Source organism: Erpetoichthys calabaricus, chromosome 2 (assembly GCF_900747795.2).
Source record: "Erpetoichthys calabaricus chromosome 2, fErpCal1.3, whole genome shotgun sequence".
NCBI classification, from domain to species: Eukaryota; Metazoa; Chordata; class Cladistia; order Polypteriformes; family Polypteridae; genus Erpetoichthys; species Erpetoichthys calabaricus.
The window spans coordinates 43880460-43999634 of NC_041395.2; the positions used below are offsets into that span (position 1 = coordinate 43880460).

The following is a 119175-nucleotide window of genomic DNA, read 5'->3' on the forward strand; positions in this document are numbered from 1 at the left end:
GCGAATATGTACGCAATTTTCATCTTGTGTCATATTCTGAAATGTATTTGTAATCTAGCCTCACCTGCCTGCTTCAGAATACTATAATATCTTGCATGAATGTTGCCATTGGGTTTCCTCCGGGCGCTCCGGTTTCCTCCCACAGTCCAAAGACATGCAGGTTAGGTGGATTGGCGATTCTAAATTGGCCCTAGTGTGTGCTTGGTGTGTGGGTGTGTTTGTGTGTGTCCTGCGGTGGGTTGGCACCCTGCCCGGGATTGGTACCTGCCTTGTGCCCTGTGTTGGCTGGGATTGGCTCCAGCAGACCCCCGTGACCCTGTGTTCAGATTCAGCGGGTTGGAAAATGGATGGATGGATGTTGCCATAGGTCCATTTTAAATATATGCTGTATGGCGTATCAGTATGTAGGGGGTTGCAATGAAGGGAGCAACTCGAAAAACAGTACAGATGCAGGAGCTACAATTCCCATCAGGCAGCAGGAGTGCACTGGGACTAACGGGAGAGTGCCTTTATCAGCCTACAGAGTTTTGTACCGGACAAAGCGGGATCTCATCTAAGATCGCCAACATTTTCTTTTCACCTAGTTTGGATATCAATTCCGCCTTTGTCTAAAAGTACCGTATATACTCATGTATAGGTCGGGTCTTGAAACCCGAAAAATCGATCATAAAATCAGAACCCAACTTATATGCCCCTTCAAAAATTAGACACTTTTTTTACATGTTCTTCTTGCCTTCTCCACTCTCACACCAGTTTCTCAGGCACATCAAATTTTGTTGCAGCAGTGCAGTTACCAATTTCTTTCACCACTTCAATGACGTTTAATGTGTTGTGCTGAGCAATTGTGAAAAAGAAAATAACCAAGTAATAATTTATATGAGCTACTTACATGCAAGAACAGTAGTGAATAAGAAAAAACATAAAAAAATGAAAAATAATGCAATTTTTCTTCCAATTGTCCATACCTATAAAGAAAAACAAAAAAGATAACACCACATCTCATTCAAAACTCAACTATGTATATTTTCCATCTAAAAGTTTCTGATTGTTACCAATTCAAACAAATAGATCTTTGACAGACCTTTGCATTTCAATGCATACCGTCATGGATTTCTGTTGCATAAATGTTCTGAAGTGACCCTGCAAAAGATTCCATTTATATATACTGTATCTATCTACGTATATATACTAGTAAAAAAAATTAAAGGAACACTTTTTAATCAGAGTACAGCATCAAGTCAATGAAACTTGTGGGCTATTGATCTGGTCAGTTAACTAGCAGAGGGGGTTGTTAATCAGTTTCAACTGCTTTGGTGTTAATGAAATAAACAGGGGCACTAGAGGGGTAACAATGAGACAACCCCCAAAATAGGAATGGTGTAACAGGTGGAGGCCACTGACATTTTTCCCTCTTCATCAGTTTTTTCACTCATTTTGCATTTGGCTACGGTCAGTGTCACTACTGGTAGCATGAGGCGATACGTGGACCCTACAGAGCTGGCACAGGTTGTCTTCTTCTTGCCTCCTCCAATCTCACACCAGTTTCTCAGACACATCAAATGTTGTTGCAGCAGCGCAGTTACCAATTTCTTTCGCCACTTCATTTAAAACCAGCTTCATATTTTCTTCTGATTGAATGCTCCATCGTAGATAAGGGATACTTTTACGATAAAGGCATATGAGGGTGTGTGATACTGTAACAGCTGACTTACTCTCCAAAACCTGCAACTAACCACTAAGACTCGTGGCCCTGCAAGTTGAGGACATTAGACCTTTTAAATAGCAAATAATCAGATGCAGATGAATGAATTGACAGGACCAATTATCGTGAGGGGCCACGGTTCCACCGAGTTATCCTTCCCCCATTGTTTCCAGGACAGCACATTTGCATAGACACACACACCATGTAAATAGGACAACGCTACAAAAGACAGGACTCAGCACAAAATACATTTACGACGACATTAATCATGTAGCACCACAAAAAACACTAAACAGTGGAAACTTTGCTTCGGAATAGTTCGGGTATTACTGTGTGTCACATAGGCACAATACATAGAAAAAAAAGGCCATGTGCTCCGTGGTTACTCCCTCAGGTGGGCGTTAGCATATCATAATCTCTTGGACCAATAGCGTGAGTTTTCTGTATTCAACTTATACGACCGACATATAAAATACTGGAAATTATACAGTAAAATCAAACCCCGACTTGTCCACAGGAGAACTTGTTCCGCTAATATATACGGTGCATTGTTTTGTCTCACAATGGTTTTTGTTTAGCCTTGATGAATTTCCGAAAGACACTTTATCCACATTTTGTATCTGGGGTCTTTTCTGAGAAATACACAGGTCCAAAGTAGAAGTATAATGCTCTGAAACAATTAAGAAGCAATTTTTCTTTGTTTTCACTCTCCAAAAATGTTTTACAACTCCTAAACACCCTTTTTAATGTGTTTTGCAATTGTAAAATCTCATGCAAGATGATGGTTAGTAATAAATTCGTGAAGCTATATAAAAGGAAACAACCATTTTGCTCACCATTACCTATTATTTTATGACTTAATATGTAAATAACCTATGAAAGACGTTTTGTGCTGCCAGGGAAGGACAGTGTGCAGTGTAATGAATGGCATGCAGGGACTGATGTCCCTGTCAGGGTGGGCTCCCTTCCCTTTCTTGGCTTGAAGGCACAGGTAGCAAATGGCCAGACAGACATGTACCCTGCTTTAGCCAGGTGAGTGGCAGAAGATGCCAGTGCAGAATTGGGCATGCTGACTGAGAGGCCATTGTGATGGAATGACAGTGGGAGAAAACCTGTCAGGACTACCGGTTACCCTGATATACTAGATGGCAAAATTCCAGGATCCGAATTCACACATGGACAACAGCAGGGCATGCTGGGACTTGTAGTCCTGAGGGGCAGCCCTATTGGGTTCTGTTGGGGCCGCCAGGCAGAGCTGCAGGGATTAATGATCCTTAATTTGTGGGGCTTCTGTTTGCCCTGACATTACTTCCAACGTGATATGCCCTAGTGCTGGAAGTGCTCCCAGGTCCAACATAAAAGAAGCTGCCCAGCCTTAACAAGGTGAGCTGGAGCTGGGAGGAAGAAGACAAAGCTTGCCTAGAAGAGTGGAAGGAGAAAGAAAAGAATAGAAAAGAGAGAAGAGAACTATGCCTGTGTTTATTATAAGAAGCCTTTTTTGTAAGGTATTTAAAAAAATGAACATTTTATTGTATGAGGACTTGTGTCTCTAAGGTTGTGTCTGGGGTTTGAGGTGCTGCAACGCCCTCTAGTGGTCACAGCAGATAAGTATTTTGTTGCTCCGTGTGCACATGACAATAACTCTGAAATAGACTGATGATACTACGTTTAATATAAAAGCGATAATATACATCTTTGGAAAAAGCAAACACTATGACACACCTTTGTGAATTTCCCCTTGGGATTAATAAAGTATCTATCTATCTATCTATCTATCTATCTATCTATCTATCTATCTATCTATCTATCTATCTATCTATCTATCTATCTATCTATCTATCTATCTATCTATCTATCTATCTATCACCTGCATATCGATACTGTAATGTGTCTGCCAGATTGTGTTTCCTGATCCCTGTTTTTGTTTCTTTTTTATGCCTCTTTTACTCAGTTTTCAGTACTTTTTTATGCATTAAGTGTAATTTTTTATTTTATGTGCAAAATGTTTCATTTATGTAATAGCATGTTTCAGGTGTAAATCTACCATCCAAGAGGTAGAACTACCCTGATATCACGACGCCTGAACCCTCCTTCTCACTCTTCAGATTAAAATAGAAGAAGGGCTCAGGCACGGCACACTGCAGGTGTGAAGGACTTATATTATAGTAGGTATTCTGTTTCTTGCTTTCCCACTTCCTGTTGGTCACTTCCTGTGTTGAATAAGTTTTATCTGGATGTTCTGTTTATTTTCACTCTTTTTTTGTTATCTACTAGATTGTGAGCTCCTAAACATCAATAAAGAACTGAAGGTTTTGGAGGAACAGATACAAAAGCTTTGCACTTGCTACAGGCACCTGAAAGCCCTGAAACTACAACGCAATGTAGCATGGCATCCTCGGCCAGCTTCTTCTACTAGCAATTCCCTGCTGGCTTAATCCACATCTGGGAGTGCTTGAAGCCAGCAAATATCTCTTTTACCCCTGTGCCCAACCAAGATGGAGTGTGGGAGCACCAACGAAGAAGGGGGCCTCCACATCAACTGCGCAGAGAAGTGACAATGTTGTATTTCAGAAACCACATTCAGATATCCATGATATTTTATATGACGTACCACCAGGATTTATTCTGGACCCGCTGTTATTTTCAATCTACATTCTCCAGAATTAATCCTTATTACCTCAAAACATAAAGTTCTGCGCCAGCTGCCTACCAAAGTGCTGTTGACATTTTGAAGGACTCATTGCATAAAAACATAAACTCTGCATATTCTGCCTGGAAGACTTTTATGTCCTGCTTTTCTGAGGCACATGTTCAGGACATAGTAAACAAAAACTTCCATCTGTCCTTATGAAGCATAATGATGTCGGTGCTCTGGTTTTCCACGTGGAAATAAACTAAATTTGCAGTTGTGGGTCAGATGTGCTGAAAGAGGACATGGGATCACTGCTGCACATTGTTCATGAGGGGACCCAGGAGTCAGCTGTATGGATCATCCTCTCTAGATCACTTCCAATGCTTTAGTCACTGAATTTTCTAAGCATGTTTTTTATATTTAGTCACATGTAACCAGTAACAAACACATTTAAAAGGGTAAATAATGAGGAAATAATGTTCACAACCTTCTTATTATTCCTGTTATTAATTGTTGGTAAAATCATGCCAGCCTGCGACTTGAAAATTACCTTACATAGCATCAGTGGTCTAACTAGTCAATCGTTTTTTGTAAAGGATAATAAAAATAGTATAAATAATCTTTGTATCTCTAGTCTTGTTAACTGTAAAACTATGTTAGGATATGATTGTTCTGCAGTGGTTTCACCTATAGATATACACTTTACCAGCACTATAGTTATGAACCATAGACTAGTAAAATGTCTGGACAAAGCAGGATAAGTAAAAATAATTTAATTGTTATTTCAAAATGCCCCGACACTTTTATACAGCTGTGCTCTTATGAGATCTTAAATGTTGCTTTACTAAATTTTAGTGCCTTAACCAGTAAGATATTTTAAATTAATTAGCTTATTGATAATTGAGAAATTGTTTCTTAAACTGAGTGAAACGTGACTCAGTAGTGATGGTGTGGCAGTATTCATTGAAGCACCACATTAGAATTACAATTTGGTCATTCAGTTCTCCAAGATAAAAGAGACAACAGTTTAGGAAGTATTTTCTCAAGCCGATTAATCTGTAAAGATATTAGTTTTGGCTCTTTCATATCCTTTGAGTATCTTGACATAGTTATTCAAGTAGTGACGCAGTGTCTCATTTTGACCATTTATATACCAACAAAATATAATTTTATAATATTCTTTATTGAGGAATTAGTATCTACAGCATTATAGTAACTAATTACAACAGGTTCCTAATTGTAAGGGAATTCAATTATCAAGTGGATATTCAGTGTGACCGTAAAGGAGGAGCAGCATATCTTAGCCAGCCTACACGTAAGAGAAGTTGTACACTGGAATCATTCATTTAAAAAATCTTAGAAGTTGACATGAGGCAGTTCACGGATATCAGTATATCTGACCATTTCTGCATTCTAAATAAATTTTGGTAACTAGAACTAAAGAGCAGCATATTGTTTAAAAACATTACTTTGATGTATCCACAGTGTGTAAGTTTGCTAATTTTTTAATAATTAGTCCAAATTTAGTGCCTGTCCTAACATGGCCAAGAGTGTTACCAGATAGGTGGACATTTTCTTTTCAAAGGTGAGAGCTACAATCGACATTGGCAGCTGTGTTAAGAAATCCTCCAGCACTAAAACACCTTGGAAAACTCATAACAGTGTTGAATCTTAACAGAGTTGCCATAGGGGTGAACATAAATCAAAGAAAACTAAATCCTCTGTGAAATATTAACGGCACATATGGCTGAATATAACAAAGTAGCCCATCTGGAGAGGCTGTCCTATTTTTCAAAAAATATAAATGATAAAGTTGGAAATCCAAGAGTTTTATTGTCAACGAGTCATCTTCTAAACCCAGTTCATTCAGTGAAATGCCTCCTGAAAACATCTAGCGAAACTTGTGAGGATTTGCCACGTTTCTTAAACACAAACTAAATGATATTAGAAGAGAACACATTCTTCCAAAATGAATCCTGTTGAACCTCAGCATGCTCTTTTCAGAGAATTGAAGTCCTTCATTGAAATAGGTTTTTCTGAACTCCGTTGAATTATTTCTCAACTAAAACCTTCCATTTGTGTCCTTGACCCAGTCCAAACAGGAATTAATTAAAGAAATCTCAGATGTGCTCAGGGATAGTGTACACGACATACTGAACTCATCATTAGATATGAGGGCCTTCCCAGATTGTCTAAAGATTGCAGTAGTTAAATCTCTGTTTAACAAAAATAATCTCAACTCCTCTGTACTTGACATCTTTAGATCTATTTCTGCCCTGCCTTTGTAAGTAATTTTTTTATTTTTTTCAGCAATTAAATGAGTATTTAATCAAGCATTCTGTTCTTAATAAGTTTAAGTCAGGTATTAAAAAATAAACATAGTATAGAAACTGCACTGCTTAAAATTTTTAAATGACTTATGGGTTAGTGTGGACAGAGGTCTTGTTCTACTAGACCTAAGTGCAGCATTTGACATCATACACCACAGTATTCTAATAAATTGTCTCTGTCCATGGGTGGGCATCTAGCGCAGTGTCTTAAACTTGGCTTAAGTGTTATTTACAAGTAGAAAATTCTTTGTTAGTTGTGGTGATTGTAGTTCAGATATCCATGATATTTTATATGATGTACCACCCGGATTTATTCTGGGCCGGCTGTTATTTTCAATCTACATTCTCCAGAATTAATCCACATTACCTCAAAACATAAGGTGAACTACCATAGCTATGTAGATGACACAGAGCTTTACCTATCGATAGCACTTGATAATCGTGACGCTCTGGGCTCCCTGACCCAATGTCTGTCTTGTATTTCTGAATAAAGCTAAATAAAGAATAAAATTTAAATCTTTGTCATTATCTAAAACAGAAATAATGAGGGTATTACAAATACATTTGATACCTAATCTTAAAAATCAAGGCGAAAGTAAAGAATTTAGGTTTAATCATGGACCTAAATTTTAAATGGCACGTTAACCATATTACTAAGATTGCATTTTTCAATTTTAGGAACACTGCAAAAGTTAGATCTCTTATAACACTGCAAGACACTGAGAAATTAATTCATGCTTTTGTTTTTAATCAACTAGATTACTGCAATGCACTCCTCGCTGATCTAACTAAGAAAGACTTCAACCGATTGCAGTGAGTTCAGAATGCAACTGCAAGAATCTTAGCCAGAAAAAGAAAATCTGAGCAAATCTTACCAGTTTTAGCGTCATTACACTGGCCATCTGTGTCCTTTAGAATCAACTTTAAAGTACTAGTAATGGTTTATAAGGATTTAAATAATCTTGCTTCTTCATATACAGTATCTATGAGTGTGTATCACCTTACATTTCAAATCATAACCTTAAATCTTTTAATAGCTGTCTTCTTGTTATTCCAAGTCTTACTGTAACTGTAGCTGAGCTAACCACCACACCACAAATCTCTCCACAGCTGGTGTACCTTTTATGGCTACCGTAATTTGGAAATTGATTTAAGTGTGGACCTTAAAGGAAACCATAAACCGAGAAATACAATTTAGAAACCCAATAAGGGGAATAAAAGTTGAACAAAAAATACTATAAGAGCAACAAAGGTTAAAGAAGTTTTGAGTCTTTTGACAAACATTGCCTAAAATGGAGTTCAGCACTCTGCAGTTTATCATAGAGAATTTATGAAGAATCATGGAACTGGCTAATGTGAGAGTTGATTTTTACTGTTAAATGTGATTTTCACTATTTGATTATATACTGATCATATTAAATGACTAATATTCTTGTTGGCTATAGCTGTAACTGTTAACTGTTAGCTTTTGCCTTAAGCCAGTGGTTCTCAATCTGTGGGGCAGGCCCCCCTAGGGGGGGCATGAAGTAACAAAAAGGGGGGCGTGAAGATGTGAAAAAAAGAAAACAAGAATCAAAAATATGAAAAATACATCTATTGAAACCAAAACAAATTAACTTAAGCTACATTCTGATACTAGAAAAATAAATATTGAGTTAGATAAATGTTGATAAAAATTAAGTAGGTATAACAAACTACGCATCTATGATATATTATTAATTAAAAAAGAACAAATTGGTATTAGTGGGCTCCTTATAAAAAAATGTTTGGGGGAGGGGCGCGATTAAAACTGTTATGAAAACTCGGGTCGCAAATACTTAAAGGTTGAGAAACGCTGCCTTAAGTATTCTTTGAAGGCATCCTAAATTACGCCTCTTGATCTGTGACCCTGTCCCCCTGCTACTTCTCTGCAAGGTTGAGTATTGCTAAGAGAACCAGTATAATCTAATGTTGCAGAATTGTGACTCCGATGGGTCTATTTATCAGTAACTTGCAACAACATGAGAAATTAAACTAATTGTGTACTTTTTGTAATTAACAGTATATTTATGATGTGCAGTCAACAGATGTAAGCAGCTGTGCATGCAGCAAATGAGCACTTACTCTTTATTTACCTTACACTAAACTAACCTCATAGTTCCAGTACCTGCAGATTATAATGATTCAAAATTTCACTGACACTATAATTTTCTAGGGTGACCTGATGTCTCAGTGACAGTCCCGATTTCAGACCCATAACCCCCTCATGTAATATTCAAATAATAATATGGTCAAAACTCCTCCACTGAAAGAACTTGTGTTAAATTTGAACAGCATCATGAAAACAACCAAGACGCAGTCGAAAAGACACAGTACTGCCTTTTATTTACTTCCACTTGAAACACTGTGTGGCATCCTGTGTGTTCATTTGTGAAAGGGTTTCATTTTTGTGTCCTGATCTCTCTCTGATGACGATGAGATAAAGCAGCCATTAAACAAATGAGGATGGGCTTTAGGCGTGGGCACACATGCTCCAGAGGTATGGGACTTTCAATATCTGTTCACGCTTCAGAGTGCAACATTCACCTGATACAGTATGCGTAATAGTGACATTTCTCAGAACTGAATATTGTAGTATGTTTCATTACATGAAAATTACAATGGCCAGCCTTGCTTAAACCAAGAAGGAATTAATTACGGAAGCTTTTTGTGTTAATACCTAAAAGCAAATTGTCACTGTTTGTGAATATGGTGTGCACAAATGTGTGTTTATGTGTGTGTGCGTGTGTGTGTGAGTGAGTGAGAGAGAGTGAGTGGTCGACTAACCTGTCCAGGTCCGTTTTTGTCCTTTTCCCAATTCTGGTGAGATTGCCTTTGGCACCCGCAACCTTGAAACGGATTGAGAAAGTTTAAGAATCGACCTACCAGACTCAGTCCATTGAGGGCTACAGTGCCTACACAGTCCTCAAACAGAACTGAATGTTACGTCATGCATGCATTTTGTAGAATATTTGTTTCTGTGCTACCTCCATGAAGAGAAAAAAGGAAAAAATAAGCTCCTCTAGATTGATTTGATTCTGCATATTGTTATATTTTGCTAATTTCTTTGATCTCTCTTTCTTTTCTTATTGAATGCACTTCATTTTTATTTCCACGTAAATGAAAGAGGTCAAAAATCTGCTATTGAGTTAAGCATAGATTCTGATTCTGTGATGTTCAAAAAGGCGAGAAAAGTTTATGCCTTGTGTCTATTTAATTTTCCCACCTTTAAAATTACAATTTATGTCAGAAAGCAATTCCCTTGTTTTGGATTGTGGAGCACACTGATGACTACATCCCAAAAATATAGAACACTTTAGAACAAGTGGTTTCAAAACTATCTGCCCTGAACTTTAAGACCTTTGTAATATGATAAATTTTGGAAAAACTGTCACAGGCTCCAGGCCTTTTATTTTTGGTCCAGTTTGTGGCAGAAGCTGTTTAGTTTAACCAGGATTTTTGCAGTCTGTTCAGTTTTGGCTTGGGACCAGTCCTATTGATTTGCAAAATTTTGCATGGGTAGTTTTTGAGAAATATAATTTATTTTAAAATATAAATGGAGCACACAGAGTTGTAAGTAAGCACACACGTGCACTCAGTCATACATAAATGCACACATGCACTCACAAGCTCAAAGAAATGTTTACCGTAAATGAAAAGAGCTGACTGCTTGTTTGCCCTACCAGAGCACAACCCTGAATGATGACGAGAAAGAAATTGACATACAAACACACACACACCCGAGATCTGCAAAGTCTTTAAGCCAGCCCTGTACCAATCTGAGCGTCTATGCAACTTGTTTACTTCATTTGACCCAATGTTTTAAGTTTCAGATTAAATAATATGGAAGATGCTCACTTGATTCAATATCCGGTTCATTTTACTCTCCATTATTTGTGTACATAATAAATATATAGGTTAATTTACTGGAGTGTATTATTGAATGGCACAATTCGTTGAATTGTCATACAAGATCTCCTTAAGTTCAGTGATTCCCTGAAGTGAAATTTACATGAAAGTGCTGAGCCATTCCAGCTCCAATTTTTTATGTCTAGTACAAATACTAATGTTAAAAAAATATGTAGGATTGGCTGCATTCTAAAAAAGATAATTTGATGTTAAACAAAGACAATGTCATTTGGATGGAAGACATCTGAAAACATGTTCATCATATGTGATGATCCATGCACACAAAGACAAACCAATTGCCACCACAGACAAGGGCAGAAAAAAAATGCAAGTGAAATAAAAATGGCAGTCCACAAGGTCATAATTCATAATTAAAACATATAAACTAGAACATTAAAATGCCTGATTTCAAAACACATTTGGTCAATATTTAGGAAAACTCTAGATCTGCAGGTGTATTGTTGTTAGTATAAAGGAGCCCCAGTAGTGTTTCTTGACACACTTCTTCTGAATAATTTCATGGCTGAAAGTCCTCAGTGTTAGTGTGTCAGAGAGAGGATGTGCAGCATTGTTCATAATGGCACTCAGTTTTGTTTATTTCTCTCTTTCGCTACGACATCCAGGGGGTCCAGAATTCATCCTATAACTGAACCTGCCCTTTTCAATTAGCTTATTGATATGGCGGGCCTCCTTTGAAGTGGTGTTACCAGCCCAGCACACCACAATGTAGAAAGAGTTTCCCTGGCCATCACAGAGTTGTAGAAGATGTGATGGATGTCACTTCCCATATTAATAGAACATAGTCTCCTAAGGAAGATGAGCCTGCTCTGCCATTTGTTATATAGTGAGAAGAGACCAACCTGTCATTAATGTGGACCCCCAAGTATGTGTAAGAGTGCACTCTCTAAATAGTATCCGGACATAGAGGCTTTTTGGTGCAGCAAACTTCAATACCCAGTTCCTTGGTTTTGATGATGTTAAGATGTCTACAATGCTCTTTACACCAAAAACAATGTTCTCCTCCTGAGTCTTCTCCTCCGTCTCAACCCCCCTTATCAATACACCATATAAGTGCCGAATCATCTGAGAATTTCTGCAAGTGACATGACTTGGTGTTATATTTATATACAGACTGAAGAGAAAAGGAGACGGGACTGTTCCATGTGGTGCTCCAGTTACTCACACAGTCCTTGACTCTCACAAACTGTGGTCTGTCTGACAGAGTCCATTACCCAGGACACCATGGGCTCATCCCCCTGAATATCTCTTAGCTTACTGCTTAACAGAGATGGATGGATGGTATTGAAGGCACTGGAACAATCAAAAAACATAATCCTCACAGTGCTGCCAGCTTTGCCTGTGTGAGAATAAGCATTATGGAACACAGAGATAATTGCATCATTTATTTATATAAAACATTTTCTACAAATTGTGTACCTCAAAGTGCTTTACAAGATAAAGAAAGAAAAGTTTGTATGAAACAAAAATAAGATTAGGCACTACAAAGTAACAAAGAATAAAGTAAGGTCAGGTAGCCAAGAGACCGCCCAACCCCCTCTGGGCATTCTACCTAACACCACTCCAATCTTTGTCCGATAGGCAAACTTTAGTGGCTCCAGGTGGTCTACCACAAGAGGACTCATATAGTCCAGCAGCAGTCTGTCAAAGGTCTTCACGATGTGAGACGTAAGTGCTACTGGTCTGTAGTCATTAGGTGAAGAACTGACTGCTTTCTTTGAAGCAAAAACAATGCAGGGTCTTTTCTACAGCAGTGGCACTTTCTGAAGCCTTCACTGACAGACTGAACAGGTGACAGAGGACACCACAAAGCTGGCCAGCACAGGCCTTAAGAATTCAAGGACTGACTCCATCTGGTCCCACAGCTTTTCTTATGTGTAGCTTCCTCAGTTGCCTCCTTACTTGGTCTTCAGTTATGGACAGTCCACACTGGTCAGAGGTGGACTTATCACTCACTGGCCATTCCAGTTAATGTGGTAGGAGTTGTTGTTGATGGTAGTATAGATGGTGTGGGGTGACTGGTCATTGGAAGGTGGAAGTAGATTGGGAAAATCTATTAAAAAATTGGTTTGTCATTAACTTTGTCCACATACCCTTCTAGCACGTGAACCATGGATTACTTGAGTCCAGTAATTATATATACCAAGTCCATTCCAGGCATCCTTCATGTTATTATAAGTGAGGGCAGTCCAACATCCAGGACAGGAACAAATCATGCTGGTTAGATGTATTATATGACAAGAATAGGCCATTCATCCCAGGATTACCAGTCAATCCTTATTCACCTAACTTTTGCAAACGATCATCATGTTGAGATTTGATGGCCTCCAATCTATCACCACCACACATTACTTGGCAAGTTATTCCACATATCTGTGCTTCTCTGGGTGGAAAAAAAAAACTTTTGTTGGAAATTTATCCTTAACCAGCAACTACTTGTGCCCTAATGTTTTAGTTTAAGGGTCCGTAACCTTTTTTAATTTCCATGAAGATTTTAAGCAGTTTCCCCAACCAAAGCACTTATGCATGCCTAACAAATTAAACTTCAAAATTCAGAGGAACATTTTTAGAAATATAAATCTGTATAAAGCACAATAGTTACCACATTTTGATTTACTTACTACACGTATTTGGTGAGATTCCTGTCCCTGCTTTCCTTTGCAGAATTTTACTATCTGTGGCCCATACGGCGTGATCTTTACCTGTGCACAGGCCTACAAGTGGTCTGCAGTGAGCCTGCTTCTTACAAGGCTGAGAATGGACCTTACACATGAGAACATCTGCTCACACAGATATGTAGATCAAAGGCTGAAAGCATTGCAAATGCAGTTTTTTTCTTGAGGCAGGTAATTTTTTTCTGGAACCACAAACTAATATGTGAAAATGGAGCCCAATGTTTCCTTTGTAAGACAGCTTGCAAAACTTGGGTTTCCACAATGATAAGCTCTGCATTTCAAAATCAAATCCATGTCTGATCTCATGAGAAAACAAATCAGTCCAAATTGCTGAGAATCTAGGAATCTTTGTGAAACTTCTGATTGAAGCTCTTGAACAGGGGTCCTCAATCACGGTCCCGGAGGGCCACAGTGGCTATGGGTTTTCATTCCAGACAGTGTCCTAATTAGAACTCAGTCCTTGCTGATAATGAATCTTGGTGTTTAACTCAACAAGGAGTGATGCCGATTAAAAATAAAAAGTGAAAAAACATGAGACGCTTTGAAATAATAATGATAACAACAAAAGATTACTGTAGGTGGTTTTGGCAATTTCTAGACGATTATTACCTTGTTTTCCTGAGGTCCTTGGCTGCAAGTACAAATTGCATTAACTCAGTCAACCATAAATCAGCATATGACTATATTTTGAACTTTTAAAGCCAGTTCCTCTCCCCTACCAGTAGTAGCTGGAGACTGACTGACTTAGGGAAAGCTTCATCTGAGTCGGCTAGTTAAGGTCCTCACACCTAATGGTCAATCCTGGAACTCCTCATAACAGTCAGTATGGTTAGCATAAAGTTTACTTTCTGAACTGAAAAAATGATATGGAATGGTGACCAATGGAAATTTCATGTTGAGAGAGTGAACATTAGGATAGAACCTGTCTGGTTACAACCTACTGGCTGTCAAATGTAAAAGATGGTTTACCAGCCGTTATCTTCTCTAAGTGCAGTATGATTGACGAGATAGGAGTCTGGTGGGTACTAGCTTATGGGTTTAACAGGCCAGTGATTGTGGCGCTACAGAAATACCAAATACCAGGATATGGTAACACTTCTTATAACTTTTAAGATATTATTTTGGTACAATGAATATCAGTGTTTAACTTTGAGATCTGCCCTCTTTTCCTTTTTCTCTCTGACAACAAAGAACTTTCTCAGTGTTTCTTCTGGCAGAACCTAATAAATACTTTTCTCACAGACTAATACAGCATAATAGTTAAAACAAAAAAGCAAGTCCATATAACAAATGACTTAATAAATGGAAATGCAAGCAATACAAAGTAAATATAGTAATAGTAATAAAAGGCAGCAAAAAACGCCAACAGTATGAAGTACAGTATATGAAAGAATAATTTCTTAAGTAGGTTATGATTATGAATGCAAAGATTATTGAATACATACAGCAGACCAGAGTGATATTGTGTATTAATTGAGTATTCTGAATAGAGATAAGAACAGTTTTGTGGATAACTTTTAACTTTGATGCAGCATATTGATTAAAATATGAAGAAACTATATAGCTACAATATCAAACATTACATCATGACAAGTGTTATAGTAGTTTATTCAAACAATCACTTTAAATTCTTATTCTGTATGCTTTCCCATTTCACTTAACTAGAAAATTAAAAAAATATTTATTAATATATTTAAAACATAAAATATAATAAGTAAGGCAGCAATCTTCATTATAAGGCAATATAATCTTCCCATTATACAGTGAATTCAGAAAGTATTTAGATCTGTTCACTTTTTTGCATTTTATTGTGTTGTAGATTTAGTTTTAAATGGATACATTTTAAATTTTTGCCCATAAATATATAATTATTAATCTATAAAAGTCAAAACATGTTTTCAGAAAGGCTTGGGAATTTATTAAAAATCAAAACCTAAAATCTCTCATTTCTGTAAGTATATAGAGACTTAAATCAGCAATTCTAACTTTGAGTCTTCTTAGGTAAGTCTCTACGAGCTTTGCACATCTGGATTCGGACAGTTTATCCCATTCATTCTGGCAGATCTTCTCAAGCAAAATTAGATTGGATGGGATGCAACTGTAAACTGCTATCTTCAGGTCTCTCCCCAGATGGGGGTATGAGGTTTGTGTCTGAGCTTTGGCCGAGCCATTCAAGAACAGAGTTCCAAAGTGCTTTCATTTCACAAATATTGAGGCCACTGTACTCCTGGGAACATTCAAAACTTTAGATTTGATTTCATACCCTTGCCCTGATCTTTGCTTGACCACAATTTTCCTTGGACTTCATGACTTGACTTTTGTCCTGACACGCAGTGTGAGTTATGGAACCTTATATACTATACACGTGTGTGCTTTTGTAAATGATGTCCAGTCAATTCACTTTGCCACATGTGCACTCCAATCAAATTCTAGACACATGTCAAGAAGAATTAAAGCAAACAGGATACACCTGACCACAATTTATGAGTGCCAGAGCAATTGATCTGAATACTTGAGAGAGAATACTTTGGAGATTTCAGTTTTTGACTTTTAAAATAAATTTCCAAAACCCTTCTGGAAATATGTTTTCAATTTGTCATTATGGGTTACTTAGTGTAGAGTGACAGGCAAAAATAGCAAATGTATCCATTTATAATGAAATTTACAACACAAAGTGTGCAGAAAGTGAAGGGGTCTGAATACTTTCTAAATCCACTGTAAATTAGCCAAGAACTAAGCCCGGCAAAGAATAATGGTAGTAACGTAACAGTCTAATATGTGCATAAATCAACTCAGCACTGTGCTAACATTGTTAAGTCTTAATAGTTGACCAGTAGAGGCTCTAGTCCACAGACCTTAAAATTATTTGGTTTTATAATACCTACACATCTTGCTGTTTGTCAAATGCATAATCCAACATTTAGCATTCATTTAATTTAAAAAGATGGGCCTGTGTGACACAAAACATTAATACTATTTCATTACCATCATAGCAACCTAAAAAATACTAAATGCAATAAACTTGTTGGAAAATAGTTTACATTTTATAATAAGGCCTGTATGATAAAACAGTTTTAATCATTTGGAATGATTATCAGGGGGCCTTTGTCAGATGACCCAGGACTGAAAACAGGATACAGTGGTTTAGTTGTGTCAACATTACATTTGTGTAAATGTGACCTGGTTTCTATGTCAGTGAAGTACAGCATTGACTTCTTAAAGTCCAGGTAAACTCTTATCTTTCTGGGTCTTTGCGACGCATCCATTATTTCACCAGAACTAGCTTCAAGTGTCTTCCCCTTTGATAGACTGAGGACCCAGTCTAACCCCTTGCTATTTGGGGTATACTTCTTTTCCTTTACAGTTTCCTCATTCCGAGTCACTCCCAGAGCCCAGCTGCCTTTTTCTCCTACTTCTACATTCCACGTATAATTTCTGGCCAACTGTTTGCTACCTAGGGCACAGGGCCATTTGGTTGCTTCTGGACCCGGATTGATCTTTATTAACTTCACTTGTTTTCCATCATCGGTCACTGTGAGCTCTTCATGATGTTCTTCATGCGATATGGTCACAGTATAATCTAAAAAAGACAACAAAATTATTGACTCTTTCTCACAAACCAGAAATTTCACTTAAATAAGAACCACTGCTTCATGACTTTATTTAGCAAGTCTTCTAAAACACACTGCTTTTTTATTTTAAAACAGATTGAATTCCTACTGGAATTAATCTTAGATTTGTATATATTACATTGGTCGATGCATCCTAAACAGTTACAAAGCTATTATAGAATGTATACCTAATCAGTAAATAACCATTTTACTTTTTTATGATGCTCCCCAGGACTCCTCTTACATTAACCATTGCACTACTGAGGTCAATGTAGCTATTATTGATGAGACTGGCTCCAAAAAATATCTCAAGAATAGTGAAGGCTTGGAACATCATGGTGTGATTTCTCTGTGCAGACTGTTGGAAAAACAATGCAACAATGTGCAGCATAACCAGGATCAGGAAACAGATCCCCATGGGCCATATCCGGCACAAAAGCTTTGTTAGGCCCCAAGCCATCTCTAACCCATGGTTATTTGTTACCATATCCCCTTTTTAGTTTTCATAATTCTTTGGCATTTCAAAGAATATGAATGATCACAAATAACTATATGTTTTAATAGGTTTTTGGTTAAATTTGATCTAGGGGCATACATTTTTTTTTACTAATTAAGGAAATAAATTAGTTTTGACATGGATGAATACATAGCAAAAGTCAACACCTCAAAATCAATAAACCAAGCAAACCAAAGCACAATATACAAAACAGTTATGATCTGCTGAACTCAGAGGGGGTTTGACTGTACATTCATAAGCACTGTCATACATCATCTAAGAGATGGCTCGTTTAATAACTGTTACACTCCGTGCCAGAGGGTGCTGGTGGTGTTGTTTAATGCTTTTTTGTTATTCCCCTCTGCAGAAAGAATAATTAGCAGTATGTCATAACCAGCTCTAATACCACCTTGGGGCAGTCATGAAGAAGGCTGACATATGAACAAGATAACGTTTGATTGATGCAATCTTTTTTCCATTTCCTTTTGGCCATTACAATATATGTAAGTCACTATAGTGCCCTAAATCTTTCTGACGTTTCTTGTGTCTTCTTACAGCACCTTTAATATTCCCAGAGCACTGATCACACACTCTGTGTTGTTTAGTGAAGACTGATTAAAATCTTAGCATTTCAAGTTGCTGGTATCAACCTGAAGATACTGTTAGCTGCTTTATAAAGATTTCCTTGTTGCCAACCTCAGGTGAATATACACAATCGTAAATGATGATTTGTGGAAACCCTTAGCAAAACAATGAGACAGACAAAAGTTCCACATCTGTTGTGCACACTCTTTCTCTAACCATCACCAATTTGCACTATTATTTATTTACATAAAGGCAGAAACCCTAGGCATGTAATCTACAAGGGATGGCTATGTCTCTTTACAGACAAATAGCTGGAATCACATCCATTTTTCATCATACTGTCATCAGAATCAATTTCAGACAAAGACGATTCTGTATGACATGTAACACATACATCTCTATGATAGTAGATGAAAGCACACATGCTTGACATTTATCCAGTTTTCTCCATACAGACTGAAACCATACAGACTGAAACCTTACCATGATGACAGAAGGTAAGTGAGGTTGCATTTCCTCATTTTTCTCAAATACCTCTTAATTTTACCGTTTTGGTGTTCCTTTCAGGTTACATGACTTTTAGAACAAGTTTCTGGATTAAAGACAGAAGTCAGGTTTACTAAGGAATCAACTGGTAGATTTGTGTATTCAGACAGGTTCAACTGAAACAGTTTCTCTCTGCCATACATAATCTGTGGTCGATTTGGAGCTGACATCAGATGTAAATCAGAGCAAATAACAAAGATACATTCATTGACTTCTCTGTAACACTGTTATAGCCACACACTGAGAAAAGATTAGGACAGGGAAAAAAGATGTAGCAAATCAGTCCTGCTATCGGTCACTACAAGTACAGTGGTCACAGTCCACACTGTTGTTCTGATTCTTGCAATTTGAGTTCTTCCTTCAGCTCACTACATATCCACTGACATTTGTAGCCCACTGTTCTCTGGTGATTTTTAGAAAAACAACTGCATTGTTACATGCTGCGATTTTTTTTCAAAGCTCCGATATGAAAGAGTACTATTAAATAAAGAAAACATTACTGCTCCCTTTTAAGTGAAAAACCCATTCACATATGAAACTGGGAAATTATCTGGTCAGCCATCCCAAGAATTTAATGGGATTCATTCATTTAAACAAATCAGGATGACCCATCAATATTCAAAGTTATTTTACATGAACTTTTGTTTTCTTGAAATTAGGTCAGGGACTTAAGTGCAGAGGGTGTGTGATCATCCACTGCACTTGTTTCTAAAAGAAAATATAGGGGTGTGCAGCAGAGTAGGTTCAATGACTGAATGCTGTGTCCATTATATTTAATTTTACTTATGTGTTATTTTACACAATACAGAAAGATTCCTTGGAGACATAAATAACACTGTGGACCATAAACTAAAATCAAGAAAAGCTACATGCAAAGACACAAGTATATATATTTTTCCAAAAAGCTGTACTAAGCCCAGTTTCCACAACAGGTGCACCACACATTCCAGTCCATACAGTTTGATCTTCTCTCACTAAGTTCATAGTTGTCACAGAATACTGCACATTTTGCTGGTGGAAACCTACTGGCAAATTCCTGGGCTAGTCTAGTTTGGCTGCTAAGGGTGTGTGCCCTGATAAATGATACATGTTCCAGCACATTTGCCTATCATTTTGAAGATATAATACGTGACACTGCATAGTAGTAAAAGTAGAACACTTTCATTATTCATTTAGTCTGATAAAACTTTAAAATGAATGTCTGTGAGACTCAGGGACTGTAGATCAGTGATAGTGATGTGTAATACAGGGTGAGGCAGAAAGGACGGATGTTTTTTACAAAATCACAAAATTGTTAATTTTTTCTTACAAAGAAATTTATTGAAAGATTTGAGTTCATATTGAAATAGCATTTGACAAAATCAAGTGTGGAAAACAACATCTCCCATATGGTGTTCGTTATCACTGATGCATTTCTGAAGGCGTTCATGGAAGTTGGCCTCCACTCTAATCAACATCTCTCTGTCGATTTGGGCGACTTCCACGCAAATGGCTTCCTTCAGTTCCTCCAATGTATGGGGCTTATGCTCATTTACATGTGCCTTGAGGTGACCCCACAAGAAATAATCACACATGGATAAGTCAGGGGAGCGAGGAGGCCAATGAATGTCACCAAACCTGGAAATGAGGTGACCAGGGAAGAGAGGGCGAATAACATCCATTGATGCTCTAACTGTGTGGGCTGTAGTCCCATCCTGTTACGTTTTCGTCGTAATTCAGGTAAAAAGAAATTGTTTATCACCTCGACATAGTGCTCCAAACTATTACTGAGGCCAAGTTCAGAAGAATGCTTCCGAGCAGATCGACTTGGACTGCGCAGCAGGGCTAGTCATACGCTTTCCACATTTTCAGGGGTACGTGCCGTTCGTGTAGTCCCCAGCGGTCTTTTGTTCATTAGTGTACCTCATGTACGAAGTGCTTTAACCCAACGTAGGATAGTGTTATGAGTGGGAACAGCTTTATTTCTGTGTCTATAGAAATGGCAACGAAACTCACGCTGAACTGCGGTAATAGGTTGGTTGTTCTTGACAAAACAGTCGTACGCAAAAACGCGGTGTTCTATCATCCACGGCTCCATGGCTTCAACTAAAAAGAAGATAAAAAAATGCTACGACTTTGCGAACCTAACTCCACCTACCGCACATCTGTCACTTAACCTAGTGGTGAGTTCTAGCTATTTCAAAGACGTCCGTCCTTTCTGCCTCACCCTGTATTAGGGCACCTCAGGGAACTGTTCCATCTTCCTAACTTTTTACCCCCTACATAATGAACTTTCAGTATAATATAAGCTCTCGACATCTACAGAAGTTCTCAGACAACCCCTACATCATAGGTTTGTACTGATAATGGAGAAAAGTCAGAGAATGACGGAGGACTTTGTCTTATGATGAAGGAAGAACCATTTGCAGATCAACATCAACAAGACAAAAGTGTTGGTGGTGGACTTCCAGTGCGTTAAAGAGCCTCTATAACCAGTCACCATCCAGAGGGAGGAAGTGGAGGTGGTCCAGAGCTGCAAGTATTTGGAGTACATATGAACAGCAAACTGGACTGATCTAACAACACAGTGGCAGTGTATGAGAAGGGCCAGATCAGATTGCACTTCCTGAGGAGACTCAGGTGTTTTGCTACTGGAAATTTTTAGTAGTTTATCATAGCCAGAATATTGTTCTACATGGTGGTCTACTGGGGAAGCAACTTAAAGTCAGGCAAAGCAAAATGAATGAACACACTTATTATTAATGCCAGGTCCATTACAGGACTGACCCTGGACACTCTGGAGACTGTTGTTGAAAAGGGATGTTGGCAAAACTGGGTGTCATCATGCACAATTCTGCTTATCCACTCATTGTGGGGTTATTGGTGCTTTCTTAGAGTACTTTCAGCCACAGGGATCCATAGGAAAATAGTGCAGACTTCAATATACTAGTTATTTTTAGCATGAAATTTATTGTATTACATGTTTTAATCTATTGTCTTATTTTGTATTTTATGTTTTTGCTGTGGTATGCATTAGAATTTCTCCTTGGGCATTAATAAAGTACATTTGAGAACATTAGAACACTGTAGATGAGAACAGGCCATTTTGCCCAACAAAGCTCGCCAGTCCTATCAACTTATTTCTTCCAAAAAAAACATCAAGTCGAGTTTTGAAAGTCCCTAACGTCTTACTGTCTACTATACTACTTGGTAGCTTATTCCAAGTGTCTGTCGTTCTTTATGTAAAGAAAAACTTCCTAATGTTTCCAACTATGACCCTGTGTTCTTGATGAACTCATTTTAAAATAACAGTCTCGATCCACTGTATTAATTCCCTTCATAATTTTAAACACTTCAATCATCCATCCATCCATTATCCAACCTGGTATATCCTAACTACAGGGTCACAGGGGTCTGCTGAAGCCAATCCCAGCCAACACAGGGCGCAAGGCAGGAACAAATCCCGGGCAGGGCATCAGACACACAAACACACACACACACACACCAAGCACACACTAGGGGCAATTTAGGATCGCCAGTGCACCCAACCTGCATGTCTTTGGACTGTGGGAGGAAACTGGAGTACCCGGAGGAAACCGATGGAGACACGGGGAGAACATGCAAACTCCATGCAGGGAGGACCTGGGAGGAGAACCCGGGTCTCCTAACTGCGAGGCAGCAGCGCTACCACTGCGCCACCGTGCCACCCCACTTCAATCATGTCTCCTCTTAATCTTCTTTTGCTTTAACTGTATAGGGTCAGCTCTTTTAATCTTTCCTCATAATTCAACCCCTGTAGCCCTGGAATCAGCCTAGTCGCTCTTCTCTATTCTCTAATCTAGTCTTATATAAACTACTATAAATACTCATGTATAAATCAGGTCTTGAGTTTTCCGCATTTGACTTATACGACCAACATTATAAAATACCAGAAATTATACAGTAAAATCAAGTCCCGACTTATCCGCGAGTATATACGGTAATAAAAAAAACTAGTTTGATTTATACTGCGAATGATCTCTAAACACATAAACACAGCCATCATAACAGGCAACATACCTAGGCGTTTAGTTCGTGATGATTGAATTTCATCCTACTAGTCTATAACCTAGTGCTATATTGAAGTTTTTATCATACTTGTAGATAACATGACTGGATTTCTGTCCAGTATTATTGCAAATGGCAGTTGGCATGCTTTAGAAGCTGAAGTAACTTATGTGGGGCAAACACCATTTAAAAATGAAATTACTAGTGTTACAAATGCACAGAAAAATACCCTTTTAGGAGAGCAAGTGCCATGGAATAACAGAAGAACTCATTACAGTGGTGTCAGAATCTCTTGGCTACTTACTGTATATGTTTGCCTTTTTATTATAATGCATAAGATTATTATACTCCAGTTATATTTTCATTTTTTTCTACGTTGTTTTTGTGGTGCCTTTGCAGTGCTATTTTGTATTTAGCTTTGGATAGCAGTTGCTGCTAATTTGTGTGTTTCTGCACGACCACAGCCATATTGTTTCAGTGACATGCAATATCATAGCTCCAACTTATAGAAGATGCCATCACACTGCTTTTTGCATCCAAACCTTGGAATAAAATACAAACTATAGAGGTGAAGAATTGTAATTACAATTTGAGAGAGGCATAAGGACTGACAGGACCATTTGTTCTTTTTACTTGACTATACTTTCTAGCTCATGTTTTGGTTTGTTCCTGATGTTTCAACCTATAAGATGTGACCTACCCCTGCACCACTGACAATGCTTATGTTTGAGCCCTTATTTGTACCGTCATCCCCTGGTCTTATACCAAGAATTTTCCTCAGAGTGTTAACCAAACATCACCTTGATTAAAACAAGTGGTCTTTAATGTTCCATTTAGAATCAAAATCACTTTTATTTGCCACTACTTAATGTACAGGAATTTAACTTGGTAGGTTTTGGGCTGCTTATAACAGAACACAATATCATATACAAATAATATAAGTTAAACAACATTCATTATAAACAGTTGCAGAATAGTGCAATTATAAAGATGTGTGAATGATGTGCAAAAGAAGGTGTGTGTGTGTGTATAGTGTGAATGCACAAACATATACATGTACATATAATGTACATACACACATTCACACCTTCAAATATGAAAGAAAGGCTAAATTGCTGGTTTGTGAGGGCTGTGGCTCTGGGGAAGAAACTGTTTAGTTGTCAATTAGTGTTAGTTTTAATTGACCTAAAGCATTTGCCATAGGGTATTTTATGGAGCAAGTGATGACCTGGGTGAGAGGAGTCCATTGTGATCCTTTTGACATGGTTTATGACTCTAGATGTATACAGGTCTGCAACAGGCAGAAGAGCACAGCCAGTTATTTTCTCGGCTGACCTCACACCACACTGCCATTTATTTTTGGAGTGGAATGTTAAAGAACCAAACCATACAACAATCCATCCATCCATCCATTTTCCAACCCGCTGAATCCAAACACAGGGTCACGGGGGTATGCTGGAGCCAATCCCAGACAACATAGGGCACAAGGCAGGAACCAATCCTGGGCAGGGTGCCAACCCACCGCAGCCATACAACAATGGATAATGTAATCACACTTTCAGTTATGGCTTTGTAAGAATTGTACTAGGATGGTCTGGGAATATTTAATTTGTTTAGTTGGCATAAAAAGTACAGAGCTTTTTTAGTGATGAAAGTGATGTTCATGTCTCAACAGAGTATAAGTGACAGTTGTGCTCAAATATGAGGAGGATTATTAATAATAATGTTACTTTGACAGAGGCGAACAATGGTAAAAATTAACACTTACCTGAATATTTATTCATTTTAATCAATTCTGAAAAAAAAACTTACATTAATGTGCATACTTTCTATCACATGAATTTGCTTAGGTTACAAACTTTACTGATAATTGTCTACATCAACAGTTATGATCTAGAATAGCTACTTGGTACTAAGCAGCTCATTTGTACTGTATATTCTGAAAAGAAGGTGCTCATCATTGGTACAACCGTATCTTAAAGTTTTAAAGTATCAATTTTGGTAATAGTAAAGTACACATGGTAAATTGCATTACTGGAGCCATACAATCCAATACTGAGACTAAAATGTATTTTCTTTTTAGCAATTGGGTCTGTGTTTTGGTGCTGCATGTCGGCAATAATGACACTCATTTATTGTAATCAGATTTATAAAAGAAGAGCTTCCTAACAAAGTGTATAAAGGCAAAAAGAAAAGGCCAGAATTCAATAATGTAAGGTAATGACTTGGTGTTTATCTAAAAGTATAGCCTTTTTAAAGTATATACTTTTGGGACAGTCTGAGGAATTGCTCAGGGTCCCGTCCTACTTCCTTCATGTCTTTACAAGGAGTGGCCAACCACAAATCCAGCTAATTCAAGTCAGAAGTGGCTATTATAAAGCTTTAAAAGTGTTATAATGTTATGGCCCAAAAAATCTACTGTATACAAAATGAGGCCTATACCTCTGAAACGGAGCCTCAGACTTTTCCATCTACAGGCTCCAAACTCAGAATATGTCCAAATGAGACCTTGTCTCCCATATCTGGCCCCAGGCTTCTTTAGCCCAGTATCCCAGATAGGCCTGTCCTCAACCTGTAAGCATATGTAGCTGCATAGAACTTTGATATAATTTGAACAACAGAAACCTGGCCTAATAACAGAGATGGACATGAGTATAACATACATTATTTAGGAAAGACAAACAAAACTAAAAAGGTGCATGAATTTCCAGTATTTCTCCAAATAGATGGTGAACCACAGTTTAATGAGCGTGTTTGGATTTCACTGGACAGCATCTGTGATCGACTGCCTCAAGGGTCTGTCCTTGAAACTCTACCTTCTCCAACTGATATTAATTGCATAGGTTCTTATATATTTACTAAACTTGTGAAGTCCACATACTACAATCAAAGGGATAACAGATACAGAAGAAGCAGCAAAAAACAACCCATAAAGACCTGGACAATCATTAAAACTAGGTGAACACTTGAAAAATGTAGTTTAATGTAGAAAGTGCAAAATGCTACATGTGACAAAAAAGTATTATATATGTAAAATATGGGACACTGTAGTACAGCAAGCATCCACTGAAATGGATTTAAGAGTTTTTGTTGAAATTGCATTGTCACTGTCTAAGCAAAGTGCAGAATCTGTTGAATACAAATCAAAGGACTTGATGCTCAGACTGTATAATGACTAGGAAGACCACATCCATAGTAGTTTGTGAAAACAAAAACAAAAGACACAGCAGCGCTAGAAGTTGTACAGAGAAGAACAACCAAAGTGCATCTCTAAAAGGCATGCCCTACACTGAAAGACTCGGAGAATCAGACCATTTTAGCCTTGAGCATGAGGACCTGTTCTAGGTCTACAAAATTGTCATTGATAATGTAGAATTATTTGACTTAAATAGTTATTCAAGTACTGTAGTTCATAAAGGGGTGTATACTTAAGACTGAACTCCGGAAGCACTTTCACACAAAAATTTGGGGGATTATTGAACCAACTGCTAAATCATATAGCTGAGACATAAACTTTGACAATTTAAAAAAAGTATCTGGATGAGATATTGAGACAAGTTTGCTGTTAACTAACCAAACAAATGTTACAGACTTAATGGTCTCCTCTTGTTTGTTAAATTTATTTTCTTCATTACAACTGGCTTTTAAAACTCCTTTCTCATTCTCTTTTCTAAAGTTATTGGGGCTGATGTAGATGATTTGACTAGTGTGTGTCAGAGGGCAATGTTAAAGAAAAAGGAAATCATGTCAACTGATGACAGTCATCCATTACATGTAGAACTAAAGTTCAGTAAATCAGAAAGGATAGTCGCTTTGAAAACCCACACAGATCGCTACAGAAACTCCATTCTTACTAGTGCCCTACGACTTTTCAATAAGAAATATTGAAGATAATGATTAAGGTTTTGATATATATACCCTGTAACCTTTTTTTCTGGTGTAAATAATGTATTGTTTAACTGCCTTACCTTAACCTTTCTTGTGTCTATTTGTCTGTTTTATTTCATTCTGTCTGTTATTAGATGCAACTGAGAAGGCAAATTTCATGTTTTCTTGTGTAAACATGACTAAATAAAGCAAACCTTAAACCTTCCTGGAATCATGTTGTGGCATTTTATGTCACTGTTATCTTGACCAAGCTGTGCTACATTATGATGGAATAAGACATGCAACGCATTAACATTTGAGGCTCACCCACCGAGTTCCTCCCAGGTATGTGATACCATCCCCCAAACTGAGAGTGGGCACTGCTGCTAACTGCCTTGTCTTATTTTTCCATGACAGAGAAACTCCCCAGTGAGGGCAACTGACTCCGCCTGTGGTAAAGTGAGGTCCCCGGCTGATCGGCATCTTTTTAAATAAATAATCGCCTGACTTGCAGCTTTAAGCAGAGGGCGTGGTACCATGGCGAGAGTGGTTCCTGTGCACAATGTGGGCGTGGGCAGTCATGCACTTAAGTGCATAAATACAGAATTGCCTGTGTCCCATTATTGATGCCAGGAGCAGCTCGATGCCACACCTGTGCCACGTCCTCATTTAAAAAGAGGAAGAGCAACAACAAAATAAAAAGAAAAGACAGAATGGAGGTTAGAGAGAGAAGAAGAAAGAGGCAGGAGGCGGAAAAGGGAGTGAGTGAGCAGAAACAGAGCAGGCTCGTGGGAGAGAAGGCAGGCAGCTGGGAGGTGAGCCCCTGGGAAGGAGTGTGTGCCCAACACTCTGGGGCAATTGGAAGCGGTCACTCCAGCTGAGCTGTTTTGGGGAGCAGGTGTGACCAGTGTGGTTGAAATTTAACATCTTATTAATGAAAGAAATGTCCTCTAATAAGACAAATCAGTAATCAGGCAGGAAAAAAGCTGTTCATTGTATCTTTTAATTACTCCTCGCCAAAATGCCTTGGAGGGAGCATTCTTCAAAAGCAGCCCATTGCAGCATGGTCAGAATGATCATAATGGTCCGAGAAACAGAATAGAGGTTCATTTTATAAACTTGAATTTACGTACAGCGTCAATCAATGCATACATTATACTCTGGTTGGTTCATTGGTTTACACCCAAATGATTTATATAAAATAAAGTCTGTTATATTATATTCTGGTTCTTCTTATACCTTTGAGTTGAGCCACCACCCTTGAAATTTCTGTGCATATAACAACAACTGTCCATTCTAGTTTATAGGACATCTGCTGATTTCTTAGTTATCCTTCAGTACATCAGCCTTTCTCCTGGTACATTCTTTACTTGACCATCTCAGTATTTTTCCTGAACCAAACCTTATATTTCAGTGTACATTTTGTTGTTCACTTGACCTTTATTTGGTTTCCCACACTTATTAACCTTTTATGCTATTTCTTTAAGATGAATGCTATGTTACCCTAACATTATTCTTCCACACCAGGGATGTGCATGGCCTGCCACGGAAGACTGGAAAGGCAGCGGGGGTCAAGGAGGCTTGGGAAGATAGCCCAATGTGAGCGCCATGGCCATTGGGGATCCAAGTCTCAGGCCAGTGAGTTAGCCTTTCCCGCAGCCATGGGACGGAAGACACCCGGACTTGGAAAAGGTCAGCTGCGACTGCCAGTACAGCGACTCCTCTGCTGCAAGCCTTGTTTGGGATAAACATTAAAAGGCGGCACCGGGCTTTTAGTAAGGACTGTTTCTAGTCACCTGGCTTTTACCTTGTTTTTCCTGGAGTTATTTATAGTGATTTTAACCTCCACTTAACACCTTGTTTTATGGATTATTTGTTTGACGTATTGAGCACTGCACTGTTTTGTTTCGACACTTTGGTTGATGAACTGTTTTAATTAAAGCACCTGAGGACTTTGCACCGTGCCCTTGCTTCATGTGGTGTCCTCATTTGTTCAACTCATCACGGTCATGACTATCAACAGTGCTGGGTTCAAGAGGCTCCCAAATGAGAAGAGGGAGCATAGAGCTGTACCCGCACCGTCACACCACCCCTTCTGGTCCCTGGGCCAAAAAAGCATGACCACCTGAAAGGAGGAATCACTTTTTATCTAAGTGACTCATGCAAAGGAGCTCCACATTCAAGTAGTCACTGACAAAGCCATTGAAAGACTTATAACCACATTGTTTCGGTGGCTGTATGTCTGGTTTCTTTTGAGACATCATTGTGCATTATTTTTATTTAAAAACCTTAAGTAAACAGGGATGGCTGGGTTTGCACCCCAAAATTAACCTGTGTATCAGTCTGGCATTCCTTTGGACAACTACAGACATCAGAATAGTTAAGAACTCTTGGCATTAACAATAAGGGACAGATGATCAGAATGTCAAATATTTATACTGTATCATATTATACAGAGACTTTGACCGTACCATTCCAAAAGACTATGGACCCCAAGGCATTCCACAAATGCTGTTGTTAGCTTTTTCCCTATGCTAAATTCTACTTTTATATATTATGTTTGGAAAATTCCACTTCTGGCAGCAGCCAACAGAAAAATGAGCAAAAAATGTTATTAATTTATTACTGCAAATAAAAAAAAATAGTGCTTACATATTTGTTGTATTTTTTTCTGTTACTGTTAAAAATTGCTCAATCACTGTGCAAATTGTTGCAGAAGAGTATAACACATTAAAATAGGTACTTACCTTTATTACTGACATAGTTTTCTGCACCTAGAAAAAAAAATCTAAGTTAGAAATGTCCATAAATTGTATACTACCATAAATGAAACATTTACAGTATTTAGCATAACCGTGAATTAAAAGAGAAATTTAGCATTTTCCAAGACAAACTAATTTCTTTACAAACACTGTTTACAAGTATTTGCTACTTGAAATTGTGTAAAAAAGTTATAAAGTATCTTGCACTCACTGGCACTTTATAATAGAGACTTGTGTGCTTTAGTTATGTTCAGCAGGGACATCTGCTGGGCATAATGTGCATTGCTGAGACTACTCATAGAAGAGGATTAGCATCAGCACCATCTGCTGAGCATCGGTACAGAATACACAAGCAATAAAGACAGACAAATGCCTGCTCAAACTGACCTGTGGTCCTGTCCTCACACCAAAGTGATTGTAATGGTCACAAAATGCAGTACTACACACCCTGATGGTGCCAAAAAAAAAAACTCCAGTGATAATATATCCCGAGCATCAAGTCAAGCACAGGAGGCACTCCATTAATGAAGAATGATGAGAGGTAAACCCGAATAGCCATTGAGCAACTGGTTAATACTATGGCTCATTGACAGGCCACACATACTCCGTAATACAGAACACAAGAACAAAAATGACAGACACATTTATGTGGACAGAAAAGGTGTTCATCAAATACTCTCAACTTGTATCAATATGAAAACAACATTTTTGCATCTTTACATCAATGTTTGGTTGAGGGGCACTGCTTTCGGCAACATGTTCAATTGTGAGGCGGTATTTTTTTTCATACTGAAAACAAAAGAATGTATGGCCAAAACAGAAATATTCAACTTGCTCTGCATGGATCCACCTTTATTTGAGGACCAGAGGTCAACATGTTTTCTAGTAATGTTAAAATTTATGTCAGGATACACAACACTAAGTAGGTTTTACTAGGGGTAAGAGGAATCATAAAACCCATACCCTCAAAAACAAGATTGAGTTTATTTAAAAACAATATTCAAAAATATTTACAAATCTAAACAAGATGTGAACTCAAAAATGAAAAAAGTGAATGCTAAATGTTCCCTTCAAGAGACAAGACACAAATGAACAAAATCTATATCTGTAAGCCAACAATCAAATCCATAACTAAAGACAAAAGTCCATAAATCAAATAACCAAATCAAAATTTCACAGGTAACACGAAAAAGTCAAGTCCAAGAAAGATAAGCCAAACAACACAAATGAGAGCTAATTCCTCTGCACAAGGCTGGGGCAATTCAGGACACATATAGGCAGTCTGCAGCCATAGCTGCAGAATCAGAGAAAACACAAGAACCTAACCAAAAATATGTATTGAATATACAGTATAACAAGATATTCAGCAAAAAGTTAACAAAATATATAAGAAAAAGAAAACAGAAACAAAAGACGGAACACTGGTTGAACCATAGCAGTTTATATGTAGTAGGATGAAACAACATTTAAGTTACAATTTTGCACTGTTTAATTAGGTTGCTACATTACATTTATTATCCTACTTCAAGGATCCAATGTGAAAATTATTGTGGTTTAGTTTTAAAGACGATATATATTTGACATATGTGAATATTTCAAAGGCTTATGGCAGTAAAAATCAGTATCAATTCTACAGCATTTACTGTAAATGACATACTGCATGTATATTAAATTACCCAAAGAAACTGTAGGCAGTCATTCTCAAATGTGTTAAGGTGGCTGATTAATTTATTCTGAACCTATTTAACCAATTATTAATTAGAGCAAAATACAAAGCCCTTATGATAGGATGCATATTATCCATCCATCCATCCATTATCCAATCTGCTATATCCTAACTCAGGGGTGGGCAAAGTCATTGCTGGAGGGCTGCAGTGGCCGCGGGTTTTTGTTCCAACCCAGTTGCTTACTTAGAAAACAATCCTTGTTAGTGCTTTAACTCTGCCATGTCAAGTCATTCTCATATCCTAGATTTTTTTTTTCCATTCTAAGGATATCATTCAAATACTTTGAAGTGTAAAACGGATGGGTAATTCTCAATCCTTCACTTTTTTCTCTTCTCTTTCCTTCCAAGTATTTAATTAAACCAAATAGTGCACGATAAATACACACAGGTGTAAAGGGTAGCAAGCAAATTGGATAGCTGCTGGTTTCTTTTGTCATTTGCATCTTATCTATACTAATTAATAAAAGGCAAAGCCCTCACTGACTGACTGACTGACTGACTGACTCATCACTAATTGTCCAACTTCCCGTGTAGGTGGAAGGCTAAAATTTGGCAGGCTGATTCCTTACAGCTTACTTACAAAAGTTAGGCAGGTTTCATTTCGAAATTCAACGCGTAATGGTCATAACTGGAACCTCTTTTTTGACAATATACTGTAATGGATGGCAGCTCGATGGCCGTGGGAGGCGGAGTTGAGCGTCACGTCATCACGCCTCCCATGTAATCACGTGAAAAGACTGTGAACGCAGTAGGGAGAAATGAAGGAAGAGCCGCAAACAGCGAAGAACAAAAAATTCATTAAACAATTGAGAAGGGAGCGAAACAATAAGAAGCGAGCGAGTGAAGCATACAAGCATGTTCATAAGGGAAACAAAGCACGGTGTAAAACGTAAGTTTAAATTAAGTTTATAGAAACGCTCCCGCTGCGGATTGCAATAACATATTCGCGAGATAAAAGTTTAATGAGAAGACACGAGGTATAAACGAACCACACGCCGTAGCGCAACGTTAGGGGCAACAGTTTCAACCATTCTATGATCTGCTTCTCGCAACTGAAAGACAGCACATGGCGGATGTTAGCCGACTTGCTGACCACAATGTTAGGGGCTTCAACTTTGGCGCTGACGATAGAGATTCGATTCCCGAGAGGGGATCCAGTGAGTGTGTATGCCTGATGAGCATAGGGGAGAAACACGTGTCGCATACTCTTGGCATTATTTAAAAGTAAACTATTAAAACCATTCTATGATCAGCTTCTGGGAACAGAAAGAGGGCACGTGGCGGATGTAAGGCGACTTCCTGACCAACCACAAGCGTAACCTGGCAGGTAACCACCCATATAGTCAGATTGTGATTCAGAAAACGAATGCCATGAATGTAATTACCACGATCTACATACTGTCAAATAAACGAAACACACGCCGTAGCGCGACAGCTGTGAAAAGCGAGGTTCACAAAAAAACAGATCCTTAACAAATTGTTATTGGTATATTTTCGATCCGTTTAAAAAGGTTTTCTTTTCTTCTTAAAAAATTAAAAGCAGTACTTCGCCGCAACGAAGCGCGAGAATTTGGCTATATATATCTGCTTCTCGTAATTAAAAGAGGGCACGTGGCGGATTTTAGACGACTTCATGACCAAACATAAGTGCAGCTAGGGTTACCACTTTTAATACAAAAAAATAAGGGACGCATACTGCAGCGGGTGCCACATCCCAGTGCCAACACTTTGCAGACTCTACTTAAAAGACCCGCCCTCCTCACTGGACAGTTAAAAAGACCAATCAAACTAACCATGACATCAAGTATTACCCAATCAAAAGTAGGAAAGGAGGCATCTTCATAAAATGCGTGTGGGATGATTTGCATAAGACATAAAAAAGACATGATTTGCATAAAAAAAATGATAAAAAAAATACGGGACAAATCCCGTCCCGTATTGATTCAAAACGGGACGCGCAATTTCATTCTCAAATACGGGACGATTCCGTATTTTAAAGGACGGGTGGCAACCCTACAGTGCCAGGTAACCACCCATACAATCAGATTGTGATTCAGACTAGGAATGCAATGAATGTAATTACCCCGATCTACATACAAGGCGAAAGTCTTGCAACATTCAAAGATGATGGTTTGGGATAAGTACACCATAGAACATAAAAGAGCTTATGAAGCCTTGAACCGAAAAAAGCAAGATCTCAGAGATCGTAAAAAAAATAGGAGGTAATGTCGTTTTACTCGCTGTAGATTTTAGTCAAACATTACCAGTTATTCCACGAGGGAGACCAGCAGATGAACTCAACGCGTGTTTAAAATCCATGCTTCTCCCACGCTCGGTTATATGTCGCGTGTTCTCAGGTAGGTACACCAAAAAATGTATACATTTAAGCATGTAATGGGCAAACAAAAAATGAGGTATACCCGAAGGCACTGCAGTAGTACTTAATGTAACTTTACTTCTTAAATGTTAATGTTTTACTGTTTAATAATTTATACGCTTCTTATATGTTGTTCAAATTCTTTTATCAAAATACCAGTGACAGCGCAATGCACGATAACATGGAGTGAATACACCATACGCATCCGCCCACGGCCGCCCTGGTGTGCGCAGATAGGAGTTGATTCTACAATAAAATAAAATAAAGATAAAAAGAGTAATACAATCATCACCCATAAAGCGGATAGTAGACGTGACGTACTATATGTGTACCACATTTCAAGTCAATAGGTGAAACGGTTTGCGAGCTACAGGTGATTTAAAATCCTGGACAGACAAACAAATAGCCACGGTAGCAAATTACAGAAGAAGATTTTACTGTTTAATAATTTATATTTATATGAAATGTGCTTCTTATATATTACTTCATATTCTCATATGATAATGATGTTAATGTTGTTTATATTGATTTCTATGTTATTGAAACTGCATGTATGTGTGTATATGTATGTATATATATATATATATATCTATATATGTGTGTGTATACATATATATGTGTATATATATATATATATATATATATATATATATATATATATATATATATATATATACAGTGGTGTGAAAAACTATTTGCCCCCTTCCTGATTTCTTATTCTTTTGCATGTTTGTCACACAAAATGTTTCTGATCATCAAACACATTTAACCATTAGTCAAATATAACACAAGTAAACACAAAATGCAGTTTGTAAATGGTGGTTTTTATTATTTAGGAAGAAAAAAAAATCCAAACCTACATGGCCCTGTGTGAAAAAGTAATTGCCCCCTGAACCTAATAACTGGTTGGGCCACCCTTAGCAGCAATAACTGCAATCAAGCGTTTGCAATAACTTGCAATGAGTCTTTTACAGCGCTCTGGAGGAATTTTGGCCCACTCATCTTTGTAAAATTGTTGTAATTCAGCTTTATTTGAGGGTTTTCTAGCATGAACCGCCTTTTTAAGGTCATGCCATAGCATCTCAATTGGATTCAGGTCAGGACTTTGACTAGGCCACTCCAAAGTCTTCATTTTGTTTTTCTTCAGCCATTCAGAGGTGGATTTGCTGGTGTGTTTTGGGTCATTGTCCTGTTGCAGCACCCAAGATCGCTTCAGCTTGAGTTGATGAACAGATGGCCGGACATTCTCCTTCAGGATTTTTTGGTAGACAGTAGAATTCATGCTTCCATCTATCACAGCAAGCCTTCCAGGTCCTGAAGCAGCAAAACAACCCCAGACCATCACACTACCACCACCATATTTTACTGTTGGTATGATGTTCTTTTTCTGAAATGCTGTGTTCCTTTTACGCCAGATGTAACGGGACATTTGCCTTCCAAAAAGTTCAACTTTTGACTCATCAGTCCACAAGGTATTTTCCCAAAAGTCTTGGCAATCATTGAGATGTTTCTTAGCAAAACTGAGACGAGCCCTAATGTTCTTTTTGCTTAACAGTGGTTTGCGTCTTGGAAATCTGCCATGCAGGCCGTTTTTGCCCAGTCTCTTTCTTATGGTGGAGTCGTGAACACTGACCTTAATTGAGGCAAGTGAGGCCTGCAGTTCTTTAGACGTTGTCCTGGGGTCTTTTGTGACCTCTCGGATGAGTCGTCTCTGCGCTCTTGGGGTAATTTTGGTCGGCCGGCCACTCCTGGGAAGGTTCACCACTGTTCCATGTTTTTGCCATTTGTGGATAATGGCTCTCACTGTGGTTTGCTGGAGTCCCAAAGCTTTAGAAATGGCTTTATAACCTTTACCAGACTGATAGATCTCAATTACTTCTGTTCTCATTTGTTCCTGAATTTCTTTGGATCTTGGCATGATGTCTAGCTTTTGAGGTGCTTTTGGTCTACTTCTCTGTGTCAGGCAGCTCCTATTTAAGTGATTTCTTGATTGAAACAGGTGTGGCAGTAATCAGGCCTGGGGGTGGCTACGGAAATTGAACTCAGGTGTGATACACCACAGTTAGGTTATTTTTTAACAAGGGGGCAATTACTTTTTCACACAGGGCCATGTAGGTTTGGATTTTTTTTTCTCCCTAAATAATAAACACCATCATTTAAAAACTGCATTTTGTGTTTACTTGTGTTATATTTGACTAATGGTTAAATGTGTTTGATGATCAGAAACATTTTGTGTGACAAACATACAAAAGAATAAGAGATCAGGAAGGGGGCAAATAGTTTTTCACACCACTGTATATATATATATATATATATATATAATATATGTGTATGTGTGTATATATATATATATATATATATATATATATATATATATATATATATATATATATATATACTAGCAAAATACCCGCGCTTCGCAGAGGAGAAGTGGTGTGTTAAAGAGGTTATGAAAAAGTAAAGGAAACATTTTAAAAATAACGTAACATGATTGTCAATGTAATTGTGTTGTCATTGTTATGAGTGTTGCCGTCATATATATATATACATACACATATATTATATATATATGTATATGTATATGTATATATATATGTATATATGTATATATATGTATATGTATATATATATATGTATATATGTATATGTATATATATATATGTATGTATGTATGTATATATGTATATATATATGTATATATGTATATATATATATATATGTATATATGTATATATATGTGTATATATATATATGTATATATATGTGTATATATATATGTATATATATGTATGTATATATATATATATATATATATATATGTATGTATATATATATATGTATATATATGTATGTATATATATATATATATATATATATGTATGTATATATATATGTATATATATATATATATATATATATATATATGGTTGAAATAGTTTACTGTCAAATAAATGCAAAGAGTACACGACACGTGTTTCGCCCTCATTCTGGGCTCATCAGGTGTACACACTCCACTGCACTCCCTCTCGTGAATCGAACCTCGGACGTCAGCATGTAGATCGGGGTAATTACATATATGTATATATATATATATATATATATATATATATATATATATATATATATATATATATATATATATATATACATGTATATATACATGTATATATATATATATATATATATATATCTATATATATATATAATATATGTGTATGTGTATATGTATATATATATGACAGCAACACTCATAACAATGACAACACAATTACATTGACAATCATGTTACGTTATTTTTAAAATTATTCCTTTACTTTTTCATAACCTCTTTAACACACTACTTCTCCGCTGCGAAGCGTGGGTATTTTGCTAGTTGCTAATAAAGAGCAATTAAAAACCGAGAATGCAGCTGTTTAAGACTTAAATAAGCAATAAGGGTTCAAAATCTTAATGAGGGAGATTAACTAAAATGAAGCAGAAGTGTTTCTAGAGCAATAAGTGCTTCTTATTAAGCAATTGGGTTGGAACAAAAACCTGCAGCCACTGCGGCCCTCCAGGAATGACTTTGCCCACTCCTGTCCTAACTACAGGGTCACGGGGGTCTGCTGGAGCCAATGATGTATATTTTTCATTCTTTTAAACATGGCCATAAAACCACAGTTTTTCTTCAAAAATTGTATAATGACTCCTAAATCTGAGCTTTCTAGTTTTGATTTTTCTACTAAGTGTTATTAACGTTGACTGTTTTTATGATGTTATTATTTTCAAAGTCATTTGTTTACAGTTTCAGCTCCATTTTGCTATATGGAATTTTGTGTTCAGAAATTTTCAAAAGCTTTGAAAATACTTTTGCCAGATGTTTTCATTTAAATAGTGTATCAAAGCACTAAGGAAGCAGATTCTCTTCCCATTTCTTTTTCTTCTCCATTTATCTTTTTCCGCCTGTTAAACTCATCAATTTATTTATTTTTACTAGCTTTAAGTTTTACTTCGTTGGCCACACTCTCTTTCTCAGGGGTGGGGGTTGATTTATTTTCAATCCTATTTTTTGTAAAAATTGATCTATTTGTATGGAATGATTACAGTAAAATCAATAAAATTAAAAAGTAAATAAATAAATAGTGTATCACATATTTGAGGTTGCCATTAGAACTGAAGGGGAAGTGCATTTAAGACAGAAGCCAGGAAGCCCTTTTTCAAAATAAACATTTCAGTAATCTAGAACAAGCCTAAAAAAGCGATCTTAACAACATTTAAAAATGATCTATATGACACATTGGAACAAGTAGTTAAACTAACAGACTTGACTGACTGGGTGGACTTGACTTATTTGTAAAACCTCTTATACGGTTATACCTATTTCTTAGGTACAAAAGCTGGAAAATGGGAAAGCAACAGAACACTGAAAGACAAAAGCCTTGGATGTTAATATATGAACACACAGGAAACATTTGTACACCCTTAAGCAAAAAACAGTATGACCGCGCATTCTGCTAAACATACCTTAGTGCCCTTGCTGTATACTGTAAATATATTTACAGCCAAAAAATAACATACATACACACATAGGTGTCATCTATGGGAGGACAAAGGAGCAACTGTCCTCATAATTCCAGAGCAATGGTAAAGAAAAATCACAGTAGGAAAATGAGCTGAAAAGTCCATACCAGCTGCGTTTGAAGCCATCATACTGCTTGTTAAAATTGCATATATAAAAAAAATGTGGACTACGCAAGTTATACCTGACTTTTGCAAGTGTACAATGGCTACAAAAAAACAAAAAAACTTAAGTATTGAAATGCACACTAGACATTACTGCACACTCTATTTATATAAATAAAAATGTTAAATGTTAAATTGTAAATTCAACCATACAAGTGAAAAGCCTTATAAGCTCAAAAAACCCAGTTATTATTTCAAGATGAAAGAAAATAAAAAATGAAATACTTACTAAGTGACAAGCGTAAGTCTTCATTATCTATAAAAGCAGCAGAAAAAAAACCACAAACATTCAGCAATCTGCATATACAATTCATAATACATTTAAATAATAGTTTACTGTGGCTAAAAAATCATTTTACATATATAGTTCCATTACATATACAGTAAAGGAAATTTAAACCAAATATTTTTAGGCATTTCTAAATAATGCTTAAAATATTTTTAATTTATAAGAAATAACAAACAACAAAGTAATCTCAAGGTGCTTCATTCACAAATCGGCAATAAATAAGATTCAATACAATTGTAAAAATGAAAAATATACATAAAATAAAGATATGAAAATAGCAGCCAAAGTACCAAGCATTGCACAGGTATAAATAACCATAGACACAGTCTCTTGGAAATTTAACATGGCTCAGCACGACCCACAATAAGACATATAGATATACTCTTAGACAAAAGCTTTAAACTAGTGAGACAATGAATTTGTTATTTAAATTATTTGAGAAGAAAAAGTTGAACGTACCTGTGGTCTTCAATGGAATCGTGCATGCTGGCTGGTATAAAACTTTTTACTTGCTAAATTCAACCTCCTATAGCCCCTGTACACTCCTGCTGCCTGATGGGACTGTATGTTTGTTTTTGTTTTTGAGTTTCATCCTCTCATTATAACCTCTCTCCCTGTCACAACATATAGTGTATATCTTACGTTGGATCAGCTGCAATGCACATGCAAACTTTCATGAAAATCAGTTTAGCTGTTTTTGTGTGATTAGTGTACAAACAGACAAGCAAACAGACATTCAAACAATTTTATCTATATATATGAAAAAGTATAAATGAAACATTAAAAGTTTAGAAGTGCATATCAATCATATAAACTTTAAAATGAAAAAGCAGGGTCAATTTTGACACCAAAGCTTGGGACTAGAAAAGATAAGGGAATCGTGTCACCATTCAGAATGACATGGGTAAATCTGCTCTTTGTATCTACTGAGATAACATACAAGACATACTGTACTTAAGATTTTCTTATTTTCAGCAGCTGAAAATTGTCCATCATCCAACTTTTGATATCTTTCAGACACTGAGCAGATTCACAGCGCACAACATTAATACTGGAAAAGTATTCTGCATCTCAAAGAAACAAATTGTTTTACTGACTTAAGATTCTGCCCATGAGAAACAAATTGATGAAAAATATGCTTGACTTGAATATTGAATGAGCGTCTCCCTAGTCCAACATATTCCATCTTTTTACTGAGGTAAGAAGACTGCTGCAAGGAGGAACAGCCATTTCAGTTAAATGCCACGATCAATGGTGTAAAAAGCAGCATTCAGATCTAATAAAGTGAAAAGACTTGAAGATTTCGAATCTGTTTTCATAAGAAAATCATTTACAATTCTGTATAAAGCAGTCTGGGTACTGTAAAATGAACTGAACCAGACTGGAACACTTTATATAACAAATTAAAGTCTAAAAAGATTTGAAACTGCAGCACAACAATCTTTTCAAGCACTTTAGAAATAAAACAGGTGACAAGAAATAACAATAACACTGCATTCATATTCTATTGGGCAAAAGCGAAACAGGAGTTTCTCAGTTGGAAACGTCACATGAGCTCCTAGATAGACAATTAAGAGAAAACAATGCTTTCCAACTTTTAATGTCTCAATTTTTAGAGTGTTCCATTTTTGATTTTTAATAAACTTATAAACTTTTCTGAAAATATTTTCAGTTTGTCCTTATGGGCTATTAAGTGTAGATTGACAGGCAGAAACAGCACATTTATCCTGTTAAAATTAAACCTACAGCACAATAAATAAAGTGTATGGAAAGTGAAGGGGGTCTGGATACTTTCTGAATCCACTGTAAGTTGCCATGAGATATATAGAGACCTTTAACTGTTTCCCATTTCCGAATAAATTTCTAAACTTTCATTCACAGGCAAAATCTGTTAAATACTATACAGTTCTCAAATTCTGATAAACGTTCCATTTTAATAAGGAGAGGGAAAAGATATACACGTACCCTGACATATTTCACATTGCTTTACTTTTGCATTTTATGGACATTAGCAGAGTTTACTTGCACACACTGGTAGATGCATTTTTGTCCTATCAAGACATGAGCAACAAAACAAAACATCTGGAGAAGCTTGTGAACAATGAGATGAATGTGATTGAAACTGAGGTTTCTTGCTTATTTACTCTCTCTTTACTTATAGCAGTCTGAAAATCCAGCATAAATCAGCATTAACGCACTCCTCTCAGCTGCAGTTGGAGCACTTGATTTTAGTAGGACAATGCACAAAAGTTTCATGTTTCATATCAACTATTTGTTTGAATACTTTCTTAAACTAAATAGTGTAAAAACAGAAGCTTTAATTATTTCATCTCCAGGTGTTTTGAAGAAAATGAACAATTTTTCATTAAAACTCATGAGCATATTACAGCTCAGTCTGCACAGGTTAAAAATCTTGGTGTCATTTTAGATCCTAGACTCTCCTTTGAACCACATATTAATATTACCAAGGCAGCCATTTCACATCTTAAGCAAATTTCAAGGTTGTGTCCTTTTCTATCAGATACTACAATGGTGACCCTTACCCATGCTTTTGTCACCTCGCAACTTGATTATTGCAACATGGTGATGTTTGGTATCCCGCCTCAGAGCCTAAACACACTACAGTATGTCCAAAATTCAGCAGCAAGGGTTGTTAAGCATTTAAAACATTGGAAGCATATTACTCCTAAGCTTCAAAAATTACAATGGCTACCAGTCCTTTCACACATTCAATATAAACTTAATTTTTAAGGCTCTTCTATTCTTTTAAGGCTTATCTGTTTTCTTTACTGAACCCATATATTCCATCACACTCATTTCGTTCATCCAATTCTATGCTGCTTACCATCCCACTGTGCAGATTATGTACTATAAATGCTTGAGCTTTTAGTGTGTCAGGCCCATAGTTATGTCAGGCTCTGTGTTTGGTGCTTTGTATTTGTACCTCACTTGCTGTTTTTAAATCTGAACTTGGAAAACATCTTTTTAATAGTGCCTTTTGTTGATTTTGTTAACTATATGTATATATATATATTGGACTGTTTAATGATATGTTCTATAATTTTGTATTGATGTACAGTGTCCTTGGGTATCTTAAAAGGCACTTTTAATTGAAAGTTGTTTTTATTATAATTTTTAATATTTCATATGAAGTATTTTCTTCACTGTTGCATTCTGCAAACAGAAAAGAACCAAAATTCACAAAGTGGACAGAGCATTTGGTGTAGTAATCTCTTCAGTACTGCTAATGTTTGCAGTGCAACATCTAATGGAATATGTTATTTTAATACATGTGCTAATAAAATGCATTGCATTTTCTATTCCAACAGATAACAACATTACCACTTTTGTCTTGATTCCAACAACTATACATAGCGCCACAAAAGAAGTCCTGATACTCGTCGTCAAAGTACTGTATTGACGAAATAAAATATTGCTGTACTGAACAGTACTGAATTTTTTTCTTTATCTTTGATACTCACTAACAACATGTTGCAGTTATTTATATATTTGTAAACAAATATGGTTTGGCACCGGACTTAATTTAAATGTATTTATGAATATGTTAATTATTGCAAGCCTTTGTAATGGAGAATGTGCTATGTACAAATAAATTAAAATACCGTGTACACAGCAATATACAGTACTGTATACATGTAACACTACCGTGAACTATTTTGAAGCAAGCTTAATGATTAAATAACTGAAAAACATGATATTTAACAAATTTTTAGATTAAAATAACTGCAAATTCTTCAAGCTTCTCCTTAAGCTTATGTTACAGGGGCTAAAAATATGTGAACAGTGCAAAACGTGGCACCAAAACTAAACATTTAATCTGTTTGTTTTCTCTGTTGCTCAAATGTCACCAAAGGCTGTGTTACCAAATGCACATTTTCCAGCAATTTTCAGTCGTGGCCTTCACTTAACATAATTTTAGCAAGTCAGAGGTAGTCAGCAGCTCGCTACCGTGAAGCCTGTAGTGTGATGTGACGTGTAGAGCGACTCACTCCAACTAATTTGTGACTTGCTATGATGAAATCAAACAGGTTTGATCTTGTCTATGGTCACAGGGTGGGCTCTGTGAAAGCTGACAACCAATGATCACTCATCTGGAAGTATAATGCATAGAAGGCTGCGATGAGGAATAAGGAACACAGGGCACCTCATAAACAGTTCATCTGTCTGATGTCTCATGTTTTGTGTCCCATGACAGAATGTAAAAAGAGAAAAAAGGGCCGAGATTAATTCTGTGAACTCTGTACAACACTGGCTCCATCAGGCAGCATGTTATTGTCAGCAAAAGGAGGGAACAAGACTGTGCTAGAAGATAATGTGACATGGGCAGTGACTTTCAATCATTTAAACTGACATGGTCCAGCAATGAGGCTGCGGTCAGCAAATCTGACAAACCCCATAACCAAAGGTCGTATATTGTGACATCGACTCAGGCTGCCACAAGAAATGTAAATCTTTCTCTGCCCAGCAGCAAATTTTTAAAAATGGAACCACTCAAACAGTGATTTTATTTGATAGGTAGATTGTGATGAGAAAGAGAGAGAAAAGTGTTAACCAAACAGCTGCAAAAAAAGTAACAGTGTATGGTCAAAAACTACATAAATTTGTTAATATAAAAATGTACTGTACTTTATTTCTTAAAGTATATAATATATTTAGGAGAGCTGCAATTTTTACATTTTTATTCGTGGAAATTTAAAAATGCATGATACATTAAAAATCTAGAGTGCTTGCAATATATAAATTGGTTATAAAAATGCTTCATAGTTAAACCCACATGATGCCTATGACCATCAAGCATACATAGCATAGAAGCAACTTAAAGAGAAAAAAATAAGCAAGCAGCACAGAGCTCCTCCTTCTCCTCAAGAGATGGTAGCCCCATTAAAGACTGTGTGACAGAATAGAGTATGAGATTTTTAATCACTCCCTGATGTGGAATAATAAAGTATTGTGCTACTTTTAAGGCTTTGCTCTAATGCACAAAGGAAACACAACATTTTCCAAGAGCTCAGGCTATATGCTGTAATTATTAAGTCAATTATAAATGATTTATTGAGGTCAGTTATGTAAAATCGACAATTAAGGAAAACTTTCAAAAACACATCCATCCATCCATTTTCTTCCGCTTATCCGAGGTCGGGTCGCGGGGGCAGCAGCTTGAGCAGAGATGCCCAGACTTCCCTCTCCCCGGCCACTTCTTCTAGCTCTTCCGGGAGAATCCCGAGGCGTTCCCAGGCCAGCCAGGAGACATAGTTCCTCCAGCGTGTCCTGGGTCTTCCCCGGGGCCTCCTCCCGGTTGGACGTGCCTGGAACACCTCACCAGGGAGGCGTCCAGGAGGTATCCTAATCAGATGCCCGAGCCACCTCATCTGACTCCTCTCGATGCAGAGGAGCAGCGGCTCTACTCTGAGCCCCTCCTGGATGACTGAGCTTCTCACCCTATCTTTAAGGGAGAGCCCAGACACCCTGCGGAGGAAACTCATTTCAGCCACTTGTATTTGCGATCTCGTTCTTTCGGTCACTACCCACAGCTCATGACCATAGGGGAGGGTAGGAACATAGATCGACTGGTAAATTGACAGCTTTGCCTTACGGCTCAGCTACTTTTTCACCATGACAGACCGATGCAGAGCACGCATCACTGCGGACGCCGCACCAATCCGCCTGTCGATCTGACGCTCCATTCTTCCCTCACTCGTGAACAAGACCCCGAGATACTTGAATTCCTCCACTTGAGGCAGGATCTCGCTCCCAACCCTGAGAGGGCATTCCACCCTTCCGGCTGAGGACCATGGTCTCGGATTTGGAGGTGCTGATTCCCATCCCAGCCGTTTCACACTCAGCTGCGAACCGATCCAGAGAGAGCTGAAGATCACGGCCTGATGAAGCAAACAGGACAACATCATCTGCAAAAAGCAGTGACCCAATCCTGAGTCTACCAAACCGGACCCCCTCAACACCCTGGCTGCGCCTAGAAATTCTGTCCGTAAAAGTTATGAACAGAATCGGTGACAAAGGGCAGCCCTGGCGGAGTCCAACTCTCACTGGAAACGGGTTTGACTTACTGCTGGCAATGCGGACCAAGCTCTGACACTGGTTGTACAGGGACCGAACAGCCCTTATCAGGGGGTCCGGTACCCCATACTCCCGGAGCACCAACCCACAGGATTCCCCGAGGGGCACGGTCAAACGCCTTTTCCAAGTCCACAAAACACATGTAGACTGGTTGGGCGAACTCCCATGCACCCTCCAGGACTCTGCTAAGGGTGTAGAGCTGGTCCACTGTTCCGCGACCAGGACGAAAACCACACTGTTCCTCCTGAATCCGAGGTTCGACTATTCGACGGACCCTCCTCTCCAGAACCCCCGAATAGACTTTTCCAGGGAGGCTGAGGAGTGTGATCCCTCTGTAGTTGGAACACACCCTCCGGTCCCCTTTCTTAAAGAGAGGGACCACCACCCCGGTCTGCCAATCCAGAGGCACTGTCCCTGATGTCCATGCGATGTTGCAGAGACGTGTCAACCAAGACAGCCCTACAACATCCAGAGCCTTGAGGAACTCCGGGCGTATCTCATCCAACCCCGGGGCCCTGCCACCAAGGAGTTTTTTGACCACCTCGGTGACCTCAGTCCCAGAGATGGGGGAGCCCACCTCCTAGTCCCCAGGTTTCTGCTTCCTCATTGGAAGGCATGTTAGTGGGATTGAGGAGGTCTTCGAAGTACTCCCTCTACCGACCCACAACGTCCCGAGTCGAGGTCAGCAGCGCACCATCCCCACCATATACAGTGTTGACACTGCACTGCTTCCCCCTCCTGAGACGCCGGACGGTGAACCAGAATCTCCTCGAAGCCGTCCAAAAGTCGTTCTCCATGGCCTCCCCAAACTCCAAAAAACAAAATTCAAAACAACCTCCTATGATGACTAAAAACTTTGGACGGCATTTTCCCTTGCCCGGATAAGGGTCACCGGGGCCCCCCTCTGGAGCCAGGCCTGGAGATGGGGCTCGATGGCGAGCGCCTGGTGGCCGGACTTGCACCCATGGGGCTCGGCCGGGCACAGCCCGAAGAGGCAACGTGGGTCCCCCTTCCCATGGGCTCACCACCTATGGGAAGGGCCAAGGAGGTCGGGTGCAGTGTGAGTTGGGTGGTGGCCGAAGGCAGGGACCTTGGCGGTCCGATCCTCGGCTACAGAAGCTGGCTCTTCAAAAACACAGTGACAAAAAAATACCACTTTGCCTTTGAGTGTACTTATTTGAATTAATTCTGTTTTTGGAAACAGGACTATTTTTATTAAGAGATTTTTTTATTTTTCAGATTTCATGACATCGTTAAAAATTAGTTGCAATAGTAAGAACCCACAGTGGCAAAAATCTAAAAAACCTCTGACACACACAAGGGAAGGGTATACGAAAAAGTTACTTTAGCAAACACAAAGCGCAAATCATATTACAGAATTTAATGTTGTTGTATTATTTGCATTTAAAGAAAAAAGTTTTAACCACAGTTTATTTAGTATTTCCTAATAATATTAGATAAGAAAAAGATACTTTACCTCTTTTAAACTTAGCTGTAAAGAAAAGGAAAAGTTAAATTAAGTAAACATTTGCATCTGCTACAAAAACATTATTTTTATTTTGATTTAATTATTTTATTTCACTAATACCTGTGCCCTGCTACCTTGAGTAAGTACTGCAACCTTTATTTTAAAATCTATGTGTAAAAGGGAAGGTGTTTGAGGCGTAACTTTAAACTGGTACTGGTCAATTTTTTTGTGACAAAATTTATAGGGTGCATGTACATCTCACTAGTTTGGAACAGTCATCATCTTTGCCCACCCTCTAACACTGCTGTTGCAGCTCCAATCCTCCTTGCCCACTTTCATGTGGCTCCAATGATCTTTTCTGTACCCCATCCACTGCCAGCAGATTCACACCACCCACTTGGGATTAGAGCCAACATTGTCTCACTTTCCACAACAACGATGAGCTAATACAAGCCAATATTCCTCTCCATTTCAAGACCTGCCAGTGGCCATGTACCCAGGCAAAAAGATTTAATGACAGTAGTAGGTTTTGCGTGTTGTGATCATTGTGTGAGTGAGTGAGAGAGATCATCAAACACATATACATACCCCTCTGCACAGCTCTTAGGAGGGCTTCACCCCCTCTCATGGTGGCAATTTCAGAATTTTCATTCCAAAAATTCCATTGTATACATGAAAAGATGGGTGTTTTCAAACTGCCCTTCTCAGAATAATGCCAATCAATTAAAAATTTACAAATAAATCTTATATAATAAATACATGGACTGCAACTACAAATAAAAAAAGACAAAACAACAATCTGTGTAGACTCTCTGGATCAAACTATTATACAGTAAGTTGTTTTTAATCAATAAAAGGAAAAAATGTTAATATTAAAAAAAAGAAAATAAACACTAAAAACTTCTCCAACATTCGATTCCATGACTTTTATGGATCTGTTACTTTCATCCATGCTTGTCCTAACACTTGGGTTTTACCAGTAAAATTAAGATCTGAGTTGTACATAATGTATACCTGTGCTTTTCTGTATTTCTTTCTTTTATCTGATAAATAACTTCCGCCTCTTGAAAAAACAACTGCAATCCAACAGCCATAAAAAAGCTTTTGTTTCTTTTTATCCATCCTGTTAGATTAAGCCATAAGCAAAAATGTAATTCATACAAAGGAATTTTTAATTTGAGCTTGTGCATTTGCAGAAATACCAAGCAAAATTTCTCAATTTCTAAGGATAGATCTACAGAAATCTTTTTAGTTTTGCTATTTGACATTTCTGTCAAGTTTTTAAAGCAAAAGAAGAAACTGACCTATTTTGGAAAGAATTTTTTAAAGCAATGTAAAAGGCTCAGACACAAAGCACAGAATTTGTGGGACCCCAAAACAGCAAAGGTGGGGGCCCCTCCCTGAAAGAGAGTGTTTATAGTACAACTCTTATTTAAAATTCTCATATTTAGCATTTTCTGGTCATGCTGCTGTTGACATCAAAATGCTCTTTTAAGGCTACCTACATACTGTTACTAAAGGTGACTCTATTTTATTACTGGTCAGATTTATTTTGAGACTGATCCAGATCCAATGAGTCTGTCCTGAAAGTGCCCCATATATACAAAATTAACAAAACAATTTTGTCAGACAGATGAAAACCACACTCTGCTTTGCATTGTTTCAGTTCAGGGCATCTGTAAATTTGTAAGCTCATGAAGGCATAGAAGAGAATCAAGAAAGGAAAAAAATAGAGCTGATGGTTTGAGTGATATGGAGGGTTTGGATGCAGAACAATCATTACATGCACAGTGTAAACCCTTTCTGAATGGTTTTGATTCCATATCATTTTTCTGCAATCATACTTGTGTAAAAATCAGATCTGTGTAACATATCAGTGAAAACAATGCGAATACAGCAGCAGTATGAATGAAGTCAGTTTTGATTTAAAAAAAAATTAAATAAAATGTTCTATACAGTGTTATAACAATGATGCAAATTGATTCAGAAAAACAAAGACATTCATTAAAAGGAATAATATGAAATAACAAAAATGACAACAATTTAATTAAAATATTATGTATTTCAACAAATTAAATAGACCAAACTGGATCATAACTATTAATACTAAAAATTATTGCAGCATAAATGTAAATAATATTATATATATAAAAAAGACTAAACACTCCAAATCCAAACCTGTATTAATGGGATCCTGAAAAATCATTGACAATTTCACGCATTTAACAGTATTTTTCGCCTGTCAGACCTTAGAAAAACACTACATGGGTGTTCATAAACATGGATGTACTTCAGATTCATCTGCCCCTTCTCTGAAATCAGTCACTATGAAACAAACATTTCAGGGATCAAATTAAATTAAACATGGCGTGCCTGGCCAACTTTTGCTGTGGCACTAACATACAATAATGAAACACTTTTGAGAACAAAATGTTATTATTAACTCATTTCTATTCAAATACTGCATATTATTTCTACTTGGAGTTTGGTGGCTATCAGGTTGCTTGGCACATCTTTTCCAAATAAGTTCTTAGTCATCTTTAATGGGAAGAGAGGATAATAGTTTTTAGTCATGTTTGTCAAAATGCTTGCTTCGCCTGGGTGAAACATATGTGCCGAGAGTACCATATAAAGTAGGTACACTACCGCCAGCAGACCTTGGGTATACAACAATTCAGAGGGAGAATCTGAGTGACAGTTATCAACTAAACTAAGTTTAGGCTTAGCTAGTGAAAATAAATAAGGTAATAGAGGACTAAGAGGTAAAACACTGAAAAGTAGAAGATCTGAAAAACATTAACTGGTTCAGTGAATCTAAGCTCCTATTAATTCATGTAATGTGAAAACTAGGATATGCCAAAAACCACAAATTTATGACTCCATGCTGATGGGTGTCAATAACATGGGTTGGTGGTAGTTATTGAAGTTCAATGATGTAGGGTATGTTTTAGTAGAGTGCATAACAGCCCCTCTTCACACTTGCTAACCAGTGACCTTTCATTTCTGCGGTGTTCCAATAAGCAATTGGGAATTTCAGTTGAATAATGCTCTATGCCACAAAATTACTAAAGTCCTGTGGTAGTTCCAGGAGCATAACAATATATTCAGTCACTGGCTCCAAATGTCAAAAATCAGTGGAATGAGGTAGAACAAGTTTGATCAAGCACTAGAACAAAAAGTGACACATTTTCAACAACATCTTGAGTGTATGCCAAAGAAAAATATATTATTATCAGAGGGGAAATGAAGGACAAACCTTGGGTACAGTAATTATTCCTAACAATATGCAAAGACCATACCAATGTCAGTGCCAAAAATTAACACATGTAAAAATAAGACTTACCTTTTTCTTTTCGAAACTTTATCAACAACCCTAGAACATATGAAACAAGCATCACTTTTTGTACTGTCTAAAATTGCAAACTCTAATCAAAAGGTCATGGTCATTACATCACCATTTTAAAATTCAATTAAAGTACAGACTTATTGCACTCCTGCCACTGCCTAATATTGCCTCCCAATGCTTCTTGATGGAATTTTCTTTCAATTAAGCTACAGTGGAACCTCGGTTCACGAACGTCTCAGTACACGTACAACTCGGGTTTACGACCAAAAAGTTTGCCAAACTTTTGCCTCGGTTCACGACCACACACTCGGTGTATACAAACAAGCCAGGTTCCCTTTCGGTTTGTTCATGTTCAGTCTCTCCCTGTGCATGTCCTGTGCAGCGAGCAAGAGAGAGAGAGAGAGAGAGCGAGAGAGTGTGACACACACACACACACACAAACACAGAGGCAGCGCGAGAGACAGAGGCACACACACAGGCAGCGTGAGACAGAGAGCCGTGCACACACACACAGGAGCACGCGCGAGAGAGGCGCGCACACACACACAGGAGCGCTCTAGAGAGACACACTGTGAGCTGCGAAGCTGATCGCACTCCCAGAGAATACAGACGCCCTTGGGAAAACCCCTAAGAAACATGGACAGACTACCTTCACATTCCTCCTTTCCCTTCTGACCGGCTCTGTCGCGTAATATGCCTCTCGCGCAGTGCTCCACCTTCTTAAAAAGCCTGCACGGGCTTCTTTCAGTTTGTTAAATTGGTTGCTTGCTACTCCTTCTTTCTCTCTCAGACAATCTCTGCTCCTGGCGGAGCTGTCATCTCTGACTTGTCATGGAGCACGTTTAAACTGTTGAAAAGAGACAAATGTTTGTTTGCAGTGCTTTGAATAAAGTTCCTTTTTTTCTACAACCTCCTGTGTCTCTGTGCAAATCTGTGACCCAAGCGTGACAACACACACAGGCGCTCCAGGCTCGCAAAAGAGAGACGCACGCACACACACACAGGCGGGGGAGAGAGAGGCGCGTGCACACACACAGGAGCACGCTAGAGAGACACACAGGCGCTCCAGGCTTGCAAAAGAGAGAAGCACACACACACACACAGGCACGGGAGATAGAGGGGCACGCGCACACACACAGCAGCGTGCTAGAGAGACACACACACAGGCACTCCAGGCTCGCAAAAGAGAGAGGCAGGCACACACACACACAGGCGGGGGAGAGAGAGGCGTGCACACACTCAGGAGCGGGCTACAGAGACACACACAGGCGCTCCAGGCTGCAAAAGAGAGACGCAGGCACACACACACACAGGCGGGGGAGAGAGCGAGATAGAGAGCAAGCAAGGGACACATAAGGTAGAGAAGGCTTGTTTTTGTTTTCAGTTCTATTTACAGTGATCGGTTCGTAGCCTGCATTGTTGCAATGTTACTTTTCTTGGTGGTTTATTAAATTACGGATTTTTCAAATGTTCATTTTTTTTCCCCTGTGCTTAAAAGTCATTAAAAAAGTGTTTTTAGTGAGCGGTTCCTAGCACTATATCGCGAACTATTGCAGTGTTAGTTTTCTCTGTTGTTCAAGGTTTTCTCAGTGTTATTCAATGTTTTTACATTTAGTTTACCATTACGCTGTGCATTCTATGGTATAATTAACTATATTTGTGCTTAAAAACTAAAATATATATATATTTACATACAGTTCGTACGGTCTGGAACGGATTAATTGTATTTACATACAATCCTATGGGAGAAATTGCTTCGGTTCACGACCAACTCGGTTTACGGCCAGAGTTTTGGAACGAATTATGGTCGTGAACCGAGGTTCCACTGTATCTTTTTTAAACTGTAAATAAATGGGCAATCCTTTCAATTAATCAATTTCTTGACTCTGCTGTACATCTTGCTAACTTTAAATATAGTTAGTATGAGCTCTTTAAGTATGAATAAATTATGAGAAACATCTCTGCTGTGATCATGCTAATTGCTCTTGAAATATGCTTTGTGAATGTGGTGACAATGAAAGGTGCTATACAATATAAAATAAAGGCTGAGTGCCTTAAAATGTTTTTTGTGATTAACATACTGTATGTGGACATATTAAGATTTGAACTATGTTTATACAGTATCTATAGATAAAGGTGATATAACAAACATCATGCCATGTTTACATTTTGTAGTTGATTGTATAATTTAAATAAGCATAGATGCAATTTTGCATGTGGAAAAAGATAGTACACCCCTATATTTATCACTCACTCAAATACCTCAGATTAGAGTCAGATGCCCAAGATCATCTGCAAATGATTAGAACATCATTACAGAGGATCTTGCATTTGTTTGGTCTGTAATTTAAAGTTTAATGAATGAGGTTTAAATTACAGACCAAACAAATGCAAGATCCTCTGTAATGATGTTAGTTTACACTATCATGCAAAATAAAGCATGTATGTAAATGGATTAGGTAAGACACTGCTTTCAGAAAAGTACAGAAAGTACAGATCTTTCACTGGAACTATAAAGCTCAGACTGCTTCACAATACTGTATGTCTAGCAGTTTCCAACTGTTAACACACAATAAGTATATTCTGTAACATTTTTATGAAAAAAAAAATGTAAAATGCTCTGAACGAGTTACTTACAAATTATAAAGATGAAAAAAACAAGTAGCAGAGTCAGTAAAATGATTGTGGCAGTCATCCAGATATTTTTCTCATCTGTAGGGAAAAAATATACAGTAACAAAGTCAGGAGGTTATACCTATGTGAGTAAGCACTACTATATTGTATTCCAAGTATCAAGTCCAAGCTTAACTGTTTAACTGACACTGAGAGGCAAAGTTTTACATAAAAAATATTCTCAAATCCACTTTTTTCAGTTAAGGTTCAAGGGGGCAGAGCCTATCAAGGGATCATCCGACACAAGGCAGGAACCACCCTGGTCAGAGCACCAATACATTGCAGGAACTGTATATACACAAAGACATATGAGATCAGTTTAGAGTAAATAATAACATCAACACACATCTTTTCAGGATGTGGGAGCAAAACCTGAAGAAACCCACAGAGACAACAACTGGGTTTATGATATGAAACCAGGAAAGTTGAACCATAAGGAAGCAGCTCAGGGCTCATCACTGTACCACCATGTCTTTCCAAATTAATTCTTTCATAATAATATATTCTAGGTTTGTAGGGTCATTATTATCATCCATATTACTAACCGAGAATGGTAAACCGGATATGGATGCAGGAACATGCCCGTGGACGCAGGAGACATAGTGTGCAGGCGCCAACAGTCACGGCTCAAACTCATAAACAAAACAGCGCGATCCACCCAGAACACAGGAGTAATGGCTCAAAAACAACACAGCTCAACTAATGCGCGATCCACCGAGAATGAAGGAGTTACGGCTCAAAAACGAAACGGCTCCACTAACAGAAATAAGAAATGAGGCAACGCGCCCATAGCACGCAAAAAAGAGGAATCGGACCCATGCCGCAGAGTGAAACGGGACAGACTACAGAGTCCACAAAGGGTCACACATCAAGCCCGAGATTACGGCTCAAAAACGAAAGAGCTCCACTAACAGAAATAAGAAATGAGGCAACGCGCCCATTAGGCAACGACACCACCACACAAAACACAGGAGTCAGCTCCCCGACCCAGAGTGAAACGGGACAGAGTACGGACTCCACAAAGGTTGACAAATCAAGCCCGAGATAGTATGGAAAGCGAATTGCAGTACGGAAATGAAACGGGACAGACTACGGACTCCACAAAGGTTCACAAATGAAGCCCGAGATAGTACGGAAAGCGAATTGCAGTATGGAAATCGGCAGATACTACGAAAGGCGCATTCACCTACAACGCGCAACTGAAATAAACGTCCACACTACACAGCAGAATCCACGCACTTCTAAAAAACCGCATGCAAACACCCGACATCATACAGAAACCCCACAAATACGGACAAAACAACATATTTGAATCACATTATCCCCGCCCCAGAGTGAAATGGGACAGACTACGGAGTCCACAAAGGTTCACAAATCAAACCCGAGATAGTATGGAAAGCGAATTGTAGTACGGAAATCGCCAGATACTACGAAAGCCGTATTCGCCTACAACGCACAACTGAAATGAACGTCCACACTACACAGCAGAATCCACGCACTTCTAAAAAACCGCAAGCAAACACCCGACATCATACAGAAACCCCACAAATAAGGACAAAACAACATATTTGAATCACATTACAGTAATACAACATTAACAGTACAACCACAGATAACACAGGCGCAACACCTGATGGGTAATAAGAATAAACGAACGATCCGTATTAAACGTATGTCAAACTCACACGTACAAACTATACAGCATAGGTGAATCTCATTACAGTGATGCATTATTAACAGTACAGCCACAGAAAACGCTCCATATTAACAGTAAGTGCAATCATCCATATTACTTACCCATATTACTAACGGTAAACAGCAGGCACGGGTTAAAAACGCCGGGGGTAGGCAAAAGACAGAGTAGAAAACAAAGTAAAACGTCATAAAGAGGTTATAATGCAAGGAGGCCAAACACATGCAGAGCAGGTTACAGACAATGAAAACTGGAATTCAAAAGACTCAAAAAAAACGTAGGCACGAAACACATTCAGAGCAAGATACAGAATATGAAAGCAGAAAAAAACGAGTGTCAAAAAAAGAAAGTAAACATTGCATTAGCGCAAAAAAAGAGAAATTATTACTCTGATAAATAACTAAAAGGCGAATAGTGATCGAATATATGGACACAGGTGATATGTCAGAAGTATGTAAATATTGTAAGGCTGTTTTACCTCACATGCATTTATTGCTTACTTTCCAAACAAAATTATAAAAAAAAAATTATTAACTGCTGATGATGTAGATCGCTTTGTCTGTGCTGAAATTCCAAAACCTATCCTGAATTATGGTACAAAGTCATTAAACACATGTCTCACGGACCTCATTTAAAGGATTCAGCACATTGGGACTCGAAGGATTCCAAATATTGCTTTTACATAAGTTCTGAAATAAAAGTGAAATTAATGAAATAGCAACAATCTTAAAAGTGTGTATCCGGAAAACCAAACACAGGGGGTTGGCGAGCGAAGCGAGCAGGGGGCAAAGCCCCCTAGTGTGTACAGAGTGCAGTGAAACTCTTACTGCATGGACTAATCTACATCACTACTGTCCGGTGCCATGATAAACAAGTATAACTACTTTGTCTGAAAGCTTCTGTATTCCTTACCTGAAGTAATATTAAGAGCTTTCAGAACATCATTTTATATACCTATGCGTTGTCACACACATGCGCATGGGAGGTAGCTAAAGGGCTTGAGTAAGGGCAGTTCCAAGACATACCGGGATGTGGCAGAGTGCACTGACTCTTCTTCTCCCTTGCCTACAGACTATTCACGAGAGATCCCGCCTGGTCCTCTTGACGTCACTTCCGGGACCGAACCAATGGAAGGAGACCTTGCCGGCTCTGGCCCCTGTGATGTCACATCCGGGCTCGCACCAATGACAGAAGACCTTCATGAGCCCGACCCCTTTGACTTCACTTCCTGTTTTCCCCTTTAAAAGCCTCCACCTTTTCCCTGTTCCCTCAGTTCTGTTTGGACAGTTTGTGCATATCAGTGCTGTATTATTTTTGAAAAGCAACTTTGCAGCCAGGAAGCCAAATTATACGGGTGGCTGCCCCAAACCTTTATATGACTCTGTCTCGAGTTTGTGACATTGGCGTAGTCGGCAGGATGGAGAAGTCCCAGAAGAGAAGGGGACAGGACCTGCAATGCTCCCAGGTGGGAGAGTACCGGGGCCGAGTGTTCAGGTGGGGAGGGTGTCCCGTGGTTCGGCGAGACCTGGTGCAAGCCGCTCCCGGTACACTTAACTAGGCAACCTGGAAAGGCCAGGGAATGTGCGGGAGGGGCTCACAGAATTGGGCTACCCTGGTGGGGGAAGGCAAATGGGGCTTACTATGTTCTCTCAGAGGAGAGTGTCCGCACCCCTCTGAGACCAGAACCCCGATTTCCACCTAGGGGTGCCCCAGACTGGCAGGTGAGTAAAATGAAAAACTGGAGGTTGGACCCAGAGCGGCCGATCCTCAAACAAGCCTGGTCCTTATGGGCAAGGGTAGGGCGGTGGTTACGGCCAAATGAAAATAAGTCCTCCCAGATAATAGAGCAGGTAGTCTGCTATCTGCTCCTGAAAGCGCTTCCCCGTGGCTTCACCCAGCCGGTCTGGGGTAAGCAGTTTAAGAACTTAGCAGAGCTCATAGAGCTTCTGGAGACACAAAGGGCGGCCTCACAATCTGAGGGAGCAGAACCGTCCCTTTGTCGAACTCAGCCGGAGTACATCCCAAGACCTAGCCCCCCCCTGTACAACCCGGAGCTTGTATTGGCGTCCCCGGAGCCGCAGGCGCGCAAGCTGCTTGGACGCAAGGAAGAATGCGGGTGGAGGGCAAGGAAGGGTTGGTGTGCGCTGGCTAATCCGTTGGCTGTCCCACATACTGGCGTGGTGATCGTCAACGGACACAAGACCACAGCCTTATTCGATTCCGGTAGCAACACTACCGTTGTGCTTGTGCTACGGCAACAGTGGTTAAAATTTAAGACTGGTATAACCTGTGTCCACAGAGAAATCGCTGGTACAGGTCCGCCGCTTGTGTCATCAGTTACGGGGGATTGGTACAAAAACTAACCGTGGCCATCCTTCCGAATCCCCCACACCCCGTGATACTTGGGCAGGACTGGTCTAATATTAAAAGCGGTGACACACATACCACTCCTGGGGTTAACTTGGGCCTAGTTATGGACGGGGATGAGCCGTCTCAAGCTGCCTCCACGCCGTGTAATCAGCCAGCAGAGAGAGACGAAGCGGCCGCCCTGAGTGACGTGGCGACTCCTGGACCGTCGCGTGCCAACACGTGATCCACCAGCACCGCGGCAGAACAGGAGGCAACCATGCCCCTTGAGGTCGACGCCGACCCTCTCTCCCTTTTGCGATTTCAACTTAGAGAGACGCTGGCTTCATTTTAAAAAGGAGCAGTGGAGTGACGATTCCCTGAAGTTTGCCAAAAATGCAGTGGTCCTAGTCAACGGCCAGCGCACTAACCAGCCACAGGGTCCTCACTTTGTGATGGAAAATGACCTTCTCTACCGTGCAGCTGAGCATGACGGGCAGGAGAGAAGGCTACTGCTAATCCCGAGGACCTTCCGGCAGCAGGTCTGTGAGTTAGCACACGCCCACCTCCTAGGTGCACCGAGAAAAACCTGGAGTGGATCAAGCTCCGCTTCTACTGGCCGGGAATCAATGAGGAGGTTCGTCGCTTTTGCACTTCCTGCCCGGAGTGTCAACAGCGACAAATTCCTAGGAGGGACCGTGCTCCTCTTGTTCCTATCCCCCTGATTGATATTCCCTTCCACAGAATTGGGGTCGATTTAGTCGGCCCTCTAGAGCCCTCAGCCCGAGGACACAAGTACATTTTGGTCCTCGTGGATTATGCTACCAAATACCCCGAAGCTGTTCCATTGCGCTCAGCCACTTCCAAAGCCATCGCATGGGAATTACTAGGGGTCTTTGCGCGTGTGGGCATCCCCAAGGAAGTCTTGACGGACCAGGGGATGCCTTTTACCTTGGAGACATTCAAGGAGACTGCCAAGTTACTGAAATTAAAGCATTTAAAGACCGCGGTGTATCACCCTCAAACTGATGGTTTGGTAGAGAGGTTCAATCAGATTCTCAAACAAATGCTGCGTAAGGTGCTCAGCGAGGATGGAAGGAACTGGGATCAGCTCCTCCCCCTCGTCCTTTTTGCCTATCGGGAAGTCCCACAAGCCTCCACGGGGTTCTCCCCTTTTGAATTACTGTATGGGCATATTAGATATCTTAAAAGAAGGATGGGAAGAGGCGGCTCTTCCCTCTACAAATATATTGGAATATACTGTATCGCGCAATTACGCGATAGATTTGGTAAGATTCTGCCCCTCCTTAAAAGTCACATGGAAGAGCCTCAAGCAGCACAGGTTCGTTATTACAACCGTGGCACTGCTCTACGGGAGTTCCGCCCGGGAGATCGTGTCATGGTCCTAGTGTCTACCTCCCACTCTAAGTTGCTTGCCCATTGGCAAGGCCCATACGAAGTTAAGGAGAGGAAAGGACTCGTCGACTATTTGGTGCGTCTACCCAATTGTTGGCCGAGGGAGCGGGTTTATCATGGTAACCGGCTGAAACCATGGAAGGACAGGGATCCCGATTCCTCCTCCGGTCAGCCCCACTCACTCTTTGCTCACACAGCTAGCCTTAACTTCGGTGCGGATTTAAGTCCCAGACAACGACAGGAGCTGGAAACAGTTATCCTGTCTGTCCGGGAGGTAGTGAGTGAAAACCCCGGACGGACCTCTCTGATTGAGCATGACATTGTGACAGATCCCAGGGTTATAGTCCGAGAACGTCCGTATCGTCTTCCTGAGGTAAAAAGGGCTGAAGTGGAGCTTGAGATCAAATGTATGCTGGAACTAGGTGTAATTGAGGAAAGTCATAGTCCCTGGTCCAGCCCAATTGTGTTGGTCACTAAGCCTGACGGGAGTTGGAGGTTTTGCAATGACTTCCGTCGACTTAATCAAGTCTCCCAATTTGATGCTTATCCAATGCCACGAGTGGACGACCTCCTCGAGAGGCTTGGACAGGCACAGTATTTAACCACACTGGACATGACAAAGGGGTAATGGCAGGTTCCTTTAACGGACTTTGTGAAGGTTAAGACCGCGTTTAGCACCTCTAGTGGACACTGGCAGTATCGTGTCCTTTCCATTTGTGTTACACGGGGCTCCAGCTACCTTCCAGCATCTGGTGGACAAAGTGCTCAGGCCTCATAACTCATACAGTGCTGCCTACCTGGATGACGTGGTCATCAATTCCAGCATGTGGCTGGAACACCTACAGCAGGTAAAAGCGGTATTGCAGACACTTGGTGAGGCCGGGCTTCAGATTAATCCCAAGAAATGTTTCTTTGGATTGAGCGAAGCCAAGTATTTAGGCTACCTGGTGGGTCGGGGTACCGTGAAGCCACAATGCTCCAAAGTAGATGCCATTTTGAAATGGCCCCATCCACAAACCAAGCGGCAGGTCCAAGCCTTTCTCGGGTTAGTGGGGTACTACCGCTGGTTTGTGCCCCGGTTCTCAGAGACAGCGCCGCCCTTGACTGATTTGACAAAGAAGAGGGCCCCAAACATTGTGGTATGGACTAAAAAGACTGGGGCTGCATTTAGTGACTTGAAACAGGCCCTTATGTCCACACCTATTTTAAAAGCTCCTAACTTTTCCTTACCTTTCATCCTCCAGACGGACGCTTCGGACACAGGCCTGGGGGCCGTGCTGAGCCAAAACATCAATGGTGCGGAACACCCCATTATGTTCCTGAGCCGGAAACTGTTGGACCAGGAGACCAGGTACGCGGCAGTGGAGAGAGAGGCTTTGTTGATTAAATGGGTGATTACTCAGCTGAGGTACTACCTGCTGGGCCGGGAATTCACCCTTGTCACGGACCATGCCCCTTTGCAGTGCATGGCCCTGCACAAGGAGTCGAATCCGCGGGTCACCAGGTGGTTTCTTGACCTCCAGCTGTACAAGTTTTCGCTCATTCATCGTCGGGGCACTCTTCACGCCAACGCTGATGCCCTTTCTCGGGTTCATGACCTCTTGGTCAGGAGGCCAGACCCGATGGGTCTGGGCTTCATTGTCACACACTTGCACATGGGAGGCAGTTAAAGGGCTTGAGTAAGGGAAGTTTCGAGACATACCGGGATGTGGCAGAGTGCGCTGACTCTTTTTCTCCCTTGCCTACAGACCATTCACGAGAGATCCCACCTGATCCTCTTGATGTCACTTCCAGGACCGAGCCAATGGAAGGAGACCTTGCCGGATCCGGCCCCTGTGATGTCACGTCTGGGCTCGCACTAATGACAGAAGACCTTCATGAGCCTGACCCCTTTGACTTCACTTCCTGTTTTCCCCTTTAAAAGCCTCCACCTTTTCCCTGTTCCCGCAGTTCTGTTTGGACTCGGTTTTGTGCACATCAGTGCTGTATTATTTTTGAAAAGCAACTTTGCAGCCAGGAAACCAAATTATACGGGTGGCTTCACCAAACCTTCATATGACTCTGTCTCGAGTTTGTGACAGCATGCATATACACTAGCAAATTAAAATGAAGCAAACTATTTAATAAATACTTGCAAATCACAAACTTTAGAAAGATGTTTATACTGAATCAGAATAATTGCGAAAAATAATTGCGAAAAAGTCAATAAGACATTAAATAATGAAATGATTACATATGCAATTGCATCAGTGGTGACTCACAGCACTTTGATCTTGATTCAATAAGCAAATCTTGAACTTTTCTTTGTTTTTCTTGGGTTTCCTCCATTGGAGTGTCCAACCACTGCGCCACCACATTTAGCTGGGATGACTGAAAAACTAAATTCAGCTGGTGTGTCAAAGTGTGGGTGCTTTGTGGGTCTTCCTTGCAATGTACTAGTTCTGTGTTCATGCCAAGATTTAGGCTCTGGCTGCCAGTGACCCTGCACTGGAAAAACTTCAAAGTCTCCAGATATCTAACAGATTCTAACTGATTATAAGATATATTTAAAGAATGAATAACTTCGAGTATGGTCAGGAATAGCTCTGCCTTTTACTACAAAATAGTACTAGGGTGTTGTACCGTGTTAGCCATTATGAATGTAGAGAAAAGCCAAGAAAAATGACACCTTTTATTGGCTAATTAAAAAGATTACAATATGCAAGCTTTTGAGGCAACTCAGGCCCCTTCTTCAGGCAAGATTCTGAAATTTACATCTTGCCTGAAGAAGGGGCCTGAGTTGCCTCGAAAGCTTGCATATTGTAATCTTTTTAGTTAGCCAATAAAAGGTGTCATACTACAAAATAGGAAAGCTGCTGATTCCTATTTATTTAAAATGTCCATACAGTGAATCAAAGGTGATCAACGTCAGCCCTCCAGGACCAACATCATTCATCCCTGATTTAAAGGGTCTGAGTCTTAAATTAGCAAATCAATTAAGTTAATTAGCAGCAGACACTGGTCACTAATTAAGAAAACATTTAGAATGTAAGACTGTAGCTTCTGTGGCAACTCCAGGATCACTGTTTGGCACCCCTACAGTAAATTGTCAATTTAATAGATCCTAATTTGATGCATTTCAAATTTAACTGATAATATTAAAATGTGCATATGTTGAAACTTTCCCATTATTTTCCAGTTGATATGTCAGTACTTCACACAAATCTGTACCATCCTTAACAATATGTACTGTATGTGCTTAGTTTGTCATGCTGCAAACACATCTAATAAAAATTAAATATGTGATAGGACAATCTTTATATTGTCCTCTGTTATACATAGTTTTTAAATTAATACACCATGACAAAAAAGAAAAAAGGGCAATCCTGAGTGAAAATAGAAGGGACAAAAGTTGTAAAATATATCAAAAAAATAAGTTATAAATATATACTACTGGTTTTTAATTTTCAGTCTTTATTAGCCTTGGAAAAAAAGAACTGCTCAAAAGCCATCAGTAGGCTGGCTGAGGATGTTTCATCATTGATTTCACATATTTTGTTTTTTTATTACCGCTGAACACTAAAATAAGCGTCTTAATTAAAATTGGACTTCCACTTGAACTGTTTGAGACTGCATACTGAAGTTCATTTTACTCCAATATGGATTTTTTATTGTTGTGATTGTCATTTTATTTACAGTAACGATCAAAATTAGAGAACAGTATGGAAAAATGATTCTTTCAAATATTGATGACTGTCACAAATCAAAATTTGAAGTCCTAGTAGCTGCAGGTATAATTACTGTTCTACTAGAATGTTTTAAAAAATAACCAAGGCAAAAAAGTCATTCAACAAAAACCATTTTGCAAAACCACAGCAATCAAAAATAATAGAACTATTACAACTGTATTGCAAAAGAAGCCTGCAAATTAATTTTGTCAATGCTTTTTGATGATTGAATCTTTCAAAATTTAGTAGGAAGTTTAGAGGCTCTTGCTTTTAATGACTCTGACATTTCTGCACCCACAGGTCATGACCAATGTCTTGCACAGCTCAGGCTTGATTTTGTTCCACTCGTCTTCCAGCTCCTTCTGCAATTTGGTATCTGTAATGGGTTTCTTTGCCATAAATGTGTCAAAATTTATCTTCCAAGGATTCTCAATCTGGTTCAGATCAGGATTCTGGGCTGGACGTTTCATCAGTTCGATATTCTCTGCTTCTGAGAATTGCTTCACCAAGTTTGCAGTGTGGCAAAGAGCACTGTCATACATAAAAATGTCTGACTGATTGGATTTTTATATTTTGTTAATGCCCTGGGTGAGTAATTAGGGCGACTTGGAGAGTTTGTGATAAGACAATATCTACTATTACCTTTTGCTTTTTATTATTTGATTGATATGTAAAATAAAGAGTAAAATATAGCAATATGGCACTCCCCCTCACTCAGCTTATCCAATAAGTTGTATATATAGTGTACCATATTCAGTCTTTTTTACAATAGTGTAACAAGGAAATAAACATCTTATGCATTTCGTAATTGTGGAGAAAACACATTTGAAAACCACTTTCAAGAAAAATGACCTCCTGTAATTTTGGTCTACATGGTCCAAGCATTGTATTATGCTCTTAACTACATATAAACAATAACAAGACTGCAAAGTGTTATACTGATCACTAAAGATATAATAACCAAATGTACACCCATAGTCAGACTTCTTGTCAGAAACTGATTTTTAAAACAATCCTGCTAAAAACACTGAACAAACAATTGACTGCCTGGCCTAGAATGTATAATCTGGTCTACCTTTAAATAATGGCTTTCAGAAATGTTATAATTTATTTTATATTCAATTAAAAATAAAATGCTGTTTGAGATAATGTTCTCTTTCAGTAATTATAAATGATATATTATTTCCATAACATTTTTCTCTGGCTAGCTGTGTGTGTCTCCACTGATATTTGTTGGTGATGGTATGGGCAGAGAAGGAGGTGGAATAAAGGATAGACACCTTGGCAATAACAAGGAGAGAATCATTATGGAACATACTGTACCTATAATCCCATAAAAAGTATTCACCCCCTTGGAAGTTTTCACATTTAATTACCAGCAATCATAAACAGCTTCCTGCAAAGTTAAAACAGCTCCCTGGTCTAAATTAATTGCAAATTGAAACACAAATTAATTGATTGCATTCACCCATTAATATGACAAACCTAAATCATCAATGGTGCAGCCAGCTGGTTTTAGGAGTCCCATAATTAGTTCAATGGAGATCCCCTGTCTGGGATTTTAGTGGACTGTAGTCTAAATGTGTTGTGGAAAGAATCTTTCCTCAATTTTCGAAGAAGTCTTTCGTGGAGACCAGGGGCCTCATGTATAACGGCGTGCGTAGAACTCACACTATAACATGGCGTAAGCACAAAAGCGGGATTGTGCGTACGCACAGAAAAATCCAGATGTAGGAATCTGTGCGCACACATACTTTCACGTTCTTCCACTACATAAATCCCAATTTGCGTGAAAAGTAACGCACGTGCACGCGCCTTCTGTCCCGCCCCAACTCCTCCCAGAATTACCCTTCTTTTAATATGCAAATCAATATAAATAGCCTTCTGTGAAAAGACAATGGGAAAAGCACAGGGGAAAATATAAGAATTTCAGCGAATACCAAGTGGAGGCAAAGGAAAAACGTACTATTTGTTGGTTTAAACAGTGGTATAATCAACAAAAGGAAGTTGATCGAGTGACAGAGTGTCGGAAAAACTCGAAAGATCAAATTCACAAAGTCGCACAGTGCCCGAAAGAAAAAAGAAATCACACATCAAAGTCGCCGTGAAAAGGCAAGTCGTAGCCCACCGTCTGAGTGTCATATGAAAGCGTATTAGGGTACAAACAAAAAACATAGGCACACAGTGGGAAAAAAGCACGAAATGTCAACTTTAATCTCGAAATTTCCACTTTAATCACGTAGTTTATTTTGCCATTAAAGTAGAACATCATAAACTTCATCTTAAAATCATTTATTTTACTAGTTTCTCAAGTAGCATGTTAAATGCTTTGTTCTGTGTTTGATCTTCTATGTGCTCTGTGTGTGTGAATCACTACGTGCTTCCGTTCTTTCTCTTTCTCCGACAGGACACAGAATGCATTACATTCGAGATATTACAGCTCTCTGAATAATTAAAATACTGAGATGTATACGTGATATCATTTTCATGATGATAGGAATGAAAGCATGTTATTAAACATGGGAACACGGTGGCACAGTGATTGTTCATATCTCACGCAAGAGGCTTGCTGTACCATGTGCGACCTTCGATGAAATAATTTATTACAGAAGTACTGTCTCTTTCAAACGTACTAACCTCCAATTCCTGTCCATACTTTTCTTTCTCCAATCGCCACACAATCAGCTCTGTAATAGACGTTAAGCCATTTGTAAGCTTAGAATGCCGATTCTTCAAAACTTTTAAGGAACATTGAAATATCTTCGTAGTACATGTTTAATTATTCTATTCATCTATCCTTCCAGTGTCGCGTCAGCACCAGCAAGAATGCAGCGCAAGGCAGGAGCTATCCTTGAACTAGCTATACGCTGCGGCACCGTGTCCTCACATGTTTAATTATTAACAATACAGATTATTTAAATGAAGTTAAAGTTTTATCTGTATACTATAAGCAACATATTTTGCTGCATTTCATCTTAAAAATGATATTGTCATCATACACGCTTTATAAAGTAGTGCAGGTTGTGCAATATTATAACTGTAGTGTAAGTTTACAGTGAGGTGATTGTACTTATAAGTACAAACAGTTCTACAAGGAGCACTTGATGGACTGATTGAGTGCGTTTATAGTTCTTAGGATGAAACTGTTTCTGAAACGCGAGGTCCGTACAGGAAAGGCTTTGACACTTTTTGCCGTGGTTGAGGTAGTGTGTAGCCTACTTGAAACTGTATACCGATAATTCTCTTTCCGATCATCTGCTGCTGTGATTCACACTCAGATACAGTGATATAAATACTCCGAGTGGTGCAGTGAGAGTAATATGGAAAAAGATGATCTGCTGTGGCAACCCTTAACGGGAACAGCAAAAAGAAGAACAAGATGCAGTGAGAGTAACAACGCTAAAGCAGTTATGGTATTTGGAATACTATGGCTAGTCCCTGGCCCATTATATTGCTACAGGTTAATTACAATCAGATGCATTACACTAATAAACAATATGCAGTTAATTTCAGTGTATTTATAAAGCTGCGTCAGGAATGTGGAGCTAAGAAAGAAAGGATGAGCACACAGGAACAGTAGTTTGACCATTCTGTGGACCATTATATTGTTACAGGTTAATTACAATCAGATGCATTAAATTTATGAACGATATGCGGTTAATTTCAGTGTATTTGATAAAGCCGCCGCCGTGGATGTGGATCTAAGAAAGGGTGATTACACAGGAACAGTAGCACTGCTTTGACGCTGGGTGCCGCCAGTCTGCAAAACCGAGCGGAGAAATTGCGTACGCCAAGGTATGAGTTACCGTGGAAATGTGCGTGGCTTTACGCCAAGTTTAGGTTTTATACATCGCGATTTGACCGTGGAAAGGTTTGTACGCAACATTTCTGTGCGTACGCACCGTTTATACATGAGGCCCCAGATGAGAACACAGAACAATTCTTTATTTGCACATAGATACGCACAAATGTCTCAGTCCAAGGAATGAGTAATTAATTAAACAATTCATTCTCTTTTATTTTTTATTACCATTACCTTATATAATACATCATGTCATCTTACTTTTAATATAAATAATTCTATCATCTTAACCAATCAACTACAGCCACCATTAATTTTGTATACATTTAACTTCTTCCATTATTCTAAACATCGCTTCATTAATAGGGGTGTCTTACAGGTTTTCGTATAGATCTTATCACCACTCCATAATAGAGGTGTTTGGACTTTCTCAATAGTTTATCCTCACTTAAGGGGGTGTTCATTACTCATTTACTTCATTTTAACCTTAGTAATTATGTTGGTGTCTCCTCTAAGATAAGGCAAACCTCAGGCTCAAGCATTAAGCCACATTTAGTTAACCTTTTAGTTACCTTCAGTCTTTTTCCCTATGTTTTAATTAATTCATTATCACAGCTTCATATAAGTATACACATAATTTTTAAAGATTATATATTGTGAGATTTTTGAGACCCAGACAATTCCCCAACCACGTGCTGCGAAACTCTGCTAATGCACATAGGGATTGCCTGTCTGCCACCAGTGCAACTGCAAGTTCACAGGTTCACCGCATAACACATCTGTCAGCCGAAGTTTGATGCAGGAGACATTTTAAAACAGGCAGCTAATCCGGCAGTGTGCTCACTGTCTGTGTTCTTACTTGTCCTAGAAAGTCTGTCTACTCTTTTAATCTGAGAAGGGAGGGAATACAGGATGACATCAGCGTCACTGCATGCATGTTGGGTTTTTTGTGTGTGCTGAAGAGACAGCTCCCATTTAGATAACTAAGACAGCAATAAAGCTGATTTTGTCAGAAACCTGGACTCACCACCTCCTTTATTCTTACGCAAGTCTGTAACCCACACATCACAATATTAAGTAAAAATTCCATAAATGCACCTTATCTGAAAGGGGCATTTTGTGGTGAGACAGTATGATGGCCTAATCTACAAAATGAAGACAAAAGAACACTCTAAGCAATTCCATGAAAAGGTGACTGAAAAGCCCAAGTTAAGGGATGTAGACAAGTAAACAAAGTCACTGAATATCACTTGGAGTCCAGTTAAATTAATCATTAAAAAATGGAAAGAACATAGCACAGGTGTAAATCTGCTTCGAGCAGGCTGTCCACAAAAAGGGACTGGTCTTGTAAGAAGAAGACTACCGAGGGAGGCCACCAAGAGAACTACGAGGACTCTGAAGTTGTCTCCACAATCTTCTCTACTGTAGCTTGTAACAACAGCGCTTGTATGGTTGTTTCACCAGTCACAGGTTTGTGGTAGAGTGGCAAAGAGAAAGCCACTGTTAAAAAATTAACATGACATCTAAGATAGAGTGTGACAGAAGGTACATCAGAGACTCTAAAGTCTGATAGAAGAATGTTCTGTGGTCTGATGAGACCAAAATTGTGCCTTTTGTCCATCACTAAGTGCCAGGCTTGGCATAAGGTTATTAAAAACACACCATTCCATCATGAATTATTTTGGTGGCTGCATCATGCTTTGGGGAGGCAGTGTACAAAAGTTCAAAGCTGACAAGAGTCCTGTGCACACAAACTCAAACCTGTCAAGACTGTGAAAAGTGCATCTGCTAAATAATGACTTGAAGAAGGGTGCATACAATATGCAGTGAAGTATTTTGTGTTTTATAATTGTAATTAATTTAGACAAATTTGCTGAAATTTGTTGGTACTTTGACATTAGAGCCTTTTTCTGTTGACTATTGTCAATAAAGACAAAATTAAATCCACTGTGCTTCAATGTCATGCAACAAAAAAAATTAATAACTTCCAAGGGGGTGAATGCTTATTATAGACACTGTTTACAGTACATCTTTAAGCCTGAACAAAAGACATTTTATTTCCAGAGGCCATTTAGTCTTCTGCTGGTCTATCATAATAACTGATGGTACTATATATACTCTTCAAGTTCATCTCTAAAAGTCTAGTCCTACTAAAATGGTACTCATTTGATTCTAAATTGCTTAAAGTTAAAATGAAGTGTTACCCTTTTTAGGACAGTTGTTGTGTTGTTCATTATTCTTCATGCTATCTTCCATCTCTGTAAAATAAAACAATCTTAATTTAATTGAACCAATATATTAGTTTTGCATGTTTAAAACAGCACCCCTTCATAAACTCTTAGTTCCTCTGATTCATAAATTGTTTATACCTCATTTAGCAAATATTGGAACCATTGTTCAATGGCGCAGGTTGCCTCCATGCTCCTTTTTGCGTTTGGGAGCCTCTTGAATCCAACCCATCAATGGCAATGACTTCTAAGCCAGACAAATGAGGACACACACGTACAGCAAGGGGTAGGTATGAAAAATGTTCACTGTTCTTATTTAAAATCCATACAAGCAAGCCATGTTCAATTGTGCAGTGATTCAAATGCTTCAATAAATAAATAATCTGTAAAAATTAAGTGACCATAGAGGTTAAAAAGTTCAATAAATAATACAGAAACAATCCATAAAACAGAGGTTAAAAAAATGATTGTTCCTTTAAAAAATGTGAGCCCCAATACTTACTTCCAAAACCCAACATAACCCTGGCTTACCCTCTACAGATCCTGCAGCACAAAGAGATGTCCTACCGACAGGTCCCCATTGCCAGGCCTTAGGCATCCCTGGGGTGCCATGCCACACCACACACCATCTTCCACCACCAATCCTTTGGTGTCCACAGCAGACACCACATAATGGGACACTCCTACTCTTCTGCATTGATCAATAGGAACACCTCTCTTCAGCTCCAGGCTCCTCGCACTGAGACTCATCCCCATCCACCTGCTTTTCGTTTCTCCGCACTGGCTCTCTTCTCCTGCCTTTAGCTCTCTCTCTCTCTCTTTTCTTTCATTTCAACCTCCGTTCTTTGCTTGCTTTCCTTGTCATTACTTTTTCAATCATCATCTCCCTATCTGCCATGCAGACTCCTCTTTATATAGCCTGACTGGGTGCAGATGCAATACCTTGCTACCTCAGAGGCATGAGTGCAGACGTTCACTGATCTGCTCACCTTGCACGACTGTGTGGTCAGCCAAGGGCCGCCATCAACACTGGAGTGAAGCATGCTGATGCAAAACTGCACCCAGTTCAAGCCTGCACGCCCTTGGGTTGCAATTATTTATTTAAAATAATCTTACACCACGGATCACTTATCACAATCAATTATTACAAATGTCCTTAAAAAATAAAAACATTATTGTCACTGAAAACATTTTATCATTCTATGTCAATTGAACATGTTATTATTATCATTTTAATATTTTGGAAGGTTCTGGACATCAGGGCATGAACCAACACCGTCAAAAGTTATGACCGAGATGAGTTGACAAATCTCATTTAAGCCAGGGGATGGTGGAAAGTGCTCAAGTGCTTTTATTAAAAACAGTCAAAAGTAAAACCAAAAGTGTCCATTGTGCAGTGTTCAAAAAAATACAGTACCCAAATAAATAGCAAGTCCATAAAACCAGTGAAACGTGGGGATAAAATCCATAATAAATAAATCTGTTTAAAAATAGAGGTTAAGATGCAGTCTTTCTCCAAACCCGATCATAGCCCACCACCTTCTGTCTCCCTAGCTCACCCATCACTGGTGTTGCCAGCATGAACTTCTTTCTGCCGACCCCAGCTTGGCTGCTGCCACACTGCACAGCCAGACTGTCCAAGGTCAGCACACCTCCCGTCTTCCTTCGCGCTCACTCAGTCGCTCATCGGATCCATTGGAAGATCTTACATCACACTTGCCCCACTCTACACGCTTAGTCAGTGGGGGTGAACCAGCCCCTACAGCACCTCAGCCTGTGCTCCCTCACGGAGCTCCAACTCGTGCTGCCTTCTCCTTCCTGGTGTCTGGTTTGTCTCCCATGACTGCCTTTTCCCTTCTTTAACCTCCTTCTGTTCTATCTTCTCTTTTTCCTTCCCCCTATCCTGCCTGCCCATAAATATATGTCTCCATGGATGCAGCTCCTTCATCACACGCCACAGGAAGCCAATGAAGCAATTGAGAACGATCGCACCCAGCACATGCAGGTGCGACTCACTCCAATCACCTTATCAACTCCCCACGGTCGTGCAATCTCACCCACAGAGACGGACACAGCTAACTGGATTTAAAAATTGGCTGTATTTTTTTTTTGAAACCGCTGACCTGCTATACCACAAATAGTATTATAAATGCAAGTTGCAGTTTTATTACTTATGTATATAGCTTAGCTTGAAGCAAGATCCATATTAATGTAATTTGCCTTAATGATGGTTCAGTTGGTAAAGATGTCAACACCAAGTTGCATTTGTTTTATTTTATTTTATTTTATTTTTCTTTGTTGACTACTGTGTAATGTACCAGGGCTTGAAGCTTTGAAGTAGTAGTATTATTACTGGAAGTTGCACTATTTATTTGTTTTATTGTTATTATATAATAGTTTAAATATTATGCAGTTTAATGATGGTAAAGTTGTTTAAAAAGTCAGCTTTAATGTGTCAGTGGACAGAGATTGTTAACATTAACAGAAAGTGTAGTTGGCTTACGAAAAATATTTACAATTTATTCCTTCTCTAGGACATGTTCAGTGCAATAAAACTTTTGTCAAGCACCTCTGGATATTTTACTTCACTGGTCTCCAACACGTCGCTCGCGAGCTACCGGTAGCTTGCAACTCCTTTCTAAGTAGTTCGCCAAAGGGTTAATGAATCCTACATAAATTTGAAAACTTGATTAGTCAAATTAGGGGTGGGCGATCTTTCCAAAAAAATCATATCACAATCCTTTTAACACAAAATCACAATCCACAATCTGAATTGCAATCTATCTTTTCAATGTGACATACACTTAAGAGACTACCTGGACTCAAACTCATCAAAACCTAAGTAACACTTTATTTTGATATATCAGACAAAGTTGAATTCAATTGTTCTCTCATTCGCTAGCTAAGCGGAGTTAAGGAACACGTCCCGAAGCTGGCAAGTGAGTGAGGAGAGCCAGCTCCCCCCCGCCTCCCCTCCCATTGGCCCGCTGTGTCTCTTGGATTCATGCAATAAACCGGTACTACAAGCGAACTATGATAGATAGTGAAATGAGAGAAGTCGCAAAATCAACCGTAATGTTCAAGCAAATTATAGAAATAAAAACCATCTAAATCCATTAAGTAGTTCTCTCATGAAAAGCAGACAGACAGAGAGACGTTGGATTTTATATATTATATATTAGTAAACCTTCAAAATAATGTGCAGTTAAGGTCTCAACAGCATTCTCAGCATTTCTGATGCTTAGCAGAGTCAGATAACTATAAGAATCTTCACCAAGCTGCTCTGAAAATGTCTGCATTTTTTGGGTTTACATACCTCTTTAAGTCTGCCTTTTCTGACATGAATGTCATGAAATCGGAGTTTGCATGTTCTCCCGGTGTCTGCGTGGGTTTCCTCCGGGCGCTCCGGTTTCCTCCCACAGTCCAAAGACATGCAGGTTAGGTGGATTGGTGATTCTAAATTGGCCCTAGTGTGTGCTTGGTGTGTGGGTGTGTTTGTGTGTGTCCTGCGGTGGGCTGGCACCCTGCCCGGGATTGGTTCCTGCCTTGTGCCCTGTGTTGGCTGGGATTGGCTCCAGCAGACCCCCGTGACCCTGTGTTCAGATTCAGCGGGTTAGAAAATGGATGGATGGATGGATGTCATGAAATCTAAGTTCAGAACAAGACTGACAGATGAACATTTAAATGACTCCATAAGAGTGAAATTAAGAGGCTAAACTCCAGCATACACCTGCCTCTCTTGTTGATTCCATGCAGTTCCAGTCATCTGACTAACTAAAAAACTAATTGCCACACCTGATCCACGTCCCCGTAATATTAAATAGAAGCGCAAGGCAGATGAGAGGAGATCAAAAAAGTGAGTGGAGGTTAGAGGAGGAGGAAGAAGAGGAAGCTGGAGGCTGAGAGCTGGTGCAGGAGCGAGAGAAAGCAGACTCACTATAAAGCAGGCAACTGGGTGAAGAGCCCCTGATGAGGAGTGTTTTGCCAACACTCGGCAGAGGGGCAGTTGGAAGCAGTTGCTCCAGCTGAACAGTCCCAAGGAGCTGGAGTGACCAATAGTGAGGACGACTCGTCGCAGAAGGTAGTGGGAGTTGTGGAGGCTTTGGGCATGTTAAGCCCCAGCGTGAGCGCCCTGGCCATTGGGGAAGGAACCCAAGACTCAGTCCGGCTGGAGCCCGACGTAGCAGGGGATCGGAGGGCTACCGGACCAGAAATGAAGGAGCTGCATTTGCTGGTAGGGCGACTCCCTTGTTGTGGAACCCGAATGGGAGAATCAGGGGAGTCGCCAGTAAGGAATAAGCAAGCACTGGATTTTTAAAGAAAGACTGCCTCCAGCCATTGTTTTAACGTCATTTTTAAAGGATTTATTTATTGCGTTTTTAACCTCCACCCTTTCACCTGTTTTTATTGGATTATTTATTTGAAGAGTTTTGATGCACTGCACTATTTATTTGAACACTGTTTTTGGTTGGTTTTTAAATAAAAGCATTCTGCACTTTTTGCACTATCCCCTTGCTTCAATGTTGATGTCTTCCCTGTCTAGATCATCCGTGACATTACCGACGGTGTCGGGTTCAGGGACTCCCGGAAGCTGGATGGGAGCATGGAGCTGAACCCGCATCATCACACTGATATTAAATATGTTGCATTGAGTATATGATATTATATTCATTGTGTTTTTTGTATTTGATTGGTATTGTAGCAGTGTCACCAGTGTGAGACAGATATGTAAGTAAGATATTAGAAGCAGAACAGTTGAACTGCGGTAAAACAGGAAAGACTAGACTGCAGTGTTATGAAAATTCTCAGTAACAGCTCTCATTCGAAGAGAAAATTTATTTTATGAATCTGTACAAAATCAATATAAAAAGCAACAAATATATATATATTATATATATATATATATATATATATATATATATATATATACATACATACACACACAGAAATACCTTAATATTCTATGTTCTCCTCAGCCCCGGATTCGCCTCACAAAAGTACAAAGCATGTGTACAGGAGATCCGGAAAGAAACTCTACTCTGCTCTCCTCGCTAAAGAATCTTGCAAATCCAGATGTCAGTATCGCTCTTAAGGAGGATGTCATCTGTTTAAAAAAAACAAAAACACAGAAATACTTATGCTCCCCAATAGAAACAATTGGTGTGAATAGAGTAACAAAAAAAACAAAAAATATGCTGATGTTCAGCTTTTCCAACTCTAGGACCTACATTGCAGTTGGCAATGCGATATTGTCCAGGAGTGTTCAAAGGACCAAGTAATTATAAATAAAAAAAACCCTTAACACATATTTTCAAGAGCATGCTGGGCTGGAAGCTAGCAAACGTTACTCCACTGTGTAAAAAATGTGATCAGGCTAACTGCAATAAAAATAAAGTAGTAAGCTTTATGTGCATTAGAAAAACAAACTGCAACCATTATGGGATTATTTTATTATCACTATTTATTTAGCAGATGCCTTTATCCAAAGTGACTTACAAAGCAAGTTATAACACAGGCAGGAATTATCAGAAGGTGCAAGCAAAGACAACAGAGAATAAGGTTTATAAAAAAAACCAAAAGGGAATAGTAGTACCACCTACCGCTAGAAGAAAACAAAAATTAGTATTGTAAACACTCTTTCAGTACAACAGTAGCTATCCCTGAAGTACAAAAACTGAGCATATTTATTGAAAAGGTGCATTTCCAAAAGACACCTAAACGTGAGTACACTGGATGCAGTTCGAATAGCCAAAGAGAGATCATCTTCACAGCTTTGGTGCAAGAATGGAGACGCATTGTCCAGTCTTGACAAGTCTGGTAATAGAAGGGACAGTCATCAGATAGGCAGAGGCAGAATGGAGACTTCTTGAACAGGAGGACTTTGAGATGGAGAGGATTCTGTTTCAATAATATGCTAGAATTTCATTTAAAAGTAACAAAAGCATTCCTTCCAAGTGGTGCATTCAATATTCAGTATATAGATTTTAAGCTTTTGGTAAGGTATCATATGAAAACATAAGCATCCACATACTGTATCAGAGGCATTAAGACTCATACAGAGAAAGCAAAGGTATACATGGTACAATTACATCTTTCTAAAGTAGGCGATGTTCAAACTGGGAGCAGTGCTGAGAGGAATTATCTTTTTAATAATTTTTACAGATGACCTAAATAAGAACCAAACCAGAAGTATGGTTTAGTTTACATATGAGACTAAACTAGGCAGCCTGTCAAGTAGCCTAGAAAACCATAACAGGTTGATGTGGATAGAATTCAGACTTTTAATGTAAATAGCTTTACAAATTGAAATTAAACATATTTGATATGTTTACAAAATCCTAAAAAGTACAGTGATCCCTCGCTATATCGCGCTTCGCCTTTCGCGGCTTCACTCCATCGCGGATTTTATATGTAAGCATATTTAAATATATATCTCGGATTTTTCGCTGCTTCGCGGGTTTCTGCGGACAATGGGTCTTTTAATTTCTGGTACATGCTTCCTCAGTTGGTTTGCCCAGTTGATTTCATACAAGGGACGCTATTGGCAGATGGCTGAGAAGCTACCCAACTTACTTTCTCTCTCTCTCTTGCGCTGACTTAGGGGGGTGTGAGCAGGGGGGCTGTTCGCACACCTAGACGACAGGGACGTTGCTACCTTCTGTGTGCAGCTGCTTCCTGAAGGACATGCTGCACAGTGCTTCGCATACTTAAAAGCTCAAAGGGCACGTATTGATTTTTGACTTTGTTTTTCTCTGGCTCTCTCTCTCCCTGCTCCTGACGGAGGGGGTGTGAGCTGCCGCCTTCAACAGCTTTGTGCCGCGGTGCTTCGCATACTTAAAAGCAAACAGCCCTATTGATTTGTTTGCTTTCCTCTGTCTTTCTGACAGACTCTGCTCCTGACGGGCACTCCTTTGAAGAGGAAAATATGTTTGCATTCTTTTAATTGTGAGACGGAACTGTCATCTCTGTCTTGTCATGGAGCACAGTTTAAACTTTTGAAAAAGAGACAAATGTTTGTTTGCAGTGTTTGAATAACGTTCCTGTCTCTCTACAACCTCCTGTGTTTCTGCGCAAATCTGTGACCCAAGCATGAAAATATAAAAATAACCATATAAACATATGGTTTCTACTTCGCGGATTTTCTTATTTCGCGGGTGGCTCTGGAACGCAACCCCCGCGATGGAGGAGGGATTACTATACACCAAATGAAGAGGACTTAACGGTGAAAGTGAAATCACAACTGTAAACATTCAGATTGTGTACAGAAAATATGACTCAGGCGCCGCCGAGAGTGGCAGCCTTTTCAGCAGCTCCATGTACGACTTTATTTTTCTACTTTTATTTTTCTCTTTTTTATTGATCACTCCTATCACTTTATGTTATGTGGATTTGTTCCCTGGACACACTTACTTTTACAACGTGGGCATGGATTTTTACATGGCGAGACTCGTCTATTCAAGTACTCAACTTCGAGCGCTGAGAACAAATGCCAGTGCCGGTGTGGTTCCCTATTTACCTGACGAGGTAAGAAGGCGGTATCGTGGCAGCAGAGCTGGCACTAAGCTAAAAATGAAGTGGTTTGCGAGAAAGTGGTGTTTTAAGCCTTTGGTGCCTTCTGTGATCCTGGGAAATGTGAACTCAATATCAAATAAGATCGACGAACTGGCTGCGCTGGTGAAAAATGTCAGAACCTACACAGAATGCAGTTTGTTGTGTTTTTGCGAAACGTGGCTAACTACCACCATCCCAGATGCTAACGTGGAGCTACCCGAGTTTAGCACAGTTAGAGCGGACAGAGATGCAAGTACATGCGGGAAGCACAAAGGTGGAGGTCTAGCTCTCTATGTCAATACACAGTGGTGTAACTCTGGACATGTTAATGTCAAAGTCTCCAGCTGCTGCAGGGACATCGAACTGTTGCGTCCCTATTACTTGCCCAGAGAGTTTGGACACGTCATTGTTGATATTGTTTACATCCCTCCTCGGGCGGATGTGGAGACAGCGAGTGACATCATCCATTCTGCTGTTGCTGTTACAAATGCAGCACACTGAGGTGCTTGTGCTAATCGCTGGAGATTTTAACCATGTGACGCTGGACAAAACATTACCTGCCTTCTCCCAGTATGTGGACTGTAACACCCGGGGAAATAAGACTATTGACTTACTGTATGCAAACGTTAAAGACGCATACAGCACCACCCCACTGCCTGCGCTTGGGAAAGCAGATCATAACCTGGGTCTGCTTCAGCCTCACTACAAACCAAGAGTGAGGGTCCTACCTACAACCACACGCTCATTCAGGAAGTGGTCCCCTGAGGCAGAGAAGGCTCTGAGAGAATGCTTTGGAACTACAGACTGGGATATCCTGCACGGATCACATAGTGAGAACACTGAGGAGGTTGTTGAGTGCACTACTGACTACATCAACTTCTGTATGGACATTGTAGTTCCAGTAAGAACTGTACGCTGCTATACTAACAACAAGCCATGGATTACAAGTGACATCAAGGGCCTTTTGAACCAGAAGAAAAGGGCTTTTAAAGGCGGTGATCAGCATGAGCTCAAGCGCGTGCAGAAGGAACTTAAGAGTCCAGCTCAGGGCAGTGAAGGAGCAGTACAGGAGAAAGCTGGAGCAGAAGTTGCAGAATAACAGCATGAAGGAAGTGTGGGATGGGATGAAGATCATCACTGGCTGCAGCTCGAAGCGGGGTGCCACCATCGAGAGAGACGTGAAGAGAGCAAACCAAATGAACAACTTCTTTAACAGGTTTGGCCACCCTAACCCACTCTCACTCTCACCTCGGAGTACCGCACCCTCCACACATCCTTCTGCTGATACCAGCATAGGAGAGACAACCCCACCCACAATTACAGCAGCGCAGGTGAGCAGAGAGCTGAGGAGACTTCGTGCCAGCAAAGCAGCAGGTCCAGAAGGAGTATCGCCGCGACTGCTGAAGGCCTGTGCATCGGAGCTGGGGGGTCCTCTACAGCGCATCTTCAACCTGAGCCTGGAACAGGGGAGAGTCCCGAGGCTCTGGAAAACATCTTGCATCACCCCAGTCCCAAAGGTATTACGTTCTAGTGAGCTGAATGACTTCCGGCCTGTTGCTCTGACGTCACATGTGATGAAGACCATGGAGAGGCTGTTGCTTCACCACCTGAGGCCACAGGTTCAACACGCCCTCGACCCTCTGCAGTTCGCATATCAGGAGAAGGTGGGAGCGGAGGATGCCATCATCTATATGCTACACCGATCCCTCTCCCACTTGGACAGAGGCAGTGGTGCTGTAAGAATTATGTTTCTAGACTTCTCTAGCGCCTTCCAACACAATCCAACCTCTGCTCCTTAGGGACAAGCTGACAGAGATGGGAGTAGATTCATACCTGGTGGCATGGATCGTGGACTATCTTAAAGACAGACCTCAGTATGTGCGTCTTGGGAACTGCACATCTGACATTGTGGTCAGAAACACAGGAGCGCCACAGCGGACTGCACTTTCTCTGGTCCTGTTCAGCCTGTATACATCGGACTTCCAATACAACTCGGAGTCCTGCCACGTGCAAAAGTTCACTGACGACACTGCTATCATGGGCTGCATCAGGAGTGGTAAGGAGGAGGAGTACAGAGACCTAATCAGGGACTTTGTTAAATGGTGCGACTCAAACCACCTACACCTGAACACCAGCAAAACCAAGGAGCTGGTGGTGGATTTAAGGTGGCCCAGACTCCTCATGGACCCCGTGATCATCAGAGGTGACTGTGTGCAGAGGGTGTAGACCTATAAATACCTGGGAATGCAGCTGGATGATAAATTAGACTGGACTGCCAATACTGATGCTCTGTGTAAGAAAGGACAGAGCCGGTTATACTTCCTTAGAAGGCTGGCGTCCTTCAACATCTGCAATAAGATGCTGTGGATGTTCTATCAGACGGTTGTGGCGAGCGCCCTCTTCTACGCGGTGGTGTGCTGGGGAGGCAGCATTAAGAAGGACGCCTCACGCCTGGAAAAACTGGTGAGGAAGGCAGGCTCTATTGTTGGCATGGAGCTGGACAGCTTCACATCTGTGGCAGAGCGACGGGCGCTCAGCAGGCTCCTATCAATTATGGAAAATCCACTGCATCCACTAAACAGTGTCAACTCCAGACAGAAGAGAAGCTTCAGCAACAGACTGCTGTCACTGTCCTGCTCCACTGACAGACTGAGAAGATCATTCCTCCCCCAAACTATGCAACTCTTCAATTCCACCCGGGGGGGGTAAACGTTAACATTATTCAAAGTTATTGTCTGTTTTTACCTGCATTTTTATTACTCTGTAATTTAATATTGGTTTTTTTTTTTTTATATCAGTATGCTGCTGCTGGAGTATGTGAATTTCCCCTTGGGATTAATAAAGTATCTATCTATCTATCTATCTATCTATCTATCTAGAAACAATTTATATGACTAAAGGGATGTTACATTGCAAAGCACTTTGCATTGATTACAAGTCAAATGATTGTTAGCCTCAGGGAATATAACTTATGTCTGAGGCCTCATCAGAGTTAGTAGGTTCAGTTGTTGTCTCTTCATTACATTCAATATAACATCACGTCAGAAAGTTGAAAAATTAGCTATTACAGTAATCCCTCCTCCATCGCGGGGGTTGCGTTCCAGAGCCACCCGCGAAATAAGAAAATCCGCGAAGTAGAAACCATATGTTTATATGGTTATTTTTATATTGTCATGCTTGGGTCACAGATTTGCGCAGAAACACAGGAGGTTGTAGAGAGACAGGAACGTTATTCAAACACTGCAAACAAACATTTGTCTCTTTTTCAAAAGTTTAAACTGTGCTCCATGACAAGACAGAGATGACAGTTCTGTCTCACAATTAAAAGAATGCAAACATATCTTCCTCTTCAAAGGAAACAGAGAGGAAAACAAACAAATCAATAGGGCTGTTTGGCTTGCGGTACAAAGCTGTTGAAGGCGGCAGCTCACACCCCCTCCGTCAGTAGCAGGGAGAGAGAGAGAGAAAGAAAAACAAAGTCAAAAATCAATACGTGCCCTTTGAGCTTTTAAGTATGCGAAGCACCGTGCAGCATACTTAAAAGCTGCACACAGAAGGTAGCAACGTGAAGATAATCTTTCAGCATTTTTAGACGTGCGTCCGTATCGTCTAGGTGTGCGAACAGCCCCCCTGCTCACACCCCCTACGTCAGGATCACAGATAGTCAGCACAAGAGAGAGAGAAAGAAAAGTAAGTTGGGTAGCTTCTCAGCCATCTGCCAATAGCATCCCTTGTATGAAATCAACTGGGCAAACCAACTGAGGAAGCATGTACCAGAAATTAAAAGACCTATTGTCCGCAGAAATCCACGAACCAGCAAAAAATCCGTGATATATATTTAAATATGCTTACATATAAAATCCGCGATAGAGTGAAGCCGAGAAAGGCGAAGCGCGATATAGCGAGGGATCACTGTAACCCTATTTCAGCAATGCTAGGCTTAAACTACTTGTATACACTTGTATGTGGAAAGACTAACAAGTTGAGACATTTATGTTTAAACAAACACAGATTAAGAGGTGACATGGTACTAGTAATTTGGAAATAAGAATGGAATTAGCATGATAAATGAATGCCATTATTTCAAACTAATTTCTTCAGATAGAACACAGGAACAGCCTCTCGACCACGCGCACTAGCTCAGGCTCCTTCCCCTTCACAGAGGTGACATTCCATGCCCCAAGAGTCAGCTTCTGTAGATGAGGATCGGACCGCCAAGGTCCCTGCCTTTGGCCACCACCCAACTCACACTGCACCCAACCTCCTTGGCCCCTTCTACAAGTTGAACCCACCTTCCCTCTTCGGGCTGTGCCCGGCCGAGCCCCATGGGTCCAGAGTGGGGCTCCAGTGACCCACATCCAGGCGAGGGAAAATGCCATCCAAAGATCTTTATTCATCATTGGAGGTTTTCTGAACCGCTCTTTGTCTCGTCCCTCACCTAGGACCAGTTTGCCTTGGGTGACCCTACCAGGGGCATAAAGGCCCGACAACAGAGCTCCTAGGATCATTGGGACACGCACACCACTCCACTACGATAAGGTGGCGGCTTGAGGAGGAGAACACTGTGTATGGCGGGGATGGTGCGCAGCTGACCTCAACTTGGGGCATTGTGGGTCGGTGGGGGGAGTACTTTAAAAACCTCCTCAATCCCACTAACATGCCTTCCAATGAGGAAGCAGAGCCAGGGGACTCGGAGGTGGGCTCTCCCATCTCTGGGACTGAGGTCACCGAGGTGGTCAAAAAACTCCTTGGTGGCAGGGCTCCGGGGGTGGAGGAGATACACCCGTTCCTCAAGGCTCTAGATGTTGTAGGACTGTCTTGGTTGACACGCCTCTGCAACATCGCATGGACATCGGGGACAGTGCCTCTGGATTGGCAGACCGGGGTGGTGGTCCCCCTCTTTAAGAAGGGGGACTGGAGGGTGTGTTCCAACTACAGAGGGATCACACTCCTCAGCCTCTCTGGAAAAGTCTATTTGGGGGTCCTGGAGAGGAGGGTCCGTCAGATAGTTGAACCTCGGATTCAGGAGGAACAGTATGGTTTTCATCCTAGTCACGGAACACTGGAACAGCTCTACACCCTTGGCAGGGTCCTGGAGGGTGCATGGGAGTGTGCCCAACCAGTCTACATATGTTTTGTGAACTTGGAAAAGGCATTCAACCGTGTCCCTTGGGGAATCCTGTGGGGGGTGCTCCAGGAGTATGGAGTACCGGACCCCCTGATAAGGGCTGTTCGGTCCCTGTACAACCAGTGTCAGAGCTTGGTCCATATTGCTGCCAGTAAGTCGAACCTGTTTCCAGTGAAAGTTGGACTCTGCCAGGGCTGCCCTTTGTCACCGATTCTGTTCATAACTTTTATGCACATTTCTGAACATAAGCACGTTTTATACACAAGGTTCCTATTCTCTATATGAAACAATCCAAGCAAGAAAGTTGGAGCTGCATAACTTACACATGAATACACTGCCGACCATGGTTTCTATGACTATTTCCATGAGGCTGGCAAAAGAAGAATACTTTTTCTGCAGCTGGGGAATTCCATCCTTCTAAGTTTTCACATCTAGGCTTCTTATTCCTTGTATAAAGTATAATTATGTTTTATTACGGATTGCTAATCCACTGAAAGCATTAGTTAGCAATAGTCATTATACAAGAAATGCAAACCAGCTCTAAAAAATTAGACTGGGGCAGCCATAGAAATGTAGATGAATCAGATATTTAAGTAAAAAAAACAAAGACAGTAATCAGGAAAAAAAACGTTTCATTAGACATAAATGAAGAAACCTGTTTATTCTAAATATAACATCTGCAGAATACAGGAGTAGCACAAAATCTATAAATATATTAAAATTCCAAAGTATGAGGAAGTAAACAACTTTGCTAAATCACCAACAAAGTGGAAATACAGATAAAACTAGTTTAGTTACAGTGGCGTAGCTTGGGGGGGTTGGGTTTGGGGCAAGGGGCCCTGGGCACAGCATCCAGGGGGCGCCAAATTGATGTTACGAAATTTTAGAAAGAAATGTTTTCCATTCTTAAATGCACTAAAAAGTAAATAAAAAACATACCCAACAGACAATAATTTATCCCCTCCACTACTCTAACATGCTTGACTCCCACCCAGAAACATTTTTGATGTTATTAAACAGATCGCGCGAGTGACATGAGGCATTAGTGTATTATTGTCTAAGTTGTTGCAAACGCCATTTCTATGTGCCAAGTGATTTGTGTTTATGTGTTTGACAGAAAATTGATTGGGCTGTGGTGAAGTATTCTAGTAGATGGCTACAAAAGTCTAGACGTTTCCCCATCATATTTCCGTACGAATAAATTGTAAGTAATGCGGTTTTTATAAATATATAATTATTTTGCTTTAGAATTTGCTATATACTTTCTTTAAAATCATTTTTAAATGCGGAAAGCAAATTTTTCCTTACAAAAACTAATGACAGATTTAGATTTTAAAGAAAATGACATGGCGTTATCATTTTCAGAGACTTTTTATTTATTAAATTATACAAACACATACAAACATTTGACTTTTTAATTACAATAAGATAATCAGGATCTCTGAATTCTTTCATAGTGGTATCTACAGTGGTGTGAAAAACTATTTGCCCCCTTCCTGATTTCTTATTCTTTTGCATGTTTGTCACACAAAATGTTTCTGATCATCAAACACATTTAACCATTAGTCAAATATAACACAAGTAAACACAAAATGCAGTTTGTAAATGGTGGTTTTTATTATTTAGGGAGAAAAAAAAATCCAAACCTACATGGCCCTGTGTGAAAAAGTAATTGCCCCCTGAACCTAATAACTGGTTGGGCCACCCTTAGCAGCAATAACTGCAATCAAGCGTTTGCGATAACTTGCAATGAGTCTTTCACAGCGCTCTGGAGGAATTCTGGCCCACTCATCTTTGCAAAATTGTTGTAATTCAGCTTTATTTGAGGGTTTTCTAGCATGAACCGCCTTTTTAAGGTCATGCCATGGCATCTCAATTGGATTCAGGTCAGGACTTTGACTAGGCCACTCCAAAGTCTTCATTTTGTTTTTCTTCAGCCATTCAGAGGTGGATTTGCTGGTGTGTTTTGGGTCATTGTCCTGTTGCAGCACCCAAGATCGCTTCAGCTTGAGTTGACGAACAGATGGCCGGACATTCTCCTTCAGGATTTTTTGGTAGACAGTAGAATTCATGGTTCCATCTATCACAGCAAGCCTTCCAGGTCCTGAAGCAGCAAAACAACCCCAGACCATCACACTACCACCACCATATTTTACTGTTGGTATGATGTTCTTTTTCTGAAATGCTGTGTTCCTTTTACGCCAGATGTAACGGGACATTTGCCTTCCAAAAAGTTCAACTTTTGACTCATCAGTCCACAAGGTATTTTCCCAAAAGTCTTGGCAATCATTGAGATGTTTCTTAGCAAAATTGAGACGAGCCCTAATGTTCTTTTTGCTTAACAGTGGTTTGCGTCTTGGAAATCTGCCATGCAGGCCGTTTTTGCCCAGTCTCTTTCTTATGGTGGAGTCGTGAACACTGACCTTAATTGAGGCAAGTGAGGCCTGCAGTTCTTTAGACGTTGTCCTGGGGTCTTTTGTGACCTCTCGGATGAGTCGTCTCTGCGCTCTTGGGGTAATTTTGGTCGGCCGGCCACTCCTGGGAAGGTTCACCACTGTTCCATGTTTTTGCCATTTGTGGATAATGGCTCTCACTGTGGTTCGCTGGAGTCCCAAAGCTTTAGAAATGGCTTTATAACCTTTACCAGACTGATAGATCTCAATTACTTCTGTTCTCATTTGTTCCTGAATTTCTTTGGATCTTGGCATGATGTCTAGCTTTTGAGGTGCTTTTGGTCTACTTCTCTGTGTCAGGCAGCTCCTATTTAAGTGATTTCTTGATTGAAACAGGTGTGGCAGTAATCAGGCCTGGGGGTGGCTACGGAAATTGAACTCAGGTGTGATACACCACAGTTAGGTTATTTTTTAACAAGGGGGCAATTACTTTTTCACACAGGGCCATGTAGGTTTGGATTTTTTTTCTCCCTAAATAATAAAAACCATCATTTAAAAACTGCATTTTGTGTTTACTTGTGTTATATTTGACTAATGGTTAAATGTGTTTGATGATCAGAAACATTTTGTGTGACAAACATGCAAAAGAATAAGAAATCAGGAAGGGGGCAAATAGTTTTTCACACCACTGTATTTTTTTCAATGTTTCAGACAACATAGTTTAAGGGATAAGTAATATATAAATTTTTAATTATTATATAAATATTCTTGATTTTTGTAAGAAAAGATGCTGCCGAATGCTACTCAAGACAGGAGCTGATGTTCAGCTTTTCACACCAGAGGACCTGCTTCGCTTTATTGTACAGTATGGGTAAGATGTATTTCCAAATCTGAGAGTTGGTCTTCAGATTTAACTGACTGTTGGAACCTCCATCACCAGTTGTGAAATATCTTTCAGTAAATTAAAACTTATCTTGTCCTACCTGAGATCATCCATGGCACAGGAAAGATTGTCAGCCTTGGCTTTACCGAGTGTGGAGCGGCAGGTTACCGACAGCATACATTTTGATGAACTAATCGATAAATTTGCAGCAGCAAAGGCTGGGAAAATTTCTCTTTGAAGTTAATAATTACATTTAAAGCATTATACATCAAACTATTTTTTTTACTTTATACTAACTTCATTTTCAGGTTATTATATTATTATATCCAATGTAATGTTTAACTTTTTGCAATGTTATAAAGCATTATACATCAAACTATTTTAGAATAATTATATTTTCGAACTACCATTGTTGTCTTAATTACAGTAACCCCTCCTCCATCGCGGGGGTTGCGTTCCAGAGCCACCCGCGAAATAAGAAAATCCGCAAAGTAGAAACCATATGTTTATATGGTTATTTTTATATTGTCATGCTTGGATCACAGATTTGTGCAGAAACACAGGAGGTTGTAGAGAGACAGGAACGTTATTCAAACACTGCAAACAAACATTTGTCTCTTTTTCAAAAGTTTAAACTGTGCTCCATGACAAGACAGAGATCACAGTTCCGTCTCACAATTAAAAGAATGCAATCATATCTTCCTCTTCAAGTCAGAAGCAGATGTCAGAGAGATAGAGAAAAAAAGCAAACAGATCAATAGGGCTGTTTGCTTTTAAGTATGAGAAGCACCGCGGCACAAAGCTGTTGAAGGCGGCAGCTCACACCCCCTCCGTCAGGAGCAGGAAGAGATAGAGAGAGAGACAGAGTTTGTTTTTCAAGCAAAAATCAATACGTGCCCTTCGAGCTTTTAAGTATGCGAAGCACCGGGCATGTCGTTTCAGGAAGCAGCTGCACAAAAGATAGAAACATGAAGATAATCTTTCAGCATTTTTAGACGAGCGTCCGTATTGTCTAGGTGTGCGAACAGCCCCCTGCTCAGTCTCCCTACGGTCAGGATCAGAGAAAGTCCGCGCAAGAGAAAGAGAAAAGTAAGCTGGGTAGCTTCTCAGCCATCTGCCAATAGCGTCCCTTGTATGAAATCAACTGGGCAAACCAACTGAGGAAGCATGTACCAGAAATTAAAAGACCCATTGTCCGCAGAAACCCGCGAACCAGCAAAAAATCCGCGATATATATTTAAATATGCTTACATATAAAATCCGCGATGGAGTGAAGCCGCGAAAGGCGAAGCGCGATATAGCGAGGGATTACTGTATTTTATTTCATTCAATCTTTATAAATTTAGCAAAACCTTGAAAATATATGCATAAAAGTGCTTTAAAAAATTAAAATATGTAAAAATTTAAAACTATTTAAAATAAAAAATGACATTTTTTTCTTAAAATACTATTATTTTAAATACGTTTATTAAAATTTTCTTTCCCTTCCCCATTGCATTTTGGCAAACAGGAGGGGGAGTAAAATCTTCAGTTGTCCCCAGGCGCTGAAAACCCTAGCTATGCCTCTGTTTAGTTCAACAAAAATGAATAAATAAATAAAGTCTAGATGAAATACCTGTGGTTAAAAAGTAAATAAATAAAAAACTAATAATCTTAATAGAAGTCAACAGCTGAATACCCAGTGTCGCATGTGTGTGCATGGCAGGCAGAGTAAGGGCTCTAGTAAGCATAATTACCTGCAGAGGCAAATGTTGGCTCTGTTCTCTGTTCTCTGATCCTTTCTCTCTTTCTCCCTCTGCAGTCCGGATGACTGATGACTCTACCACCACTGATGTCATCTCAGGAGTCCATCATCCTGGACCCACCCCTTCCTACCATCTTCCTTTATAAACTAGAAAAATCTGTTACCTAATTCAGTTCTCTTTGGACTTGTGTCTGCAAAAGCATCACTACAACTAATTAAGTGTTTGATCTAGTGAAAACAGTCATTATACAGGGTTACCAAGGTGGTACCCAAACTCTGTATCTGTGTTTTGTGTGTCACTTTACACCACTTTCAGTAGAAGTGGGATGTTTTTGCAACATATAGTATTTTGAGTGAATTTCTTCAACAATTTCTTTTTTACTTTATTTTGTTCTTATAAAGACCTCTTTGCTTAGTACAGGCTTAAACAGCATACACAAATCTATATAAATAATACAATATCAGTAATGTACAAATCCTTACAACATTTTTAGCAGTGCCTGTTTTTTAAGACAGTGTGTTAAAGCACAGATGCAGAGGGAAGCCTGTCTAGATTTAGTACTTTGTAATAATCAGGATAGAATTGAGGGTGTAAAGGGGATTGAACCACTAGGGTAACGTGACCATAAAATAATACAATTCTCAGTGTTTTGGAAGAGTGCAGATACAAAGATTAAAACTGTAGCTTTGGTGGGGCAAATATTTAACAGATGCAACAAAGTCTAAGGGGGATAAACTAGGATAAACTTTTAAGTGTGGAGACAGTCGAGCAGTGGAACAGGATTACAAATGTATTACATATAATGCAGGACAAGTACATACCTAAATTTGGAATAAGCAAGAAATTAAAATCTCTGCAGTGGGTTAATAAAGAGTTGAAAAAGAAGCTGCAAAGGAAAAAAAAAAACAGCTGCATAAGGTATGTAAGGCGAATAACTCCAGTTTGAGTCATAGGGATTATGAGAGCATGAGGGCAACCATTAAGAAGGATATTAGGGATGATACAAGGCAGTTAGAGAGGAATATAGCAGATAAGGCGAAAGATGACCCAAAGAGATTCTTTAAATATTTTACTAGTAAAAGAATAGTCAAGGAGGAGGTGAAGTGTATCAGGTATAGTAAAGGGGAATAAAAATACACACAGCAGATGCTCTAAACTTGCATTTTTCTTAAGTCTTCATATGTGAGGAAGTGGATAACCTTCCAGCAATAAAATGGACAACTAAGAAGATACTAAGTGACTTGGAAATTGTAGAGGGAGAAGTGCTTGCCATCATCATACAGTGGTGTGAAAAACTATTTGCCCCCTTCCTGATTTCTTATTCTTTTGCATGTTTGTCATACAAAATGTTTCTGATCATCAAACACATTTAACCATTAGTCAAATATAACACAAGTAAACACAAAATGCAGTTTTTAAATGATGGTGTTTATTATTTAGGGAGAAAAAAAATCCAAACCTACATGGCCCTGTGTGAAAAAGTAATTGCCCCCTTGTTAAAAGAAAACCTAACTGTGGTGTATCACACCTGAGTTCAATTTCCGTAGCCACCCCCAGGCCTGATTACTGCCACACCTGTTTCAATCAAGAAATCACTTAAATAGGAGCTGCCTGACACAGAGAAGTAGACCAAAAGCACCTCAAAAGCTAGACATCATGCCAAGATCCAAAGAAATTCAGGAACAAATGAGAACAGAAGTAATTGAGATCTGTCAGTCTGGTAAAGGTTATAAAGCCATTTCTAAAGCTTTGGGACTCCAGCGAACCACAGTGAGAGCCATTATCCACAAATGGCAAAAACATGAAACAGTGGTGAACCTTCCCAGGAGTGGCCGGCCGACCAAAATTACCCCAAGAGCGCAGAGACGACTCATCCGAGAGGTCACAAAAGACCCCAGGACAACGTCTAAAGAACTGCAGGCCTCACTTGCCTCAATTAAGGTCAGTGTTCACGACTCCACCATAAGAAAGAGACTGGGCAAAAATGGCCTGCATGGCAGATTTCCAAGACGCAAACCACTGTTAAGCAAAAAGAACATTAGGGCTCGTCTCAATTTTGCTAAGAAACATCTCAATGATTGCCAAGACTTTTGGGAAAATACCTTGTGGACTGATGAGTCAAAAGTTGAACTTTTTGGAAGGCAAATGTCCCGTTACATCTGGCGTAAAAGGAACACAGCATTTCAGAAAAAGAACATCACACCAACAGTAAAATATGGTGGTAGTAGTGTGATGGTCTGGGGTTGTTTTGCTGCTTCAGGACCTGGAAGGCTTGCTGTGATAGATGGAACCATGAATTCTACTGTCTACCAAAAAATCCTGAAGGAGAATGTCCGGCCATCTGTTCGTCAACTCAAGCTGAGGCGATCTTGGGTGCTGCAACAGGACAATGACCCAAAACACACCAGCAAATCCACCTCTGAATGGCTGAAGAAAAACAAAATGAAGACTTTGGAGTGGCCTAGTCAAAGTCCTGACCTGAATCCAATTGAGATGCTGTGGCATGACCTTAAAAAGGCGGTTCATGCTAGAAAACCCTCAAATAAAGCTGAATTACAACAATTTTGCAAAGATGAGTGGGACAAAATTCCTCCAGAGCGCTGTAAAAGACTCATTGCAAGTTATCGCAAACGCTTGATTGCAGTTATTGCTGCTAAGGGTGGCCCAACCAGTTATTAGGTTCAGGGGGCAATTACTTTTTCACACAGGGCCATGTAGGTTTGGATTTTTTTTTCTCCCTAAATAATAAAAACCACCATTTACAAACTGCATTTTGTGTTTACTTGTGTTATATTTGACTAATGGTTAAATGTGTTTGATGATCAGAAACATTTTGTGTGACAAACATGCAAAAGAATAAGAAATCAGGAAGGGGGCAAATAGTTTTTCACACCACTGTATATACTTCTCTGTATTTGAGTTGCTTATGAAAACAATCTGAAACATACAAGCAAGTCAAAATCTAAAGAATATTTTAGAGCTATTTAAGGTCTGGACTTTAACCTCATTGAGATATTGTGGCAGTAACTGAAATTAGCACTTCAAGCTTGGAAATGAACAGATTTCATTGAACTTGTTCAGTGCTGCAAAAAGGAATGGTCCAAATTCCTGCAAAGTGATGGTAGACGCTTGCAAAGAATATAAAGGAAACTCCTGCAGCTATTGTTACTGAAAGTACCATAATCAGTTACAAAGTTTCTATTTTTATTTCAAACAAAACATTTGGCATTGTATAACATTATTCAGTAGATAAAAAAGCTCACTAAGGATCCTTTTTATCTAATTTTTGACATTGGTAATAAGATCAAATTCTGCCATATGCCTTATCAATAAACATAAGTATAATTTGATAAAGTTTAAACCATTGTTACAGGGATTTGGTCAATCACAATATTCACTTAAATTTAGAAAATGCGGCTTAGTCACATTTTTTTACTGTTAAAACTCTGGTTAGTTTTGGGTACATCTTGTCCAGATGTGATTGATCTTAAAAAGAAAACATTAGTAGTTTCATGATATGTTGCTAGTGAGTTGTTTGGCATTTTGAGAAACCAGGTTGACAAGTCACTTGTGTCCCAAGATGTACACATCTTCAATTCCAAACTGAAGATGTAGGAAGAAGAGGGAAGCTGATGTGACAACTTTAAGGGGGGTGTTTCCTATCATTCTAGGCTAATCCTAAAATTATTTTTGATTAAATGAAAATCAGGGAAAATAATGAGACTGTCTACTTTGAAAATGACATGGAAAGAAATAAGAGGTTCAAGGTTTGTATTTACTCATGTTTACACAAGAAAACATATTTGATTTCTCAGTTGTATCCCATTAACAGTCAAAAAATAAAGCCACAAAGAGACAAACAGGTTACACAAAAATTCTGAAATATCTACATTTTTAAAACCAGTACTTTTCTAAATACCATACTCATAATAGTTTGACAGTAAGTTTTTACCTAAAACAGCTATGTAATACATAATGTATTATAAACTCTACACTCTCAGAATTTTCATTATGGTACTTGGAAGAAAAGAGCTTCTTGAGCAGCTTTACTGATTTATTGAAGGTAAGTTCTGCATGCAAAATATGTCTATCCTCAGCTTAATTGATTTCCAGTCCTCTGACAACACACTTAACAAATCACCTACATCAGTTCCAATAATTTTGGCTGCATGTTTGGTAACCTGCTGGTGCTTTTTTAAATTTTGATATCGAAGTACACCTTATGAGGAGGCCCTAGGAGTTGTAGTGGACTCATCAGTGTCCAGACAGTGTACTGAAGTCATTTTAAATCCTAATAGGATGTTAGATTAAATATCACAATGTGTAGACCACAAGTCAAGGGAGGTTCTGCTTAAGTTATAAAATGCACTAGTGAGACCTTACTTTGAGCACTGTGTGCAATTTTGGTCTCCATAATACAAAAAAAAAAAAAAACAATGCACCTCTTAAGAAAGTCAAGAGAAGAAAGACTAGGCTGATTCCTGGACTGAGACATATGACATTACATGAGAGGCTGAAGGAGCTGAACCTTTTCAGTTTAATCAAACAGAGATTAACAGGTGACATGATCGAAGTGTTTAAAATTATGAAAGGAAGTAGTACAGCAAATCCCAAATGTTACTATAAAATAAATTCTTTAACAAAAACACAAGGCCGTGGTTAAGATAGCTATTAATGGTGAATTTTGCATTAAATGTTAGAAAACTTTTCTTCACACAAAGAACCACAGAGGCATGGAATAAATTACCAGTATAAGTGGTAGAGAGTAGCTACTTTAGGGACTTTCAAATCTCGGCCTAATGTTATTTTGGAGAATCTCAGTGAGCTTCTTGGGTGAAAAGATGGGTTTTCAACACAATTGTTTTAGTGTTCTAGTGCTGAAAGAAGGATATTACCAGTGCAGAATGATGTACCTATTTATAAATTAACCTAGAAGTAGCAATGGGGAAGGGCAATACTTCAAATATAAGTGCAACTGGTGGCCCAGGTCTATGGTGTGGCCCCACACTGTACTAAAACCAATAAATAATAAAAGCACTAAAACAAACCCAGTCTTAAACAAAACCCAAGCCCCCTTTGTAAAACCCAGACAATAAAAGAACAAGAACTCCAAAATGGCAATTAAAACCAACCATAAATAAATGTCCATTAAAAAGCTCAAAATTCTGAAAACGTCCTTCTTTGGCTTGAGTCCATGGGTTCTTAAAATGAGTCTGGCACCTAACCCACTTGCTGTTTCTGTCTTCTGCTTTTTGTTCCTCATTGCATCAGCTCACCCCACCGCTGCCACCAAATGTGACAGTGTGGGTTAGCTCCACTCTTGTTTGTCTCGAACCCACCTCCTGCCTTCTCACCATTGTTTAACCTCTGTCTCCATTCTTTCTTTCTCTTATTGAATCTTTCATCTGTCTCCCACCAAAGCTGCCTGACTGGGCGCAGGTGCAAGGAGTCGCTTCCACCGTGGTACCACTGAGGTGCCTGACTAATCCTCCCGCCTCTGGAAATGTATGTGGCATGAACAGCCGGCACCTCAACTAACTGTAGAGCGAAAAGCACCTGCACAATCCCACACCCACACCCAATTGGAGCAAGCACTTTGTGGGGCATGATTACTTATTTAAAATTTGCCCAATGCCACAGACCACCTATGACACCACTACATCAATATTTGGCTTCATGGACGTCCAGTTAGAATTTATGTTTCCTTAGTGCATATTTCAAATGGCAGTCCACTTGGGTGCTAAAAATAGTGACTGGTCCTTCAAGTAAAAATGAAGTTCAGGGGTGTTAGGTTACAAGGGCTGAGACACAAAAAGGATGGGGGAAGCTCTAGAAGAACGCCTTAGGACTTCCACAGGGTACTCCTGACACTAGAAGCAGTTAGAGAGATTGCCCATTATAAACCCTTGGGAGGGGTTAAAGTAACAACAACTTATTTCTTGTAGAGCCCAAAAATCACACAAGGAGTGACTCAATGGGCTTTAACATGCCATATTTTCTGACAACCGCCTAGTCACTCTTTACTAGCAGCTTGTCTAGAGTCAGGAGATGAGTTGGGCAAGTGTTCATTGGCAGGAAGTGAAGCAGCTTTTGCTACAGTACACTGAATGTGAGCAAGTGGTTGAGCTACTCTGACTTAACAGAAACAGTTAAAAACCCAATCAAGCCCACAAGGGCAGAATGTTTCCTGCTTTGTTGTTACTTTCGTACTCTCCTATTAATTCATCTTGTGTTATTTTTAATAAATACAACTGACTTGTATATTGTAATTTCTGGGACAGTACAGCTGTTACACAAATGCTCCTCTATTTATATAGTCTAATGATGACGTTTGATACACACAACACACAAACCCTGGGGAACTATAGAAAACAGCTGACTTGCATTTACTTTTAATTTAGAACTCATACCAGACATAAACCACAAGGAATACACTTACCAAACGCAGAAACACCAACTCTTTCACTATAGCTAGGATGCTGAGAAAATTTCTTCTTAAAGATGCTGCGGTCTTAGGGTTACAAATGCAATGTAACTGCAAACACTTAACGTGAAGAAATTGTGTAGCTGAGTCATGAATTATTATGATGTCAATGTTGAGGCCAATTTCAGGGTGCTATTATATAAAAGGAATTAGCCTGATGGTGGGACACATAAAACATCTATATATATAATTCACTAAACCGCCGACAAGTAAGACGCCAATGGCGCACGCAGGAAGGAGCCACGCCCACCAACTCTAAGACCATTGGATACGACGACAACTCACAGAGCCACGCCCACCAACTCGGACGCGATAACTCGGAAAAAACGCCGTCATTTATGTTCATCTGTGCTACAGTACACATGCACCTCTGAGCCATGTTGACTTTTCGGTTACGATGCACGACCACGTGCACCATAGCAAACTGTTTTACACGCTACATACAGCAATTCGCATCTGCGACAAACATGCGTCTTCTTAGATGGTCCTGCAGGAACACGGACAACGTTTCCCCGCCCACCAACACTCCTTATTTCCTGACCGGCGTCCACCACATCCGCGACAAACATGCATCTTCTTAGATGCTCCTGCAGGAACACGGAAAACGTTTCCCCGCCCACCAACACTCCTTTTTCCCCGGCCCACGTCTACCCTCACTCTCTAGGCATTTACTCTGCCTGCTCATGTGCCTGGACGCAAAAACTCACCGACCACCCAGTTAGTCCCTTTCGTCTGTGCTAGGAGTCCACATGCACCTCTGAGCCACATTGACTTTTCATTATTCTTTTCGGTTACGACACCCAACCGCGTCCACCATTGAAAACCATGGGAAAGGAACAACGAAGCCCCGCCCAGAAACTCTACCCCTCCTCCCACGTTATCGGGAACGCATCTCAGAGCACTGCCCGCCAACTCGAACAGCTCATCAAACACATACTCACTCGCTTTGGTCTGTGCTGCTGTCCAAACCCAGCTGTGAGCCACGTTTACTGTTCTTTTGCCCTCCATGGCTACCGCTTCAAATGTATTTCATGGAAACAACACTTCTTTCAATGTTATAGAAATTCCTGCATCAGGTAACTGTTTGTTTCTATCAGTCGGGTTTTTTTTGGAAAAATGTCATTGACGAAACTGTTGCTCTCAAACTTCGCAACATGGCTGTTGGCTTTGTTTGCCAACATTGGGATAACTTCGGCGACGTGGTGTCCGTTGTTGTTAGTCACAGAGGCATTGTTATACAGTCTGCTCAACAATACGCTGACTACATGAATACGTCCGGAGTCTATGGTGGCAAGGCAGAAATTGTGGCAATGTCCCAAATCCTTCCAGCTACTATCAGCATTTACTTCCAAGAACGTCCTCATGCCTCTCTTCAAGTTTACAATCCGGCCCAGCGTCTCTCCATATCCCTGCTCTTTAGCGGTCCTTTGGATCATGGGCATTACGAGGTTCTCAGGCCTCTCAAATACACACGTGATAACCTTCTGGTGACATCTTTTGACGCTGTCAGTATATGCACACAGGGTGCACACCCACTTGCTCGCCACACTAATGTGACGTCACCTGCCCACTCTCCTCTTCCTGAAAAACATTTCAAGACACACTCCCCTGAACACACGCATTCCACACAGGACTTTCAATGTACCTTTTGTTCCAAAAGCTTCCGAGTGCAGAGATATCTGAACGCACATTTAAAAAAACACAACACTAAACGAATTATGCAATGTGAACATTGCCAACAATGCTTCAAAACAACTCGCGCTCTCAAGAAATACTTACGAACTAATTCCACTCTCACCTTCAATTGCACATTTTGTAACGAGGACTTCACAGGTGAGATGGATCTCCACAACCATATGCAGATCCAATCAACACAAAGAGTTGTATGCAAAATTTGCGACACTTTCACGCATGCAGATACCTTACTAACCATCTCAAAACACATTCCCTGATGAATTCTTTTCAATGTCAACACTGCTCCAAAACCTTCACGCGCCAGAAATCTCTCAAAGCACATTTAAACACCCACTCCACCGAACAAACGCATTCCAAACAGATCTTTCAATGCACAATTTGTTCAAAAACATTCTGAGTGCAGAGATATTTCAACATGCATTTAAAAACACCCAGGTAAATAACACTGAATAATCAATAGCTGCAACTACTTTGCCCGCCCCAACTCCTCACCTGAGTCGGTTTCGTCTGTGTTCAGCAGAGTTTCCCAAACTCGGTCCTGGTGAACCCCTGTGGAGGCAGGGTTTTGTTCCAACCAGATTCCTAATCGTTAATGCCGGTGAAACTCATCCGGGATAAGTCGGTTTTTCAAACGCAGCCGTGTAGCAAATTATTCTAGCAGGATGTAATAATCCGAGATGAATGCGTGCCCCCGCGCTGAGTGAAAAGCCAATGTATATTGAGTCTAGAAAACATGATCAGCAAGTCTTTGATAGGCTGCAACAAAATGATGACAGAACGGGCGCATTTTTTTCACACAAGCGGGGTGGGTGGGTGTTAGTTAGTTAATTAGTTACTCGAAGGATTTCAAGATTTAATATGCACAAGCGGTAACACTGCAAAAGCAGCCCAAACCAGAAGAGACGGCTGGCAAAAAGTGGCGGACAAATTAAACACGTGTGCCTTGTACTTACTGAAAGCAGCGTTACGGATTTTGCAAATGTTCATTTTTTTCCCTCTGTTTAAAAAACATTTAAAAAGCGGCGCGATTATGCGGCGTATAGTACGCCGCGGGTTGGTATGCAGCGTGTAAAACAGTTTGTTTGTCACGGATAATTTGCCTTTTACTTTAACAACTTTAGACAATTTCCTGTTAGATTTGCCTTTGGGATGACAATTAATAAGGCATAGGGCCAAACTTTCAAAAAGATATGCATGTATCTGCCAAAACCAGTGTTCAGTCACGGACAGTGGTATATTGCTCTCTCCAGAGTTCCATCTCTTCATTCACTTACTGGTATGCCTGCAGGAACACATGCATCGAGCGAGCGTGCGACACACACATACAGGCGTGCGCGCACGAAAGAGAGAGCGCTGGACACATAAGAATAATACTCCATTACATTGATATACCAGTGTTTTCAGTATTCAAAGCGCTATCCACACAGGGAGGAACCGGGAAGCGAACCCAAAATCTTGCACAGTCTCCCTACTGCAAAGCAGCAACACTACCACTGCGCTACAAGGCAGTTAAAGAATGCACTGGGCTCGATTTTGTTTTCACTTCTGTTTGGACAACTGTGTCGTTCAGGAAGTGTTCACCCATCAATACATAATTATGCGGCGTATGCTACACCGCGGGTTGGCTAGCGGGTCATATGCTCGCACTGATTACGTCCTTACCCTTTGTACACACCCCCTCCCCCCCCTCGCTACTACCGTGGTCGGGTGACTTGGTGGATTATATATAGAAAAGCAGCCAAAACCGCAAAGAAAAATGAAATGTCTATGTGACTCACAGGTGCATGTGGACTGTGCAAAGAGTCAGGTGACGAGTTGGGGGTGGGCACATGAGCAAGCAGTGCATACTGAACGAGAAATCAGCAGACTAGCATGACGGAGGGGGCGGAATGGGCATCCTTCCCCTCTCCTCCCGTTCCGTCCTCCGCGCCCGAGCGCCGTCCACCCCGATCCCTCGCTCTGGGAGGAGAAGGCACGACGGCAGTCCGCCAGTTTTCAGTCACAGACATATTGTATGTTGGTTCGTTCCGTGCATTGTTACAATGTTACTTTTCTTTGTGATTTATTACATTACCGATTTTTCAAATGTTAATTTTCTCCCTGTGCTTAAAAATCATTAAAAAAGCGGCCTGATTATGCGGCGTATGGTACACCGCGGGTTCGCTAGTTCTGTATAGTTCAGAGCATGTTCACTTTGCTTATCACTACAAACAGTAAACAAATATGCCATATCCTATGCACGTCACGCCGTTCTGGCATACCAGATAATAAAAACTATTATGCCTGAGCTGTTTTTACAGACTATAGCTCAGTATTTAACACTATTATTCCATCAAGAATAATTACCAAGAACCATACCCCTAGTGCCTCTATTTCAACTACACTTCCTAAGTGGCATACTTTATAATATGAAGAATGGCAGCATCTCTTACTCACTACTGATTCTTATTACAGGGTTACAGAGCCAGCTGTGGTTATTACCTGTTCACCTATGACTGTGTGGCCAGACACAGCTCCAAATTCATAATTAAAATTTTCAGATACAGGGAATGAAAAGCCAGTTAGGCAGCAAACTTAGAAGTACCTTTAGAATATTAAGCCAACCAGTAAGACCCGATTCTCTAAAGAATCGCAAATCTAAGAATGGCAGTTACTTTCTGTTCCTTACAATCTATGTAGGGATGTAAGAGCATGGAGGGTGGGAGCGTCCTGGGAAAGTTCTCATTTAATGACAGATATATATTTGTACTAAAGCTGTTTCTGTTTGGAGACATGACTCATTGTAAATACATACACATATATAGATAGACGCCGCATTCACTGTGTGGAATTATAATTGTATTTACTTTTAATATGGAGCGTTCGTTTATTGTTTCTATCCATCTGATCTCGTTTAGGTTTGTTCTGTGGCTGTGTCGTTAGCTATACGTTGTGTACCGTTAGGAATTATAATTGCACTTACTGTTAATACTGAATTACTGTAATGTGATTCAAATATGCTGTAGTATATTGTAGTCTGGACCTTTGGGGATTCCGTAGTACAGTAATCCCTCCTCCATCGCGGGGGTTGCGTTCCAGACCCACCCGCGAAAGAGGAAAATCCGCAAAGTAGAAACCATATGTTTATATGGTTATTTTTATATATTTTAAGTCCTTATAAACTCTCCCATATGGTTTATAAATATTCCCCGTACAGTTATACAGCATAAACCCTTTATATTCTCTTAGTTATTAGGTAAGATTCGTTGAAATTATGTATGCAAACACAGTTTATATAGAGTAAAACCTAAATATTATTTTAAAGATATTTAGCGTCTCCGATATCACATATGTTACAGCCATTACGACAGACAGGCCACCAGCAATAAATACGTACAATGCAAGAAAAATTGTATACAGTAAAATGTGTGTACAGTGCCACTAAACTATGAACATGTAATAAGTACTGTACGTAGATAATTATGGTTACTCACCAACACGACGACTTGTCTGATAACGATGAGTTTAATTTTACTGCACAACAAAGGAGAGTGTTACAGCTCTTCTAAAGGAGCCTCTTCAGGCGACTGTGTTGCACCGCCGTTGTTCTCCTTCTGGCAGTCTTCAATCCAAATCCCTAAAGCAGATTCCATCCAGACTACCGCTTTATCACGTCCACTTGCAACTCGTTTTGCGCCCTGGTTAAAGGACACTGCTGCCGTAGATCTTATATGCTTTTCCTCCTTTTTAAATAAAAAGAATCGTGGACTCATTGATGTAGCTGTTCCCTTCCTTCAACATATCCAAAACTTTTACCTTTTCTGCAATCATTTGCATCTTCTGTTGGCGCTTGGACACAGCCCCTGAAGCAGCAGCAGGAGCACTTTAATGCTGAATGAGTGAGATGAGACTTCCTGGTTAATGCAGCACTCAGGAACCAATCAGCACACAGGAACTTAACTGTGTACTCTGATTAGGTAGCTTCTCAGCCATCCGCCAATGAAATCAACTGGGCAAACCAACTGAGGAAGCATGTACCAGAAGTAAAATGACCCATTGTCCGCAGAAACCCGTGAAGCAGCGAAAAATCCGCGATATATATTTAAATATGCTTACATATAAAATCCGCGATAGAGTGAAGCCACGAAAGGCGAAGCGCGATATAGCGAAGGATTACTGTAATACGGAATTATGGGTATTGGGGAGCTGTGTAACGTGTACTCTGGAAAACGATTTTAGTAAAGGACCTGTTAAAGATTATTACGTATAGCCTGTCTCATCTTCCTCTTGGGCAGCAGTTGTATTGTGACCTAACGTTATAGAATGAGTTGTCAGCTAACTGGCAGAATTGTTTAGCGGCTGTCTGTCGTTCTTCCAATCGTTGAGCTCTTTCATTTTGGAGCCGTGACTCCTTTGCTTCTGCTGTTTGAGAAGCGCGTTGTAGGCGCCTTCGTCCATTGTTTTTATCAATACGCGTCCGTGAGCCTGCAAACGGGATGCTTCTGGGTTTGACTCAGGGGTGCTGAGTCGCAATGCGCGTGATGCATCCGTGAGCTTGCAAACGGTATTTTCTAACGGCCAAATATAATCACAACAATTGTTCATCCTTACCTATGAAATGTAATCCCCCAGGTTCTTGTACAATCCCAAGCAGTACATTATGCATTACTTCACTCCGCAGCAGTGCCACTCACAATATGGCGGTGCACGTGCGCTTCGATGCTGGGTTTGACTCTGGGGCACTGAGTCGCAGTGCGCGTGCGCCTCGATGCATCCGTGAGCCGTGAGCCGTGAGCCTGCGTCCACTCCGCAGCAGTGCCACTCACAATATGGCGGTGCACGTGCGCTTCGATGCTGGGTTTGACTTTGGGGCACTGAGTCGCAGTGCGCGTGCGCCTCAATGCGTCCGTGAGCCGTGAGCCTGCGTCCATAACTTTCAGTTAGTAATATGGATAATAATATGCTGAACATCTTTGTGTATTTCATCATTTTTACACTAGTGTAGATCAGTTTCTTGTAAAGTATACTGAAATCAAGAATTACACAAATTGCCATTACGGAGTGCATTTTGTCTTTTTGTTAATGTTAAGTGATTATGGTAAATTTCTTTATACACATCATTCCATCCATCCATTTTCCAACCCGCTGAATCCGAACACAGAGTCACGGGGGTCTGCTGGAGCCAATCCCAGCCAACACAGGGCACAAGGCAGGGAACCAATCCTGGGCAGGGTGCCAACCCACCGCAGTTTATACACAGGTTTTTCTATTTAATTTTATACATACACTCTTAAAAATAAAGGTGCCAGAGTGGTTCTTCAGAGCGATGCTCTAAGACAACAATTTTTTGTTTCTTAAAAGAATCATCCACATGAAAGTTTCAGAAAGATCCTTTATTAAATTTAGATCAGTAATAGGCTCCATTAATAACCATGAATATATAACAGCAGATTTTCTAAAATAACACCGGGCTCCGGTTGTATACAATAACACAGAATAAGATCAGATTTTCTTGATCTGTTGGTAATGTACTAGGTAGCCTGCCATACATTATAGATTTCCAATTATCCTTTTCAAAGCCCAAACGACCCTGTTCATATACAAGGTCCTCTACACAGAATAAATGGTTCTTAGTCAAACAGTTCTTCTACGAGGAACCAGACAGCCCAGTAATGTGCCAATACTGAACCATTACTTTTAAGAGTGTATGGCAGAAACATGAGATACACAATAGTATTACAGGTAGTTTTTGTAAAACCAATGTTTCAGCAATCTCTTAATGATTGTAAACCATATTTACCATTTTATTTCACAGAAAAAGTCACTGATAAATGATATGACAAAATGCACTTGACTATTATCACATTTTAAATATAGTTCAATGTGCTGATTTATAATTCACTGAGGATACAGTTTTTGTCCGGTAGTACAAATTGGCACATTGGGATTTGATTCTTATGACCAGTTAAGTTTTAAATTTGATTGTTGTACTTTATAACAGACAACTGTTATTGTCACAGTCAGAATAGTACAACTCGGCACATCTAAACCAATTATATAAATATCTGTTTACACTTAAGCCGTTTTTACATTTTGAAGAATAAATTAACAAATTACTTAATAGTTCCTTCTAAATATGGTTCATATTTTAATGTGATTGGCAAACGCTGGGATGAGGAGGGAACTGCAGCGGCATATAGCATTCAAAACTGTGCAATGAGAAACTTACAACAAAAGATTTACAATGACAAAATAATAAAATTAGGCGAAAGGGAGACAAAGCACTCCCAGCAAAAAAACACACAGCATAAATATGCACGGTAACAGAAATCAAATGTGTTTAAAGGATTCGCCAATACCTGCTATTTCTAAACGCAAGCTTCTGTCTCCCTCAAGTCTTCGAAGAAACACAATGCAGCCGCCCTAAAATGTCTCAGTCAAGAAACTACTGTGGGAACACAGCGCCACACAGCACCGAACAGAACGGAAGAATGCAAAACAGCTCGTGTCGCAAAGTAAAAAAACGCAGATCGTGCAGGGTCGTACTAGTTAAGCTCTGCGCATGCGCGCGCAAATCTGGTAGGCCCCGCAGATTGGGTAGCGACACAGCCCACTCGAGAAACGCATGCCAATGATGTCACGTGGGAGAGGAAAGTTGCAAGATCATGTGACTTCAGAGAAGCAGGGGGGCATATTACCCGCGTTGAATGGCAACTGGCAGGTGTAACTTGCTTGTAAGGACATAAAAGTAAATACAGCATCATGTTCTACTGTGCACCTCATACAAGTCGGCCAATAAAAGCCTTCACTTAACACATTACATAAGAAGTGCGACTTTAATTATTAAATTCTCATAAACTCACACGTGCACACATAGTTTTCAACACATTTAGGCTCCGACTGACTAATAATGAAAGTGCCTTTCAGATCCAAAGGAAACGAATAACGATGTATATTGTGAAGTTTTGTAATTAACGTTTAAGATGTTTTCAATGTACTGTACTGTGTTTAGGGGAGCGCACACCTCTTGGAAGAAGCCCTGGGTTGCTTATGACTGCATAGAGAGACAGGAGGTACACGTGTAGGAGGGATAGAGACAGGAAGGAAGGACGGGGGTGTATATGTGTGTGTGTGTGTGTGTGTGTGTGTGTGTGTGTGGATGAGGATAGAAAAAAGCTTCCAGAGTTAACGGAGAAAGTATTTTAAAAGGCAGTGTTGTTTTAGAGATGTCCTTTTTTATTTTTTGTTATTCAATAAATTGCCGTCTGTTGAGCACCACGTTTCAAGCACCCGTTTTGTGCCTCACCCTCCTTAGTCAGTACAATATTATAAGTAGTTGGCATATTGTTTCGCAGAAGTGCAAAATAATACAAACCTTCCAGCGTGATTTTAGTGGACGTCTGAAAAAAGTCCTTAACGGGTTTCTGGGGCGCGTCTACAAAGGACAAACGACAGGACAATATTCTGTGCGTATCCTCCTTTAATACCACCCACAGAAACTGGCAGTGGTCTGAAACAGAAACAATAACTTACATTACCAAACAACTACTGCCGGGCTGTTACTCTTCTGAAATTCAATCTAGTAGTTGCAACAATGCAATCTCCTGAAATCTAGCAGTACCGACTAATGCTCTCCTTTTTCCCGATTCTGCAAATTTACCAGTGGCGGTTTGTAATGCGAGGCGGTGGGGTGCCGCCCAATCCCCCAAATATATCAAAAACTCTAATTATGTAATGTGAATTAATCATGAAATAAACTGGTTTATTTGCACAATGTGCTTGTTGTCAGTGCATGTCAACATCCATTAAAAATTGGTTCTGACTTGTATTTGTTTCTGTGTGAATACCTATGTTTCCTGAGTGAAGGGTGCCGGCCAAATGAAAATGTATGCCAAGTCATTGATCTTTTGTCCATCAGGTGCCCTGAGGCTGCCCATTACTTGGTTGCTTTCAGATTATTCCGGGGACGCAGCTCCTTGCACTACCCACTCCCACATTCATTGACAGTGTATTAGTATTGTTTAAGGTTATGTTAATCTAATCGGATTGAACAAACGTCGACGCACTATTTCAGTTTCATGTCAATGGTTCACAGTAGTGATGGGCGGAGTGAATTATCACGAAGCATCAAAACATTTAAAGCAATTGTGTCGGAAATCGTATTTAGGCTTCGAAGAATTTGACACTCATCTCTCTAGTGACACCTCCTGGCCAATTTCATTAACGTTACACAAACTCATGATCCACTTCAATGACTTTTTTTAAACGAAGAGAAGGGTTTGTCAGCGGCTTCCAGTATCTGATGTAAAAAAGGAAAAAAAAAAAAAAAAAATATATATATATATATATATATATATATATATATATATATATATATATATATATATACAAGCCGACACCCGCGTAAGAATAGGAACAGAAAACGGTGAGAAAGGAATTCAGAAATCAAGAAGAGATAAATACTTCTTGAAAGACGCAGTGTGTATGTTGAATTTCCGGCCAAGCAGGATTACATGTGAAAGTGATAAATAAAATCAGGCTTTCCGAATTTACGTACTATGGCCATGGTTTGCCTACACGTACGTTGTTCTTTTCAGAGTTTGCTTGCAGTGCGTCTAATAGTTCCACGCGCAGATCTTGTTGATGTAATCTGAGATAGTTGAGACGCGCGCCCTCTGTTTTAACATACGCATCTACGACGTACAGTTGCCAACAGTAATAGTTTGTCGCTGGTGTGTGCAAAATACTAAATGTATTCCTCATTGCTAATCTGTACGCGTAAAATTGGCATTGAGTAAGCTTTATTCGCTTGGCGGTTCTTTTATCGGGAACATGTTGTAAATCTTTGTGCCAGCCAATGTCTCTGTAAGGGAATAAAAGTGCGTAATAAAAGTTTGTAAACCATAGGATCGCAATTCATATCGAGCGTGGAAATCTGTTTACAGGAGTTGCCTAATGCCTATGGGATTGATACAAATGTCCCTTTCGGCAGGAGTTTCGCCATCTTCTCCGACGAAAATCGCTGCAATGTCAGGGCATTGTATCGTTCTAAATCCTGCCTAGGGTTTTCCTTGAACACCATTTGTACAGATGCTGTTGGATTGGACTGAGCGATTTCATGCATGTGTTTCTATGATTTAGCGAAGGGGTTGATGGTTCTGAGCATGGAATCTAGCTGGGGAAGTACATTTTCGCTGCATGCACAGTTTGCTTTATTTTGTAAGCGTACTTCAGTAGCTTGCCCTGTATCAAAAACATACAACTGTCCACATCCTGGAGAGGTAGAAGTGTTAGCGTATAGTGGAGAGATTTGGTGATAAGTTTGCCCGTGTATTTGTTAAGTTGTCAGAGGATAAAATGAAGAAACTCAGTGCCCAAAAGTTAAAGTTTAATCTAACAACTGGAAGCAACAACAGGGAAACAATAGTCCTCCGAACTTTCTAGATTCCTTACCACTCTTTTCTATCCCTCTTCACTGTCTCCACCTAGTGGCCAAAGTACAGAATATAATATATTCCCCCTTTACTCAAAACTATCCACTTGCAGAGCCACAGCACCATACGTCACCGCAGTTTCAGACCCGTAGTTGTAGACCCGCAGTTGTAGACCCGGAAGTGACGTTTCAGGACTGACTTCGTAACATTACTTTCGGAAGGTTTCGGCCGGTCTCGGCAAGTAAGTCTTCTCCAAGTCAGAACTGACGTCACCGCAGTTTGAGGACGGAGAATCGGAAGATAACTTTTAGAAGGTTTCGGCATGTTTCAGCAAAGCCCGGAAAGTAATGTCGGGTCAAGGACCCGTTCAGAAATTAAAAGATAAAACTGACAAGGAAAAACAGTACAACAAACTAAATAATACACATCCTTGTGAAGTTCGGAGGGTTTCTGCCATCACCTCGTGTCATACATCAAACTAAACAATACGGATCGTTTCTGTGAAATACACTATTAACATTTACGTTGTGTTCGGGTGTGTAGGAACCATTTAACATATCGACAAAATTAAAATCGTTAAGATCTGTGTTACTTGAAAATAGTTTTTCGTTTACATTCATGAAACAAAATATACAATATAATTACAATGTTTGCACCACGTTAGATTTTAGTAAAACATTAATAAAAAAAAGTGATTACATTTTTTAAAATGTACTATGCATGCGTGCAATATTGTTCTAAACCAGTTTAGAATAAACATTTTAGCCAATCTAATATTTTTAAACATGTATGTGAAGAAAACGGCAATACATGTTATACAGTACACTGAAATATGCTATATATTAATTGCCTTACATAGAACTGCTCTAGTTTTTGTCACTTATTATTATAAGCCACCAAAAAAATACTATTAATAACCCTAATTTATTTATATAGCACCCTTCCTATGCCAAAAATTCAGAAAGAACATCAAGACCTATATAACATTGGCTACAAATATTTCCACTAAATAAAGATAAATACAGGATATACAAAACATTCAAATAGAATAAAAGACAATAATCCAAACTAAAATACAACATATAATACTACAACAAATTTTTGAACAAATAACATAATTTGTGATAATGCAAACCCCGAGTCCCTGGACAGATAGACGGGGTAAACTAAAAGAAGGGGCAGAATGTCAGGTCTGTTTAATGTCTTCTTAATCAAATGAGTTAAAAACAAATGAATGGAGTCAGCTGATGTCATTAATTTTGGGAGGTCATTCCACAGTCAGGGCACTATATACAGGTGAAGACCCTGCTGTCACCCACAGAGTGCAGGTTAGTGGGGGGCACAGAATCGGGGGACCTTAGTGGGCAGGTCAGTAACAGAATTTGATATTCAATCCTGTAAGACATAGGGAGCAGTGAAGGTGCAGCAGGATAATAATAATAATTCATTACATTTATATAGCGCTTTTCTCAGTATGGCTGGGATGTGCTCCCTGTCGGTGGTCCGTGTCAGGACTCTTGCAGTTGAGTTTTGAATCAGCTGGAGCTGTGATATACGATTAGAAGTGGCACCTGCCAGCAGTTACTTACAATAATCAATGCTGGATGTGATAACAGCAGGGACAAGATTCTCACCATTAGAAAAGGACAGGAATGAGCAAACATAAGAAAAGGTGACACAGGTGGAAGTTTAATATGGCTTACATGGGTGAAATAAGAAAAGGACGAATCAAAGTGACACCGAGATTCTTTGCAGTAAAAGAACGTCTGATGACATCATCACCCAGAATGGTTGAAGAGGAGCTTGTTTTCTTAAGTTGCACTTTAGTGCCACTTTGCAGGAGTTCAGTTATGTTGCAATTTCATTTTAAAGAGTTTTGCTCTGTTAAGGTTTTAATTTTACTTTAATTTCACTAAGGCAAGTTGTGAGCTGAGAAAGCTGTGATGAAGTGTCACTTTTAACACCGAAATAGATCTAAGCATCATCTGCATTAAAATGAAAACCCAGTCCAAAGCTACGAATAACTTGCTCAAGGTGAAGCACAGAGATACAGAAGAGCAGAGGATGTCATTTCATTAACAAGGGGAAGTCAGATGGAGGAACTGCTGTGAGAAATTAGGGCGTGAGAGTTACCCTGGACATGACATAAGCTGCATGGCCACAACGCCATATGCAATAACTTTTACACAAACTGGGACAGGAGCTCCTCAAGATGAAGGTAACAATGCTTAGCACAATAAGGACAAATAAGCCAGAGCTCCCATCTCAACTGCTGGCCACACAGAATAGGCCAGTGAAGACCTTCATGTTTGTCTAAACAAATGACACATCCTTCGTGCACAATGTGACCTGCACAGGGATAGGAGATTCCATGGCCAGAAATGATAATGGACTATAATGCTACAAAAAGAGGAGTGGAGAATTTAGACAAAACATTACACTGGATGCTGGCCACAGGCAATTTTTTCAACATATTGAACATCTCCTAAAAAATACTTTTGGTCATCTGGACGACCTTGAACCGAGACTGGAACAGGGAGAAGGAGACAGAGCCATCTTGGAGGAGCAGGGTAAACCATTGGAGACACCTCACATGCTACTGGGACGACATGTGCCAAAGACCCCAGCATGTACAGCCATTGTGTTAATTCAACAGTCCAATCCACAGAGGAACCAATGACGGCACCTGTAGTGTGTATGCATAGTGAGTGTGTTTGTGTGTCTCACTGAGTGAACTGTACAGTTATTACAGTATTGTGTAGAAAATGAAAATATTAAGTTCTGCTTGATAAACACACAGAATGTGATCTGAGAGTAAAGAGTAAACAAGTTATTTACATTGATTGTTAAAATAAAGTGACCATCTGATTTAAAAAAAAAGTCCCTCAATAGTACATATGTAGAAAAAATGTAATCATAAATTGAGATTCAACACAATTATCTTTCATGCTTCTCAAAGAGAAATTAAAATACAATGTTTGTGAACTACTGTATTTGTGAAGGACTGAAATGTGAGGCTATGTAAAACTATCATTGAGTGTACTTCAGTAATGTGTGTAGTGACTTATAAAACCACAATATTACATTATTGCACAGCAGCATCTTCATAATGTCCAAGACCTCAAATCTTTCACTGCTGTACAAAATTATTTTCTGTCCTCCAAGGAAACCCTCAAAAAAACCCACTACATTATTATTTCCAAAAGGAGACATTTTTACTAATTTTCGTGTTTGTTCTGTGATGAAATATTTTTAAAAATTATTTTAAAAGAGCCTTTAGATAGCACTAAGTGGGCTTTAAAAATACTAACATAAGTAAGAAGAACTAATATCAATATTTCAAAATGAGCAGCAGACCCAAAAAAAGACTTGCAGTTAAATTGTTTATTTTCAAAAACTATCCACCATCAAAGGAAAACAGAAAAATCAAAGTATTATAAACTGAAATCAATAGAGTATTAATGCACAATAAAATACAAGTAACAATCAATGTAGCAACAGACAATAATTATACTGATTCATTAAATATGCAGTTTACTTTAAGTTTCATTTTATCCCGACATTCCTGAGTGAAAAGTTCCATATCATCCCTAAACTGAAAAATAAATACAAAGGGTTCTTTTGCCAAAATTAAATCTTCAGTTTCGACTGCATCGATGATGTCCTGGAGAGCTCGGCTTTGGTCCTCCTCCTCCATCTCCAGAAAATGGGGCTCAGACACGGCACCTCTGAACAACCGTCTATGTTGGCGCAACCATTTTACTGCAGTGTGGAGGTCCTTTTTTATTAGTGGTTCCTTTAGATAAAAGACCACAAAGAGAATTAAACAAAACATGTATTTCTACATGCCCATTTAAATAATATTAGATATTAACTGTATACCTCCTCACCTTTAGTGAACGCCTTTGTCCTGTACGAAATATTCACACGTTAGCCACAGAGAAAGAGATAACTTCCAACAGCAAAGTTCTCCAATAGAATAAAGCACCAGCACCTCCTGATCAAGGGTAAATCACACTGCCATGCAGAGGGAAAAAAACAAAGAATATTTAAACCAGTAACAGATATTAACAAATAATCAGAGACATAAGTGAAAGCTTACAGCTGTGAAGTCAAATGGCGCATTCAAGACAAGGTGCAGAGCATATTGTGGAGCACACAGAAGAATTATTTCAAATTAATATTTAATCTATTTGCATACAGTACAGTGCACACTCTACTTACTGCAATTTATTTATAGTGGTTCTAAAGTATTCCCAACCTAAAAAATAAGTTTCTTTGATTTTCTCACCATCAACATGAATACTCCACAATCCACTCACCCAACCAACTGCTGTGGAAGATTCCGAAATTGAAATGGATTCATATCACCTACTGCAAGTTACAAAACAATGACCATTACTTGTAGTCCTCTCAATGACATCCCTATAAACTAACCTTGTTTTTAATTAGTATCCATGTGCCTGAAGATATTCATTTTGTCTTGTTACTGTAACAAAAACAAATAAGTCTTTCACATACAAATGTAAATATCCAATATGTGCTGATAATTAGGTAGAGTAAGAAAATCTTGATGTAAGCAGAATACAAGTACAACTTCTTAAAGTAGGCATGTGTTGTTTATCAGTATTAGTGTGACTGCATTTTGCATGTGAATAACTTAAATATTTACAATACACACTTGATTAAATTAAAAAAAATTTGCAATGCTTAGAAACTTAAAACGTAATTAATATCAACCTCATTGTTTTAAATATTACATGTACACATAAATTGGTGATCAAAATTAGAGAACATTTATGAACACTTATTTTTTTCAAATATTGTTAATCTTAACTATGCAAAATGATACAGGTGATCACCAGTACCTAATAATTCAATACGAAATACAAAATTTGCAGAAAGAAAATAAAAAGAAAGCAAAACAGGGGTGATATATACTGTGCATATTTCCTGGCTCTTGTAAGCTCTTCAGCCACTGTGTTTTGAATTAAATTAAGTCTGTTATCAGCCACAAGGCCTTACGGTGATCCATGTAGAAGTAATAAAAGCACAGATAAGTTATTTAGCATCATGGAATGCTAACATAATCTAAGTTTTGCAATATTTCTTAAGTAAAATGAAGGCTACTCTAGATACATATTTAGTATGTGTATCAAATGAAAGATCATAATTTTCACTGTAGATATACCCAAGTTTAGAATTAGTGTATCTTGAGTGATAGAGGCAGCTTTCGAACCAATGACTAGCACTTCTGTTTTGTTAGATTTCAACAAATGAAAATTTCAAGGAATCTACTTTCTACTAGGTAAACCTCTATTTTAGAACACTGAGATGGTTCATGTAGTTGATCAGATGAATATCATGGTCTATAGTATCAAATGTGGCACTTACTGTAGATGCTATACTATGGGCCTAAAAATGCAACCATGGTCAGTGGATTTCAAATCATTGAATACTTTGACTAATGCAGTACCTGGGTAAAAATGTTACAAGAGATTACTTTTATTTGCAAAAATATAGAGAACCGCTTACCTACACCTTTCTCTAAATTTTAGAAATACAAGAAAGATTAGAAAATTGGTCTATAATTTGATAGATCACAGTTAAAAAGATTTTTTTTACCTTAAGAAGAGGTTATTAGCCAGTATAAATAATGTAGATACATATCCAAGATTTAAAAACTAATTTATAATACTTAAATGTGGCTTACCAGAGAGAAAGTAAAAGATCTTTCAGAAATGTAGTAAAAAAAATGAAGGAAGATTTAGACTTGTTAACTAATGCACCAAATTCTGAACATTCAATTTGGGCAAAGGGTTTTAATTTCACAGCTTTCTTAAAAACAACATCATTTGACACTACTTCACTGGCTAAATAAGAAAACATAATTTATTATAAAGTGGTGTAGAATTTTGAAGCTTATCCCTAGATTACTTTCTCATTTAAAGACTTAATGTTCACTTCTTAACCGAACAGGAATATGTTTATTGTTTCATTTTCATTTACAAAAGTCGCGCCCACCCCCCAAAAAAGAAAAGAATTAAAACTTAAATAAACACTACGTTAACATTCGTTAGGAAATGAATGGATGGCTGAATACAATTTATAAAATATATAACACACAATAAAACGGAACTTAAAAGATCTTAATTTAAGTTAAATATCGTCTTAAAATACTGGGAATTTTCCGTTCATCAAGAACATAGACTGAACTTTGGGCAAAATGCATTTTTATCGTATTTTGCTGACAATGCAACATTAAGTGTCGATTTCCTCAGTTTTTATGAGGCAAACCACCGTAACTAGTGTTGCAGTCATTAACAATTAACTCGCCTGCCAAAGATTACATACATGTAAACGTAACGTTAACTTTTTAAACTGTTTTGAAAAACGTTTTGCAAAATGTACAGTTTTATAATTATAGTTAAGAATAACAGGAATAATAATAATAATAACAATACCGTGCTGTTTTCTGTCATATTTTGTTTGTGCTCGAAAATGCTGCGCTCGTGCTAAAAACCAAGACTTGTGTTCGATAAATGGAGCTGTTGTTTTCGGCTTGCCTAGTACTAGGGTGTTGTACCGTGTTAGCCATTATGAATGTAGAGAAAAGCCAAGCAAAATGACACCTTTTATTGGCTAACTAGAAAGATTACAATATGCAAGCTTTCGAGGCAACTCAGGCCCCTTCTTCAGGCAAGATGTAACCTAGAAATGGTAACGTCACTTCCGGGTCTAAAACTGCGGGTCTACAACTGCGGGTCTGAAACTGCGGTGACGTATGGTGCTGTGGCTCTGCAAGTGGATGCTTCTCCCTTTACTTAAGAACAGTACAATTAGAATCAGAATCAGAATCAGCTTTATTGGCCAAGTATATGTACACATACAAGGAATTGGACTCCGGTTTTACCTAGTATTGTCCCTGATGCTGTGAGATTGACTTAAGTGTTCATGAGAGTGATGGCCTGAGGAAAGAAACTGTTCACATGTCTGGTAGTTTTGGCGTACAGTGCTCTGTAGCGCCTACCAGAGCGAAGAAGTTGAAAAAGGTTGTAACCAGGGTGTGATGGGTCTGCAATGATGTTTTCTGCCCGTTTCCTGACTCGAGATCTGTATAAGTCTTGAATGGAGGGCAGATCAACACCAATGATTTTTTCTGCAATCCTGACTGTCCGTTGAAGTCTGTTCCTGTCCTGTTTTGTGGCTGAGCCAAACCAGACTGTGATAAATGAACAGAGAACAGACTGGATTACTGCAGAGTAAAATTGGATGAGCAGCTCCTGAGGCAGGTTGAACTTCCTGAGCTGGTGCAGGAAGTACAACCTCTGCTGGGCCTTTTTAACAATTGTGTTTATGTTTAGTTCCCACTTTAGGTCCTGGGAAATTGTGGATCCCAGAAACCTAAAGTTTTCCACAGCAGACACAATGCTGTTGAGTAGTGTGAGAGGGGGCAGCACTGGGGGGCTCCTCCTGAAGTCTACTGTCATCTCCACAGTTTTAAGCTTGTTCAGCTCCAGGTTGTTTTGACCGCACCAGAGGGCCAGCTGTTCGACCTCTCGTCTGTATACAGACTCGTCACTGTCCTTGATGAGGCCAATGACTGTCATATCATCCGCCGAAATTCAGGATTTTAACAGACGGGTCTCTTGAGGTGCAGTCATTTGTGTAGAGGGAGAAGAGCAGAGGAGAGAGGACACATCCCTGGGGGGCGCCAGTGCTGACTGTTCGTGTGCTGGATGTGATTTTTCCCAGTCTCACTTGCTGCTTCCTATCTGTCAGGATGTTTTTGATCCAGATTACAGTAGATAGTTACACTAAATATCACTAGCATTCTAATAATCACTGAATTACATCAAACGTTCAAATTTATGTAACAAAGTCCTCAAGCCAACGAGGGGATCTTTTCATACGAGCTGGAGGAATGTGAGAAACCTCAGGTATTGATGTCGATGTGGATTGGGGTGGTAATTCCACTGTAGCATTCCCTGAAGCATCACTTAGCACATGTGTATTTGTCTTAGATAAATGGGAAGAATGCCAAAAGATAAGTACATGGACCAATTTGTTTTTTAATTTCCACAGGCTGTGAAAATCTTGGGTGTGCTTTTGGAACGTGTGTTGGATTCCGAATACGCACCTTGTCCCCTTTTTGAAAAACAGGAATCCGTGCACCACATCTGGTATCTGTATATTTTTTCATTTTCTGTTGAAGGGAGGAAACTCTCTTACTAACAGTGTCAATATCGGTCTTGCAGACAATAGGAGGAGGAAGGACATTGAGGCGTGTTTGCATTTTCCGGCCATGAAGCAATTCAAAAGGAGAAACTCCAGTAGTAGCATGTGGTGTTGCACGATATACCTGAAGGAATTCTGAAATGACAGGTTTCCCGGGTTTCGCTTGTAAGATAGCAGATTGGATGCAGCCTTTGAGAACACGATGAAATCTTTCAATGGCACCATTTGCGGCTGGATGGTATACTGAAGTGCATATGTGTTGTATATTTCTTTCTTTGAGAAATGCTGCAAAGTCTGTTGATGTGAATTGACATCTATTATCTGACACTATGGAATGTGGATTTCCAAATCTGTTAAAGACTGAAGTGAGGAAATCTAATAATAATAATTCATTACATTTATATAGCACTTTTCTCAGTACTTAAAGCGCTATCCACACAGGGAGGAACCAGGAAGCAAACCCACAATCTTCCACAGTCTCCTTACTGCAAAGCAGCAGCACTACCACTGCGCCACCTGAAATCTATAACATTCTGAGCAGTGACAGAAGCAGTGAAGGCGACTTCTGGCCACTTGCTATGATAATCAATAAGGGTTAGAGTATAACGACAATTCTAGACAACTGTTTCAAATGGATCCACTATATCTATGGCCAACTTTTGCCAGGGTTCAAATGGAAATGGAACAGGTTGTAAAGGTGCAGGAGAAGGATTAGCTGTCTTGTCAGATGACTGGCACAGTTGACAATTGTTAATTTGGGCTGAGACCATATCCTCTATACCTGGCCACCAGTATAGCTCACGCAGATGCTGTTTAGTTCTCACAATGCCTTGGTGACCTTCATGAGCAAGCACTACCAAGGTATGGCACAGAGAAACAGGAGCAATGAGACGGGCACCACAGAACACAAACTCGTTTTGTGCATTAAATTCATCTTGTAATCTGAAATATGGATGCATAACTATGTCAACTGCATTAAGAGAAGAAGGCCAACCACAGGTAATCTGATTTCACAGAGCAGACAACTCACTGCCACAAATTCAGGTTCAGTTGCAGAAATGTCCTCAGCAGCAGCAGGCAAAGGCAAGCGAGAGAGACAATTAGCAATGTAATTCTGTGACCCAGGACAGTAAGCAACAGTATAGTTGAAACACAACAGTTGAGCTGCCCAGCATGCAATCCGCATGCCTGCACGATCAGACCCTTTTGAGGACAGCAGAGTGGTCAACGCTTGATGATCTGTACGGAGGATAAATTTATGACCCCACAAGTAAGTCCTCCATTTTTCAATAACCCACACACATCCAAGAGCTTCTTTTTCAACTGTAGAATATTTCCTTTAAGCAGCAGTAAGAGTCCTAGATGCAAAGGCAACAGTCCGCTCTGTATGGTCAGGTTGGAATTGAGCTAGGACAGTCCGAGCCCATAATCAGACAAGTCATGGAAACTATAGTAGGCAAATCAGGGTCAAATAAGACCAAAGCTGGACTGTCGATTAGCAACTGTTTCACTGACATAAAGCTGTGCTGAGCTTCCTCAGACCAGGAATACTGCATATCTTGGCGGAGGCAGGCGCGTAAGGGTTCTACAATACAGTAGTGGCAAAATTTGGGGTAAACTTATTGTACCAAGATGCAAATCCAAGGAATGAACGTAACTTGGTAACATCAGTTGGAGTTGGAGTATGTAGAAGAGCAGCAAGATGCTCCTGATCAGGTTGTCTCCCTTGTGCTGTAACAGTATGACCCAGAAAACGCAGACTGGCCTGATTAAAATGACATTTTGATTTGTTTAACTGCAATCCTGCATCTTTTATGCATTTTGGAACTGCTTGAAGTGTCCAATCATGGTCGGCTTGTGTTCGTCCGCAGAAAATTATATCATCTAAGTAGTTTGCAACATTTGGCAACCCCTGCAAGATTGTATCGAGCATCTTTTGAAAAGCAGATAGAGCAGATGCTAACCCATATGGGACCCAGCAGAACCTGAACAGTCGTTCATGAGTAATAAAGGCAGTCAGATCACGGCTCTCTTCATGAAGCAAAAGCTGAAAGCATGCACTTTCTAAATCAATAGTGGAGAACACTGTTGCTCCTCTCAGCAATGACAGCATTTCATCAATGTGAGGAAGAGGAAAGCTATCTGTAATAATAGCTTTATTTGGTTCTCGCAAGTCAATGCACATATGGATACCCCCAGTCCTCTTTTGGACCACCACAATGGGCAAGACCCAGGGAGAGGCATCAATGCTTTCAATAATCCCTGCTTGAAGAAGGTGATTTAGCTCTGCACTGACATCATGCCGAACTGACAGTGGTAAACGACGTAATTTTTGTCGTACTGGAGTAACAGAGTCTAATACTTTAACTTTGTGTATGAAGCCTTTTGCACAACCTAGGGCAAGAGGAGGTGATGGAGCTGTAGAAAGACACATGACAGGAATAGAGTTTGTGGTAGCACATTGTAAGACAGTACCGCCATTAAAGCACAAATGTAGACCCTTTATTAAATCCATTCCCAACAAACCAGTCCCAGACTCCACTATAAAGACTGACGTAGAGCACGTAACATCATCTTTGGACACAGTAACAGGTAAGCAACCAAGCACAGGGAGTAGAGTACATGAATAAGTCACTAGCTTAACAGAAGGTGGCAGTAAAGGTTCTTCATGAAAGTTTGCATCATATATACATTTAGGCAAAATGGTGATCCAGAACCCAGTTAGATCCACGAGTGCAGTAGCAGTTGACGTTTTCATTGTGACACTGCAACGGATTCTATCAGCTGCTGAATGGTCACTTAAGTAAAGGATCTGAAGCTCAGGTAAGGCAACTTCTTGCACAGAGCATGTTTGCGGAGAATGGCAAACCCGTGCAAAATGCAGCAGGACAGTTTTTATCGTTTGCAAGATGCTTATCAGATCCGAAGTGATAGCAAGCACGAACAGAGGCTGCAGGAGATGCAGCAGCTTTGGGTTGTGAAACTGGCGGAGGCTTGAAAGGTCTGTAGCGGTGGCCAGCAGCAGATGCAGGTTTAGTGTGTAAAGTTTGTACCGGCACTGGTGTATCTCCCGAAATAAACATTGCCTGCTTACCAGCAGCTTCAATTTGCGTAGCAATCGTAATAGCTTTATCCAAAGTCAAGTCAGCTTCTAAAAGTAAACGTTCGCATATGCGATGACTAACCACGTGTTCCACTAACTGATCTCGTAACATTTCATCCAGTTTAGTGTCAAACTCACATTTAACTGCCAAGTCACGTAGTGCAGCTATGTACTGTGAAATAGTTTCACTAGCAGCCTGCGCACGTTTTCTAAAAGCATGACGCTCAGCAACAACATTTCTCCATGGAGCAAAGTGAGCTCGTAAAGCTGTAATGGCGTCGTCCATTGACATACCTTGATTTGGAAGCGTGTAAAACAATCTCTGACCTTCTGTTCCCAGACAATGAAGGAGAAGTGCCTTCTTGCGTGCTTCCGGCCATCCATATCCTGATGCACCAAGAACCAGCATGTAGTTACTGAACATTTTCAGCCACATTTTGAACGGTATAGCGGGTTCACCCGGACATGGCAGAAATGATGGAGGAAAAGGAGTAGCAGCAACAGCCATTGTAGACCAGTAGAAGCAAGTAAGTACCTCGTCGCCAATTTGTTAAGTTGTCAGAGGATAAAATGAAGAGACTCAGTGCCCAAAAGTTAAAGTTTAATCCAACAACTGGAAGCAACAACAGGAAAACAATAGTCCTCCGAACTTTCTAGATTCCTTAACACTCTTTTCTATCCCTCTTCACTATCTCCACCTAGTGGCCAAAGTACAGAACATAACAGTATTTTAAAACAGTATGGTCCGTGGCCAGGAGGTTGAGTTATCTGTGCAACCATGGAAGCAAACGCTAAAGAAGAGTTGTATTCTCAAATGTGTTCACGATACTTTTTAGCTTCTGATGTTTGCTGTGTAAGAAGCTGTTGTAAAGACACAGGTGGCTCCCGCAAAGGTGGTAAAGCTACTTTACCGTTGTGGCAGCACCTCGAGTACTTGTTGGGTGTATTACGCTCAGCAGGCCAGTATAGTGCATGACATGGAAGAGGACGAGTAGGAATTGAGAAATGCCGTGTCGGCTGCGTGTGGGCGGGACCGGTTTTGAAGTGGAAGCAGGATGAACCAGAAGAGAAATATATATAAGAGATATAACTAACGCCGAAAGGCAGAATGTACTATACGATAGCAAGAGTTAAACAAAATAAGACGCCTCACTCTTGGATCCCCGGCCCTTTCAATGAATATTCACATTTACACTGTATCATTATTATTGCTCCTGTTATCCTCTTTAATAAAACCCCAGTGTGCGTACAGGGTGTCCGTGTGTGTGTGTGAGTCTTCTGGTGAAATGCGCATGCGTGGGGCTGCGCCGCGCATCACACCGTGCCCCACACATGCGTACGGCACCGTGGACGCACATACACTGGAAGCTGGGAACACAGTGAATGGCCTAGCCGCGCATGATAAGCAAATAAAGGACATCATTGCTGGGGAGAGTGCTGATTGCGTAGTCGCGGCCACGCACATAAAATCCATTGCTGGGGAGACGCCACACATACAATAATCAGCTGCACGCCAGCACAGATTAAAATACTTGCTGGGGAACTGCACAGTACTTGCTGGGGAGACGCCACAGGCACGATTATCAGCTGCACGCCACACATTACATCAGTTGCTGGGGAGACTCTGCTGATTGCCCACTGTTGTGACAGAAAATTAAAGGCATATTACGGACATGAAACCCAGTATTACTTTCTTACAAGAAACAGAATGAGGTCAAGGTCCCTTGCCATTTAATATAGACTGTTCCTACTAATGGTTATGCACTACTGTTCTAGCGCCCGTTATTGTAACGGGCTTAATGTCTAGTTAGTATTATAATTAACCCTCGTCTTTTCTTGAGATCACATTTAGTAGCCCGACGTTTGGGGTTCCACTATAATCAGTATTGTAAAAAGGTTTTCTTAGTCCATCCTCTAACCTTTTTTAGACTCACCCTGAAATAAACCCATCAATTTATTCTAAAATTTAATACTTCAGACATTTAATAAACTTACAAATGTTTTAAGATTCATGAATACAGAATTTCACCACATTGTTGTATGGGAAGGAAGATAATGACACCATACAGTAAAAAGTGATAAGGTTTTATTGGAGTCTTGGCAGGAAGGAATAGATAGAGGCTACAGGTTTAGATTTAGGGGATAAGGAAACAGCAAAGTTGTAAAGTGGGTGACTAACCCTCATATGTTCCAAGCACAGACCTTGGCTGAGGATGAAAGAAAAAGAAGTAACAGGAATGTCAAACCTGGACTGCAAAACTCGAACGACTTGAGTCCTGAATCATTAAAGATTTTTCCTAATGTACAAATACTCCTGATGGATGGAACAATTAGGAAAACACCTACATTAAGTGCTGGGTTGCTAGAGGGGAATGTAGATGCCATCTTGTAAACGGTCTCAATAACTTTTTAACTTGACACCATGTCTGGAGGGCATAAGAAATAAGGGAGCCGTTTTTTTGGGGGGCAAACATTTTAATCTATAAATCAGAGAAACAATTAAAGGAAGAGGGTGAGAGTAGACACAGTTTTGTTCAATTTGTAGCCAGGAAGGGGGTTTTGATGGAGAGATGATCCAGAGTCAGGTTGGATGGAGGCTATAGGCCCAATGGTACTATTGAAAATCAGGAAGGGAGACCCACCTCCAACCAAAATATAGAGAGACAATGATGTCCACACCCAGATATCTGAAAGCCCCTGCCTGAGGTATAGAGGGTGGAAGAGAAGATTGACAATGCAGTTGATTTAGGGTAAGGAGGGAGCACGTATTCCAGTTGATTTCATAGCCAGACAGGGCTTCATAGATATCAAACAGGTTAAGCAAGTCCTAAAATATAAAAAGCAATTCCTGTATTATCTATATCTATTATTTATTATGTATTTATTATATTACATATCTTACACATCAATAATGCTTCTACTTCTTTGTCTTGTATTTGCACAATGTCTTGTCTTGTTTGTGTTTTAATTTTAAATTTTAATTCTATTTTTAATTTATTATTTGCACATCATGTTGTTACACTGTGGACCCTGAGCTTCGCAATTTCATCTATCTGTATACTTGTATATGGCTGAGATGACAATAAAGTTCACTTTGACTTTAAATATAACAGAACGTCCATCCATCCAACTACTGTATATCCTAACTACAGGGTCACGGGGGTCTGCTGGAGCCAATCCCAGACAACACAGGGCGCAAGGCAGGAAACAAACCCAGGCAGGGCTCCAGCCCACCACAGGGCACACACACTAGGGACAATTTAGAATCACCAATGCACCTAACCTGCATGTCTTTTACTGTGGAAGGAAACTGGAGTTCCCAGAGGAAACCCATGCAGACACAGGGAGAACATGCAATCTCCACGCAGGGAGGACCCGGGAAGCAAACTCAGGTCTCCCAACTGTGAGGAGGCAGCGCTACCCACTGCGCCACCGTGCCGCCCATTAACAGAATGTGTTGTGGAGATGGCAGAATTCAGCATATGGAAGAGCGAAACAGACAGCTGTTTCCAAAAACAGAAAGAAACTCTGGGGGCAACCCATCAGGACTCGATTTCTTGGAGCTCATTGAGTCCAAGGCCTCCTTCGGTACAGCTAATATTACTGGCCTGTCAAGGGTGGAGGCCTCATCCTCAGCAAGACCCAAGAGGGGAAGATTCTTTAGGGAGGAGCCAATAACTGACAAAGGACGAATGGAATCTGATTTATATAAATTTCATTAAAACTGAAAGAAACATTTATTTCACAGTTGTTATGAGTAAGACGTCCAGCACTGATTTTGATAGTTCAAACTGAAGAAAAGGTTTCACAAGTCCTCAGTCAAAGGGTAAAAAATGTACTTGGTTTAGAGCAGGAAATACAATAATAAGCCAGGGTGCAATGAAATATAAACAAAGAGTTCAGTTATGTTCTAGTATTGGCCATGAGAATCTAAGAGAGAATGCTGTAAATGAGAAAGTTGAGTTTCTAAATTCAAAATCAGCTAATTAGACTTGCAGGTGTTGTGGAAAAAATTTTCCTCTACTTTCAAAGTAGTCTTTCACAGAGTCCAGCTGAGCATGCAGAACTTTTTTTTATTTGCACAAATATCTCGTTCCATGGAGATAGCATTTAATAACACAATTCATTTGCTTTTATGCTTTTCTAAAACGTTAACCTCATCTAATAAATCATGTCATCTAACTCTTAATATACATAGCTTTATTATTTCTTCCAGTCAACTACTGCTACCAGTATTTTTTCTGAATCCTTTTGACTCTCCCATTAATCTGAATGTTGCTTCACTAATAGGGGTGATTTGAGAATTGTACTATTGATTTTGGCACTGCTTCATAGCAGGGGTGTTTGTACTTTCCCATTAGTTTATCCTTACTTTCTAGAGTGGTGTTCATTACTTATTTACCTCCTTCCAACCTTGGAAAATCAAGCTGGTTGTTTCTTTAAGATGAAGCAGACCTCATGTGTTCAAGCTTTAAGCCACGTTTAGTTAACCCTTTAGTTACCTTCTCTCCTCTTCCTTATGTTTTAATACTTCATTTACGGGGTATACTGTAATCATTTGTTAATGACCATATGTATATTAACTAAAAATTCCATACAGGCCAAGTCACTAGCAAAAGCAATTACAGCAAGCCAAAGAAATGCTGGGTCCTGGGTAGTTTCAGTATTAAATGCTATAAACCCCTGTAATCTAGGCTTCAAGTATATACAAGGCTAGGATTTTTGCAGAAATTTTCTTTTCAACTTGTATCATGGTGCTCATTGGTACAGTGAGGACAGGTGTAACTATGAAACAGTAGATCTATGAGCAGGTGGGCATTGGTTACACATGGTGCCAATGACTGAGTGATAAAAAATTACAATCTAGTCGGTACTGGGACTTAACCCAAGGGGAGAAGAATGAATAAGCTTTAGCTGTTGAATTGGTTAAACTAAATTAGTCAATTAAACTAAGATCAGCAGTTAGTTTGCACGGTACTTCATCATTTCTGCATTCATTTGATGATGCAATGCTCAGACTCGCGATAAAAGATAACGGGTTAAGAAAATAATAGAGAGAACAAGGAGCTAACATCTCTTCCAACCTCTGAACATAATCCACGGCGGACATCCACGTACGTTCTATTCTTCCTCTCTCAAGCCTCCCACACTCACCCCCTTGAACAGAAAAGAGAAAAAAAGTGATCCAGCCACTAAATACTCTTCTGAAGTTAATTATGTAAAATGACGCCATTTAAACTGTGCATCTGTGCTCCCTGGAATCTGGGAAATAAAGTCCAAAGACTTACTGCTGCGCACAAAAGTAAAAGGAACAGAATGGCAAGATGGCTACCTAAAGTGGCACCTAACATCTGAAGGCTGAAAATCACACAAGTCTCCATCCACACCACCCCAGAAAAAGAAAGAAAATGTACACGTAAGGAAAGCCAACACACTAGCTATATCAACAGCAATGTATAAATTCAGAAACAGAATT

General features: G+C 39.7%; 1 protein-coding gene and 1 long non-coding RNA gene across 3 annotated transcripts; both read right to left on the bottom strand.

The window, feature by feature from the left end:
* Positions 1–14570: 14570 nt before the first annotated feature.
* LOC114645811 (butyrophilin subfamily 1 member A1-like) lies at positions 14571–99451 on the bottom strand. Of its 2 annotated transcripts, XM_028793666.2 has the most exons (10): positions 99284–99451; positions 72019–72170; positions 67043–67096; positions 51839–51913; positions 49199–49228; positions 45865–45879; positions 38232–38258; positions 29163–29189; positions 24317–24343; positions 14571–16864 (listed from the first exon to the last, which is right to left on the bottom strand). In XM_028793666.2, the coding sequence occupies exons 3-10, from the start codon at positions 67092–67094 to the stop codon at positions 16359–16361; spliced, it is 759 nt and encodes a 252-aa protein (XP_028649499.1). In that variant the 5' UTR covers positions 67095–67096; positions 72019–72170; positions 99284–99451; the 3' UTR covers positions 14571–16358. The 2 variants fall into 2 exon arrangements, with proteins under 2 accessions (XP_028649499.1, XP_028649500.1); XM_028793667.2 differs by lacking the exon at positions 72019–72170 and having other exon boundaries at positions 99284–99450.
* Positions 99452–105924: 6473 nt separating this feature from the next.
* LOC114645813 (uncharacterized) lies at positions 105925–109056 on the bottom strand. The gene is made up of 4 exons (XR_003715201.2): positions 108823–109056; positions 106796–106847; positions 106249–106375; positions 105925–106154 (listed from the first exon to the last, which is right to left on the bottom strand). It is a non-coding gene; the product is annotated as an uncharacterized LOC114645813 (long non-coding RNA).
* Positions 109057–119175: the final 10119 nt, after the last annotated feature.

Excerpts from the sequence above, each read along its gene's own strand:
- LOC114645811 (XM_028793666.2), bottom strand. The coding sequence starts at position 67,094 with ATGGAAGATAGCATGAAGAATAATGAACAACACAACAACTGTCCTAAA. Across the intron at positions 51,914-67,042 it reads CAACAACTGTCCTAAAAAGG|ATGAGAAAAATATCTGGATG; the intron begins GTAACACTTCAT and ends TTTTCCCTACAG. Across the intron at positions 29,190-38,231 it reads AGACTTACGCTTGTCACTTA|GTGCAGAAAACTATGTCAGT; the intron begins GTAAGTATTTCA and ends TTTTTTTTCTAG.